A 117717-nucleotide genomic window follows, 5' to 3' on the forward strand; every position below is an offset into this window, starting at 1 on the left:
ATCCGGTACTTGATAAGCATTTTAGAGTTGGGTGCTCGGTGTGGACGCAGTTCTTCTCTCTGACTTCTCTCTGGCAGCAGCTCGGTCTTTCCCCTTGGAAGCTGTGTCCAGAACCTTAACGAATCCCTGGACAGGTGGCAAACTTCAGTGGTCAAATTTGGAGCCGCCCGAGGCGGGGAGGTCTAGGGATGTCAGGGACTGTTCTTGTTCCCATCAGAGCTGTGCTGCCCACCTCTGGCCCTGAGATACAGAGGAGCGCTGCACCATCCCACTGTGCCTGGGCGCTCCCCGGAGAGGCGTGCGGGCGGGAGGGGAGCGCCCAGGCGGTCCCTTCCGACCCCGAACGCAGTCTCCTCTCCTGCCTGGCTTGGCAGCCTGGTTTCTCCCCGCAGCCATCTTAAAGCTGCCACCTCTGTGCCTCTAGCCACCTGCCCTCAGGGTTCCGGCGACTGGGAGCTGCCATCTGCCCTGGACGAGGGGGGCATAGCTCACCCAACTCTCTTTTCCAGGATGGGGAAAAGTGGGAACTGCTTTAGGGCTAGACAAGGTGGGGGAGGGCGACGTGTGAAGAGCCAGGACAGGCATTGGCAGGGGCCTGGGACCCTTGATAGTATCTGAGAAGGGAGAAAGGTAAGAACATGGTTTCCCTAAACTCTTGAAACTCCTGGTCACCTGAACAGACAGGAGATTGGGACAATGGGGGGGGGTGGTATCCAATGTCACCCCTGCCTATCCTCTGCTCTTCCTACATCTGTGTGCCACTTTGCAGCCCTTAGGCAGCAGGCAGAGGGACCGTGAACTGGGAGACCCTCTGACCTTCTCTGGAGAGGACTGTTCTTTTCGGAGCATGCTCGCATTTATTCCCTTCTCCCTCCTCATCTCATCTGCTCACATCACAGGGGCAGTCAGGGTTTACATTTCTTCTAAGAGGTAGAGTTTTTGAAATAGCCCCTCCCATAGTCCACCTTCCATCTCCACTCCCACTCCCATCAGGAAACCCCTCCTCCCTTCTCAAGAAACTAGAATCAAGTAGGGAGGACCCCCCAGAGAGGGGATTTAGGAGGTTGCTGCCTCGTGCCTCCACATCTCTGAGCTGCATCTTAAGTCCTAGAACTCTTTCTTCTTTCCTCCACTCCTAGAGTCCCCTCCCTACTCTCATGATGGGGTGAGAAAGCCAGGGAAGCATTTTGGGGGCCCTGGGATGTGTGCAACAGGAGTAGGGTGGTCTTGATTTCTTCCTCAAAAGGCTTCCCAAGTCAGTAGGTGCCTGGACAGAGACAGAAGAGTAGGGAAGCAGGCATTTTCTGCCCAGAATTATCCAGCAGTGTCCTGTTTGCATGACAGCTAGAGGTGCTCTCTGCCTTGCCTCACCTCCCGGCTCCTTTTCTCCCCTTTCTTTACCCTAAGGTCAGGTTCCTAAGCCTTATTAGTGTCCCAAATAGGAAGGGAAGAGGACCAGGGGAGGTAGTTTCCTAAATGTGGGGTGAGGGAAACATTTTTGTCCTTCAAAGCCCGGGGCCATGGCTGTCCCAGTCTGTGGAGCATGCTTTTACTCTGGAGGCCCCAGACGCAGGCACCAGACTGCAATTACAGGGGATATGGTTTGTTTTGTTTTGTTTTTGTTTTAAAGCTGTTTTCGACTGAATTCTATTGCAGGTGGTAAAAAGCAGTTTTCTTTGCCTCAGTTCCTTGCCTAGGGTGCCACCATCCTAGTCTGGAGTGCTTTCCCTTCCCTTGTCTGTGGGCATCTACCCTGAGGGCTTCCTGCCGCCACCTAGGAAGGGGACATGGGACAAGTGGTCTCTTGTTGCTCTTGACGCTGGGGGCGCGTATGAAGACTAGGGAAGTCAGGGACCCTCATGTCCCTTGGGTTCCACAGGAGACACTGGAGAACTGAGGGTTCCTCAGGCTGTTCAACTGTGGGATCCAACCGGCCTGGGCTGTTCCCAGGAAGGGCACAGGGCACCCCTGACCCTGTTTTCTGGATCCATTTGAGGCAGTGTCCGTTTAGGGGCTTCTAGGTCTTTACAGGTGACCTCAAACAGATACTGGAAGGATAGACCACTTTCTACTCCCCTGATCATCCCTTTTTGCAGTTTCTGTTTACATGTTTGTCTGCCCCCCTAGGCTGATCACTGCCGGAAGAGAATCTAACTTACTCATCTTTGTATCTCATTTAGCAGTGCCTGCCACATAGCGGGCAGTCAGGGAATGCTCGATGAAGGAAAGAGCATATAAAGGGATTGTATTTTTCTATGTGCCTGGGTGCAGTTAAATTGATCCTATTGGGTCTTTATATTTTGAGTCTACCTGCGCCCCTCTAACTGTAGACCTGAGTTTTCCCGCATCTGTGCACTGCTTTCAAGTGTCTGAGTATGCCCTCATCCTTGAACAGCAAGGATATCAATACCGATGGGTGTGCAGTAGAGTAATCCCCACTCCATCCCTTTTCCCTGCACAGACAAGGCTACTTGCAGAAGCTACAGAATCAATCTTTATTTACGCACAGCTATAGCGCTTGCTAATTCCTATTAATAAAAATGCCAGTAGTGAACCGCACACTTACACATGCCCATCCCTGAGGCACGATTTCCAAATCGTGGCCATCGCGGGGCCAGAGGCGTGTGCCCGGCCCCAGACTCCTCCAAATTGTGAAATGCCAAACCTTCTTTTGGTCCCAGTCTGTGCGTGCCCTAAAGCACACGTAAGCCTCGAGACGCTTACCCTTTACTCCTCCTCCTTCCCAAATCAGCCACCACGGGTCACACTCTATTTCTAAGCAAATCTTGGACAAAGCTTGAGACATACTTTATACAAGAGGACACAGGCTGCTCGCAAGGTTGTCTCGTCTCGGGGCCAGCGGCGGTGCCGTGCCCTTGCGCGCTCCCGCGCTGCCCAACACACCCCCTCGGCTCACGCGCACGCGCACACGCGTCAGCCTTCCGGGCGCTTCCGCCTTCATCCTAGCAACGCCCGTAGTGACGCAAGCCCCGCCCCCTCCCGGGAGCCTCCCGGAAGTTGCCGGCCCGGAGCTGGGTGCACGGCTCCGGGCGTCCCTGGTTGTGCTGGGGCGCAGTCTCTGGGCGAGAGGACTCGGAAGGGGGAGAGCGACATTCAGTAGTGCGGCGCAGGGCGAGACCTGGTGACAATGGCGGGGCCGCAGCCTCTAGCGCTGCAGCTGGAACAGTTGTTGAACCCGCGACCGCGCGAGGCGGATCCTGAGGCCGACCCGGAGGAGGGTGAGGCCTGATGGGGGCAAGGCCACGTGCGGAGCCGTGGGCCGGGCCCAGTGCGGACCCGGGCGGCGTGTGAGGGGCCGGCAGCTGGGCCTCGCCGCCTAGCCTACTCTCCTTCCCCTGGCGCAGAGGAAAACTGCTTCCCGGGAGGGTGGCCCCCGGGGCTGGGGAGGAGGGCTTCGGGATCCTTCGGACGTGCGTTCTAGATTTGGTGCTCGGGTGGGCGGAGCGTCCGGACGACTCAGGCTTGGGTTAACTGTTGATCCAGTGCTGTTGCAGGCAACCAGAGTCTGGTAGCAGGTTGGAAGTTATCTTTCAGGATGCCCTTACTGGCATTGTGTTAGAAATGAGAAGAAAAAGTCTCATCCTTTTTAAAAAAAAAACTCTGCCTGTCCCTGAGAACCTACTTGGAGGATGAAGGAAGAAGTAGGCTACCATGGTGCCGTTTAAGCCTTTTCAGGCTTCAGCACACTTGCTTAGCGGCTGACGAATGATATTTCTGATCTGTAAGCTGATGTTCAAGGTCTAGTTGGGAGTAATCCTCCTTTAGGCTTGAGTCAGAGAAGTGTGAGGAAGGGAGAATACGGAGGGATAAATGTGAGTGCTGGACCGTTTCTTAGGAATAATTAGTTGAGGGAACTGGGGCTGTTTAGCCAGGATAAGCAAAAGAAAAAAAAAAAACTCCCTGAGGGATGGGCTGGAGTGGGATAGAACATGATGATGGCTGACTTAAAATATTTGAGCTGACTGTCACACATGGAAGAGGGATTAGACTAGTTTTCTATGATCCAAGGCCTGGAAATATATCCTTCTAGTAGATGCAGAGAGTCAGCTTTCTGTACAGGAACAGCAGCAAGGTAGCAAGTGGTCTGCCTTGGGAGGTGATGAGGTCCCTGTTCTTGGAAGTTGGTGGGGATTTTGTAGAGGACGTTCAAGCGTGAATTCAGAGGGCTGAACAGGGTTGCCATTAAAGTTTGTTCTAACCAGAAGATTCTCATTACTTTTCCCCCTCCCCCGACAGCCACTGCTGCCAGAGTGATTGACAGGTTTGATGAAGGGGAAGATGGGGAAGGTGATTTCCTGGCGGTGGGTAGCATTAGAAAGCTGGCATCAGCCTCCCTCTTGGACACAGACAAGAGGTATTCTGGCAAGACCACCTCTAGAAGAGCTTGGAAGGAAGACCATTGGGAGCAGACTCTGCCAGGTTCATCTGGTGAGTAGACGTATTTCCATGGTACTCTTTCTTTCCTGATTTTTTTGGGGTTAAATTTTTTTTTTTTTTTTTTTTTTTTTTGATGCTCTCTGCAGAACTAGTCCGGATGCCCCACTTACTGTCTTAGGAGAGACCACTGATTTGGCATTAGAAAGGGCCCTTTGAAGTACTGAATTTCACTTTGTAAGGAGTCTGAAGTCTGGAGCTATTAAGTTGCTATACTCCTAATGTTTGCACTAATGGCTCACCCTAAAATGGAGTGAGAGAAAAGGCCTTGCATATTTGGATTTCGGAGAGGGCTATGTGTTGAAAAAGCATTGTGTCTGGTGGGCATGCTGCTCATGGATTTTGGCCCTTTTCCTTTGGTTTGTCAAGTCTTGCATCGAGTCACTGGATAATATTAATTTGTGACACTCATTTTTGGCCACTGTAAAAATTTCATAATCCTTCCCTGTTCCCTGCAACAATTAGGAGGATGTGAGCTTATAGTTTTAAAGACTGTGAGTTTCACAGAGTGGAAGAAGGGGGCAGGATATGGTGATTATTGAGTGGATGCTGTTTGTTTTCCTTTAGAGAAGTCAGAGGGACCATGTTGAGAATCCACAGATCATATAAAAGAAACAATCACTCATGCTGTGATATCCATGATTTAGTCCCTGGTACAGTCCTTGGGGATCCCAGATGATAAGCTCATTTCGTATTCTTTGCTTAGAGAATGATAAACTGACCAGTCCTGGGACCAATATAATATTTATTGAGCTCTCACATGTGTCAGGCACTGTGGTAAGTCCTTTAAATTCTAAAAGCCTGGTACATAGTAAGTCCTCAGAAAATGTTACCACCGTATCATTACATGTATTATCTCATTTAATCCTCCCAACAGCCCTGTGAGGTTGGTACTGTTTATCCCCATTTTACAGATAAGGAAATTGAGGGGCACATTGGTTAAGTAACTTGCTCAAGGTCATATATCTAGTAAGTGCAGGCTGGAACTCAAATAAGGCAGTCTGACTCTAAGATCTATACTTTAAACTACTACTCTGTGAATATTTCTTATTTGAGAAATGGCATACATTTAAAGAACTTAAAGGATTATTTCTCTTTACTATTTGGCACTTAGTTTCTGTACATATATGTTTTTGACAGCCTTCTCTGTCTTGAGTTTATATATTGTTACTTAAAGAAGTACTTAAGACATCATGTTTTCATAAAAATCTTTATTTTATGAAGAAAGTTGTTGGTAACAGGTCCCTGTATGATTATGCTTCCTGTGTTCTACCATGGAAGAGATTGGATAATCATTAAAGACCTGTAAGTATCAGGATACCGCAAGCATAAGTAAAATCAGGAGCCATAACTAATATTCCATTTACTGAAGGATCAAGTTCAGACTCCTTCCCTTGGAAGACAAGACCCCTCCTGATTTGGTCCCTGAGCAACTCTCTGGGCTCATATCCCAGCATTCTGTACCCCAGTGCACTTTTGTGTGCTGGACCTTTGCATCTGCTGCTTTTCCTTTCCTTCCCTCTTCTCTGTCTGATGACCTGTTACTTATGCTTAATAAGTAAAACTATAATGTGTCCTTCACATGAAGCCATCTCTCACCCTTCTCTATACACTGTACTAATGATATTGTAATGTAGTTATTGGTTATGCATATCTACCACTCCTAGCAGACTGTGAATCCGTCCCCACAGATATTACATTCTGTTTGTCAGTCTCTAGTTTTATTCCATGGCTGGTTCATAATAGGTGCTTAATAAGTGTTTAATAAGCATCACTAGGGTGATAGAGATTGTGCATTTGGGACAGTTAGTGATAAACTCTATTTTTTCAGATGCAGGTTTGGGAAAACCAGTATTCCCTCACACCAGATGAAATCTGACCATTTTTCAAGGTCCAGATCAAAGGCTGCCTTTTCCTTATAACCTTGCTTAAATTCACTTGCTCCACAGTTAAAATCTCTTCCTCCTCTTGATTACCAAAACTTTGTCAAAGTGCTTTTAATTCTTCTCTGTATTATAGTTTTTATGGGTCTGTCTTTCCCACTAGAGCCTTTCAGTAGGATAGGACCCATGTTTTTTGTTTTTTTGTTTGTTTGTTTATTTTTTTTTGGCCGTGCCGTGTGGCATGCAGGATCTTAGTTCCCCAACCAGGGATCGAACCTGAGCCCCCTCCATTGGAAGCGTGGAGTCTTAACCACTGGACCGCCAGGGAAATCCCATAGGACCCATGTTTTATTCATTTTTGTTTCTCCCTTAACATTTTAGAGATAGTAGATGTGTAATAAATATTTGTTGAGTTGCATTGAATACAGTAATACTTTTTTTTTTGGATACGTGTCATGATCCTTTAGTTAAGATGAAAGATATGGCCTAGTATTTGTTTTAAGATAACTTTTTTTTTTTTTTCCTTCTTCCCTCCCTTGTTCAGATAAAGAAATATCTGATGAGGAAGGGTCTGGAGATGGAGATTCAGAGGGTCTGGGCCTGGAGGAATCGGGGGAGGGCGCCATGAGTGCTGAGGAGCAGGAGTGTGGTGATGGTGACAGTAGCCTGGCCTGGAAAAAGAGGAGCAGAGGCCACTCCAGGAAGGCGTCGGGCTTCAGTGTCCAGAGCATCAGTGACTTTGAAAAATTTACCGAGGGAATGGATGGCCTCGGTAGCAGTGAGGAGGAGGAGGAAGATGAAGAGCGGGAGAGTGGTATGGAAGAAGGGGATGGTGAGGAAGACTTCGAAGGTGAGAGTGAGGAAGACAAGGCTGAAGACAGGACCAGTGAGGACGACGGGGTGGTGATGACCTTCTCCGAGGTCAGAGTTTCCGAGGAAGTGGAGAAAGGCCAAGCTGTGAAGAACCAGATAGGTTTGTACACGGCTTGCTGTTTGCTTGTTTTGAGTGTCCACATTTGATCTCCTTTTTGTTTGTTTGTGGCTGTTTGCTCTCTCCTGTGTCCTTCCAGTTAGTTGGTGACGTGCCCCACTTACCTAGAGGCCCAAAGTGCCGTTCCCCTGCGCTTGGCCTGCTGTTGCTTCACTCAGCTGCTTTGCTGGTTCTGCTCTAGTACTTCTGGCAGCTGTGGAAGGTTGAAGAGAAGAGCGTCGTCTCCTCTCGTTGGGCCGTAGCATTCTCTCTCTCATGTAGCAAGTCAGTTTGCATCCAGACACTGGATTTCTTTCCTGTAATAAATAGTTTCCATGGCTTGAAGCTGATAAAGCCATGCTGCTTAGGGACTGCTTTGATTTCCATTCCCTCCCCCTCTCCCTGCCGCAGGAAGATTTTATTAACTGAAGAATGGAATTCTTTTTTCTTTCTCAGCACTGTGGGACCAGCTCTTGGAAGGAAGGATAAAGCTACAAAAAGCTCTGCTGACCACCAATCAGCTTCCTCAACCAGATGTTTTCCCTATTTTCAAGGACAAAGGTGGCCCAGAATTTGCCAGCGCCTTAAAAAACAGTAAGGATACTTATCCCGTATTGGGATGCTTAGAACCACTGGGGATCATTGGGATATACTGGGATTGTGTTCACAGCACCACGGAGTTGAAAAGACTTGGCTTTAGTCATAATATGGTATAAAATAGTGATTTTCAACTTAAAAAAAAAATAGCAGTATAATTCTCTTATCAAATGAAGGCAACTTTGATCAAAACAGGTTGGATGCTTGAGTCATGTCTTTTCCTCTTTTTTCCAGCCCTGCTCTCACTTTCCCCTTCCCCTCCTCTTGGCTTTCTGAGCTACTACTTTAGTGCTCAGGGAAAAACCACTGGCACAGAACGAAAGGGAGACAGTGAATGACTAACCTCAGTTCGTTTAACTTGTATATCACGTGCTTAAAGGATGCCTTTCTTTGTTGGGTGGTTTCTAGAACAACATGCTGAGATGACCTTACTCCTGTCTCCCTTTGGGTTACGGAGGGTGATGAAGGATGGTGACCGCAGAGGGAGGAAAAAGTTGTGAAAGAGAATTGCTGGGCTGTAAAGTCCAAGAATTTTAGAAGAGCAAAGGAATTTAGCAGTTATTTGGCTCCCAACCCCCTCATTTTACAGAGGAGAGAGCCAAAGCCCAAAGAGAATGAGTTGCCCAAAGTTGCAGAGCTCGATCATGCACGGCAGAGACAGCTGCCTCCAGCTTTTCTGCCTTACGATCTAGGGGCTGCCTTCTGCACCACGCTGCCTCCTGGGTGCCCAGTGGCACCAGAGGACTGGGGCCGAGGAGAGAGATGTGGGGTGAGCGCACAGAGGCTGGACTCTCCGTCCCTTACTTGCACGCCGAGACTTAGTGTTGTCATTTGCTCTTTCAAACTTGTTTTTTTAATTTATTTTATTTATTTATTTTTTGTCTGCGTTGGTTCTTCTTTGCTGCGCGCGGGCTTTCTCAGTTGTGGCGTGCAGGGGCTACTCTTGGTTACGGTGCACAGGCTTCTCATTGCGGTGGCTTCTCTCCTTGCGGAGCACGGGCTGCTCTCGGCGCGTGGGCTTCAGTAGTTGTGGCACGTGGGCTCAGTAGTTGTGGGTCACGGGCTCTAGAGTGCAGACTCAGTAGTTGTGGTGCACAGGCCTAGTCGCTCTGCGGCATGTGGGATCTTCCCGGACCAGGGCTCGAACCCATGTCCCCTGCATTGGCAGGCGGATTCTTAACCACTGTGCCACCAGGGAAGTCCCTCAAACTTGTTTTTATAATATCGTGGAGTTAGCCTGAGAAGGGGCCTGAGGAGGACATCAGTCTGATTTGGCGTCTGCCTCTTGGTAGAATCACCTTAAACCATTTAAGATAAATGGGTAGGATTTCTAGGGTAAGGAATTGCGTGAACCTTTCTTGGCGGGGACTGCTTGGTTTAATTAGGAATTACTTCCCAAGGGCCAGTCTTTTTTTTTTTTTTTTTTTTTAAAGATTGATTGATTGATTGATTGATTGCTATGCTGGGTCTTCGTTTCTGTGCTAGGGCTTTCTATAGTTGCGGCAAGCGGGGGCCGCTCACTATCGTGGCCTCTCTTGTTGTGGAGTACAGGCTCCAGACGCGCAGGCTCAGTAGTTGTGGCTCACGGGCCTAGTGGCTCCACGGCATGTGGGATCCTCCCAGACCAGGGCTCGAACCCGTGTCCCCTGCATTGGCAGGCGGATTCTCAACCACTGCGCCACCAGGGAAGCCCAGGGCCAGTCTTTAGATTGTGTGTCTTGACACACTTGAAGTCAGGAACCCTGCAGATACTGTGAGGGTGGGTCTTTTGTAACCCCTCCTCCAGCTCTTCCCCGCTGCCTCCCTCAAATAAATGATAGCTTGGTGGTTTTCAGCATTTTTGAGATTTTTGGAGCACTTCTCTGCTATTTTTAATGCCCTAGTGCCCTGATTTCCGGTATGCCTTTGGAATGAGACCTAGACTACTCTAGATTAAATGTCTTAAATGTTTCACAATAAGGCCTTTTCCATTTTGTTACTCATTACTCTTCTTGCTTGAGCCAACCCTGCCCCTGATTTTTTGGGGATTCATCTCAAAGTGTAGATATTTTAAGGGTTAGTCAGTGCTCTGTATAAGGGATGCATTCTTACTCTTGGATACAGTTCAGTTTTTTTAGCTGTTTTAATGTTATTTAACTTTTATTTTGCAACAGTTCCGATCTTTTTAAACACTTTAAAAAAAATTTTTATTTTATTTTATTTTTTTATTTTTTGACCGTGGCATGTAGGATCTTAGTTCCCCCACCAGGGATCGAACCCACGTCCCCTGCATTGGGAGCACTGTGCCTTAACCACTGGACCTCCAGGGAATTCCCCAATCTCTTTAATCTGTCTCTTTTTGTACTTAACCAATTGCTTCTTTGCCTCATTGATGAATTCCAGTTAATCTGACAGATGTCTCCTAATCCGACTAGATGGGTTGCAGCGGAAGAGGGAGAAGAAAGGAATGTTTATTTGGTATCACATATTCTAAGGTGGGAGGGTGGAGAGTTTTCTTTTTTTTGAAATTTTTATTGGAGTATAGTTCATTTACAATGTTGTGTTAGTTTCAGGTGTACAGCAAAGTGAATCAGTTATACATATATCCACTCTTTTTTAGATTCTTTTCCCACATAGGCCATTGTGGAATTGAGTATTGAGTAGAGTTCCCTGTGCTATACAGTAGGTCCTTATTAGTTATCTAGGAGCGTTTTCTGGTTACCAGAATTTCTATGCATCTGAAGGGTAGGTAATTCTTGTTTCTACCTTTATGACAATATGATATAATATGTTGTGTATTTCCCTATCTTGGTGAACAGAGTTTAAGAAAAACTTCTTGGTTACGTTACGGTGGATGAACAGTTTATACTATGTTATACAGCTGGTGTGGCACATAGGCTGAATTTGTACTGACCCCAAAACAAACACTGGAACTAACTTTCTTTAATTAAATCTCTTTTCAGTTTGGTTGGTCTTACAGTAAGGTCAGACTGCCTGGGTTTAGATTCCATCTCAGCAGTGGATTAGCTGAATGACCTGGAACAAGTTACTTAACTTCACAGTAAGGTGGGGATAATATGATTGTGAAGATTAAAGGACGTAATCGATATAAAGCATTAGCACAGTGTCTGGCACACTGCACACCACAAATGTTAAGTACATGCATTCTCTTCTTCTGCGGAAAGAGGCATTTGGCAGTGTTCAGCCCTGTGAATGACGGTCCTCACTGTAACTAACCATCGTCCCCACTGTCTCCAGTGTTTTTTGACTTTTTGTTAGTGTTCAAATTCCCTATATAATTTAAATTAACCATTTGTTTTGGAAAATGGGTAGTGTTATATTCTTTTATTATTATTATTATTATTTTTAAATAAATTTATTTGTTTACTTTTGGCTGCGTTGGGTCTTCATTGCTGTGCGCGGCTTCCTCTAGTTGTGTTGAGCAGGGGCTACTCTTCGTTGTGGTGCACAGGCTTCTCATTGCGGAGCACGGGCTCTAGGCATGTGGGCTTCAGTAGTTGTGGCATACAGGCTCAGTAGTTGTGACTCGTGGGCTTCAGTAGTTGTGCCATGTGGGCTTCAGTAGTTGTGGCACGTGGGCTCAGTAGTTGTGGCTCGCGGGCTCTAGAGCGCAGGCTCAGTAGTTGTGGCGCACGGGCTTAGTTGCTTCACGGCATGTGGGATCTTCCCGGACCAGGGCTCGCACCCGTGTCCCCTGCATTGGCAGGCGGATTCTCAACCACTGCACCACCAGGGAAGCCCAGTAGTGTTATATTCTACTGTAATACTTACGATTCAGCTTTGGCCTCTATGACTGTGAGAAGGTGATCAGAGGTTTCCTTATTGCCAGACGCAGCTGCTGCCTCCCTGAAGCTTTCAACCTCTCCTTGAAATTTTTCCCTTAGGTTTTGGCGCTACTGCATGTGATGTGTGGGTTCTCCTGCTTTTCTAACTCCTCTTTTATCCTCTCAGTGTCAGTTTCACTGCATTTAAGATCCTGTTCTCAGGCTGTGTTTTCTTGGCAGAATTTCTCTCCTTGTCTCTGTCATTTACTCTCATAGTCCTAACAGTAGCCTCTAGAACAGAGCAGACTTCCAGCTGTATTTCAGCCACAGTCAAGTCCTGAGCAGCATGCCTTTGTACCCTAAGCACCTTAAGCTCTACTTTTCAGAAACTAAACAAATATCTCCTTTCTTCCCCAACACACTTAGTCCCCAAATCACCCTGATATTACATGTTGGTGATTATACCTCTCGATGTGAAATAATTTCAGAGGCATTTTTTGATATTTTAGTAGTTGCATAAGTGGTAAGTCATGAAGTAACCTTAGCAAAATTAAGGGATTTTCCATGCACAAAACCATTCCTCTAAAGAGGTTAGCTTTTTCCTCTCTGATTTTCTTTTAAAAACTTCTGTAGCATTAGGAGGCGGTTCTTTTATGTTGGTAGCAGCAATGTATAAGGAAAAAGGCATGTTATTTAAGGAAACCTCAGCATGAGTTGTTTAAAACTTTTCATAATGGAATATATCAAACCTATATAAAAGTAGAGAGAATTGTATAGTGAACCCATATACCTTTACCAGCTAAACACTTATCAAGTCACGGCGTATCTTATTTCATCTACTTATACTAACTCACCCCCTACTTCTGCTTTATTTTGAAGCAAACACCAGACATCCTATCATTTTATCAGTAAATCAGCATGGATCTCTAAGAGAAAAGCATTTAAAAAAAAAAATCACAATATCATCCCACACAAAAACACTTAACAGTGATTTCTTAATAAGCGTAACTGGTTTGAATGGAGGGGGAATGGAGGGAGCATTCCTGTAACAGGCGCTCTCTATTGTCTTTTCAGAGTTTGCTCTATAACTTTAAATGAAATGATTAAAGGAAAGCCAAACTTCAGCCATAATAAGTTGACCTTTTAGTGAAATGCATGTTATTAATGTATTTAATGAGATGCAGTACAGATTTCAGTGAGCACCATGTTTCATTATAGGTCTAAAATGCAATATCATTAAAGACCTTTAATAGAAACAATGGTTGACATTTTGATATTTCCTATAAGCAAAAACTCCCCAAGAGCACAGTATAATGTAATATAAATATAGAGGAAGTGTTGAAATTTTTTACTTGCTTAAGAATATAAACACAAATTCCACTATTAAGAAGTTACGTTTTGCTTGCGCCCCACCCCCCCACCCCCATCTTCCCATTTCTAGTTCGAGTTCACCCTCTCATCCCTCTGTGGCCCTTCCCCCAGCCCCTCAACTATTTTGACTTGAATGGACTAAAAATTTTAATGCCAATTTGACCACAGCACTAATAGACAACTTAAAGAACAACTTTTAAAATTTTGAGTAAGTCATGGCAATCGGAATCTTGATAGATAATGTTTATGTTTTGTTTTTTAAATTTTATTTATTTTTAAGTAGGCAGTGTATTCACATGGCTCAAAATTCAAAAGATGCTAATGACTCTGTAGAGAAAATCCTCCTTCCCCCCCCCCCCCGTACCCCTGCCACCCAGTCCCCTATCCCATAGGCAACCAATATTGTCAGCGAAATTCCCCTTTGTTAATTACTTAGTTGCCTTAGGTGACAAATCCATGAACATCTATTTCAGTGTTCTCTCGATTAACGCTTTGTGGGTTCATGACAGAGTTCTCACAAATGATCTGTAGAACCCTGAAATATTCATAATTACTTGGGCTAGGTTTAAGTATTGCTTGGGACGAAGGCACTTGCAAGCTTCTCCAAGTGTAGCATTGTGTAGGATTAAGGACTCATTAGTGTAGACTTCATCTAGCCAAGATGGTGTGAGGAAGATTGATCTTTTTGTTTCAGCTGATGGCTATTATTTTTTAAAATAGCTTTACTGTTCTAATTATAAAATCATGTCATGCCTACTTCAGAAATTCAGAAAATACATAAGAGCATAAAGAAGAAAATAAGGATTACCTGTAGTCTTACTACCCAGAGGTAACCAACAGTTGTCATTTTGATGAATATCCTTTCAGACCTTTTTCTGTGTTTACACACACATACACACACACACTTTTTTAAACAAACATGGAATCTTACAAATATGTCCTATTTTGTAAGCTTATTTTTTTCTACTTAACGTATTTCATGTCAGTATATTTAGATGTACGTCAGCATTTTCAGTGGCTACAGAATATTCCATTTTATTGATTTACTGCAGTTTATTTAGCCAATCTGTATTGATGGATACTCAGGTTTATTTCAGCCTTTCACTTTTATAAAGCATGCTTTGATAAACACTCTTGTACATACATATTCGAGCATTTTGCCTAAAAGTAGCACTGTCCAATATAAATATAGCTCAAGTCACATACGAATTTTAAATTTCCTAGTAATCAAATTTTTAGAAAATTGTAAAAAGAAACAGGTAAAATTAATTTTTGTAACATATTTTACTTAATGCAGTATATAACAAATATAAGTTTAACATATAGTCAATATTTAAATACTAATGAGATGTCTTATGTATATTTTTTCATGTCAAGTCTTTGAAATCCAGAGTGTATTCTACATTTACAGTTCATCTTGATTTGGGCTAACCACATTTCGAGTCCTCAGTAGCCACATGTGACTAGTGGATACTGATTTGGATAGCACAGATCTACATTCCTGGAAATTCGATTGCTGGGACAAAGGGATTGTACTTTTGTTTCTTTTGTTTTTTTTTTTTTTTAAATGAAAGTGCTCTTTATTCCTTCCTAAAGATTTAGATGTCCATGTGTTATTTCCCTTCAGCCACGAGAAATTCTTTTAGCATTTTCTGTTTAGGTTTGTTGATGATGAATTCTTTTTTCTTTTTCCTTTATCTGAACATGTCTTTATTTCTCCTTCATTCTTACAGGATTATTTTTGCTAGATATAGGGATCTGGGTTGACAGTTTTATTCTCCTTTAAGCATTTTTTTAATACATTTATTTATTTTATTTATTTTTGGCTGTGTTGGGTCTTCTTTGCTTCACACAGGCTTTCTCTGGTTGCAGTGAGCGGGGGCTGCTCTTTGTTGTGGTGTGCGGACTTCTCATTGCAGTGGCTTCTCTTGTTGCAGAGCACGGGCTCTAGGCACGCAGGCTTCAGTAATTGTGGCCCACAGTCTCAGTAGTTGTGGCTTGCGGGCTCTAGAGCGCAGGCTCAGTAGTTGTGGCGCACGGGATTAGTTGCTCTGCAGCGTGTGGGATCTTCCCAGACCAGGGCTCAAACCTGTGTCCCCTGTGTTGGCAGGTGGATTCTTAACTACTGTGCCACCAGGGAAGCCCCTTTTCCTTTAAGCATTTTAAAGATTATTCATTTTGTTTCTTTTTTAAGGCTTTTGGAAGATACTGCCAAGTTGGCCCTTAGAAGAATTATAACCATTTAATTCTCATCTGTAACAGTTGTTTTCCTGGACTCGTGCCACCGCAGAGTATTACTGATCCTCTTATTTTTCCTAAACTGTAGGTGAGAAATGAAGGCAATCATTTCTTGATAACTTTCTGTTTGATATTTACATAATACCTCTTGACTTACCTTTGAAATCTATGCTATGTTTGGTCTGTTTCTTAGAGAATGAGTTCTATGTAGGAAGACTTTTGGTCCCTATTGAGCTACTACCTAATTTGTCCAACGTGGTTAATTAGGCATTTATACTATGTAGAAAGTAAAGTGGGGTCAACAGAGCAAGTGCTTTTCCAAAGCAACCGAGTGGGGGACCCAGGAGGAGAGTGTCAGATTCTTTCACCCACCCTGAAAAGATGAGCCCTAGATGGCTCACGGAGCTGTGGAAGCTTGAAAACTACTGCAGCCAATCTCATCAGAACATCTGTTTTATTCTTTTGGGTTTCTTGGGAATTAAGGTTGTCTTCAGGCCTGAAACACTCTTTAATTGTGATGAGTTAAATAAGGAAGCAACCCGGACTTGTAGTAGTACTAGTAGTAGGCAGTAGTAGTAGTAGGTAGTACTAGTAGTAAGTAGTAGTCGTCATCATGGTCGTCGTAGTAGTAGTAACATATGTAGTAGGATTGCCCTATCCGCTGGATTCACAGTGAAGTCATACACATCAGTGTATTTTGGAGTCTCTTTATATGGACATTTTATGAACTCACCTTTAACCATATATGCCTGGCCAAAAGAAAAAGAGGGAGAGAGAAACAGCTTAAGTAGTGCCAGTGATTCTGCCTGCCATCTTTCTCAGTGTGCTCGTGCCCTGGAGTAAGCATGGTGGCAGGTGGAGTCTGCGGCTGCCGTAGTTCCTCTTTGTTCCGGGCGCCTCTCCGGTGAGCACCGCGTCAGACAGACTGTGAATCTAGTGGTTACAGTCACAGCCTGCAGTCTTTGTCCAGCACGGTCCCCAAATGTAATCATCTTGTGTTTAATCGACGAAGCGGCTGTAGTGTTGGAGGGGAGAAACTGACCATGTTGAACCTGCACAGAGACTGTGGTGCTGTACTTTCTGGGCAATTTTTGGGATTTTTAAAGCAGTTTTGTGAGAACTTGATTTTTGCTTTATGCTCAGACTTTAGAACCTGACCACTGCAAAAAGATGCTACTCTATTATTGTTATTTGTGTCTTAACACTTATTCTTAAATCACTTTATTAAAATTATACATGAATATGATAAATAGTACAGAAGCATTCAGGAAGACAACAGTCCTTTGCCTTACTTTCAGTCTCATTTCGTTTTCCTTTTATAATTTGAAATAATTTGTTTAGATCTCTATTTCTTGATTTCTTTATCCTCTGGTATGAAAGATGAGAATGCTACTGACAGGTGAAGACGAAGACTGAGCAGTGACCATTTCATTTAGCAACATGGTGGCCATCCTCTACCTTGAAGAGCAGTTTTGGTGGGGTGGGAGGGATGCAGGCTTGACTGGGATGGGTTTGTGAGAGGACGGGAAAAAGGGATCTGAGATAGTGAGTATAGACAGCTCTTTGTAGGAATGTTACTTTAGAGGGGAGCAGAGAAATGGGAGGTTAGATGGAGAAGGATGTGGAGTCGAGAGAAGTGTTTTGTTTTTGAGATGGGAGCAATCACAGCATGTTTGTATGTTGATAAGAGTGATGCAGCAGAGGGGGAATTGATGATGATGTGGGGGGATATCTGTAGCAATGTCCTTGAGGAGGTATGTGAGATGGGACTAGGGCACGAGAACGGTGGCCTTTGATAGTGGGGACAGTTTAATCATAGTGACAGGTGGGAAGACAGTATACGAGTAGACACAGATAGGTAGGAGTCTCTGAAAGTTCTCTTTTGATTGTTCTATTTTCTTTGAACTAGAAACCAAGGTCATAAATTGCGAATGAGGAGTAAGGAAGGAAGGTGGTAGAAATCTGGAGGAAAAGATATGAGGTAGTCATTCCATTCTTCTTCCACTACATTTTTACATTCTGCCCTGCAACTGCAACCAAGATTCCCGTGCTCTATCCATATGTTGACTCTGGGAGTTGAAAACCAGTCAACTGCATTTACGGTGTGTTATTATCATGTAAATAAGGGTATAATACCAGGGCAGGGAGGGACTGGAAAATTACTTTTTCTTTCCTGTGTGTTCAGAGGCCTGTCTGTAGGAGTATGTTCCTAGTTCAGTACAAGTTCCTAGTTCCTAGTTCAAGTAGATTTTTTATAAACCTCCATCAGTTGCTTAAAATCATGCTGTATTTTAGTTTGCTTCACATTTGTTTTTTTTTTCTTTTTACTTTTTTGTGTTTCTTTTTTTCTTTTTCTTTTGTTGTTTTTGTTTTTTGATTCACATTTGGACTGTTTATCTATTATGTCATTTTTTTGCTAGGTCTCTATATTTTCTTCTTTTCCCCTGATGGCTCAGTTTTATCATCTCAATCCTTCTTCCCCCAAACTTTAAATCATGCGGTCTCTCCTCTTACATTCTCCCAGTTTGAGTGGATTGTTCTCTGGGTCTAGCGCACTGGGTCCTCCTGGGACTTCCTTTCCTTGCTCTTCTAGGGTGGAGCTGTGTTCTGGCTCTTCCTGTATCTCAGTTTGTCAATTTGGTGCCAAACATGGATGGGGAGTAAATGATCTGATTTTTTGCAGATTTAAAAATGCTCTGCCTCATTTGTCATTGATATCAATATATTCTTCATGGATTGGGTATAAATTTCTGGGTTGAAAATTACCTTCGCTCAGAACTTGAAGGTACTGCCCTGTATTAGTTTCCTATTGTTTTTTGTTTTTAATATTTAATTAATTATTTATTTATTTTGGCTGCACTGGGTCTTAGTTGCAGCATGCAGGATCTTTAGTTGCGGCATGCGAACTGTTAGTTGCGGCATGCATGCAGGATCTAGTTCCCCAACCAGGGATTGAACTCGGGTCCCCTGCATTGGGAGCTTTGGAGTCTTACCCACTGGACCTCCAGGGAAGTCCCAATTTCCTATTGTTACTACAACAAATTACCACAAACTTGGTGGCTTAAAACAGCAGAACTTTATTGTCTCACAGTTCTGGAGGCTAGAAAATCCTAAAACCCAGGTGTCAGCAGGGCTGTGCTCCTTCCAGAGACTCTGGGGGAGCATCTGTTTCCTTGCTTTTTCCAGCTTCTCGAGGCTGCCTGCATTCCTTGGCTCATGGCTCTTTTCCATCTTCAAAACCAGCAATCCCATCACACCAAGTGTTCCTTTTCTGACTCTGACCCTATCACCTCTCTCGTAAGGACTTCCTGTTTACATTGGGCCCACCTGGCTAACTCAGGATCCTCTCCCCATCGCAGATCCTTAACTTAATCACACCTGCGAAGTCCTTTTGCCTTGTAAAGTAATGTATTCACAGGTTCTGGGGATTAGAATGGCATGTGGACGTCTTTGGGGACCATTGTTCAGCCTTCCACGTGCGCTATTGTCTTCTGTCATCCAGATGTTGTCCAAGAGAAGGTGGTTGCTGGTTTGAGTCTCATTCCTTTGTAGGTGACTTGTTTTTGTTCTCTGGAAATGTTTGGAATCTTCTGTTTATTCTTGGTTTTCTGAAATTGCCCGAAGCTATGTCTAGGTATGGGTCCTTTATTATTAATTGTGTTGAGTACTTACTGGGCCCTTTTAATCTGAAGATTGTGTGGTCTTTCAGTTTTGGGAAAATCTCTTCTAATATTTCTCTGCTAATTTCCTTCCCTCCATCATCTCTGCTCTCTTTTAGGTATTAAACTGGATTAGTGTTGTTTTTTCTCTGACATGTTCCATCTTTCTGTGATTTTCTGTGTCTGTGTTCAGAAAAATTTTGAGTTTGATTTCCTAGTTCTTTTTTTTTTTTTGCAATCATATTTTTAATCTCTAAAAGATCTTTTGTTTTCTGAGTGTTCCTTTTCTATATAATTAATATACTTAGAGTATATTATGTACATTTAAAGTTCTTTTGCTTTTGTTTTATATTCACTTTAGTTCTTAGAAGTATCCCTATCTCCACCAGCTTTTCTGTTTACTCTGGACTTTTTTCCTCTCTTTTACATTTTTATCCAAGTTAAACATGTATACAATTTAAAGAGTCAAATAATTCTACAGAGCTTGTTATGAAAACTAGTGTCTGCTGACTGTACACTCCACTACCTTGCCATACATAACCCACTCTCCTAAAGCAACAATCATATTTTAAATTATTATTATTATTTTTTGAATTAATGAATTTATCTCCATATCTCTAATTGACATGTTTCATTTCTACTAGATTTTTCAGTTTTAGGCATTATTTATTGACTCCTCGTTATGAAAATGAGGATTTAGCCCTTGTTCCTACTACACTCATGCACACTTTCTGTCCCTTCCTGGTTATATTGTAATTTGGTTAGATCAGTAGTCAGTGTTTACATTATTATGTCTGTGTAAACACTGTTCACAGCTGAGCCGTGTAGTATATATGCCGTGATTACTTTTCCTTTCCCACACATCATTTTGTTTTCTAGAGTTAATAACTGTTACTTTTTTGTTTATTTTGTTTTCTATGCTGTAATTCAAGCCCGAACTTTTCTCTAGTTGTCTAAATCTCCCCTCAAGATAATCAGTTGCATCAGCTCTTCCGCCAGCTTACCTTCCTAAAGAAGTCTCTCCCAGAACCTTTTTTTTTAAAAATTGTATTTATTTATTTATGGCTGTGTTGGGTCTTCATTGCTGCACGTGGGCTTTCTCTAGTTGCGGCGAGCGGGGGCTACTCTTTGTTGCAGTGCATGGGCTTCTCATCGCGGTGGCTTCTCTTGTTGAGGAGCATGGGCTCTAGGCGCACGGGCTTCAGTAGTTGTGGCACACGGCCTCAGTAGTTGTGGCTCGTGGGCTCTAGAGCACAGGCTTCAGTAGTTGTGGCGCACGGGCTTAGTTGCTCCGCGGCATGTGGGATCTTCCTGGACCAGGGCTCGAACCTGTGTCTCCTGCATTGGCAGACGGATTCTTAACCACTGTGCCACCAGGGAAGCCCCGTCTCCCAGAACCTTTTGACCTGCTCTAATCTGGACTGTTACCCTTCTCCGGTGCCTGGCCGTCATGCTGGGATCTCCCTGCACCACCATCCTAGGGATTACCTTCACTTCCCACTTGTGTGAATCTCCTTGTCAGGATCTTTCTTGGCTTATTCCCTTATTTTGGTGAAGCACACCCTCTAATAGCTTGCTGAGGAAGGATGCACGAGAGGGAAACTTTTTTAGACCTTGATTGTCTGAAAGTACCTTTACTCTATCATCACAATTGATTGGTTCGCCGACTGTGTATAGTAGTCTATAGAATATTCCTTTGCCTTCCACCTTCCGAAGTTGCTGTTGGTGAGTCAGAAGCCATTCTGATCCCTGATCTTACTGTTTTTTCCTCCCTGTTTTGAATTCTTTGTCTGAAGAATTCTGGAATTTCATGATGCTGCACCGTGGTGTGGATGTGTTTCATCATTGTGCAGAGTGCCTGCAGGCCTTTTCAGGCTGGAGACTCGTATCTTTCAGTCCTCGGAAATTTTCTTGAAATTATTTTGTTAGTGATTTTTCTTCCCTCTGTTTTCTCTTCTTTTTCTGCAAGGCCTATCATTTGGTGTTAGACTTTTCCTCTGATTTTCTTCTTTTTTTTTTCTCTTCAGTTTTCCAGTTCTTTCTCTCTGTCTTTTTTTTCTTTTCTCTCCCCCCCGCACTTCCTAAGACATTTCCTCAGCTTTATTTTCTCATCTGTTGAGTATTTTTATTTCTTGTCATACATTTTATTTCTCTGGGGATATACCTGGTGTATATATGTATGTATAGTCTTAAGAGTTCTTCCTGAGTAGTCTGTTTACTCCAGGATGCTTTCTTTTCTTTTGTTTTAACCTGGGTATAATACGTTAGATGTTTTCTTCAAATATTTGGTGATCTTTTGTCCGCTGTTGACTTTCAAGAGTGGGTTGCTCAAAAGCTGATTAGTAGCTTTGTATGTTTGGATGAGGCTCTTTGTCTGTGGTTTCCATTGTAAAGTGATCTATCTGGGCCATGTGGAGAAACCCCCATGTCAGTATTTTTAGATCTTTGCTCTTTATGGGATCTTAGTTGCTAGAGAACTTCTAATCTCCTGCCTGGCTGCCAGCATTGTAGGAGGCGGGTAGGCTGGGGGGGTCTCAGCATTCAATCTGTGAACTTCTGCTTATTCCCCGTTTCGAGAACTATGCCCTTGCCTCAACTGTGTCTGGTGTCCCCCTGTCCAGAGATCCTATGTTTAACTCTCTTCAAGGGATAAACCTCTAAACGTCTGCCTGTGTGTTGACTGTTTGTAGCCCTACCTTCCTCTACTCTCCTAGAGGTGCCCGGCACTGCTAGTTCTTGAATCTTCTGGGGTTGTATTTGTGGACCGTGAGAGGATTGCTTCTTTTTCTTCACTGCCAGCACCAAGGTCAACTAGCTCAGGTTTGCTAAGTCAGTTATTTGTCCATCTGCTTAAAAAAAAAAAAAACTGGTTTACTGAGCTCTAATTGACATACAGTAAACTGCATATAGGTCCCATTCCTGTAACCCTAACCCTGTAAACAGCATGCCTGGAAAGAGTTGTCTGTACTCACTGTCTTGAATCCCTTTCTCTTGTTCTCTCATGAACACGTTCCAGTCAAGCCTGCATCCCTCTTGCTCCACCAAAACTGCTCCTCAGGGTCACAGATGGCCACCACGTTGCTGAGTTAAATGGTCAGTTCTCAGTCCTCGTCTTGCTTCACCTGTCAGCAGCCTCTGTACAATCTGACCTCTGTGTGCACCACGAAGCCATCACCACAGTCAAGACGATGAGCATATTCCTCATCCCCAGAAGTTCCTCAGCCTCTTTGTAACCTCTCTTTCTGTCCCTCCCCGTTCCTCGGCAACCACTAATCTACTCTCTGTCACTGTAGATTCGTTTGCATTTGCTAGAGTTTTGTATAAATGGAATCATGCAGGTTGTACTCTTTTTTGTCTGTCTTTCACTCAGTGTAATTATTTTGAGATTCAGCCCTGTTTTTGCCTATATTAGCAGTTCATTGCTGAGTAGTAGTCCATTATATGGATAGAGCACATTTGCTTTGTTTTGTTCCTGGTTTTTAGCTGTTATGGATGAAGCTGGCATGAACATTTGTATGCATGTTTTTGTGTGGACGTATACTTCCATGCCTCCTGGAGAACTAAGAACGGAATGGCTGGGTCATGTAGTAAATATGTTTAATTTTCATAGAAACTGCTAAGCTGTTTTCTAAAGTGGTTATACCATTTTACAGTCCTACCAGCAGTGTATAAAAGTTCCACTTGCTTCACATCCTTATTAACACTTGGCATGGTCAGTCTTTTTAATTTCAGACATTCTAATAACCGTGTAGTCATTGGCTTTTTAGCTTACAAAACTTAGTTGCTGTCATCTCTCTTATCCAGGTATACCTCGGAGATATTGCAGGTTCATTTCCAAACCACTGCAATAAAGCGAATATCTCAATAAAGTGAGTCACATGACTGTTTTGGTTTCCCAGTGCGTATAAAAGTTATGGCTACACTATACTATTAAGTGTATAATAGCAATAGCATTATGTCTAAAAAAAAATCTGCATACCTTAATTAAAAAATGCTTTAGTGCTACAAAATGCTGTCATCTGAGCCTTCAGTGAGTTGTAATCTTTTGGCCGGTGGAGGGTCGTGCCTTGATGTTGATGGCTGCTGACTGATTGCGGGGAGGTGGGGGGGGGGGGTGTTTGCTGAAGGCAGGGGGTGGGGCGTGGCAATTTCTTAAAATAAGACAACAATGAAGTTTGCCACAGTGATTGACTCTTCCTTTCACGAATGATTTGTCTGTCGCAGGTGATGTTGTTTGATAGCGTTTTACTCACAGTAGAACCTCTTTCAAAATTGGAGTCAGTCCTCTCAAACCCTCCCACTGCTTTATCAGCTAAGTTCATGTAATGTTCTAAATCCTTTGTTGTCATTTCAACAATCAGTTGAGTTCACCGTCTTATATGGGCATGGTTTGTGGCACCCTGAGACAGTCACAACTGTAACATCAAACATCACTGATCACAGATCACCGAAACAGATATGATAATAATGGAAACGCTTGAAATATCGTGAGACTAACCAAACTGTGACACAGAGACACGAAGTGAGCAAATGCGTTGGGAAATGGTGCCTATAGACTCGCTCAATAGAGGGTTGCCAGAAACCTTCAATTTGTAAAACACACAGTATCTGCGAAGTGCAGTGAAACAAGGTATGCTTGTACTTTGTCCTTCCTTTGTGGGTTTATTCCTTTTAAATTTATTTTAGCCAGTGGAATAAAATAGAGAGTTCAGAAATAGATTGTCACAAATATAGGCAATTGGCTTTTCACAAAGGTGCAGAGGTAGTGGAGAAAAGATAGTCTTTTCAACAAATGGTGCTAGTACAATAGTACATTCATTTGCAAAAAAAGTGAACTTCAACCTACAGCTCATACTTCATACAAAAGTTAACACAAAATAGTTCATCAACTTGAATGTTAAGCATAAAACTATAAAGTGTTTTGAAGAACACATGGGAGAAAAATCTTCATGACCTTTGGTTAGAGAGAGTTCTTAGATCATCAAAAGCATAATCCTTAAAAGAACAAACTGATGATTGGACTAAATCAGAAGTAAATCTTTTGCTCTGTGAAAGACGCATTAACAGAATGAAAAGAAAGCTACAGACTGAAAGAAAATATTTGCAAATCACTCATCTGAGAAAGGATTTGTGTCCAGGATATATGAAGAACTCTCAAAACCCAACAATAAAAAATACCCTTTAAAAAAAAAGGGCAAAATACTTGAACAGAAAATTTACCAAGGAAGATATATGATGACAAATAAGCACATGAAAAGGTGTTTATTTAACATAATCATTAGTGTTGATGGAAATGCAAATTAAAACCACAAGGAGATGCCCCTATATACCTATTAGAATGACTAAAAACAAACACCTGACAACATCAAGTGTCAGCAAGGGTGCAGAGCAACTGGAACTTCCATGAATTGCTGGTGGAAATGCAAAATGGTATAGCCACTTTGGAAGAAAGTTTAGCAGTTTTTTATAAAGTTAAACGTATATTTATGAGATGATCCAGCAGTCCTACTTTTAGATATTTTCCCTAGAGAAATGAAAACATACGTCCACACAAAGACTTGTATGTGTGTGTTTATAGCAGCATTAATCATAATCACCAAAAACTGGAAACAGCTCAAATGTCCTTCAGTAGACAAACGGATAAATTGTGGTACATTACTCAGCAATAAAAAGGAGCAAAATATTGATAAATGCAGAATCACTGATGAATCTCAAAGGTATTATGCTAGTGAAAGACGCCAGTCTCAAAATATTATACATATACTTTAACATTCCATTTATATGACATTTTGGGAAAAGTAAAACTAAAGGGACGGAGAATAGATCAGTGGCTGGCAGAGGTTAGGGGTGGGGGAAGGGTTTGACTACAAAGGGGCAGCCCTGCTTTCTTCTTTGTTTCCTGTAAGTTTCTATTTTCCTCTTCGGTAGCCTCATTTCCTTGGAGTGTTTCGGGCCTAAATTTTGTCCGCTGGCTTGCCGCTGAACCCTTCCGCTTGGCTTGATTGTGAACATTTTGCTTAGATTGAGGGAGGGGTGTAAATAGTTGTGTGGTTATTCCCACATAACTCTGGGAATATTTCTTATGGTAATGGGTACATGATACAGTACTTCTAGGGATGGAGGAATGGGCTACATCAACCTGTAGTGTCATTTTTGCTTGAAAAATATATCTCTGGTACTAAAACCTTACCCAGAAGAGAATAATAGATGATGCAGAGCTTCTAGATTTTGATGTGGGTTAGAACTGAAAAATGAGATGTCTTTAAACTCCTTTTCCTTCTCTCTTTGATAAGTGATATAATGTGGTTTGGACACTCAGAGATTCCTGAGATTCCAGGTTCTGGTTGATGATTTACTGCAAAATTGCTTATAAATTGAAGTAGAAAATGTTTTGCAGACCTGGCAGCTTTCTGGCTTCACACCCATTTGTCACCCAGCATTTCCCTTTGTGTATAGAACAAGAATTAATTAGACTGCACTGCAGGAAAAGTTTATGGCTATAATTTATATAGGATGAATTTCTTTTTAAAGAGACAGCATTGTTTTGTTATACCTATATACATATAAGTGTGTATATATATAAAGTGAGTTTTTTTCCTTAAAGCAGTGTCTGTGAGCTTCTGGAGTGAACAGTCATTTTTCTTCTTAATGCTAGATGTTGGTGGAATAGATGCTTTTATGGTGATTGCTTTCTGATTAAACCGTTGAGGTTTTTGTTTCTTGTTTCTAAATTCATTGTGTACTAGTGAGCAGGCCTCAGTTTTAGGTTTGCATTTTACACATTGGTCAGACTTGTCTGGTTTCCAGAGCTTTGTATTCTTTTGGTCTCTTCAAAGATTTAGGATTGTGTCTTTTTTTTAGGGTCTTGCTCATTCAATTAATGTTTTCATAATCAATGCAAGTCAGAACTTGCAATTTGTTCCTGATTTGCACATTAAAGAGCTCCATTAATTAAGAATCTTGGTGTTTGGCATGTTCCTGCAGGATCTGTGCCTTATTTACATGGTAAGAGTGCAAGATGCAAGTTTCTCAGTTGTAGTGGCAATTGCAGTTAATCCTGCTTTTTCTTTCTTCTTCTTTTTTTTGGCTTGTGAATGACAATTAATTCACAACTCATTGAAACTACTTAGGGATACATTGTACCAAAGTAGGAACAAGGGATCCAAATGTAGGGGGCCACAGGAAGAGCAGAAAGTAAATCCTTTGTTTAAAGGGAAAAAAACCTCTGAAACACATAGAGAATTTATGTGTTTGGTTTTTGCTGGTTGTTTCACTTGGCTAAATGTAGGAGGCATAATTCTGTTTACTCTGAATTTGCAGATTTTTTTTCCCTCTTGGTAATAATAGTTGTACTGATAAATGAGGTTGCCTTTCATAATCCGAATAACCCCAGACATTTAGAAGAACATACCCCTATGCTTATGTCAAGTATGCTGTTTCATAATATTCCTTTTTTGAGTTTCTTTCTCATGAAATCACTTTCCAAAGTGTTTGGGTTCTGTTACCATTTCTTTTGGATGCCTTGGTCAAAGCCGGAGGTGGTCTCCATCTTGATATGTTAGATGGTATAAAAGCAGTTGGAAATGTGAAATCAGATCACTGGTTTAGCAGGTTCCTGCTTTCCAGTTTCAACCATGGCTAATGCTTACCTACTCATAATGTATTTTCCCAACAGTAGCTAGTCCATCTTTAAAAATACCATGAGAAGCTGCAAAGCATTTTTCGAAAGAGTGGAGACGTTTTTTCCCCTGATATTTATGAAACTTGCTAGGGCTTTTATGGGACTTAATTTAATTTGTCCTTATACTCTTCCATTACAATATATATGTAAAATCTTTACATATATCTTTATATATAAAGGTATGTATAAAATCTTCACTGTAAAAAAAAATACATAAACAGTAGAGATGTATGTAAAAGAAAAAGTGAAAGTTCTTCCACTTTCCCAAATCCCCATACCTCCTTCTCAGAGAAAACAATGGAGGTATATTCTTCCAGATATTTTAATATATTTAATATATATTTTCTTCCACTATATATATTTTTCCATTAAGCTTTAATGGAAGTTTGACAAGGAGAGGAGATTGGGAGGTGTGGGGAAAAAAAGCAAAGGCTATTATTATGTTAGTTATAAATTATCTTAGGGAAAGTCAGTATGTCATGATACCTTTAAGACATAATTCTCTCTTGATTATTATAATTATTATATTTATTACCTGTCCCCAAATAAGTTTGCCCATATTACTTGCTTTGAAAGTTTGTTATGCTTGGACTACACTTGACTTCCGTTTGAGTTCTTTGGTCATTTTTCATTTGCTCTCATGTAATATTGATTGTTTCGCTTGGTGTTTGGTCTCAAATCTCCCAGATTCTATTTTTCTTGAGGCAGTTGAATAAATTTGCTTCTGGATAAGTCCAAAATGCTACTATTTTGAGAAGAGTTTTTACTAGCTATTCATACGGTTTCATGCAAGGAAAATTTTTATAGGTAGAGGGGCTGTTCAGATAATCTTAAAGATTCTTTCATCCTTAAGATGGCGCATAATCTATGCTACGTGAATGTCAGCAGTGGTGGGGCTTTGGAAGAGGACAGAGACAAACGTGCTAACTCGAGTGATTAGAAAGCATTTCCCGTGTCCTCAGTAAGGCTCATGCGGTAGAAGGACATGAGGGAAAAGAAATCAGAAGTGACCTTTTGAGAATCGGGATGGTTAATTTACTTCTATCTTGGTATTTTATTGAGCAAGTACAATGCAGGATGCCACTATCCTCTAAAAATAATAAAAATAGCTCCCATTTGTTAGTTGGCACAACTCCCCATGCACTGTATTAAGTTTCTACGAATGTCTCATTTAGTTCTCATGGCAGCCTGTGAAATAGGGGCTGGCTGATAACTATGTTGTCATAGAAGAGGACATCAAGTCTTAGGTTAAGTAACCTGGTTAAGGCCACACAGTTAGAGGCAAGGCCAGTATGACGTCTGCTTTGCTTCAGAACCACTGCTCTAGGCCATCACTATACACATAGTCTGAACTACTCTAATCTGTGTTTTTTTTTTTTTTTTTTTTTAAATCTTCTCTTTAAAGAAAGTATGAGGGAATAAAGAAATGGAATAAATGCCAAAGCTTAAAGGAATGAAGGCAGGAGAGATATGGAGATGAGTTTGTTGTAAAACAGAAGGCTTAGAGTGTGAGTCGTAAATGTATCCTTCAATTTTTCTAAAGATCATTCCTGCGTACTGCTTTTTCAGTAAGAGAGCTAGAAGGGCCCTTGGGGGATCAGATGATCTAGTCCCTCCCCTATAGGCAGGCAAGACTTTTTTTAAGTGATAAAGAAAAAGATAAAAATGTGTTTTTCTTATTATAAATGTGCTACATATTCATTATATAAAATTTAGAAAATGGCCAAGGGAAAGTAAGGAAATAATCTTCCTCAATCTCAGCAGCTGGAGTTATGTATTTTTAATATTTTGGTATATGGTATAAATATTTTCTGGTTTCCTCTCCCCCTGTGGGTGTGTAGTTAGAACAAAAATGGAACCATATTCTATATTCTGTTTTGCAGTCTGCTTTTTTCTACTTAACAGAGATCATGAATATTTTTCCATGTCATTAAATATTGTTCTACAGCATTATTTTTAATGGCAGCAGAGACTTTCCATCATATGGGTAGTTTAACTAGTTCTTTATTGTTGGACATTTGGATTGTTTCCAGTTTTTCATTTTTATAAATAATGCAATAAACATTATTGTTAGTAAATCTTTACTCACATCTGTGATTACTTTGTTTCATAAAATAAATTTCTAGATGTGGAATTAGTACGTGTTCTAAGGATATACACAATTTTAAGGCATTTGATCTGTATGGCCAATTCGCCCTCCAGAAAAGCTGGATCAGTTTACATTCTCATCTTCTTTATATGAATGTCAGTCTCCCTTATCCTTGTCAACCCTGGATATTATAATTTTGTTTCATCTTTGTCACTTTGGTAGGTGGAAAATGGTTTCTGCTTCTTTTAATTTGCATTTTTAAAAAATTTACATTTCCCAGTGTTTAACGAAGGTAAACATTTTTTTCCTTACATTTATTGGTCTTTAGTATTTCTTTTGTGAGTCATACAGGGAAAATTTTAAATTAGTTCTAGGGATGGGTGATCTCCTTTTCAATCAAATGTATGGCCACTTCTAATTTCTCCTGCTTTTATTTTAATCTGTCTTTTTGTTTGATTATTCTGTTGACAGGAAGAGTTATATCTACCTCAGAAGACCTCTCTGTATTCTTGAATATATTTATTTAATCTTAGTCAGCTTTTTAAAAAAATTATTAAAGTGAAGTTTGTAGTAAAAAAAAATTCTTTTTCAAACAGTACTAATTATCCCCTTCCCCCTGACCTAATCCTGAAATACGTAACATGGGTTGTGAAAGTCCTCTTTTTCCTTTCTATTAATAGTGCTCTTCAGAGGGAACTCTCTCTAGCAGTTTGGTGTATATTCTTCTAGGTATTTATGTCAATTGAACCTTTTTTTAAACCATAAATGCGATCATAAGGATACGTTGAACTAGAACCATCTTCCCATGTTAATAAATGTCTTAACTGTTCTTTCTTTAAAAAAATACTATGCTATCTTTGTTTTCATTTTCTTTTTCCTGAAGTATTTTAAAGCACTCATCATCATGTCATTTTGCCTCTAAATACTTCTATCAATAGCTCTAAAAAGTAAGACTGTTTCCTGTGTAACCCTGTCATCTCCCCTAACCAAATCACTACTTCCTAACAGTCCTAAGTAATATGTCCACTCCATACTCAGATTACTTCAGTTATCCCCCAAAGTATTTATGGTTTAGTGTATTCAAACCAAATTCTGTTTATTCTTACCCTTTTCAACAGCTGCCCAGAAAGTTATCTGGCTAAATACCCTATAAATGGGCACTTAAGATGTTTGCTGTTTTTACCTATTATAAATAATGCTAAAAAATAATGGTTTTGTACCCACCTCTTTGCTTTCTTATCTGATTATTTCTCTAGAATTAATTCTAGAAGTGGAATAGTAGGGTCAGGAGGTATGCGTGTGTAAAACTTTGATACATTTTGCCAGATTGCTTTCTGCATCCGTTGTGCTAATTAACTCTTATCAGTTGTGTATGGAGAGTGCCCCTTCACATTCTTGCCAGCATCAAGCACTATCAGAAAAGTATCACATTGTTTTAATTTTTTTTTTTAAGTAAAGCTAAGCATCTTTTTTTGGATGTATTTGGCCATTTGAATTTTGGAGACTATTAATCCATTTCTTAACATTTTCTTTTTCAGGTTAAGCAAATATTCTTTTGTCTTACCGGACCTGCCTTCCATCTGTATGATTTGGGCTTTCTTTAGTTTCTCCACTTTGTTTTTTCAAGTGTGAGGACCAAATTTAGATATAGCATTTTAACAGAAACTCACTACTGTTTTTTGTTTGTTTGTTTTTTTAATTTATTTATTTGGCTGCTCTGGGTCTTAGTTGCGGCATGCAGGATCTAGTTCCCTGACCAGGGATCGAACCCGGACCCCCTGCATTGGGAGCGTGGAGTCTTAACCACTGGACCACCAGGGAAGTCCCCTCACTAGTGTTTTTTTATTGTGTCGTGGTATTGAGAAGGGCAGTTTTGTCATTTTTTTGGAATTGAAAATTTCATTTAGTTTTCCAGGTAGTTTTGATACGCATCCCATAAGGGTACATTGATCTAGAAAATGAATAACATGCAGTTTTTTTTTTTAAAGCTTGTAGTAGTGTTTCATTTTCTTCATCTGTGTAATGGTGATATAATAATAGTATGTACCTGAAAGGATTGTTGTGAGGATTTGAATGAGTTAATACATGAAAAGTGCTCAGGCTAGTGTCTGGTACTTAGTAGGTCCTTGATAAGTGTTAGCTATTAATCTTAATAGTGGTAATAGTTTTTTTCTTAGGCTATAGCTCTGTGGCCACAGTATTTGTTTCCCTCTTCTTAAAAGGGTTATATAAATAAATACTGGTACTATACTTATAGTTAGTTCTTTGGAGATTTGAAATGCACACACAAAAAGCACATGCCAGGAAGAATATTAGGATGTCATTTTTATTCAGTTTTTCATTCAACAACGTGGAGTCTGCCGTTTGCCAACACCCAGTATACCAAGGTGAGCGGTTCAGTCCCTGCCTCAGGATGCTCACAGCAAGGTGTGGAGATAGGTAAACCACTTTTAAAGCATCATTTAAATGTTTTTACATGAAAGCAACGTCTCAACGTGTTTCATTTTTGGGTTGATGAATAAGCAGTGCTTACCTTCACTAATATTAAAAGGAACGCAAATAAAATAATCTTTTATTTTCTGAGCCTCAGTTTATCCAAGTGGCGATGATGACTGTTTTCATGAGAATGCACTGTAACATGCCTAACAAAAAATTGTTAATTATTTTCATGTTTGTAAGTTCTTAAATCTGATAACAGTGGTTTTGAGACTCTTAGGAGTAGCCTATACATCTTATAGTTGGCGTGTTCGAATAAGGAAAAAGTTAAGTTTGATTACCTTGCTTCCGTTAACAAAAGGTCAGTTTGTTGAGGATACACAGTTATGGAAGGTAGCAAATAGGGAGTCCACATTTTGTTTGCTTGTCAGCGTTTAGATTTGGAAATGATAGTGTAGTTAGATGTTCTGTCATGTGACTTGGGCATCAGTTCTCTGGAACTGAAATATTTGTAGAGTACTTTTTATGGCCCAAGTGATGTGTTGGCTGCTAGAGTGGCAGGACAAGGTCTGTGTCTCAAGCAGCTTACAACGTGCACAGTACAATATGTGTTGTAGCAGTGCTGTGAAGGATACTGAGAGAGGAAGGATTAACTGCATGGGAACCCCCATTTCTAGACCCATACTGTATAGAGAATTTGGGCCCTTGGCTCGAGACAGTTCACTACCTGTTTATTTAAAGGCTTTTTAATATGAAAGGATCAGACTATTTTATATGAAACAGAAGGTTACTTGGATTGTGGTTTTAATTTCATTTTTAACAAGTTCCCTTACTTCAGAGTTTAAACTTTAATAGTATTTTAAATTGTAAGAGTAATATGTGCTTATAAAATATTCAAACAGTTCAAAAGTGTATCAAATAAAAATGAAAGTATCCCCACTCTCCCAGGGTAACTCCTATATTAGACAGTTTAAGCAATTACTTGTAAATAAACTTGGATTTTAAGTACCTCGTGCTCTGAGCATTTACCCTTTCTGTTTAAAGGGGAAAAATAAATTTCCCTTTTCAGGTAAGTACTCTGGAACAATGGAGGTTGTCTAGGAACTGTGAAATGGAAGGTAGCTAGTGGATTTCGGGAAGTACATTGATCAGTTAGATTGCTGTGTCCTGTAGGGCTTTTTAAGGGTTTATTGACACACTTCATCAAGGTATTTGAGAGTATTCAGGGAAACCTAAGATATTCTGCACTTCTTTTCCCTTGCTTACACATTCATACCTGGTCAGAAATTACAGCTTGAGTGGGATGTCCCTCCACAGAACTCAAATGCACACTATCTATCATGTTACTTAGTGCGACAGTAATGTAAAATGGGAAGGATTTTTCCTTTTGGTTTCTTTCTGTGAGGGGGCTCACCCAACATATTTTATCCTATGTCTCTTCATCTCTCCCTTATTTCAACTTCCACTTACTCCCCAATTCCCTACATCATTCTCTTACGAGAAAAAATAAGTTTTGTCCACCGAGTCCTCTTTCTTACTTGATTTAATGTGTCTTGGGCTGAATGTTTCTCACAAAAATACTTTGCATTCAGAATTAGCCCATCAAATCGTTTCCTCCATAGCCCCCTGCACAGACTGCATGCCTTCCGCCATGGGGCTCCCTGAGGTCGCAAAACCCAAGTCTGCTTTTGGCTTAGTTGTCATGATTTTAGAATATAAGTCCCCACGCTCTGCTTTGGAAAAGTTATCCTGGTGGTGATTTTGTACCATTAAAAAAAAAATCCTACTTTTGGTTCACACAACCAACCAACACAGTGGGACAGAACTTCTTCTACTGTTCCAGTCAAAACGTGGTCCTCCTAAGAGCACATCCGTTTCTCTAAATCGGGGGATATATATGTGCCCACACCTGTGTATGTGTATACCTACATGGATATATAAAAATTCTAGTTGCACCCACCCTGGAAATGATAGCGACTCATCCACACAGTGGGTGTTAAGGAATTTGTAACCTGCAGTGCTCTTTCTTACTGGTAACGCCATTCTGCTTGGGGAATATAGAACAAGCCCAAACAGTAATACTGACAGAATTCGGAATTATGATACAGTGCAGCCTTCACGTAATTCTTTGTTGAAGAAGTTAGGGCCTAAATGTTAAGGCTTATTGTTATTCCGAGTTGATAATCTCTGCCTTGCTTTAATAATTTTTCCTCATGCCTGGGTAGCCCGCGAGTTGCACAATAATCACTCACACAGCTTTGTAATCAATGCCCAAAGTAATAGGATTCCTCTGGCCACCGGCAATTAATAAATTTGTGTCTTTTTTAAAACACTAGCAAGTCGGGCCTGAAATACGACTGACTGGCTCTCCTCATTTGCATATTTATTGCAGTGGAAAAATTCTTACCAGATGATTGATGCTGAGCCTGCCTCTTGAATTCCAAGCAGCACATTATTATGAAATGAAAAATGCCGGCCATACAGTTGATTAAAGTTGAAGACAGTGGAATCGGTGTTTTTTAAGATTGTGGGAGAATTAAAGGCATATTTTAATGGATGTTGACAAGAAGTGAACTAACAAAAGCAAAGCAAAGGATTTGCTTGAAAAGATTTAATCAAACGTCTTTCTTGGGGGATTAATTGCCGGGGATGACTACTGCAAGTGGCAGGCTTGTATGGATTTGAATGAAAAGTATTGTTCTCAGGCCAGTATATCGTGTGTCCTTTTGACCTATAGTTTAGCTGCAGTCCTAGAGTTACTTTGGAATGAGGAAAAAGAAAAAAGTGCTGTTGCGATCTGTATATTCTACCTCAATGTATATATCTGGGGTAATAGGAATGTGGGAGTTTATATTACTTGCACATAAATAATTGTATGTTTGCATATTTACTTTAAAAATAATTGTGTGGATATTTAAAAACTGATAAGGTGAGCTTTATTTTACTTTATACATTTGCTCTTCCCGTTGCCCTCCATCCCCTTGCCAGAAGTTTTACTTATTGGTTTATAATCTGATTAATGAACTGTGTGCCCATGTCCAAACTTATTCTCTGCCTACAGTTTTGTTTACGTCGAGCAGCCTAGATGAATCAGGGAAAAATATAAAGCTGTTAAGTGAAAATGGTTTTTAGATCGGTGACATTTTATATATAGAATGCTTGCATATGGGTAGCATGTAAATGAATACTTAATATAGGAATGTATGAATACTAGTTCAGTCCTAGTGCTGTAGAGCAGAACAAGCAGAGCTAGAGATTCTCACCATGTGAAAGACGCTGATTTTGTGATAGTAATATACTTTCTCTTTCTACAGCATTAAAAAATTTGCAGAATACCTTAATATATAAAAGCATTTGTTATTTTTCACCTTAATTCTGCAAGATAAGCAGGCAAAGGCTTATCTACATTTTATAGATGAGACCACTGGGACTTGAAGAGATTAAATTGGTCCACTCAGTGGAAAATGACTAGTGATAGTGTCAGTTAGGATACAGGGCTCCTGACCCTTAGTAAAGTACTCTTTCTTTTTATTCTCTACTTGGGAAATTATTCCTAAAGCCAGTGCCCAGATGCTTGGGTTGAATCTTGGTAATAAGGTGAGGCACATGTCCTTCTTAATCTCCTCTTAAGGGAAAAGCCTCTGGAAATGGACCATGTAAGACAAAATAAACATATATGTCCTTGACAGTCGCCATTTGTTTTGTGGCCAGGTGCCCTAACTTCTTCAACAAAGAATTACGTGAAGGCTCCACTGTATCATAATTCCGAATTCTGTCAGTATTACTGTTTGGACTTGTTCTTTTGAACAAGAAGAAAGTATCTGCAGCTTTTCTTAACTTTTAACTCTGACGCTAATTGGGAGAAAAACTAGAGGTGAACTAGAAACTGTTGATTCCATTCCCTTTCTCATTCATAGGGTTGAACAAGTAGAATTCAGCCCTATATGAATGCTAAAGAGAGTTGCTTGTTTTGGTTTGGTTTTTGGCTGGGAAGAATTCACTATTGGATTTGAGCCTCTAGGAGAGAGTCTTTCCTCACCCTCGTCAGCTGTGGCTTCCAGGAGGCCTACCGCGGCCAGCAGAGGATTGCTCATCGTCTCTTCAGGTTTTACATAAAATTTTACTAGAAGGAAATGTGGCCCTAATACCACAAAGAAACGAGAATTGGGCTCTGGCTTCTAAATCTCTTCGCAGGAGGTTGTCCATGTGTTGGCCACTGGTGACTTGACTTTGATAAACATTTTTTTTTTTTTTTTTTTAAGTGGTTAGAAGCACAGAATTGCAGATTTCATCTCTGGTAGGTCTCTTGACACTTTGATGCATGGTGGTGCTATCCCTGAATGGAGCTTAAATACTTTAGGGCTACTTTCTGACTGGGTGAAGGGGTGTATAAAATGAGAACATATGAGAGAGTATTAACAGAAAGGCACACTTTGATTTACTGATATTGGCTCTCTGCTTTCTTGTTGGATTGATATGCTGTCTAATATATCTGCGATGGATTTTTTAAAACTGACTTGAACAAAAAAAAAAGGACTTGTGTAGCTACTTGAAAGTGGCCCTTAAAAGTAGTAGTCTTTTTGTTGGATGTTTTCACAATTCTTGGTTATGTTACATGTGAGAGTCAAATTATGACTTGCTTGTTGGGGGCAAGCAGCTATAAACATGATGAACTGCTTTGCAGCTTCTTCCCTGCATGGTTCTTGATCTCATATTTTAGATCATGGACACATGGTACCTAGAGGAAGTAAAGGAGAGGCACTTGATTTTCCTGTTCTTATAATTTTTTATTGTGGTAAAAAGACACATAACATGAAATTTACCATCCTGTTTTAAGTGTACAGTTCAGTAGTACTAAATATATTCACATTGTTGTGCAGCCAGTCTCCAGAACTTTTTGATTTTGCAGAACTAAAACTCTATACCCATTAAACAACAACTCTCCATTTCCCTCTCCCCCCAGCCCCTGGCAAGCACCGTTTCTGTTTCTACGAATTGGACTACTCTAGGTACCTCATATAAGTGGGATGATACAGTATTTGTCCTTCTGTGACTGGCTTATTTCACTTAGCATAATGTCCTCAAGGTTCATCCATGTGGTAACATGTGTCAGAATTCCTCTCCTTTTTAAGGCTGAATAATATTCCATTGTTCTTTTGGACTAGGCTCCAGGTTGAAGGAAGGTAGACGATTTTTTTCTGTAGAGAGATAGACTGGGATGGTAGAATTATTACAACTTTGGTCTTAGGATTTTTTAAGGTGTTTTTAAAAAGTGTGGTAAAATAGATATGACATAAAATTTACCATTTTTAATCATTTTAAAGTGTACAGTTCAGTAGCAGGTACATTTGCATTGTTATGCAACCAACCATTACCACTGTCCATTTCAAAACCTTTTTCATCATCCCAAATTGAAACTCTGTGTCCATTAAACAATAAGTCCCCACTCCCACCTCTCCCCAGCCCTTGGTAACCACCCTTCTATTTTCTGTTTGACCATTTTTTTAGATACTTCATATAAGTGTAATCACACAATATCTGTCCTTTTGCAACTGACTTATTTCACATAGCCTAATATTTTCAAGGTTTAGTCTTGGGAATTTTGAAGACTACTTTGCAAATGCAAAATTGATTTGTAGTTTCACTTTGGAGAACATGGGCTCTCTTAAGATGTAGCTCTTTCTGGAAAAGGAGGTAAAAACAATGGTTCATATTTGCACAGAATTTGGATGAGAGGAGATTTCTGCATTTTCATGGGCTTCCTTCCAAGTATTAGTGTCTCTTCTATTTTCTTAAGGTTCTGGCTGTAACATAACTTTCAGAACCTTAGCTATATGGAATCTCTGTTTATAATTTTCAGCTCTTTTCATAGATGATCATTTGTGGTAACCTAATATTTATAGTTATTTGTATTCTCTGCTTTCCTCATTACTTTAATTTTGCATTATCCTAGTTACACACTTAGCACATTTAAAGTAATTCTTGTCTTTAAAATTATTATATCTTTATTCTTCTTGCCTACTTCTCATCTTGTTTGTACCTAATCCATTTCCCCAAAACTGTCCGAAGATTAATTCTGTGTTACTTTTTTCTTCTTCATGAGAGTAACTTTTTATTTTTATATTTGGTGGAAAGGTTTTTTTGTTTGTTTGTTTTGTTAAGATTCAGAGTAACAGGTTGAGAACCTGGGTTTAGAACACAAGGCATTTTGGATTTTTTTCAGGTAATATTTAGGTATTGCGGGTCCCCCCAAGTGGTGTGGATATGTACTGATTATAAAAGGATTAGAAAGTGGAATTCAGAAAAGGTGTGATCAAGGGTCTTCTGTTACATTAAACAAGCAAGTTGTATTTATATAGTCTTTTTTTTTGGATACAAGAACAATATTTTATTTTATTATTTTTATTAATTATTTTTTTTGGCTGCATCGGGTCTTTTTTTTTTTTTTTTTTTTGGCTCTGTTGGGTCTTCGTTGCTGCGTGCGGGCTTCTCATTGCGGTGGCTTCTCTTGTTGCGGAGCACGGGCTCTAGGTGCGTAGGCTTCAGTAGTTGTGGCATGCGGGCTCAGTAGTTGTGGCTTGCAGTCTCTAGAGTGCAGGCTCAGTAGTTATGGTGCATGGGCTTAGTTGCTCCACGGCATGTGGGATCTTCCCAGACCAGGGATTGAACCCGTGTCCCCTGCATTGGCAGGCAGATTCTTAACTGCTGCGCCACCAGGGAAGTCCCTGCGACGGGTCTTAGTTGTGGCATGCGGGATCTTGGTTGCGGCATGCAGGATCTTTCATTGTGGCTCACGGACTTCTCTAGTTACAGCGCTCAGGCTTCTCTCTAGTTGTGGCGCATGGGCTCCAGGGTGTGCGGGCTTGGTAGTTGCGGCGTGGAGGCTTACTTGCCCCGAGGCATGTGGGATCTTAGTTCCCTGACCAGGGATTGAACCCAAGTCCACTGCATTGGAAGGCGGATTCTTAATCACTGGACCACCAGGGAAGTCCCTATATAGTCTTATATGGAGATTATTGGAGGAATGCAAAGTAGCTGTTGGGTCATTGAGTTCCTTCTGACCAGTCTGAGGAGGCTTTCTCAGGTAAGCTCCTAGCCAAATGTTGAAATGGAATGCTGCAGCGTGATCTGTTTGGAGAACTTGTCTGAGTCATGTGTTGGTGTCCCATTGATGAAATAGGTTGAGATGTAAAATAGTGAGAAAGCTACTCATGCTGGGCAAGGTAGAAGCAGAAGAGATAGAATCAAATTCGTAAAAATCACTTAAACTGAAGTTCGTGTGGGCTGAAGTTAGTCTGGAATATAAAATAAAAATGAATGTAGGGATTGCTAAATGAGAGTGAGGATGCTTGTGAGAAGATTACAGTTACTAAAGGAAAGCGGGAAGGAGTGATCGAAGCATAGCCAGAGACAGATGGACAACTGTTAGTGACAGGAAGTATGGAAACCACAGGATTTAGCAACTGACTGAATATATCGAATAAGGGCACCAAAATGTCAGTGATCTCCTGTGAAAACACATTAAACAGAGGTGAGAGAATCAGACAAAGGAGAAGTATTAGGTTGGAAGAAGAAGTCTTGTTTCTGACGTGGTGTGTTTGAGGGAGTGATGGAGCATCCATGTGAAGATTTTCTTGGCAGTTGCTGGAAATGTGAAAGTTTGATTATAAAGAGAGATGTCTGAGTGCTGTCAAAACTTAACTAGTAGTTATCAATGTCTATTTAGCCCCTTTAGTAGGATTTTGCTGATAAAGAAGGTAAGAGTTTGGTTCTCAGAGGGCCATATTTTATTCTGAAAGTTCTTGGTCATAGACTTTAAACTTAATCCTGACCAGTTTTATTACACGTGCCTCCTTTTGGTTGTGAGGAGAATGAGGTGAGAACATATTCTTGGTGTGCAAATTTTTAATACACAGTTCAGTACAGTGGAACCTCCATATCCTTGGGTTCCGCATCCACAGATTCAACCAATTTTGGATCAAAAATACTTGGAAAGAAAAAATGTCAGAAGGTTCCAAAAAGCAAAACTTGAATTTGCAGCACTCTAGCAACTATTTACATAGTATTCACAATGATTTTTATAGCGTTTACATTGTACTAGTTGTAAGTAATCTAGAGATGATTTAAAGTATGTGGGAGGATGCGTGTAGGTTACATGCAAATACTAGGCCCTTTCATATAGGGAACTTGAGCATCCATGGGTTTCGTTATCCTGGGGGAGAGCTCCTAGAACCAATCCCCTGCGGATACCGAGGGATGACTGTACTGCAAACAGTAAGTCATTAACTTGGGTTTCTATTCGTGAACTGGAACCTTCCTTAAGGGTATGTGTTGGGAGATTGAATGAATGAGGTGGTAGCTCACACCAGAGGCAAAGGATATCTCCTGGGGGAGGGTGGTGGTGGTGTAGGGACCCCAGGACTAAGCTGTGCTCTTTAGAAGAGAAGGAATTGCTTAAGGAGTTGATCAGTAAAGGGATAATCCAAGAGGTCAATGGGTAACCTGTAGAAAAATATCTGAGAAAGAAGCACCAAAGGAAAAAAATGATTGGTTATGATGACAGGCAAGGAAGGAGTTTGTCAAACTTACTAAATTTAAGAGCTCACAGTTTACTGCAGACGCTCTTCTAAGTACCTTACACATTGTTACCTTGCTTGTTCCTCACAACGACCCTATGAGGTAGGTGCTGTTATTATTTCCTTTCAGGAATTCTGTATTTCAGAGAGTTCTCAGTCCCGGCGTACCCTGTGCCCACCCCCTCAGCCAGTACTGCTCAGGAGTCCAGTGTCATAAGCATCACCTACTTCGGAGAACTGTAGATAATTAACTGTTCCTTCTCTCTGCTTTATTTCCCAGGTCACAAGGCACTTAAAGCATTGTTGAGATCATTGGTAGATCTTCAGGAAGAGTTGCTTTTCCAGTATCCAGACACTAGATCTCTAGTAGATGGAACAAAGCCCAAAGCAGAAAGGTAAGGAGGGAATGGAACTATGGAATTGCTTATTTTCTTTTCATCTGAATGGTTTCCCATTATTTATGAAAAAGAAAGTCAGGTCCTTTCCAGGCAGATATTGGACTTAATGTTAGTAAAATAGAAGGAGCCTCTTACGTTTAATTGGTGGCCAGGATGACACGTAAATTGGGAATTAGGTTTTGGATTTTTATGCATAGTTGTGCCTAAGCTTCTTTGTAAGCTTCTGCAAAAATCTTGCCTTCTTTTTAGGTCTAGTGAGATTATAGGTGAAAGCACATTTTTAACATGAACGCTTAATTAATGTTTATGAAGCACTTTGTTGCCCATACATGAAATTGCCGGTCACAACTGTCGACTTTTCAGTGAAGGAAGAAGCAGTTATTGCGAAGGGTGGAAAAATTTCAGGAAATAGCAGAAAGAACCATTTTTTCCCTTCCTGAAATTATCACAGTTGATGAAGGTTCTCCTCCACCTCCCCCCTTTGAGCCTGCCGCATAGGGCACCTGCCTGCTGTTTTCCGTTGGGCTTCCCCTCTGCTCCATACCTTTCTACTGAATTAGTTGGAATGGCAAAGGAGAGGAGCTCGCATTCAGTAAGCACTTCCTGCGCGCTGGGGTCGGTGGTCCAGGCAGTGTAGCTGGCTCCGTAGCTGTAGGCTCTAGTGTTCCCTTGCACGGTTGAGGGTATTACAGTCTAGCTTGGATTCTGTGGCCTACCCCTTTGAGTTTTCTTCACATTCTGCTTCTCTTCATTTGGTTTGACCAATATTACTCAGCTTTCCTGAGCAGTTGGTTACAGGGAGACATATTTCCCTTATTGATTTGGGGATTGAGGTCATAAAAGTATGATTATATGTTTAATTTTTAAAGACCCTCCTGTAGCGGTATAGGCCTGGTTCATGTGCATTTCTAATAATGTTTTTAACAACCTCATTTATTTTTATAGTTGGCTTGCTTTTTAAAAAATATTTTGAAACCATCTATTTTTATATTTATTTGGAAAGTTACATGAGTTTTTGTTTGACCTCACGAACGTTTTCTTCCAGCAACTACAAAAAAGCTGTCCTCACATCTCCCGTGCTATTTAAGATGCAGACAGCATAGGGAAGGCACAAATACTCTTGACTGCATGTGGGCCTAGGTTTTGTTTTTTTTAATTAATTAATTAATTAATTTTACTTTTGGCTGCATTGGGCCTTCGTTGCGTGTGGGCTTTCTCTAGTTGCAGTTGCATGGGCTTCTCATTGCGGTGGCTTCTTCTTGTTGCAGAGCATGGGCTCTAGGTGTGCGGGTTTCAGTAGTTGTGACACAAGGGCTCAGTAGTTGTGGCTCGCGGGCTCCAGAGTGCAGGCTCAGTAGTTGTGGCACACTGGCTTAGTTGCTCTGTGGGATGTGGGATCTTCCCGGACCAGGGCTCGAACCCGTGTCCCCTGCATTGGCAGGCAGATTCTTAACCACTACGCCACCAGGGAAGTCCCACGCCGAAGTTTTTATTTAGGTAACGTTTATTTACATTGGACTCAGTGTTCTTACTGGTTTTCCAGTGAGGAGGAGATTTCCAGTGAAGATGAAGAGCTCGTAGCAGAGAAGAAGCAGCAGCAGCAGAGGAGGGCCCCAGCAAAGAGGAAGCTGGAGACTGAGGACTACCCCAGCTTCATAGCGAAGCGCTTCGCCGACTTCACCGTCTACAGGAACCGCACGCTCCAGAAGTGGCATGATAAGACCAAGCTGGCTTCTGGAAAACTGGGGAAGGCAAGTGTGTGCACTCGTGTGTGTAAGGCAGATCATGGCAACCTGAAGCAGCTGTGAGAGATTGGAAGTACAGCTCCCTTATGTGGATGATGCCTCAGTGTCATAGTAATCAGTCATTTCTGTAGAAAAATTTACTGAACCCTAACGCTAACCCTAACCCTAATCCATTGGGGTTTATGCCATTCAGGCATGGGATTTCAACTTTATTAGAAAAAGTATTTTATTCTAGAAGTTGTGGTCTTGTAAGTGTTGGAAATACAAAGTACTTTAAAGAAATGGACTTTAAAACAATTATTATTAAAGGAGCCGAAGTTAATCTCTGGGTATAGGAAACTAATATGACCTGCTTAGGGACTAATTTTTTTTTTTTTTTCTGAGAACAATTAGAGCCATTCAGAAACTCAGTCTTTAACAGAAAGTCCCTCCTGGAAGGAGGATTGTCTGTTTCTCTGCTGACACAGAAAGATAGGGAAACCAACGTAGCTGCCTTTAGCAGAGACTTTCCACGTTATCTGACACTGGTTAATGTTGTTGCAGGGTTTTGGTGCCTTTGAACGTTCAATCTTGACTCAGATTGATCATATTCTGATGGACAAAGAAAGATTACTTCGAAGGACACAGACCAAGCGCTCTATCTACCGAGTTCTTGGCAAACCTGAGCCGGCAGCCCAGCCTGTCCCAGAGAGTTTGCCAGGACAGCCGGTAAGAACTGCGATGCATGGTGATTATGGGAGCAGTTTCTAGGAGGCTAATTAACTGAAAAATCTTATCATCTCCTTGTAGGTATTCCTCTGGGTATAAGAAGTCAGTGAAAGAAAGGGAAAAAAACACTACTTTCCTAGATTGTTGAGAAACTGAGAATATGTGGGAGGGGAAAGTTTTTAAAAAATGAAGCTGTTATTGTGTGTAGCCTTCTCTTAATTTTGAGTTTGATCTGAGTCTGGTCATGGAAGCATTTGTAATCCAATTTATTTTTTTTTAATAAATTTATTTATTTTATTTGTTTATTTTTGGCTGCATTGGGTCTTTGTTGCTGTGCACAGGCTTTCTCTAGTTGCGACGATCGGGGGCTACTCTTCGTTGCAGTGCATGGGCTTCTCATTGCGGTGGCTTCTCTTGTTGCAGAGCACAGGCTCTAGGAATGTGGGCTTCAGTAGTTGTGGCTCATGGGCTCTAGAGTGCAGGCTCACTAGTTGTGGCTCACGGGCTTAGTTGCTCCGCGGCATGTGGGATCTTCCCAGACCAGGGCTCGAACTTGTGTCCCCTGCGTTGGCAGGCGGATTCTTAACCACTGTGCCACCAGGGGAGCCCAGTAATCCAATTTTTATTTATTTATTTATTTATTTATTTATTTTTAGCTGTGTTGGGTCTTCGTTTCTGTGCGAGGGCTTTCTCTAGTTGTGGCGAGCGGGGGCCACTCTTCATCGCGGTGCGCGGGCCTCTCACTGTCGCGGCCTCTCTTGTTGCGGAGCACAGGCTCCAGACGCGCAGGCTCAGTAATTGTGGCTCACGGGCCTAGTTGCTCCGCGGCATGTGGGATCTTCCCAGACCAGGGCTCGAACCCGTGTCCCCTGCATTGGCAGGCAGATTCTCAACCACTGCGCCACCAGGGAAGCCCCAATCCAATTTTTAAAATTCTGTTTTAAAGCTTTTTCTTTAGAAATGCCAGTATCGAAGCGAGCATGTACTTTAGGCTTTCCTTTGGATGTTTAGACGCTCCAGAAGAGGATCCAGGATTGGAATAGGCAGATTCTTCTGTCTAAAGGAAACTTTTATTTATAGTAGAAATATATACTTAATATATTTTTTAAGTTCAGAAGAATTTAAAATGAAAAGTAAAATTCCCCCTAGTCTAAAAAGTCCACTCCTCAGGTTTAACCAATGTTCATAGTTGTAACACACTTCCAGGTATTTTCTATTTATATATATAAATATGTATATATATATACACACACACACACACACGCATATAAGACGTACGCACTTACAAAAATATGGTTGTCTTTTTTAACTAAATGGGTTGGATATATATATGTGTGTGTGTATAAATATATAAAATGTTATAAACTATATGTAAAATCTTACAACTTTCTAAATTATTCTAGATACTTTTCCATGTCATTACATGTAGATCTACCTCATTTTTCCTAATGGCTAGAGTATTCCATTGTATGGATGTGTACTATAATTTATTTGAACAGTGGATATTTATGTTGTCTCTAGTTTTAGAAACAGTGCTATAGGAAACATTCCTGAGCATTTTTATTTTGGTATTTGTGTGAACAGATGGATAGACTTCTAGAAGTGGAAATGTTAAATCAAAGAGAATATACATTTTAAAACCTGATAGATGTTGTAAAATTGCCTCAAAAAGGCTGCATTAATTTCCAGTCCCACCAGCTGTGTTTTCCTACTGAAGATTGCCAGTTTTAGAGGTGAAAAATGATGTCTTCTCATTTTAATTTGCATGTATTTAATTAGAATTAGATTAAACATATTTTTGTATAACTATTGACTGCTTGTGTTTTTTTTCTGTCAAGTGCCTATTAATGTTTTGCCCATTTTTCAGTTGCATTGTTTTTGTTCTTCAATTTTTTTAAATTAATTTATTTTTGGTTGCATTGGGTCTTCGTTGCTGTGCGCGGGCTTCTCATTGCGGTGGCTTCTCTTGTTGCAGAGCACAGGCTCTAGGCACGTGGGCTTCAGTAGTTGTGACATGAGGGCTCAGTAGTTGTGGTTCGCAGGCTCTAGAGCGCAGGCTCAGTAGTTGTGGTTCGCGGGCTCTAGAGCGCAGGCTCAGTAGTTGTGGTGCACAGGCTTAGTTGCTCTGTGGCATGTGGGATCTTCCCAGACCAGGGCTTGAACCCATGTCCCCTGCATTGGCAGGTGGATTCTTAACCACTGCACCACTAGGGAAGTCCTTGTTCTTTAATTTGAAGAGCTCTTTATATCTTAAGGAAAATAGTGCTTTGACTGTTATACACATTATTTATAGTAGCTGCATTACTTTGGTAACCTCATTGGGATTCACTCTTTCCTTCTCATTGATATAGGAGATCCTTCCTCAAGCCCCTGCCAGTGCCCACCTGAAGGACCTGGATGAAGAAATCTTTGATGATGATGACTTTTATCACCAGGTATGATTTTTACACTCTTTTCTTTTGTTATAAATCAGGCTTTAGCATTTTAAAACAGCTGATAGAATTCTCTGACTAAAAGGTAGCTTACTTTGGAAGGATAGAGTCAGATAGGGAGTTAGAACTCTTGTGTTCAGAATCGACTTACTGTGTAGTTCTGGATTTATTGCTTTACTTTTATATTTTTCCTTTTGTAATGAAAATAGCTACAGCTACGTTGTTAGTTGTTGCAGAGTGTGAATTACTTGTAAAACAGTTTCAACTTCTTTGCATCAGGTGGTTTATTCTCTCTCAGCAGCTTTTGATGATGTTAATGGAGGATTTTTTTTGTTTGGTTTCTTGTCCTATTACTATTAGATAAGGATATGGAGCTGAAGGGCCGGGATCCCAGAATTCTTGAATTACACTTCTGGTTCTATTAACCTACTAAGTCTATTCTCTTAAAACTTTTGTGTATGTGTGCATGTTCACATCAGTTAAGTATTTATATTTATTGAGATTGTCTGCTACTGTTGATTATAATAAGTGTAGTGCTTTGAAGACAGAAGGAATTGCTAGAGGTTGAAATCTAGTCCTGTTCTCAATATCTCTTCACAAACATTTCCCCTGTTCTTTCCCTGACGCTGTGATCTGCTGTTGTGCTGCTCTTTTTTTTTTTTTTTTTTAATTTTATTTATTTATTTATTTATTTTTGGCTGTGTTGAGTCTTCGCTGCTGCGTGCTGGCTTTCTCTAGCTGCGGGGAGCGGGGGCTGCTCTTCGTTGCGGTGCGCGGGCTTCTCATTGCGGTGGCTTCTCTTGTTGCGGAGCACGGGCTCTAGGCACGCGGGCTTCAGTAGTTGTGGCATGTGGGCTCAGTCGCTGTGGCTCGTAGGCTCTAGAGCGCAGGCTCAGTAGTTGTGGTGCACGGGCTTAGTTGCTCCGTGGCATGTGGGATCTTCCTGGCCCAGGGCTCGAACCCGTGTCCCTTGCATTGGCAGGCAGATTCTCACCCACTGTGCCACCAGGGAAGCCCTGTGCCGCTCTTTTTGATGACAGTGGGACCGTTAAGGTAGACTAAACATCCAGGTTGTTCTAAAGAACTAAAATAATTTCCTGTAATCCTGGGTATCTTGATAAGTCATGCTTCTTAATGAAATGTGCTTTAGGATGCACCCTCTCTAGCTCTGGAGAGTTGAGGATGCTGTTCAGCAGTGATAAACCAGTTTTGATTGAGCCATTATTTTATCAAGATGAATTTTTATTTTCCTCTGCTGAATTTTTAGTGTTAACTTTTGCCGAAGAATTTGCAGATGCTTGTTGGAGGTTTAGCTATGACGACAGTACTATGTAGTATATGGAATATGAAAGAAGGAACTTAGGAAAATTACACTGTGAAGCAAGTAGGACAAGTGATTCTACATTGGGGATGCCTCTGATTTTGCCCTAAAAAAAAAAAAGAGAGACTTTTAATTAATCTTGCTGTTCACTCTGTGATGTTCAATAAAATTATTGCTGTAAGTCTCAAAAGTAATGATGAGAGGGTATAGGAAAGAGGATTGATGTGGCCCCAGGTGTTCCTAGTCAGAGGTCCTGATTCCTTTTTCCTTTTCTTCTCTTATTATATCCATTTGTCAGAAGAGTAGGGGATTCTGTTTTGTTCTAGAGTGTCCAAGGAAGTACCTGATATGGGATATTAATGCTGTATAATTGTGTGAGATCATGGGAGACAGTCAAAAATATTCCAGTCTTCATTAATTGAAGTGTACATTGTTCAATGGAAAGTGCATCATAAATTAAATAGGCTTAATAAAATAAACTGAAATTACTGGGGGAGACGTTGCTTCCACTGGCAATCCTTAGTCTGAAAGATATATATATTCATATATATATATATATATATAGATTTTTTTTTGGCCTGGAGGTCTGCTGAAAAAGAAATAGCATTACTTGATTGGCCCTTCATCCCAATTAATAATTTTAACTTTGATCAATTCTGATTTCAGTTATGACTAGTCACATCTTAGCTTTTCCCCTTGCTGGTTAATTGGGGTGCTGGGGTTAATCTAAATTAAAACTTAAACTAATAGAGGTCAGCAAGGCAGCTGAAACACCTGAGTGAAACAAATGGGGCTGCCAGGTGCAACTTTATCTTGGCTGTTTCCCAAGAGGGAAGTGGCAGCAAATTGGAGTTGTTTCAGCCTTCTGTAAAGGTGAATGATGGGTGACACTTGTTAATGTACAGCATCTCCGGAAGCATTCCAGATTGCTTTGCTGCCGTACCAACTGCTGCCATCCATGCACAATCAGTAGGAACTGGACCAGTTGCCAACATCTGGCAGCACAGCAAGGAATGGGTGCAAGTCTCGAAACCCTGCAGATTCTAAATATGGTGCTTAGAAGTGTGCAGGCTTTAATCACTTACCACTCTTTGGCAGCAGGCTATGACAGCTTATCCTAGCCTCGTACATCACATCCCGACATCTGCTGAGCCGCAAGGCAGCTGCACATTCATTTTCTTTTCTTGCCTTTTCTCTTTGCCTCCTGTTCCTCTTCTTCCCACTACCATCCCCCCTGCCCCCACCCTGCCTTCCTCCCTTCAGTTTTTCTCCCCCTCCCCAATATGCTTCTTGGGAGAGATGATCTGTAAAGATTACTGCTTCATTGTGTGCAAGTAATTGTGGTGATGCCGGGCCCTTGACAGACACAACGTAGCACCTGTTCTGCTGACCTGGTTAATTTCTTCTGTTGAGTGGGATTTGCCAGAGATTGGAGCTGAAGCCAGTTCAATGATAAGGCTAAAGAAAATGGCTGTATGTTTTCTGTCACCTACCAATTAAATTGGCTTCATAAAGTGCTTTCCTTTATTTGTCAGGGTAGTAAGCCTGAGCTAAGTGTTGCATTCAGAAGTGGTACAATGTATTACAATGGGCCTGTGAGTTTTCATTTGTGTTTTTTTATGTGGTCATAGGGAAGAGCTGGGTGGTGAATATAATACATCTGCCTTTTTTTAAAAAGATAAACCATACTTGAAGCCAGACTCTCTGGGTCCATGTTTTGTAAGGAAGAGATTATAGCCACATTGAATTTTAATGTTTCATTGTAAGGGTTTAAAGGCTTACTTGGTTAATTCAGGTGTCACAAGGCTTTGTAAATGCCCTCACCGTTGAGAATGGTGTTCAGGGTCAGAACACCCAACACATACACACTCTCTTTGTTTCACAATGGGCCTTAAGTTACTACAACTTACAAAATATGTCTGCATTATTTAATAAAGGTACATGTATATGTGTATGTGTGTATAAGCATATACATAGAGGGGGGGGGACCCTGAGGAGTATCAGATATTGTAAGTAATCATCCCGTTTTTGAGCTGAAAAGAACCACACAAGAACCTGAGTCCCTGAGACGTTAAGTAACTTCCTGCAAGTCATATAATAAATGGCAACACTAGTACTTGACCTCAAGACTGCTTAGGCCAAGTCCTGTTCTTCACATACCTTTATTTCTTAAATATTTCATTCGTGAGCCATAAAAAGACTTCACTATAGTATTACAGTTTTCAGTTCGTAAAAAACTAAGCTTCATTTTCTTAGAACCAGAAGAAATATTATGTGTGTTAGAAAGTAATTTTTTTCCTTTTGAAGGCAAATGATTTATTAAACTCCTGGTTTCTTAACAATTCTAATGAAAAAATTAGCCTTCTAGTTGTGTTACTGGTTTGTTTGGAAACTGGAGTTTCTGAAAGCCCGAAGTGTGCCCAGTGGTGACCGTTTCAGGAGGGAAACTGTTCACTGGCTGCAAACATTGCCGAATCTCACCCGCTGATGGAATCAGTTTGCATCTGGCTTAGCTCTTGTCAGAGCTCATCCCTGAAGATGATTTCACAAAAGATGAAGGTTGCAAATGACCATGAAGGATGAGCCATTCAGAAATGTGTTCAGTATCTATTTTTCATTTTCACGATCCCGTTTGCTACTTTTTTAACATTAAGTGCTTTTAAGATGTGTTGTCTGTATCTCCATTTAAAGTTTTTGTTTGTTTTGATTTGCTTTTTTTTAAACCATCCATTGATTTTTGACTTGATAGGCCTGAGTTCTTAAAGAATCGAGGAAGGACTAATGTTTACTGAACACTAGTTATGTGCCAGCTCCTGGACTGAGTAGACAGGTACTTGACTCACGTCTTTATTTAATCCTCCCAAGATCTCCATGTTGAGATATGACTGCACTTAGTAATATGCTGTGTAGTAAAGTGACTGGTTTTATTCTTTTCATAGCCAAGACCTCAAACTAGTTTCTTGTCACCTCGTGAGGTATTTTGTTCTGAAACGACTAATTGAGCTTAGATACTGACAGATTGATACCTGGATTTCTGAGGGTTCATTAGGATTTTGTATGTTGCTTCTAGCTCTCTTTAGTTTTGATCTGGTTTGTCCTGTCACTTTGAATTTAACCAGGAGCGTCTGGAGAAAGGCATAATAGGTTCTGTTCTTTAGATGACCACTTTGATGGGTTAAATCTCTCCTTTCATTTGCCATCAGGACATGTCTGTAACTGACCCTGCCACACGCTGGACTTTTGTGTCCAAGACATTTGATAATGCCATAAACAAGTAATTACTAATTCAGTGAACTATTAAAAGTCAATAATGTTAAGAAATAGAGAAGAGGCAAGCTTTCTGACAAGCTGGTTTACTTTAATTAAATTGGTGAGTGATTAATATGGACGGCTGATGTGGTGGCTTTAATTGTATGCATTTGGATCGTAGTGTGAATAAGGAATGTGTGAAGCCATTCCTACGGTTAAGGCAATACTGTGTTCTTGCTGGCATGTATCTTTCCAGCAGTTCAGTTGATGGCTAAGAGTATGCTTTAAGGTTTGATTTGAACCTCCTCCTTTTAATTTGTTGTGGAAAACAGATCCCTTCTGTTCAGAGCAGTATTTCATTTTTAGGTTGACTTTGAAATGTTGCTGTTATTTAAGATGTGGATGATGTTTCTTAAAATTTTGATAACATTTATTACGTATAGACCTTTATGGTGACTTTAGAGAGGACGTGTATGTGAAGTACACAAATTTGAAGGTTGAAATTACAGTTAAAATTATAGGAGAGAGGGACTTCCCTGGTGGCGCAGTGGTTAAGAATCCTCCTGCCAATGCAGGGGACACAGGTTTGATCCCTGGTCCAGGAAGATCCCACATGCCGCAGAGCAGCTAAGCCCGTGCGCCGCAACTACTGAGCCTGCACGCCTAGAGCCCACGAGCCACAACTACTGAAGCCCACACATCTAGAGCCTGTGCTCCGCAACAGGAGAAGCCACCGCAATGAGAAGCCCGCGCACCGCAACGAAGAGTAGCCCCCGCTCGCCACAGCTAGAAAAAGCCCGCGTGCAACAACAAAGACCCAACGCAGCCAAAAAAAAAAAAAGTTATAGGAGAGAGTTAATCAGTTAGATTTCTTTAAGACATAATAAAGGTGTTAAACAAACTCCAAACCAATATCAATGTCCAATTAAACCCCAGTTTTAATAATTACAAGATTATTTTTTGACCATGTGTAAGAATTTTATTTGAGATGCATTCTAGTTCCTGTGCTGCTGTTGTTGATCTGTCAGTGTTTAGACCCAATACGGTATCAGCATCGGCACTGGATGGCATTGGATTGCCAGCGTGGGCTCACTGTTGTGCAGGCTGCACAGAATAGGAGCCCAGAAGCCACATTTTAAATTTATTTATTTATTCATTTATTTATTTATGGCTGTGTTGGGTCTTCGTTTCTTTTTTTTTTTTTTTTTTTTTTTTTTATGGCTGTGTTGGGTCTTCGTTTCTGTGCGAGGGCTTTCTCTAGTTGCGGCAAGCAGGGGCCACTCTTCATCGCGGTGCGCGGGCCTCTCATTATCGCGCCTTCTCTTGTTGCGGAGCACAGGCTCCAGACGCGCAGGCTCAGTAGTTGTGGCTCACGGGCCCAGTTGCTCCGCGGCATGTGGGATCTTCCCAGACCAGGGCTCGAACCCGTGTCCCCTGCATTGGCAGGCAGATTCTCAACCACTGTGCCACCAGGGAAGCCCAGGGTCTTCGTTTCTGTGCGAGGGCTTTCTCTAGTTGCGGCGAGCGGGGGCCACTCTTCATCGCGGTGCGCGGGCCTCTCACTATCGCGGCCTCTCTTGTTGCGGAGCACAGGCTCCAGACGCGCAGGCTCAGCAGCTGTGGCACACGGGCCTAGTTGCTCCGCGGCATGTGGGATCCTCCCAGACCAGGGCTCGAACCCGTGTCCCCTGCATTGGCAGGCAGACTCTCAACCACTGCGCCACCAGGGAAGCCCCCAGAAGCCACATTTTAAACTCAAGGTCGAGAAATTTCATCACAGGGCAGCGTCAGGGTAAGGCACACACGACTGGCTCTGATTTCTTTCAGTTTCCTTGCTTTAAAAAACACCGGAGCCTGACTTCAGTACTACTGCTTCGTTTAGACAAAGGTAAAAAAAACCTCAGAACAAAGCCTAAAATAGTACATTTGATGGAGCCAGCTAGGAAACAGATAAGAATTGGCTTAGAACTATTGAAGAAACTTTTCGAACACAAGTGGTACCTTGGCAGTTTACTAGGCAAATATGTGGCCAAAATTGCGTTTTCTATACTACTAATAAGCCCAGTGTCAGCTGGCTGAGTGTAAATTAAACACAGGACTCCAGCAGTATTTTAGTAGACCCAAGTAAAGAATTTAGCACTTCAGAAACGGGAAACACTACCTGTTTACTAAAGTAGGCATGATGTCTCCTTGTGAAATTATATTCAATGTATAGCTCCTTTAAAGTAAATTATAGGGACCATGACTTAGCATAGAAAGGGGAGGTTAATAAGCATCTTAAAATATGTGTATTGTAGATCTAGAATAGAACCTAATTGCTGTAAAGTTAGATAGCGTCTTTGAAAATCATCAATGCCAAACGACTTTTTACAAACTAGGGCCTAGAGGAAGTAAGTGACTAGGATAGGATCACCTCATTTAGGACATTGAAACCCATGTGCTCTTGTTCCCAGTTTGATTTTCTTTCTAGCATATTCTGCCGCCTTTTGATCTGACACACTTAAAAATCCACTTGAGCGTTTCCTTTTCAGATTTATATCTGTTTAGGAAATTGGAGATCCAGTGTATCTGTTTGCATTCTGACAATTCACATGTTACCACTTTTGTGCAATTATGAACTTCATTCACTTAACAACTGCTGTACCAGATGCTAGGTTTACAAAGACTAATAAGAGAAAACCCCTGCCCAAGGAATTTGTGTCATCTGACGAGCAAGATTCTCCTCAATTTTGTATAGTCACACAGCTCCTCTTGAAAAGTATGACTTTGGTAAAATTTAAGTGGTGAAAATAAATGGTGCAAGAGAGCAATCAGGTCCTTGATATAAAAACGTACATGTAGTTGCCTAGTGTTGTCTTACCACAAATGTGCCTCAGACATTCGTTAGCACACAGGTTTTTCCCTCAACAGACACCTGATCTAATTCCTAAAGTCATGTCTCAATAACCTGTAAAAGACTCTAAGAGATGCTGTTAGATATAAACTCTGGATAATAGTATAAATTCACTATTTTCCAGGCATATAGTCATTGTTAGAAGCCAGTATTGAGATGCCGGTATCCACTGAAACCAATTTCAGATTAGAAGAGCATTCAGGGGACTCCCCTGGTGGTCCAGTGGGTAAGACTACATGCTCCCAATGCAGGGGGCCTGGGTTTGATCCCTGGTCGGCGAACTAGATCCTGCATGCCGCAACTAAGAGTCCGCAGGCCGCAACTAAGCAGTCCGCACGCCGCAACTGAGACCGGGCACAGCCAAAATAAATAAATAAATATTAAAAAAGAAGAAGAAGAAGAGGAAGAGCATTCAGGGAGACACTGCTTTGGGAAAGATCCCTGGTCTTCTCCTTACTTGCTGCAAGTAATAATAAATCCTTCCTTCTCCTCCACCAAAAAAAAAGGAAAAAAAGAAGAGCATATTCAGGTTGGTGATGGGTATTTGAGGGTTCGTTTTGCTGTAGCCAACTTTTGTGTATTTTTGAAGTTTTCTGTAATAAAAAGTTAAGGAGAAGAAAAGCCTTCAGATTTCTTTCCTCCATTAATTGATTCAGCAAATAGGTGAGTATCTACTGTATATTTATTGAGTAACTGTTGTTCTAGGCTGTGCTGCCTAATGCAGTAGCCGCTAGCCATGTGTAGCTATTTAAATTGTAGTTAATTAATTAAAATAAGGTTGAAAATTCAGTTTGTCAGTCATGCTAGCCCCATTTCAAGTGCTGCAGCCACATGTGCTAGTGGCTACTGTAGTGGACAGTGCAAACACTGAGCATTCCCAGCATCACAGAAAGGTCTCTCGGAGCTCTTTTAGGGGCTGGAACAAAGCCAGGTCCTGCCCTCATGAGCATTCATTCTAGCTTAGAGACAGGATGATAGTGTGAGCCTGCAGTGGAAAACCATTAAAGAAGGGGGGTCTAGGGTAGGGATGGGATGGTCCAGGGATAAGGTGGTATTTGAGCAGAGCAGGAAGGGCAGAGAGCAACAGAACCATGTAGGTATTGGGGGAAGAGCGTTGGGGACAAAGGGAATGGCAAGTGCCAAGTCTCTGAGACATTGCAGAGGCTAGCATGTTCCAGGAAAGTCGGGGAGGCCAGTGCCACTGGGGTGAGTAGGTAAGAAAGAGTGGGCTAGGAGAGGAAGTCAGAGAGGTAATGGGGGGCCAGGTCCTGAAGGACCTTGTGGGCCACTGTAAGGCTTTGGCTTTCACTGTGACTGAGATGGGAAGCCACTAGAGGGTTCTGAACAGAGGAGTGACAAGATTGGACTGATATTTTTAAAGAATCGCTCTGATGACTGTGTTGAGAATAAACTCTAAGGAGGCAGGGTGGCAAACAGGAAATAGGAGACTCTCATGATAGTCTGGGCAAGGGATGGTGGTAGCTGGAACTAGGATGCTTTGGAGGGACTGCTGAGAAGTGGTTGGACTCTGAATTTATGCTGAAAGTTGAACTGACAGGATTGGTTGATAGGTTGTGTGTGGAGTGTGGAAAAGAGGTGTCCAGGACTTTAAGGTTTTTGGTCTGAGCAATTGGATGGATGAAGTTTCTGTTTACTGAGATGGGGAAAAACAGTGAGAGAAGCTAGTTTGGAGGAGAAATCTGGAACTCAGCTTTGGTTATACTAGGTTTTTTTCCCCCCATGGACCTGTGTTGGCTTTAATTATTTTGATTCTAAATCAGTTACATTAAGTTTAAGATACCTCTGAAGCATTCATAGGGAGTTGTTGAAGAGGTAGTTATGCATATAATTTTGGAGTTCATGGAGAGGTCTGAACAGAAGGTGTGAGTCTTAGAGCCATCAGATTGTATTTAATACCGTGAGACTGGATAAGATCACCTAGGGATTGAAGGTAGAGAGAAAAAGGGAAGAGATTCAAAGCCTAAATCCTGGGGCATTCCAAAATTTAGAGGCTGGGGAGCGAGAGGACCCAGCAAAGGTGTTTGAGAAGGTGAGAGAGAATAAAGGAAGAGTGATTTCCCAGGTTCCATATCAAAGTGTTTCAAGAAGGAGGGAATCCAGTATCATCCTGATACCAAAACCAGGCAAAAACATCACAAAGAAAGAAGATTGCAGACCAATATCTCTAATGAATATAGATGTAAAAGTCAACAATCTACTAGCAAACTCAGTCCAGCAACACATAAAGAAGATTATATACTATGACTAAGTGGGATTTAGCCCAGGAACGCAAGATTGTTTTAGCATCAAAAATCAATGTGGGACTTCTCTGGTGGCGCAGCGGTTAAGAATCTGCCTGCCAGTGCAGGGGACATGGATTCGAGCCCGGGTCCAGGAAGATCCCACATGCCGCGGAGCAATTAAGCCCATGCACCACAACTACTGAGCCTGCGCTCTAGAGCCTGCGGGCCACAACTACTGAGCCCGTGCACCTAGAGCCCCTGCTCCGCAACAAGAGAAGCCACTGCAATGAGAAGCCCGTGTACCACAAGGAAGAGTAGCCCCTGCTCGCTGCAACTAGAGAAAGCCTGCGTGCAGCAATGAAGACCCAATGCAGCCAAAAATAAATAAATAAATAAATAAATGTAAATAATCAGTTTATGTATGTATACATATAGGTGATTCACTTTGTTGTGCAGCAGAAACTAACAACATTGTAAAGCAATTATACTCCAATAAAGATATTAAAAAATCAATTAATGTAATATACCGTATTGATAGATAAGGACCAAAACCACATGATCATCTCAATAGATGCAGAAAAATATTTGACATCCTTTCATGATTAAAAAAAAAACACTCAACAAACTAGGGATAGAAGAGAACTTCCTTACCTAGTAAAGAACATCTGTGAAAACCCATAGCTAACATCCTATTCAGTGGTAAGACAGAAAGCTTTCCCCTAAGATTAGGAATATGGCAAGGATGTCCACTCTTGCCGCTAATATTCAACATTGTAGTGGAGATTCTAGCCAGGGCAGTTAGACAAGATAAAGAAATAAAAGGCATCCAAATTGGAAAAGAAGTAAAACTATCTCTTATTTGCAGATGGCATGATCCTATATATATAGAATCCCAAAGAAGCCACCAGAAAGCTGCTAGCTCTAATAAACAAATCTAGCAGAGTTGCAGGATACAAGATGAACACACAAAAATCAGTTGTGTTTCTATACACCAGCAGTAAGCAATCTGAAAAGGAAACTAAGAAAGCTATTCCATTTACAGTAGCATCCAAAAGCGTAAAATACCTGAGAATAAATTTAACCAAGAAGGTAAAAGACTTGTATGCGGAAAGCTATAAACATTGCTGAAGGAAATTTTAAAAGACCTAAATAAATGGAAAGCCATCCCATGTTCTTGGATTAGAAGACTTCATGTTGTTAAGATGACAGTACTCCCCTAATTGATCTACAGATTCAACATAATCTCTATCAGAATCCCAGCTGCCCTTCTGCAGAAATTGTTGAGCTGATCCTAAAATTCATATGGAAATGCAAGGGACCCAGAATAGCCAAAACAATCTTGAAAAATATCAAAGTTGGAGGACTCATTAATTTCAAAACTTACTGCAAAGCTACAGTAATAAAGATGTTGTGGTACTGGTATAAGGTTAGGCATATAGATCAATAGAATACAATTGAGAATCCAGAAATAAACCTTTACGTTTATGGTCAGTTGATTTTTGACAGGGGTGCCAAGACAATTCGATGGGGAGAGAAGTCTTTTGAATAAACAATGCTAGGACAACTGGATATCCACGTGCAAAAGAATGAAGCTAGAGCCCTCCCTCATACCTACACAAAGATTAACTTGAAGTAGATCATATACGTAAATACAAGAGCTAGAACTATAAAACTTTTAGAAGAAAACACAGGAATAAATCTTCATGACCTTTGGTTAGGAAATAGTTTCTTAAATATGACAACAAAAGCACAAGTGACAAAATGAAAAACAGATACATTGGACTTCATTGAAATTGAAAACTTTTGAGCTGTGAAAGTTACCATCAGGAGTGTGAAAAGACCCACAGAATGGGAGAAAATATTTGCAAATCATATATTTGATAAAGGACTGGTATCTAGAATATATAAAGAACTCTTACACTCAATAATAAAAGCAAATAACCTACTGAAAAATGGCAAATTATCTGAATAAACATTTCTCCAAAGAAGATATTTAAGTGACCAGTAAGGAAGAGATGCTCACCGTCGTTAGTCTTTAGGGAAATGCAAACCAGAACAACAGTGAATACTACTTTTCACTACTAGGATAGCTATAATCAAAAAAGACAGATGAGGGAATTCCGTGATGGTCCAGCGGTTAGGGCTCCATGCTTCCACTGAAGGGGCATGGGTTCAATCCCTGGTCTGGGAACTAAGATCCCGAGTGCCACACAGTGCAGCCAGAAAGAAAAAAACAACAACAAAAAAACACCAAAACAGAAAAAAAGACAGATGATAAGCTTTGGGAGGGTATGGAGAATTTGGAACCCTCATAACATTGCTGGGGGGAATATAAATTGGTGCAGCCTCTATGGAATATAGTTTGGTAGTTGCTCAAATCATTAAATATAGAGTTACCATATGACCTAGCAATTCTACTCTTAGGTATATACCCAAAATAAATAAAATTATATGTCCACACAGAACTTGTACCTGAATATTTGCAGCATTATTCATAATAGCCACAAAGGAAACAACCCAAATGGCTGTCAACTGATAAATGGATAAACAAAATGTGGTATATCCATATAATAGAATATTATTCGGCCATAAATAGGATAAACATGGATACATGTTTATCCATGCTACAACATGGATAAACCTTGAAAGCATTGTGATAAGTTAAGTGAAGCAAGGGATTCACAAAAGACCACCATATATTATATGATTTATGAAATGCTCTGAATAGGCACATTTATAGAAACAGAAAGTGGATTAGTGGTTGTTTAGGGCTGGGAGTGTTGGGGTGAAATGGGGAGTAACAGCTAATGAGTAATGGGTTTCTTTTGGGAGTGATAAAAATATTCTAAAATTGATTGTGGCGATGGTTGCACAACTCGGTGAATATACAAAACCATTGAATCGTACAATTTAAATTGGTGAATTGTATGGTATGTGAATGGTATCTGAATAAAGTTTTTTTTTTTTAAAGAAGAGAGTGACATACTATGTTAAATGTTGCAGATAGATCAAGTAAGATAAGGAGTGAGAATTGACCATTCGTTTTATTTATTTTTTAAGATTTTTTTTGTTTTTGATGTGGACCATTTTTAAAGTCTTTATTGAATTTGTTACAATATTGCTTCTGTTTTATGTTTTTGGTTTTTTGGCTGAGGGGCATGTGGAATCTTAGCTCCCTGACCAGGGATTGAACCCGCATCCCCTGCGTTGGAAGGCAAAGTCTTAACCACTGGACCGTCAGGGAAGTCCTGACCATTTGTTTTAGCACCATGGAAGCCATTGGTGACCTTCACAAAAACTGTTTTGGTAGAGTGATGAAGTGGGTTCAAGAGAGAACGGAGGGAGAAAAGTTGGAGACAGTGAGTGTAGACAGTCTCGAGGCGGCTTGTGCTAAAGGGAACAAATGGGGTAGCAGAGGGTCAGGAGCGAGTTTTTTGTTTGGTTCTAAGGTAGATGTCCTTTGTATGCTGTTTGTTTCCTGATGGAAATGATCCAGTAGAGGACAGCATGCATGTTTCAGGAATGAGGTCAGAATTGCTGGTGAGTACACAGTAGAGAGGGGATGGTCTGATGGACAGTTCGTCCGTAGGTATTGGAGGGAAGGCAGGTGTGTAGCTGCCCTTGCAAATAGCTGTGGGGTGGGAGCATGTGGAGGTTCTTATCGGAGTGCAGGGACTGGAGGTTGAGAAAGGAGGAGGTGTGGCAGAGTCACCTAAGCGAGCGGGAGAGTGAGTAGATGGGGAAACGAGTGGAGTTATCCGGTAGTACTGAAGACCCACATAAGGCTGGTGGAAATGATTTTAAAGTGAGTGAGACCAGTTCACTCCTTCTTGTCTTTTTCTCCAGTCAGCTCAGCCACATGGATGCAGGTACTGAGATTTAACATGGTTTGGGGTTTTGCCAAGGAAGTACAGGTACATGATCCCTTATCTGCAATTCTCAAAATTCAAAGAGTTCTGAAAACTCATAGTATTTTGTTTTGTTTGTTTTGGTAAGTTTGGTAGAACATTGTGGTGGCAACATCTGATCTGAATGGTTCTGAAGCTATATAAACCTATAAGGCTTTTATTTGTTCCACTTAGTGGAAATGTTCATGTATTTTGCTGCAGAAATATATTAATGTGTTTGACTTCGGGTTGCTGCCCCAGGCTTTACTGGGACATTTATGGTATAGACACTGTATCACCTTCCCCCAAATCGAGAAAGTTCTGGATTCCAAGACACATCAATCCTCAAGGGATTGTGAATCTGTATGACAAAGGGACAGCGTGCGGGGGAGTCGAGGATGTTTACCAGGAGTGACTATCCTGATGGACTGTGGAATTACATGCACCTGAGTAAGGAGAGAAGGGAGCATGTGAGGAGAGGAGGAGGCATGCTGAAAAGGTGGCAGGATCAATGGGTTATCGATCCTGGTGGGGCTGAAGAATTATTGGAGTCTGAATCCTGGAAAGAGAGGTTGAGGTTTGTTTCAGCTGGGCTTTTAATCCTTAAAGGACATAATTACAGAATACAAGTTGGTACTGCCCTTTTGGTTTCTTACTTGTGAATCCTTTTTAGTAAGATCTTCTCTAGTTCTGAATGACTCCCTCTTTATTCTTTCGGTACAAACGATATATTGTATGGTGTCATTAAAAGAATCATTGCCAAAGAATGCCCAGAAATAGTCAGTGATTGAGCTGGTGTCCCAAAGGATATATAAGCCCTCTCCTCACCTCTTTTTTTTTTTTTTTTAATTTTTATTTATTTATTTATTTATTTTTGGCTGTGTTGGGTCTTCGTTTCTGTGCGAGGGCTTTATCTAGTTGCGGCGAGCGGGGGCCAGTCTTCATCGTGGTGCGCGGGCCTCTCACTATCGCAGCCTCTCTTGTTGCGGAGCACAGGCTCCAGACGCGCAGGCTCAGTAGCTGTGGCGCACGGGCCTAGTTGCTCCGTGGCATGTGGGATCTTCCCAGACCAGGGCTCGAACCCATGTCCCCTGCACTGGCAGGCAGATTCTCAACCACTGTGCCACCAGGGAAGCCCCTCACCTTTTTTATAGATAGAATAAATATACATATACACACACACCAGGACATCTGCCTGGTGACCAAGGGACAGAATACTGGAAATGGGGGCTGTTGGAAGTTCTAAACAATAGCACTCCTGGCACATTGTAACTTTTGGTATAGATTAGGAAGAGTGGGTTAATGCAGTCACTTAGTCCTTGTACAATTCTTTTTATGTGTAGGAAAAAGAAAGGAAAAGCAAATTGGCAAAAAGAAGTTCTTTAGCAGTCGAATTGCCTAATTCTCACTCTGTCTTCACACATCAGAACCTAATACTGATAGTGATTTACTTACACTTCTAGTTAATAAGTAGACATTGGGAGACACTATATATCACACCTAATGGAACATATGGGGTCTGATGAGAAAGTTTTCTGTTTTGACTAATAAATTTTAACCCAAATGGCCAAGCCAAGTGAAATATCATGGCCTTTGAAATATTTTAGAACTTGTGCTGAGAAAACAGTGTGACTTTATTCAGTGAATAGATTTATCATCCCTTCCAAATCACAGGCCTTTAGCTCCAGCTCTGGAGTGGAGGCACGAGGCAACACTGAATCAGAAAGTGGAAAAACTAATCAATCCTTAGAGACCAAGGGCAGTGAGGCAGAGTTAGCTGACTTTTTCAGTGGTAGCCTCTAGCTGTACATTTTCTGATTTTAGTAAGCAAAGGTGGGTTATCTGTAACTTCAGTAGTAAGATGCACTTGGGTTTTATTCCTACACCCTGATTTCCCTCCATTCTTCCCTGTGTTATTATTCTGGTAAATATTGTGCTTGCCACTGCAGAAGTTGGGTGCTTTTCATCTTTGATCACAATATCTAGAACTCAACTCTTTCCTTTTAGAAATATCATTGAATAGTCACTGTGTACGAGGCCGTGTGCGGAGTTCTGTGGGAGGAGAGAATTTGAGTGAGAGTGTACCCTGCCCTCAAGACGCTTACAGCCAAGCAAGGGAGACGACATGAACTTAGACAACCAGAGTGCTTGGCGAGGGGGTGATAAAGAATTCAGGAGAGGGAGAGATTAATAACAGTCTGGGAGAATTAGAGAAGGCTGCCGGGAGGAGATGGCATTTGATCCAGGCCCTTGCAAAAGGATAGAGAGGGTGATCTGGAGGGTGAGGTTGAGGGGCAGGCTGAGGAGGAGGGGACTGGGGGAGCAGGGGTGGTGGGGTGGTCACAGATCATGGAAAGGGAAGAGCAGTTAGTTGTCCTAATAGAATAAATGATAAGGGAGAGCATCGCTTTTGCCCCAATTTAGCATGGCCTAGTTTGGGAAAGCTCTGCAAGTAATAGCCTACTTGACAAGTATTGACTCACTATTTTTTGTGAATCTTCTGTGCTTTTTACATTTTCTTCCTTCCATTCTGCTTTTCCTTCATTTCATGTCTTGTTTGTTATCCACTGTTGACAACCAGTAGAAAGGAACATTGAATTACTGTACTTGTTCATTGCTGTTGTTAGCAGCTGTCGTGATTCAGCTCTGGAAGGTGTTGAATTTTCTTGTCCCAAATTGCATTTTGTGATTATCTGATGAGTATTGTTATCTGATGTTGACAGTGTTTCTCTTTATTGGAATACTTACATTTTGCTAAGTGCTTTACTTTTATCATCTTTTAAAATCACAAATCAACTTTATGAGGTACAGTTATTATGAGGAAACTGAGTCTCACTCAGAGAGGTCATATAACTTGTCCCAAACTACGCAGCTAGTAACGGGCATAGCTGGAATTCAGAACCCAGATATGTCAGACTCCAAAGCCCTGGCGTTTTACGGACTCATTGGCAAATGTTTACAGTTACATTGAACCATGGGGCGCACTCACTCACAGAATTGAAAGCTCATATCTGGAAACATGAGATCTCAGAAAATGGGAGATGGAAACCTGCAACTGAGATTTGACAAACCTATTTCATAGATAAAAGATATTTAAATAGAAAACGCTATACTGAAATTAATTCAGATCTTTATTATAAAGATGTCAAGACACCTTTCTTGTAGTAAAAAACCAACTTGAAGATACTACAGGAAGGGGTCAGGGTGTGGGGGGGTGGTTAGAGGAAGCACAAAAGATCTGTTTCCCCTCTTCTTTTCCCGAGAAGAACCAAGTTTTTTCTTTGGGAAATAAGACCCAAGAGGGAGGCTAGATCTGCATCATTTTAACAGTAAAATAATGAGAGGTGTTTAAGATCTTTCCATTCATTTGGATTAAATAGTTTTTTGTTTTTGTTTTTTTAAATTCAGGTACTCTTGGGATGGTTAAAAAAAAAGGGTAATTCCTACCCACTTAAACCACCCAGTTCTCTAGGCCCTGTGTGAGATGTGAGAGAAGGAGAATATTGTTTGGGGGAGGAAGTGCTGGTAATGGGTAGTGATAAAAACAAGGAGGTTCCTCGGTTGCTTGGGTAGCTAGTGGTGCTCTGGATTAGAGGCAGGGTATTACAAAGTACGATTCCTTTTGTTTAAAAACAGAAGGAGTATGTGTGTGTGTGTGTGTGGTAAAGTAAACAAAAATTTGGTATTTTCTGCCAGAAGCAATTTTTCCCCCTGTGTGTGTATGTATGTTTATTGAGCTCCTTCTATGGCCAGTGGACGGGATAGAGTGGTGAGCACAGTCAGATACATTCTCTGCTCTCTGTGAGGTAGACAGTCGGCCAGTGGAGGAAATAGACAATAGACATGTAATCCACTAATAAAATGTAAATTAAGTACAGCAAGAACATCACGTGAATGCGTATAGAGGGGTGCAGTTAAGAGAGGCTTTCCTGAGGAAAAGGTGGTTGAGCTGAGATTTAGCGAATGAGGAGAGAAGGTGGGATGTAAGCCGGTTAATGGCTAGGGAAGCATGTTCCAGGCAGTTGCAGGTGCAAAGAAGGGCTGCATGATGGGAGCGAGCCTGGGAGCATTTCAGGTACAAAAGGAGTGCTGGTGGGACTGGAGCACCGAGGTGGAAGTTTAGGCTGGAGACGTAGGTAAAGGGGCCTTTAGGCTGCAATAAGAATTTTATACTCTGGCATACTTGCATTTTGAAAATATTACTCTGACTATAAGGAGCAGAACAAAATGAAGGAGGGGCAAGTGTAAATGTCAGGAATCGTTACACTAACTCAGGTGAGACCACGTCTGTTTCGTTCTTCATTGTTTCCCCAGTGTACTAAATGTTTATGGAATGAAGATGATGATAGCCTATACTAGGGTACAGGCAACGGAGATAGAGAAAAATAGACAGGTTCATGAATTGGTGGATCACATATATAAGTCTCAGAGATAGATTAGATATTGAGTGTAAGGGAAAAGGAATTCCAGGGATAACTCTTAGGTCATTGAAGCCTTGAAAATAGAATGAAATTCTTGGGGGGGAGCATATGGAGTGAGAAGAAAAGAAAACTTGGGACTTCCCTGGTGGCGCAGTGGTTAGGAATCCACCTGCCAATGCAGGGGACACAGGTTCAAGCCCTGGTCCGGGAGGATCCCACACACTGCGGAGCAACTGAGCCTGTGAGCAACAACTACTGAGCATGCGTGTGACAACTACTGAAGCCCGTGCTCCACAACAAGAGAGGCCACCGCAATGAGAAGCCTGCGCACCACAACAAAGAGTAGGCCCTGCTCACCGCAACTAGAGAAAGCCTGCGCACAGCAACGAAGACCCAGCACAGCCAAAAATAAATAAATAAATAAATTAATTAATTAATTAATTAATTTAAAAAATAAAGAAAGCTTGGAACTGAGTCTTGAGGGATGTTAGCATTTAATGTTTGGGTAGAGGAGCTGGCTGAATATGGCGTAAAACGAAGGAGGTGCCTCAAAGATGCCAAGAAAAGGGTGTTTCAGGAAGGTGAGATGTCCAGCGTCACTTGCTGCTTCAAGAAGTCTAGAAGGATGAGTTGTGACAGATGTCCATTAGACCCGGGCATCTTGAGACCTGGGCCTGAGGTGTTTCAGTAGAATAATGGAGCCAGAACTGTTGGGTGGTGCAGAGTTGGTTGAGGAGTGAGTGGGCAATGTGCAAAGGGGACAGAGAAAAAATAGTTACCTACGGACAGTGGGTCATCTTATGGCGATTTTATACTATAGGTGTGGACAATATAGTATATGTGAATTTATCTTTTGTATGCTTCAAATATAGTATGAAAATTGCAGATGACTCCTTTTGGGTATAATTTGAAAGACTGGAGATCTGAGAACTTAAAAAAAAAGGGTAGTAAAACAGGAGTTAGAGCAGAAATAGATATTTCTTCAGTAAGAATTCCTGTGGGAGCTAGAGAGGAAGCTGAAGGAAGAGTAAACCCAAGCCTTAGGAATCCGCTTTTTATATCTATCAGTAAGGGAGGGGCTGAAACACATGTAAGAGGGGTTGACTGCACTTCTTTCATGTGCTATGTATTGGGGAGGGAGTTTGAAAAATCCTGACTCGGCGAGGCTAAGTAAGTTACATACAGGGTTGCCCCAACCTTTTTTCCATCTCAAGCGTCTGTGGCTATGAACCATGGAAACCTGAGAGGTAGGAGTCAGTAACTGTGGGTTACAAATTCAGAAAGCCAGGGAATATGAGGCTATAAAACCAAATGCTTTAAAAATTACTTGGATTTTTGATAAGGGTGCCAAAACAATTCAATGGGGAAAAGTATAGTCTTTGAAGGGACTTCCCTGGTGGTGCAGTGGTTAAGAATCCACCTGCCAATGCAAGGGACATGGATTCCATCCCTGATCTGGGCAGATCCCACATGCTGCAGAGCAGCTAAGCCCGTGTACCACAGCTCCTGAGCCTGCGCTCTAGAGCCCGTGCTCCACAACAAGAGAAGCCACCACAATGAGAAGCCCACGCACCAGAACAAAGAGTAGCCCCTGCTCGCCGCAACTAGAGAAAGCCCGCGCACAGCAACGAAGACCCAACGCAGCCAAAAAAAAAAAAGCACAAAAAACAATGTATTCAAATAAAAGTAAATCTATAAAAAAAAGAATAGTCTTTGAACAAATGGTGCATTTGGATATCCACATGCAATAGAATGAAGTCGGACCCCTACCTCATACCACACATAAAAGTTAACTCAGACTGTATCCTAGATCTAAATATAAGAACTAAAATTATAAAGCTCTTAGAAGAAAACGTGGGAGTAAATCTTCATGACCTTGGGTTAGGCAGTGGCTTCTTAGATACAATACCAAATACACCAATGATAAAAGAAAAAATTGGACCACATCAAAGTTAAAAACTTCGATGACAATCCACAGAATGGGTGTTAATAAGGGACTGGTATCCAGAGTATATAAAGAACTCATAAAACTCAATCATAAAAAGACAACCTAATTAAAGAACAGGCAAAGCATCTGCATAGACATTTCTCCAAAGAAGATATGCAAATGGCCAGTAAGCACAGAATGATGATTAACTTCATTTGCCATCAGGGAAATGCAAATCAAAACCACAATGAGATAATACTTTACACCCACTAGGGTGGCTATAATGAAAAAGTCAGGTAATAGCAAGTGCTGGCAAGGATGTGGAGAAGTTGAACCCCTCATATGCTGGTAGTGGGAAGGTAAAGTGATGCAGCATTTTTGAAAGACAGTCTGGCAGTTCCTCAAAATGTTAAACGTAGAGTTAACTGCATGACCTAGCAATTCTCCTCTTAGGTATAAACCCAAGAGAGATGGAAGCATATGTCCACACAAAGACTAGTACATGAATGTTCATAGCAGCATTATTCATAATAGCCATAAAGTGGAAGTAACCCAAATGTCCCTCAATGGTGAATGGCTAAACAAAATGTGGCATATACATACAAAGGAATATTTTTTTTATGCACATCATACAAAAATACTCTGTATGATCAATTTTATTACAAACATGAAATTTTAAAGAATTTTTATTGGAGTATAGTTGATTTACAATGTTGTATTAGTTTCAGGTGTACAGCAAAGTGATTCAGTTATACATATACACCTATCCACTCTTTTTTTAGATTCTTTTCCCATATAGGCCATTACCGAGTATTGAGTAGCGTTACCTGTGCTATACAGTTGGTCCTTATTAGTTATCTGCTTTATATATAGTAGTGCGTATGTGTCATTCCCAGTCTCCCAGTTTATCCCCCACTCCCCGCTTATCATGACCGTAAGCTTGTTTTCTGCATCTGTGGCTCCACGCAGCAGTGGACGATGCCACGGCATCTGCGAAGGAATGTTACTCAGCCATAAAAAGGAAGTACCAACATATGCTGCAATGTGAATAAAGCTGGAAAACCTGTTAAGTGAAATAAGCCAGTCATATATTATATGATCCTCTTTATATGAGATGTCCAGAATGGGCATCTCTATAAAGACAGAAGGGTTAGTGGTTGCTTAGGGCAACTGGGGGTATGTGGCTGGTGGATGCTAGGGATGACAGCTAGTATGGGGTTTCTTTTAGGTGGGATGAAAATGTTCTGAAATTAAATATGATTGCACAGTTCTGAATTTACTAGAAAGTGCTGAATTATATACACTCTGAATGGGTGAATTGTATGGTAAGTGAATTATAGCTCAATAAAGTTGTAAACAGTTATTTGGCATTATCTGCAGCAAATCAAAATAAATGTTATTGGTATTATTTCTAGTATGTTTTCATGTTTTATTTTAGGGAACAGAAAAATATTCATAAGAGCTTTAATCAGTATATCCTTGATCCTCTTGTCCTGTAGGAATTGTAAAATTTCTCAGTGTGAATTTGCAGACTGGAAGGATTTTCCAGAAACATCTATACTCTTTCCTCTGGACATTGCTAAATAAATACCGGCAGACTCTTCTTGGGTTCTCCATTACCTAAGAAATGTTAAAATACTGTTGTGCTGAGAAGTCCTGGAGGGTAAAACCTTCTGATACTTTAAGGTTTTTTTTTTTTTTCTTTATATAGTTACTTGCATGTTTTTATTTTTTTAGAAGAGGGAACACTTTTATTTGTTTATTTATTTATTTTTGGCTGCATTGGGTCTTGGTTGCTGTGCGCGGGCTTTCTCTAGTTGAGGCAAGCGGGCTTCTCATTGTGGTGGCTTCTCTTGTTGCGGAGCACGGGCTCTAGGCAAGCGGGCTTCAGTAGTTGTGGCACGCAGGCTCAGTAGTTGTGGCGCATGGGCTTAGTTGCTCTGTGGCATGTGGGATCTTCCCGGACTAAGGCTCGAACCCGTGTCCCCTGCATTGGCAGGCGGACTCTTAACCACTGCACCACCAGGGAAGTCCTACTTACATGGTTTTAAATGACTTGTTTATATGACTGTTGATTTATTGATGTCTGTCATTTTTCAAATCCTCTCTTGATTTCCCATTGTGGTAGTGAGGCCCTGCTCCCTCCTCACTCCCGATACTTCAGTTCTCCATTCTCCTGTTGTACTTATTGTTGCAGTTTGTGAAAACAATTGTTTCCAATATTATGATTAAATAAATGTTCACAAATGATGTACTATGATTACATTTCCTTACAAATTTGTTTTTTCCTAGAGCGAATAATACCCGCTTTTAAAAGATGTACTTAACCTATCATTTTCCCCCTTTCTCCTGGAGCTCCCTGGACTCTTCCTTTCTGGGACAGGCTCTCTGGGGCTGTGCCATCTGTAGTCCTGGGACTTGCCTCACTTCTTTCCTGAGGTAGACCTGCTTTCTAACATCTCCTGTCTTCGTCCTTCTTGCCGTATGCTCTCATTTTACTGAGGCACAGCTTCCTGTGAAAGAGTGTGTGGAAAGTAAATTGTTGAGTTCTTGCCTATGTGAAATGCTTTATGTAACTCTCATACTTGGTTAGTCTTTTGGCTGTGTATGGAACTTGAGGTTGACAGTCATTTTCCTCAGAATTTTGAAGGCCTTGCTCTGCTGTCCTCTGGCATCCGTTATTGCTACTGAGATGTCTAATCCCATTTAGATTTACAGTCCTTAATATTTAGGGTGACTGTATAACTCATTGTCAGAACTAGGACCCTTGAGGTGCTAGCCTGAAAGAATAGCAGAACAGCAGGCATTAACCAGGACTCTGGGGTAGCTGGGGCCATGTGGACACCCTCTTTACATGTGACCTATTTTTCCTCTAACCATTTAGGATCTTCTCTTTGCTTCTGGAGTTCCACATTTCATGATGATGTGTCTTACAAAAGGTCTTTTTTCCTTCATTGCACTAGGTTGCACTAGGTTGTGGTGGGTTCATTCTCGTCCTTCGATTTGGGGAAGTTTTAAAAATTATTTCATTAATAATTTTCTCCTAGCCTTTGTTAGGCAGGTGTTTGACATTCTGGATTATCCTCTAAGTTTTTTTCTTCTCTCATAAATAATCAAGGGAATATCATCTTTTTACCTTCTTGTTTTATATCTAAGAGATTTTTGTACATTTATCTTCCAGTTATTCTATTGAAATTTTTAAATATTTCTGTTTTGCGTTTAATTTCTTGTTTTATTCTTTTCTCATAGCATCCCGTTCTTGTGGAAATGTGTCTTCTCTCACTTCTCTGAGGTCATCCATCGTTCTTTTCTCTTTCTTTTCTTTTTCTTTCTTTTTTTTTGTGTGCGTTTGTTCTCTGCATTGCTTTCTTGAGTCCCTTTTTTTTCTGTTTGTTCTGGTCTGTGTCTGAAGCTTTCCTCAGATGCTGGTGATCCTTAACTGTCCCTTCGTGTTTCAGAGTAAGGCACTCCAAAGTGTCTCTGAAACCTGGGCAGAGCTTTTTGGCTCCTTTATATATAATTTTGCTGTGAACGAACGTCTTGGTTGTCAGAACTTGGATATCTTATTTTCTGGGGAGGTGGGGGATGACCATGCAGTTTCTCCAGAAAAGGCCCCTCTGCTCTCCTGCCTAGGAAATTTTACACATGGTGCTAGCGTGCTGTGTAGAGGATGGGGGAAGGAGACAGAAGGTCCTAGAGATGAGCGTCGAGCCTTTCCCTTATGCCCCATCTCAGCCTTCCGTGCCTCGTATCTCTCAGTATGGAGCTTTTGTGGCTCAGTTTTTCCAGAGAATAAAGCTTCTTTTCTCGCTGTGGGGTAGTCACTTGGCTGTGTGGGGTAATGGAGAAAGCCCTGTGGTTCTGCCCCCACCCCCTTCTCCACCTGTCAGGGTAACTGCCCTCCAAGAGCTCATCTCACAGGGATTCTGTGGGCCTCATTAGCTCTACCCTCACCTTTATTCCCTCTGGACATTTGGGTGATAACTTCCTTTTACTCCTTCATCTCCTGACTGTCTTTGAAAATTTTGTGAAAAGCTACTCTCATTAGCTCTCCCTTTTCTCTTCTTTCCTTTTTTATTTTTTAATTAATTAATTAATTTATTTATTTATTTTTGGCTTGTTCAGTCTTTGTTTCTGTGCAAGGGCTTTCTCTAGTTGCGGCGAGCAGGGGTCACTCTTCATCGTGGTGTGCGGGCCTCTCACTGTCGCGGCCTATCGTTGCGGAGCACAAGCTCCAGACGCGCGGGCTCAGTAGTTGTGGCGCACGGGCTTAGTTGCTCCGCGGCATGTGGGATCTTCCCGGACCAGGGCTCGAACCCGTGTCCCCTGCATTGGCAGGCAGATTCTCAACCACTGCGCCACCAGGGAAGCCCTTTCTCTTCTTTCTTGCAGATTAATACATTTATTTTTTTCCCTCTGCTGTCTTTCAGAGGAGTTGAGAAGGGAGAAGAGATAGACTAATGTGTTCAAAGTGCCATTTTTAACTGATTCTGGCATGCATTTTTCCAGACAAAGTATTATAAATGTTGATTAGATTCTGAATAGTACTATCGGTGCCATTCCTCACATATGTTGTTATGGGTTAAATAGGTTTTTGTGGGCTGACGTGGAAACCCAGCTACATCTATGATTTTCCCCTAGAACTAGAGAAACAATCAAGCCTTTCTGAATTGACTCTCTGGAGGAATTATAACAGACTGGAACAAAAATATTTCATATATCTCTCCATTTTCCAAATCACATAGAAAATTAGGACTATTGTATCATTATTGTTGAAATAAAAAGCTCCAGTAACTAACAGAAGCCGGAATTTTAATGGAAAAGTTTGGTCATAAAGTTAAGCTATGAAAATTGAACTGAGAAGCAAAGCTAAGTTCTTCAGCAGTATCCCTAAAACTTCATTTTTCGGCAACTTTTTTGAAAGCATTTTTCCTAATTAAATTTAAGCCCAGTGATAGTCAGAGCTGTGGGAAATAGCAATAGCCACGAGAAGCATTTGTTTACTTATTTTCTTGCTGCTTTCTTATTCCTGCCTTGCACACAAAGGGTCTTCTGAAACATTGGACTGAATAAACTAGACTCAGCCAGATAGACCAATAAAACTCTCTTCCTAACCATGAATGACTAAGAATAGCTGTGAGACACTTGGGTAGTGAAAATGCAACCCAGAATATGTAAAGTACACAGGGTGCTTGAGAGTAAATGCTGCACCAGCTTGGTGTTGGAACTGCAGAGACCACTGCGAGTGTAACAGACCCACTGCGGTCATGCGGCTCCCGTTTCCAGCCTCCCACGTTGTGCTGGGGCAGCCTTCCCTGAGCGCTCCTTCCCAGTAGCCGTGATGGCCCCAGTCTCAAGGGATCAGAGACTATTAGGAAAACCAGGAATTGTGGCTGTTATCTCTTATGTGGCTGGAACGAGGTAAGGGCAATGAGATGTAGTGATTCCATTATTTTCCTTCTTTTTTATTTTGTTTTCTCTTCTCCTTTTTTATTAAAAGAAAAAAAGATTCTTTTTTTAACCTCTCCCCACCCCCCTTCCCCTAACCTTGCTTTTGACAGGATGTTGACTAGGAACCAGAGCCCATTTTGGCTTAGCCTTAAGGGCAGCTGTTTACAGAGTAACGGTGTTACATAGGGTTCCTGTGTCGTATGTCTGTGTAACACTGGATTTGGATCTTGTATTTAGCTGCCAGAAGTGACTGTGATGAAGTAGCGGAGATAAACTGATAGATTGGCTGCCAGAAAGATGTTGGGAGTCAATCAGATAAACAGGGTAGAGAAATAGCTTGCTGTTTTCTAGTGATAATAAACCAGAGGCCTCTGCTCCCACATTTTTAAACGTAATTGCCATCGTAGTAATAATGTCTAAAATAAGCAAATGAGAAAACATCACAGGAGGTTTTTTATTTGCGATTGAGATGTCCTTTTCCCTTTTGCAATAAAGTTTCGTCCTATATGGAAATGAATATTTTTACAAATTTGTTTTACTTCTTCCAGTGCCTACTTACATAAACAAATGACAATTAGAGAGTGAACTACTTTCGTAGGAATTTATCCCTCCGTCCTTATCCTCCCACAGGCTTTGGCTGTTTAACTTGATGAACTATCTATATTGCTCCCATGCCTCACCTACAAAATAATTACTTATTTTTGTGAAGAAACAAGTTTTAAAGTCAAACCTGTGTTATTGACAGGTGATAAGCAGGAAGGAGTTTATTTTAGTGTCTTCCCTTGGATTTCTCTCAGAAGATTTTTGGAATTTTAATCTCTGTTGCTGTTTCCCTGCACTTGTGTAGGAGAGATGATATCTAGTTTTATTATTGTAATTTAAAATTCTCCTTCTTTAGTGTTTAACTTTTAAATCCATTGCTTCTTCTCACTTGGGACTTTGAGATCCAATGCAAATTCTTCAGTCTGTGTGAAAGATACAGATTTAGGCTTTGATTGCATGCGGTGGAATACCCAGTACTAAGAGGAGAGTAGGAGAGTGATTTAGAGTTCCCATGGAGTTAATTGTGGGGATGAGAGACCGGCTGTCTGTGTTGTGTTTCCAGTACGCACATACGACTTTCTTTAGGTTCCTTCTCAAAGTTGTGGCGGCTGTGAATGTGTTGGTGTCATATACGGTTAAATTATTTATTAGTAAGCATGCTAGGGTACCAGCTGTGGAAAGCAAGAGAGTGAAGTCCACACTTTTAGTTATATCTAATAAAGGCTTTTTGCCTAAGGAAGACCTTCCTGACTGCTGGAGGTTGTAGGTCAGAAGTTAACCATGTACCATTATCCTATTGGTGAGAAGCTGATGTGTTTTCCTCTTTGCCACCCAGCCCTTCCCACCTGACCTTTTATAGATTCTCCACTGGTATCGATGAGGTGGACAAAACTAATCATAAAAACAATGAAGGGAATGTTGCATACTCATTGATCCATTTGAAATGAACTGCAGTACAATAAGTCTTTCAAATGGACTTTGTTCTCAGCTATTGCTTATAGCTCTTTTTAAAGATATATAAATATGAAAGGGTTAATGGGAATTCAGTCATGCTCTTGCCACTGAGTTGTCCCTTATTGATTGTAGTTTAGAGCTGTCACTATGCCATTCAGAATCCCTCCTGTGCCCTTTTAAAGTCAGTTGGTTCTGGGAGATGATAAATAAATCACTTGCTTTCCTTTTTCCCCTAGCTCCTTCGAGAACTCATAGAACGGAAGACCAGCTCCTTGGATCCCAATGATCAGGTGGCCATGGGAAGGTAATTTAGATATGGCTTTCTATTCATACAAGTAACCTGTATAATAGTTTCTCCCTCTGAGTCTCCTTAATTCAGCCTCCAACGCAATGATTGGCCCTATAGTTATAAAAGTTGAGAGTTCCCTGGTGGCCTAGTGGTTAGGATTCCGGACTTTCACTGCCGTGGCCCGGGTTCAATCCCTAGTCAGGGAACTGAGATCCCACAAGTCCTGCGGCACAGCCAAAAAGAAAAAGGTAAGCTAGATAACAAGAGCTAGACAGACAAAGTGATGGAAATTGTTTACCCTACATTGCCTTAAGTGCAGTTTGACTAAGAGATTATAAAATGCCTGTAGGTGTTTATTTTAGGGTTTGTTTCACAAAGTCCTTCTTAATCTCTTTGCTCTCTGATTTGGGCTGTGATTATATCTGTATCAATCTCTGACCAGTGGGTAAAAAGCATCCACCCAAATGCGTGGTCTCAGCTGTCAGGACGTGGCACTGTGCACAACAGGTTCCTTGCTCTGGGAGAGTCTGCCCTAATTTAGACCTCCGCCCCTTCAGTGAAAGCTGCTGCACAATTAGAAATGGAACGTGGCGGCATTACCCAGATGTCAGGGTAGAATGGAAAGTAGTGAAGGAAGGCCCTTGTGTGTATGCTTCATTCTGTGGTTGGAAAATAAAAAGGACATTTAGAGTGCTACCTAATGAATAGTGTACATTTAAATAGCCATGAGCCATAATTTGCAAAAGCATGAAAGGAAACAAAAGCTGCAAGTATCAGAATGGGATTCTGGGGCAGAGCAGCATTTTGAGATCACAATGAAAAATTTGTGTTGATGAAATAATTTTATGTGAGTAAAACATATGAATTTTAGGGTAGGATGTTGATATTTTGTATATCTCTGGAATGCTATAGAGAGCTGTTCACCATAAATTTAATGTGATAGAGCAAATTGCATTTAAGTGGTGATTATATTGTACATTTATCTGACTTTACAATAAAATAGATTATGGTAATTAAGATTATATTAAGATTACAGTAATTGGATTTCCCTGGATTTTTTTTTTTTTGATGTTAAATTTTCATTGTGTAAATCAGGTAAGGTGACTAGCTGCTGCTGTTTTTCCTTTTTTTCCCCCACATTTGTTCATATGAGCAATATATGAAGATTTTCTTAGCCCAGTATCTTTTATTTGAAAAATTAATTTCTTTTAATCTAAGACGACTGCAGACTACCAAATGTAAAATAGATAGCTAGTGGGAAGCAGCTGCATCGCACAGGGAGATCAGCTTGGTGCTTTGTGACCACCTAGAGGGGTGGGATAGGGAGGGTGGGAGGGAGACGCAAGAGGGAGGGGATATGGGGATATATGTATACGTATAGCTGATTCACTTTGTTGTACAGCAGAAACTAACACACCATTGTAAAGCAATTATACTCCAATAAAGATGTTAAAAAAATAAAAATAAAATAAAATGACTGCAGAATATGTGAATCTTGTTTGGATCCTGATTCAAACAAACAAACTGTAAAATTGAGACTACCTGGGAAATTTAGAGAGTGAATATTTGATAGTAAAGAATTATTGTCAACTTTTTTTAGGTGTGACAGTGGTATTGAGATTATATTGGGGCTCTTGGTATTGAGATTGTATTGCGGGAAAAAAAGCCCTTACCTTTGAACAACACATTCTGAAATATTATAGCTGAAATGAAAATTAAATAAATAAAATGACTGTAAAACTAGTATCAATAGTGGATAATTCTTAACACTTAGCAAAAAGTGGGAAGCACAAGAAAAAGCACTTGGGTATTAACAATGGGAAAATTAGATTTAAAGAATTCATTGCTCAAACCAAACAGCAGCTGCAGTATTAGTCATAGAACAGGCCTCGCAGCTAAAACATTAAAAGCAAACCCAAGCAACTATACTCAATTTGATGGGTTTTCCTGAAGACTGGTAGATTTAGTGCTTGTCACAGTAACTCCAAATACTAAGGAGCATTGTTAACCAAATTTGCTGTAGAATTTCCCAGCTGCCATTTGTTTTTGTTTTTGTTTTTGTTTCTTTAAGCCATTGCACAAATCCTCTTCTGTTGATTAGTCCCCCGGACTATCTTGAGGAAGTTGATGTAGGTTGATGATTTCTTTCTGCAGTGTTGTTAGTGAGAAAAATTCCCATTTGTCGATACATGTAACTATTTCCATTAGTGATGATGCATAACATCGCTTGTGAATTTCCTAGGCAATGGCTTGCAATCCAGAAGTTACGAAGCAAAATCCACAAGAAAGTAGATAGGAAAGCCAGCAAAGGAAGGAAACTTCGGTGAGTTACTTTTTAGAAAAAATGTTAATCTTGTGTGTTGTTACCTCTTCTCTTGCATGTTGGCTGTTACATCATTTTTCTATTTCTTTTGATGATTCTGTTTTTAAGGAACAGAAAAATAACTAAAGCAATGTTTGAAGCTTTTTTGAGACTCCGTTTTTTTTACCCTGTAACGGAAAGATAGTTTCAGTTACTTCTTGTTCTTCTGTTGTGAATGGATGGGTTAAATGATATTTGCATTTCCCTGAAAGAGAAATAATAAGGAAATAAGACAAGATCGTTGAAATTGCCTTAGTTTTAAAAAATGATTTCTTTAGAACAATATAAAAATTGTATTTTGGAGTCTTATTTAGACATAGAATTATATTGCTTCATTTTCATGATGCCATACATGTACGCAATACGCTAAAAATGAAGGATTCCAGAGAATGTTAACACTGTGCTTAAATGAGATGAGGAATATAATTTGTATGAGAACAGAGAGATATTTCTGAGTGTAGGAAAGCCCTCAACCCTGTGAGCCCTTGAAGGAGTCTTAAAAGTATGGAGACAAAAGATAGGGCAAGAGTAGAAGTGACATTGCTATGCTTTCAGACTTAGATTCCTTGTAACTATTTTTATATATTACATAATATCACTCTCACAGGGCCTCAGTGTCAAAGAAACTACTTGTAATTCAGGTGCACATTGAAAAAAAAATGTTAAACTCATTGTGTTAGGACAGTTTTAGGCAGATAGCTAATCCCACATCCTTATTAGAGCCTGCCTGTCATTAAATTCCCTTTAGACAAATGTGGATCTGTCTCATTTTTAAATATCTTCAGAGAAGCAGATTTCACTACTTCAATTAACCTGTTTTAGTATTTAACAAAACTCATCAGGAAATGCTTATTTTTCTTTAACTTCGCAGAAGTGCAAAGTAGCTTTTCATTATCTTTTGATTGAAAGTCACTTTTCCTAAATCTCAGGTTAAATTGTTATAATTTGTTTATGTTTTTTCATATGTTGAAGTTTCCAAGTCTTCATACTTCTCCAAGTTTGTTTTCAGTGTACTGGTTAAGAGCATGGTCTCAAGAGCCTGACTGCCTGAGTTTGAATCCCAGCTTTGACAGTCTGGGATATGACACTCTAGTAGTTACTCCGAGCAAGACCCTTAAACTCTCTGTGCTAGTTTCTTCATCTGTAGAATGGGGGTGATAATAGTACGAGACTTGTAAGGTTGCTGTGAGGTTTAAATGAGTAAGTATACATACAGCTTTTAGAACAGTGCCAGGGACACAGCAAGCACTATATACCTGTCTGTTGCCATCATTCCTATCATTATTATTGCTGTTATTATTCCAAGACTGGATCAGTCTCCTCCTGGAATGTTCATTACTTACTCACTCACATACATGCCTCTTTTGTACCTGTCTCTTCTGCACCCTCCCCCCGCCCCGGAAGGATTTAAAGGAGAATGCTATTACTAGTACTTTGTAATTGACCAGGCTGATTAAGTACCTATTCTTTAAGTTTGAGATTAGACTTCTCTCCAATACTGTGCTTTTAAAATTATAGCTTTGAGAAAGACAAATACTCTATGTTATCACTTGTATGTGGAATCTAAAAAATGAAACAAACGAATGTACATAACAAAACAGAAAGAGGCTCACAGATACAGAGAACAAACCAGTGCTTACCAGTGGGGAGAGGGAAGGAGGGAGGGGCGAGATAGGGGTATGGGATTAAGAGACACAAACTACTGTGTATAAAATAAATAAGCAGCAAGCATATATTGTACAGCACAGGGAATATAGCCATTATTTTATAATAACTTTAGATGGAGTATAATCTGTAAAAATATTGAATCACTGTGTTGTACACCTGAAACTAATAATATTGTAGATCAACTGTACTTGTGATTAATTAATTTAATAGCTTTGTGAGGCTTTAAATGTCGTCTAGAGGGAGGAGCCTGGGATTTCAAATCAGGGGACTGGCTCTGTCTGGCTCCATGATTTTGGTTGGTCTTTATTCTCTGAGCCTCACTTTTCTCATTTAATAAGTGGAGATACTCATCCCTACTTTATAGATTTGGTTTGAGGATCAAAACAAGGTGAATATGTCTGGTACATAGGAAGCATTCGAAAACATTAGTTTCTTTGGTTTCTCGTGTTTATCTGTTGATGTTGCTGTTGCAAATATACACTCTTGAGAAGAACAGAGTGGGAAAAAATGCCTTTTCTACATTGTCATATTTTTATGAGTTTTAAAACTATTAGGGCAAGTAGCTATAATTGTGTGTCCCTTGAGGGCAAGCATTGTACTGGTTTTTCAAGACAGTTCCAGCCTTAGCCGTCTACCGTAGTGCCTCGTAGACATGTTTTTGGATGATTATAACAGTAAAATTAACACGCTTGTCAGGTAAGACTCTCTGTAAGGTGCAGCATCCACACTTCTCAGTGTGAAGTGAGCAGACTAGGAAGAGTTAGCCTAGGGACAGGCCACAAAGAATAATGTTTGCCAAAACACGGACTTGAGAGTGTACACGTCCATTTTGGGAACTGCAGTTCATTTGTTTTGGCAGAGACTTAAAGTGAGTATGGGGGAATGGCAGGAGATGAGGCTGTATGAATAAGTGAGTGCTAGATTGTGGTCACGCTCAGAATTCGGACTTTATTTTATAGACTGTAGCGAGTCATTGAAAAATAAGGAAGCCTAAGCACCTGTCACAGATTGGAGGAGACTTAAGGAGACACCGCAATTAGGTGCAATGTGGGGTCCTAGGTTGGATCCTGGAAAAGAAAAAGGACACCAGGGTAAAAATGGTTGAAGTTTGAATAAGGTCTATGGTTTAGTTAATAGTATTGTACCAATGTTAACTGTTTCCTAATAGTATTGTAGGAAATGTTTCCTAATAGTATTGTAGGAAACAATTAACAACATTAATTGTTTCCTAATAGTATTGTACCAATGTTGTTTCCTAATTTTGATAATTACACTATATTTGTGTAAGCTGTTAACATTAGAGGAAGCTAGGTGAGGATATACATGAGTTCTCTGCACTATTTTTGCAACTTTTCTATAAGCCTAAAATTACTGCCAAATAAGTAAAAAGAAAAGTAATAAATAAGGTCATGTGCTTTGAATTGTTTTGCAGTTTTATCATCCGTATTCACCTGGCTCTCTTTGTGAACATGAATGTGTGGGATGTGGTCAGAATCAGAGTGATCTTGTTAGCAATAGCGACAACTAACATTTATAAAACTCTGTTGGGCACTGCAAAGCAATTTACATGCCGAGGTAGAAAAGGCATAGGCTGTGATGCTAAACTGTCCGGGTTTGAAATCTGACACTTCCACTTACTGGCCTTTAGACCTTGGGCAAGATACTTTACATCTTTGTGCTTCAGTTTCCTCATCTGTCAACCTAGCATGATGATAAAAGGCACATCTCATAGGATTGTTATGCAGATTGAATTAGCTAATTTATGTAAAGTAGTTCGGAAGGTAAGTAACTCACCCAGCGTTACAGAACTAACAAGCACAAACTTGGATTTGAGCTAGTTGGTCTGATTCCAGAGCCCATGCTTCTAACCTGTGGCTATTGAGTTGTTTCTCTGGCCAGGACCTTTGCAGACACCAAAATGATACCTTGGCTCCATTAGAATTCTGCCATGACGGATTTAACAAGGGGCCCAGGCTAGATGAGAATATCATAAATAACTTCCTTAAATTAGACCCCTGGAAGAGCTGGTGGGACGTGCCAGCTGTCATCACTGGTACTAGATTCCACCAGTGAGCAAGCTTTGCTCTGTGTGATAGGGTTGGAGAGAGAAGAAATGTCCTAGCAAAGATGAACACCACCTTGTGGAAACCTTAGTTTAAATGGTAGCAGGTCAGTGGCATCATCCTGGTCAGACTGGGTGTGGCAATTTGCTAGTTGGATGCTAGAAAATAACTTATAAAAAAAATATTTTGGTTTTGGGAAGTAATTATAATTATTGATTATCAGTCTTTTACTCAGCATTATCTGTAAGTGGATTTGATCATGACTTAAGCAGAATTCATAATGTAAGTGAATTAAACTCTCGGGCCTTTAATAATGAAGTGTCATACTGTGTTTTGTGTTTGTCTATTCTTCTGCAACAAAATTATATTTATCTCTTCTTAGTATGGTTGGTAAAAGGTATTTTAATACTAAAACATGCATCCATCCTCAGTAGCACTGAGATTAGGTAAAATGCATTGTATTAAGTACACATTACTAAATCTGATTACTTCTTAAAGCCTGTCTTTCATCATGCAGCTAATAATTATTGAATATATTTTATTAAAGTGTAAAGGTATTCCACGGAGCACTGCCATCCAATAAAAATATCTTTACATGTGTAATTTTAAATGTTCTAGTAGCCACAATTAAAAAGGGGAAAAAATGAAACAAGTGAACTTAATAATATATTTCACGTAACCCAATATATAAAAAATATTATTTCAACAATTTATTGTTTTAAAAATTATTAGTGATATATTTTACATTTTTTTCATCTCAAGTTTTCAAAATCTGGAGCACATCTCAGTTTGGCACATTTCAGGTGCTCAGTAGCCACGTGTGGCCAGTGACTCCGGATTGGACAACACAACTATAAGGTATAGTTCATAGTCTTTGTCTAGACAGTAAATTAAACCTGTATTTGGACACAGCCAAGAATAGTTTTCATTTTTTCAGATGAACAGTGAAGTTTGGCGAAGTCTAAAGATATTAAAATATATTTATTAATTGTACTTACGCTTTATACTTAAATAAAAAGGTTATGTAAATAATTATATTCTTGTACGTTAACGTAACCTTTGGGAGGGCATTTACCTTACTTTTTCAATTTTAAATATGCATACTTTTCGATTCACCAGCAAAGCAATTACACATCTCAAAATTTATCCCATGAAATGTGTGAACAAACGTACAATAATTTATATGTAAGAATCTTCACGTTAGCTAAGTCAGAAAGAGAAAGACAAATACCATGTGATATCTCTTATATGTGGGATGTAAAATATGACACAAATGAACTTATCTACAAAACAGAAACAGACGTACAGACATAGAGAACAGACTTGTGGTTGCCAAGTGGGGGGCAGTGGGGGAGGGATGGACTGGGAGTTTGGGATTAGCAGATGCAAACTAGTACATATAGGATGGATACACCACAAGGTCCTACTGTATAGCACACGGAACTATATGCAATATCCTGCGATAAACCATAATGGAAAAGAATATGAAAAGGAATTTGTGTGTGTGTGTGTAACTGAATCACTTTGCTATGCAGCAGAAATTAACACAATTTTGTAAATCAACTATGTGTCAATAAAATAAATTTCTAAAAAAGTTTAAAAAAGTCTTCACTTTTGCACTGTTTAATATGGTTTTTAAAGGGGATAGACTGTATAATGCCTATCAATAGGAGGTTTAATAAATTATAATATATTGACACGACAGAATATCCTGTAACTATGAAAAAGAATAGAATATGACAAAGTGGAAAAAAGCATAATGCAGAATATTAAGTATATTACAGTCTCATTTTTATGTGAAAATATATAAAGTTTATATTTGTCTTATATATGGAGAATGCCACAGACAAACTTAGCAATGATTAACAGTGATTATTTCTGGGGGATAGGACTACAGGGAACTTGTCAGCTCTCTATACATTTCCGAATTTGGAATTATATATTATTTTTTATAATTAGGAGATAGCGGACATTAAAAAAAGTATAGTGAACAGATATTTTGTTGTTGCATCTTATAAAAAGTGAAGAATTGGAAGCAATATGAATGTTCAAATATATGAAAATATATTTATGGTACTTCTATTCCTGGAATTTTGTATATAGCTTTGAGATACAATGCTAAGTGAAAAAACAGATATGAAATTATGTGTGTATATGGATTACTATATAAAATGAACATAATAACCAAAATATTAACAAAATAATAATATTAATAAATATTAATAACAGTTCTTCTCTAGGTGGAAGAACTATGTATATATTTTTGTGTGTGCTCAGTTGGTTTGTTTTCCAAATTTTCTGTAATGAATTATGCTTTTTGTATTACTCTTGGTAATGGGAAAAATCTCATCACTATTATTCTTTTAAATTCAATTGTTAAAAAAATGAATGAAATTTGGGAGGCTTGGCTATTGGTGGTGTAGTAGAGAATCAAATTCTTTGATGTGTGTAAAAATGTTTTAAAAACTGTAAAACATTACACATGTGAAAATATTTATATCATATTTTTTTGTGGATAGTGTTTTGCCCAAGAACAGTTTTTCTGGTTAGAATTTTATTGGGCTGGGCTAAAAGTTCATTTGGGTTTTCCGTAACATGGAAAAACCCAAATGAACTTTTTGGCCAACCAATATACTATGCATCTTGTCCTTCAGCTTCTTTTATAATGAACAGAAAGGGATACCTTCTTTGAATTCTCTTTGGTGTAATTTCTTCTGTATAAGGTCAAATATTTGTTCAGCCCCCCTTCACCAGAGGATCTCAAAGCACTTTGTACAAAAATACCCCTTTTTTCTATTGGTGGGAGATGGAGGTGACATAACTTAAATTTCTGTAATACTTTGACTGAAGATCTAGGGATCAGACTTGTTATGTACTCAGTTGCACGCATCATTTAAAGATGGGCGAGGGGTTTCCCTGGTGGCGCAGTGGTTAGGAATCCGCCTGCCAATGCAGGGAACACGTGTTCGAGCCCTGCTCTGGGAAGATCCCACATGCCGCGGAGCAACTAAGCCCATGTGCCACGACTACTGAGCCTGCTCTCTAGAGCCCGTGAGCCACAACTACTGAGCCCGTGTGCCACATCTACTGAAGCCCGCGCACCTAGAGCCTGTGCTCCGCAACGAGAGAAGCCACCTCAATGAGAAGCCTGCGCACCGCAGTGAAGAGAAGCCCCCGCTCGCCACAGCTAGAGAAAGCCTGCGCACAACAACGAAGACCCAATGCAGCCCCCCCCCAAAAAAAACGGCGAAATGAAAGACCCGGTGGCGCTAGTGAGTGAAGGTGATTCTAGAAGCCTTTTCTGACTCAGGGAGCTAGTGAGTGATGGTGGTGGTGAGGTGTTCCATTTGAATGTTATGCCACTACCTGTGCTACTGCCAGTAGGTAGCTTTAATGACACTGAAAAATGATTAAGATGTATGTAGAGGAGGGGAAGATGAGGTAGTCAACTCCTCATTGTCTTTTGTCTGGAGTGATGTTTAAGGGGTAGTATATTGCTCAGGGGCACAGGTGTATCTACTCTTTTTTTGGGCTTTGGAGCTCTGTTGAACTACTGTCATTCACAATGTGCTTTTATCACACGTTTCTCCTGTAGTTTTAAGGAAAAAGTGTCTTTATGGTCGTGAGTGGTTCGTGTCTATGAATTGTTCCCTGTTGCACTCTGGAGCCAGATATACCTGTGATCAGTTCTGGAGTTTGTTACCTGGTAGGGTGTATTTCCTTTTCTAGGTTAATAGTTACTAATGTTGCTGCCTGTTTGCTTCCTACTTTATTAGATTTCACGTCCTTAGCAAGCTTCTGAGCTTCATGGCACCTATTGACCATACCACAATGAATGATGATGCCAGGTGAGTAATAGATTAATTATATGTCTCAAATGGCTTCATGACAGCCCAATATTGACCTGTTCTACAGCCTGTCACCCTCCCCATTTCTTCTTATCAGTGAACCATTTGTCATTGGCATCATAGCAAGGGTCCTCGTCACATCTCTTCACTCCCATCATTACTGTAAGACCAAAACAAAATTTCCGTAAATCTCAGTGCTGCCTCTGGTGGGTTTTTTGTTTTTGCTGTTTTGTTTTGTTTTTAACTTTAGCCACCTGCCTAGGACATCTGAACTCTTCTCTAGACGGATGGGTTAGGACAGCACACACACTTGCTTCATGTGTTTGGGGGTTTTATGCATATGTTCTCCTTTTAAAAATGGGTCTAGAGATTGCTCTAGAGATGTGCATTATGTTGTGTTTGTTCAGGCTGCTGTTGAGGTTTTTTTTTTTTTTTGAGTATTTTTACAAAAGAAGTACGTGCTCATTTTACAAAGCTGAAACAAGATAGAAATGTGTACAGAAGAAAATGTATACGTGTATTCAATTCGGAGATAACCACTTTTTAAAGAATCATTCCTTCTGTATTTATTAGTTGGCATTCTACTACATCATAATATTTTTATAATATTATTTATCCACATTCCTTCTCCTTGATTTATTTAGCATTTATTTATTCATTTATATCAGTATGGATTCATGCTCTCCAATTTTATTCAATTAATTATGATCTGTTACTGTCATTATTTATTTTGATTTAAAATTGTCTCAGATTAATAGAAGCCCCTTCAAGCTGGCTTGCATCTTTTTGAGATGTCCCCAATTACTCCTTGAGTGCTTCCTTACTTTCCACCACAGCAAGGTGTTCTAGGCTCATCTTCTATTTTCTCTGTTCCAGCCCTGGAATCAGTCTTTCTCCAAGGAGTCCTCACTCTTTTTAGTGAACTGTGGTTTTGAGAACCTAAGGTCTGGGTGCTGGGGTGCTCATCGTTCTGGGTGTCATTGTGCATAGGCGCTCTCAGCGTATAGAGGTAGGAAATGCGTGTATATACACATACCCGTACATAGGAGACAACCACTTTTAGGATCTCCGAATATTTCCTTTCAGTCTTTGAGTTCCCTTTTAGTATGTTCTTGTTTTTCTTTTTATATAATTAAAATTATATTCAACAATATAGAATTATATTCTGTATTGTGATTTTTTTTTTAAATATTTTGTATACTGTGACCATTTCATGTCATTAAAATTATTCAAAAATTTAAATGACTGTGTAATATTTTTATAATATTACCTATTTAGCCATTCACTAATTGTTGGAAATTTAAACTGTTTTTAATTATCATTGTTGTAATGCTGTGGTAGACATTTTAAAACATAAGTCTTCACCAAGTGAAATTATTGGTCATAATGTAGGCATATGTGGGTTTTGCCAGCTTTACCCCTCAAGCCACATTCAACCTTTTTATTTGAAAGTATTTTGTTTGCTAATAAACCCCATCAGATATCCCCCCTTGCTTGAAAAGTAGTAGATGTGCAAGTTTAGTTGAACACAATGATTATCAATTTTTTGTTTGCATTTGTTCAGTGCTTTGAGTACAAAATAGCTTACGGGTGGCGCTGAGTCCATTTATACGCACATCTTTGTGACTTCCTATGCTCTCCTGTGCTTTGCAAATGAATGCCTTTGTCTGGCTGGGTTTTGTTTGTTTGTTTTTCCATTTATTTCTGGGTCTAATCTGTTTTTAAAAATAATAGAGTGAGGGACTTCCCTGGTGGTGCAGTGGTTAAGAATCCGCCTGCCAATACAGGGGACACAGGTTCGAGCCCTGGTCCAGGAAGATCATACATGCCACAGAGCAACTAAGCCCGTGCACCCCAGCTACTAAGCCTGTACTCTAGAGCCCAAGAGCCACAACTGCTGAGCCCCTGCTCCACAACTACTGAAGCCTGTGAGTCCTAGAGCCCATGCGCTGCAACTACTGAGCCCACGCGCCGCAACTGCTGAGCCCACGCACCACAACTACTGAAGCCCATGCCCTCTGGGGCCCACGTGCCGCAACTACTGAGCCCGCGTACTGCAACTACTGAGGCCTGTGTGCCTAGAGCCCATGCTCTGCAACAAGAGAAGCCACCGAGAAGCCACCACGATGAGAAGCCCATGCACTGCAACGAAGAGTAGCCCCCGCTTGCCGCAACTAGAGAAAGCCCACGTGCAGCAACGAAGACCCAGCGCAGCCAATAAATAAGTAAATAAATAAGTAAATAAATAAATAAAAGCAAGAGAAAAAACAAATTAAAAAAATAATAGAGTAAAATGAATGCTGCTTAGGTTCTCTGTCAGGATGACATGAAAAAATTACTTCAACAGAAAAGGAAAACTAGGCACTTAAAAACTAAAATCCATTAAGGTAACATTATTATCCCAGGCATAAAGTGAAATCTCGTTTAAGTGTTGGTGGCATCTTTTGAATATAGTACGACTAGATCATTTAGAAATCGATTGTCATTCCTAGCTGGGATTTTTCTTGAATCACCTGATACCCCCGGACACTTAGTTTTCCAGAATCTTGTTTATTCACTCATAGTTTTTGTTTTTGTTTTTGTTTTTTCACTCATAGTTTTTAAGGGTCTACTATATGCTAGACATAAAGTTTATTTGAAAACAACTTTATTATTTAGGATTATGTTGGGCTTGGTCTGCAAGAAACATAAAATATGACTACAGAGGTATAAGCAAATGGGAGTCTATTTTTCTGACAGAATAATCCTAGGGGTGGCAGGTAATTACTGGCAGTGGTTTTTCCCTTTTCAGTAGTATTAAGGCCAGCATACCTTGGTCTTACCCCTGTGGTTGCAAGGTGGTTGCTTCAGCTTTAGCCATCAAGTATGCATTCCAGGCAGGAAGAAGAGGAAAGGAGTGGTGTCAGCCATACTGATTTTCTTTTATCAGAATGCCCTCCAAAAACAACTTCTCATATCTCATTGGCCATAACTCTGTTATGTTGCCACTTCAGGTAGAGCAGGCAAGGGAGGAGGAGGGGTTGGGAATGTGTTTGCTGGGTAACAGTGTGGCATTTGGTGTTTGGGGGGCGGGGAAGCTATCCCTTGTGGATGTTGCTAATTATCAGCATTGTTCTCCAGCTGGTTTAGCCACTTTGTAACAAGGAATTTAATAAAAGTGTTACAGCTGGAGAACTGAGCATTTGTTTTTACCAAGTACACTCCCTTTGCATTGTGTTTCTTGAGGACACAGAGGCAGACATCCATGTTACTGCTGGTGCTCCAATACTCTGAATAGGCCAGACTAACTATAGGCAGAGTAAGTGAGTATTAGCTCTTTCTGCTTCTGGTATCAAATATTCCAGGGCCCGTAGGTAGTGTTAGGTAGTATCTTTTTTTTTAAAACTATATGTATCTTAAGAAGGAGGCCGTCATAGCTTGGCCTATTTTGTTTTTTGTTTAGGTAATTCCATAACTGGAAATAATCTAGCACTGTTCTATTTGGTTTCTCACTTTGTATGCCACAAAATATTGAGGAATGGGAAACTTTCATTTCAGCATCAGTGCATACTATTGATACTTTTCTCCAAGTGAATAGTTCTGGTTTTGATAAGTTACAGATATGTCATTCTTTTTTTTTTTTTTTTTTAACAATGGTATAGATTTATTGAAGGTAAAGTTCTGGGGAAAATTCAACCCATTTTTATAGTTGTATCTATGGTAGAGTAGAACAAAGTTACAGATATGTTATTCTTGGTGTGCATGTATGAATAGAGAATTTTTTATGATTTTGAAGTAGAGAAAGGCTTTGTAAGCACAACACGAAGGCCAGAAGCCACGGGGAAAGTACTAGTAGCTATGACTACATAAGAGTCACAGTGAAAAAGATATCAAAAACAAAGTTATAAGTAAATGACAAACTGGGAAGAAAAAGTTCAGTGTAACATTACTGTGTAAGAATGCTATGGAAAGAGTTTTTACAGATCTCTAAGAATATCCTAATAAAAGTAATGGGTAAAGCATGTCAACAAGCAAACTTAGAAATCATAAAAGAAAAACCGCAAATGGCCAAAAAATATAAAGACTGTCAATCTCATTAATCAAATAAATGGATATTAAAATAATGAGATTTCATTTTTTTCTTATTATATTGGAAAACATTAAAAGAGTGATAATCACTAACGTCGATGGTGTGAGGAAACAGACGCTTTCATTTACTGTTGTTAGGAATGTAAATGGCAAAATCATTTTGGAGGGCTATTTGGCAATGTTTTTCAAAATTTTAAATGTAAATGTATCTGTTGACCCAGAGAAATCCACTTCTAGGAATTGACCTAAGGACACCTAAGGAAATAGCAAGTTCGCAAATATTTTTATATCAAGGATCTTTATTGCAACATTGTTTATAATGGGGAAAAATAAGAAACAATCCAAATGACCATCAACAGGGAACTAGTTAAAATAAATCACAGAAAATCATTCAATGAAGTTATAAGCAACTGTTAAAGGAGGAAGTGGAGCTGTACATATTAACATAATGTTTAATGTAATAAGTAGGCTACAGAATACTATATCATAATCCTACTTTTGAGAAAATAAACATGTATGATTGAAAAAAAAAAGTGGCGCCTTACAAAAAATATATATATATTATACTGTCATGGAAAGATCTCCAGGTTATTTTGTTAACTAGAAGAAGAAACATCTATTTATGTAATATCCATTTATGTTTTTAAAATAAATATTAAACAGCTGTATATGTATACATATGTATGGATATGTTATAGAGCTTAGGAAAATGCCCGGAAAGTCCATACATAAATAATATTTAAAATGTTTACCTACAGGGAAGGGACTGGGAGGAGGAAGGGGCAAAGGGAGGTTTTCAACTTTTTTTTTTTTTTCACACTTCTATTTTGCTCTAATTTCCTGCCATGAGGATGCATTCATATTAACTGTCACTAAAAAAAATAAGAAGCTCTGAAACAGTGTACACCAAACTCTTCACATGTTTATTGCTGGGCAGGGTGCAGTTGAAGACACATTTTACTTTCTAGTCTATTATTTCTGTAGTATTTGATTTTTTTTTTTTTGCAATAAACTTGTATTGCTTTTTATCAACAGAATAGGACATGTTCATTTTGAAAATCATATCTATAATATAAAGAGGAGGTGGGAAGGTCCTGATTTTTTCTATTGAAGTATTACATAAATGAAAGAGCTTCTTTCCCTTAAGGCTTCTGCCCTGTGAGCCATTTGGATAAAACTGGCTTTTGAATACCCGAGTAGCTTCTTTCCCAGCCCACCCCTCCCCTTTTTTAATCATGGTGAAAAATTACATAATAAAATTTCCAGCCCTTTTGATTTCTTATTCTCAGAGGCCACTCTACCTGGGGTTCCTACCATACCCAGGTCTGGAGAGAGAAGCCCTTCTCTTTAGTTGTGTCTTGGGTCCAATTTGTTGTTCCACACGTGTGCCTAAGTTGGATTAATACCCAGTATTAATAAAGAGAGGAGAAGGGGGAATCCCAGTATGGTTACTCATCCTTGAATCCCCCATGTCCATTGTCCAGTTTGAGCTCAAATTTGGACTTGGTCAAATTGAATTGAGACTAGAACATAGCTTTCATTAAGGGAGAGAGAGCAGAGATCTTTAACACAGGGTATTAAAATACCCTTAGTGGAGGAAGAAGTACTATCTGTAAAAGGATCTTTAGAAAGGTAGTGGCGTCTTCATATTTCTGCTGATACATATTCTTTTCTCATGCTAGGAAATTTTCTCTTCAAGCAATCTATATTTTAAAAAGTCTTTTTAAATGCAGAGTAGCCCAGTTTGCTCCTGTATTACCAGATTTCCCTTTGGGGTGTCTCTAGGTAAGCTTTGCATACTGATTGAAATGCCTTTACAGTGCCTCAGGTTTCCTTTGCTAGTGAAAGTCTCATGTAACCCCTGACACTTCTGCTGGTCCGGTATTAGGAGGTAGGCAGGTGGTTTCTATTGCAGGCCTGATGAACGCTCCCAGTTCTGGGAGGAGAGGCGGTGGTGGTATGGTGGTTAGCATAGCTGCCTTTCAGTACTGGGAGGGAAAAAAAGAAATTCAACTTTGCCCCTGTATCATGTGTTGCGTGCGAGAGAGGGGTTACCATGTGTCTAAAAAGGATCGCTGGCTTTGCTGGACCCTCAGGTACTCTTGGCACAGGGCAGCACATCTCCCAGAGCAGCTCCTGTTTGCCCTTCAGAGTCATCTTTGCGAAGAGGGCAGAAGTATCACGTGATGCTGTAGAGGCAGAGTTATCAGTGGGCTGAGGAGGACAAAGGGCTTGATGTCTCATTGGCAGAGAATCTCTCTAAGCATATTGTCACCACTGAGAACAGGTCAGTGTGTTACTTGCATGATTTACAGGATTGCTGTTCACTTCTCTGACTACTGAAGTTATTCTAAGCTTATCAAGGACATTTTAGAAGCAGAGCTCACTTTACATGGTGTGAAAGCCCTGGAGTGCTGTTAAGACCAGAGGGAGGGTGAAGTGAAAATTCAGGTGATCTTTTATTATCGTTCTAACAAAATGAAGAATTTGTCGGTTGTGGAAATAATCATCTGGGGTTTTGCCTGTGTTTTTGAAAGACCCTCTGAGGCAGACTTTTAAAGAAGTTTGTTCTTTTTCGTTTGCTGGGTAGATGTAGGTCAGATAGTAAAATGCTAGCGTGACAAGTAGGAGAAGTAAATTCTGAGTAAGACTCTGAGACAGGTCGAGATGTGTTCCTCAGAACTGGCCACCGCCCCAGATTTGGGACGGGGAATGCATGGGAACTGCTTACTCTGTCAGCGTGGGTTTTGTTGTCAGCACAGAACAGGTCTAAGCGGCAGCAGTCAGCCTGGTGCCTAAGAAAATTGGTGTTTGCCTTGCATTTACTGCTGCTTCAGAGAGCATTTATTAGATAAACCCAGTTCTGGTACTGTTCATTGAAAGGGTAGGTTATTGTATTTTCCTAAGAAGCTTTTTTTCTCATTACAAAAATGATAGCAATATCAACATTTTGTAGGTACTCCATTCCTTTGCAAAGAACTTAAATTCTCAGTAGGAACAGCAAGAATTTTCATTTTAACCCCCCACTCTCTGCCCCCAGATAAAAAACCACTTTCCCCTCTCTTTTTATAAAGCTACTGGCTTTAGAAAGAACAAGGAGAGAATCCTTTAATGATAACTGCTAAGCACCAAATACATTATTGTTTTACATCTGGAGTTTTAGAAATGTACAAATGTAATCCAGCCTTGTAAAGTGCTTTGTCAACATCACTGCCACGTTGTTCTTGAAGTGCCTCGGTATAATAGAATTTGTACAGGCAGTTTATCTTCCGCGTGCCATTTTTGTGTGTGGGTCTGTACCCTAAGTATGGGCACATTCTACCACTCTCCTGATGGTGTTCTTTTCTCCCTGATTGGTAATCCAGAGGTTACTTAGACCATTTTTGATTCCCCGTTACCTGCTTTACCCCCCCCCCCCCATTTTTATTAGCCATAATGCACCGAATCGTGGTGAAATATTCTGATGAAGTTTGCTTAGCATTTGAGAGCACATCAGCTAATAACCCCAGAAATACCCTCCATAGAGCATTTTTCGTTGGTTAAAAACTTGAGAGCAAGAATGGTTAAGATATAGATGTTTTCTCTGAGGCTTCTTATCTCCTAAAAAGACACAGGTTGTTCTGACAGGTGAAACAAGCCCGAGCAAATATGCAACATTGATCTAATCAGCAGGAATGAGCTCGAAACTTGCACTGGTGCTGTCTTTCCCCAGCGTCATTAAAGGCTCCCATTACTCTTTTATTAGAGGTTCCCTCTTTTCCTTATCAGATTACAGAATGAACATAACTCATGGCAGTGATTTGATCTCTTGTTAAAGAGGATTACAGCTTTGCATTAACTCGGATTGACACAGTTTATAATTTGCTTGTTGATGCTCAGGCGGGCGGCATCACACGTTTGACCCCCCAGCAGTGCTGAAGGGAAAGGACCCCCATATATCATCATTAAAGATGGCGTCCAGCACAGAGCGAGGGGGCCTGGGGCCTTCCTCCTCCAGAAACGTCAGAAAGGACAAAGAGAACATTCTCAAGTTCAAACCTGACACTTGGGCCAGAGTTTTAAAACTGGATTGCAAAGAAAGCACTGCTCTTGTTTCTTCCATATTTCCTGGTTCGCTGGTTTGCAGTCCTCACACAGTTCTAAAGAATTTGCATTCTCAAATTCAAGCCTTGGTTCCAAGCAGGTTGTAGAGAGAGAAAAGCACATTTTCTAGAAGAGATTGTAGATGCTGAACAGATAAATCTTTCCCCAGAATAGGGTTTCTTAACTATAGTTCTCATTTCTGCAGTCAAATTCCCATCATTTCTTCAAAAGATTGTGAATCTTATTCTTCTCCCAAAGGGATATTTCACATTCATTAAAGTGAGTGTAAATGTTTCTCTTAAGGAATTATTATTTTTAAGTTTTTGTATTCTATTATTATTGTCTTTTAAAATGTAATATCTTACAGATACTGTATTAGTCACAATGAAGTAACTTGCAAGGAGGTAGGCCACAGCTAATGTTTTTCACCTGAATTTAGATTAGTCATCCATTCATATTATGAATACATTTCCCACAGTGATCACTGAGCCACCTGAGCAGCTTGGGTTGCTAAGATGTGCAGATCACCTCAGTTTTTGTGTTCATCCTTTGCTCTGATTTATCCACCCTAAGTCTGCCACCCTATTTCTGATTGGCAGTGAAATGGCATGGAATGATAACTTCATATTCCACTTATTATTATTTTTTTGGATCTCAGTTCCTTGACCAGGGATTGAACTCAGGCCACAGCAGTGAAAGCCCGAAATCCTAACCACTAGGCCACCAGGGAACTCCCTCAGATTCCACTTACTGAACATTTACTATATGTCAGACACTGTTCTAAACTCTTCATGTGTATTTTCATTCGGTCCTTATAAGAAACCACTGAAGTGGTTGACATTATCTGTGTTCTATGCTAAGAATACTGAGGCACAGAGCAATTGAGTAATTTGCCCAATACAAACAGCAAGTTTGTAGGGGAGCTGGTTTATGCATCTGGGAGTGTGGCTCCTGACCCCTGCCCCTGTTTTCAGGAAATCAGCAAGCTTATTTATTTTATTTATTTATTTTTGGCTGTGTTGAGTCTTCGTTGCTGCGCCTGGGCTTTCTCTAGTTGTGCTGAGCGGGAGCTACTCTTCGTTGCGGTGCGTGGGCTTCTCATTGTGGTGGCTTCTCTTGTTGCGGAGCACGGGCTCTAGGCGTGCGGGCTTCAGTAGTTGTGGCTCGCGGGCCCTAGAGCGCAGGCTTAGCAGTTGTGGTGCACGGGCTTAGTTGCTCCATGGCATGTGGGATCTCCGCGGACACGGGCTCAAACCCGCGTCACCTGCATTAGCAGGCAGATTCTTAACCACTGCGCCACCAGGGAAGCCCAAGAAGTCAGCAAGCTTTTATGAGACTGACGCGCTGCCTGCTTTGCTAAGAGGGCAGACAGCAAGCTTTTAGAAATACATGGGAATCCTGTGCCAAAGGGAAGCTGCCTCCCCACCCCCGGCACACATACACAGAGCCTTTCTCTCCATTAAAAACTTGTTTGGATTAAAATGATTGTTTCTTTCTGTTATAATAAAGATGCTTTCTATATAAGAAGGTTTTACCTGTTAAGCCATTCACAGTTTAGTGTGAATCACTGAATTTCCAGGCCTGCTCTTATGGTTACACCATTCTTTGATTCCAAAGACCCTAAACCTCATAATTAGCTTTGAAACCTGGTCCAGTGTATTCAGTCCATTTGCTCTTGACAGTTCTCTTTCTCCCGGATTCAGGTGCCTGTCACCTTCTTTCCTTAGAGACTACATTTTTCCCCTATAATAAAAACAAAAGGGACTTCCCTGGCAGTCCAGGGGTTAAGACTTTGCCTTCCAGTGCAGGGGATGCGGGTTCGATCCTTGGTCGGGGAGCTAAGATCCCACATTACCTCACGGCCAAAAAACCAAAACATAAATCAGAAGCAATATTGTAACAAATTCAATAAAGACTTTAAAATGGTCCACATCAAAAAGAATCTTGGGCTTCCCTGGTGGCGCAGTGGTTAAGAATCCGCCTGCCAATGCAGGGAACACGGGTTCGAGCCCTGGTCCGGGAAGATCCCACATGCAGCGGAGCAGCTAAGCCCGTGTGCCACAGCTACTGAGCCAGCACTCTAGACCCCTCAAGCCACAACTACTGAAGCCCGCGCACCTAGAGCCTGTGCTCAGCAACAAGAGAAGCCACCGCAATGAGAAGCCCACGCATCGCAACGAAGAGTAGCTCCCGCTCACCGCAACTAGAGAAAGCCCGCGCGCAGCAACAAAGACCCAGTGCAGCCAAAAATAAATAAATAAATCAATTTATTTTTTAAAAAAATCTTAAAAACAAAAACAGAACCTTCTTATGGAAGAAAATTTGGAAAATACAGAAAGGACAAAGGAAATTCATGTTACCTGCTACTAGGAATTGAATATTATTACTACTGCTAATATATATTTTCTTGCAGAACTTTTTGTGTGTATATTTTATAAAGATATATTCATATATGTTTGAATCCCTTTTTCCAGTTAACTTTATATTATAAGCATTTTAATACCATTAAATAGACGTCTTAATGACTTTATAATATTCAATTATGGAATATTTATTCTTAGGCGTTTAGGTTATTTCTGATTGTTTTCATTTCTCTTTAAGGAATGCTGCAGTGAACATATTTGTATAGAAATCCATGTTCTAGGTTTTGCTTGTATCTTTAGGTTCTAAGGAGTAGAAGGGTAATTACTGGGTCAAAGGCAAAAACTTAAAAAAAAATTTTTTTTTATTGCAGTATAGTTGTTTTACAATGTCGTGTTAGTTTCTGGTGTATAGCAAAGTGATTCAGTTATATATGTACTTTCAGGGGTTCGTGATGGGTTGTACTGATTTACATCCCCCCTCCCCCCACCTGAGGCTCATGTCATTTACCTTTGCTGATGTGGAGAGTTCAACAACAGTGACACTTTACTGAGGCCCTGCGGTGTGCTAGGCACTGGGCTAAGTATCTAATGTTTATTTTCTCATTTAATCATAGCCTTGAAGAGTCTGTATGTTTATTAATCATTTGTATTTCTGTTTTTATCCTTTGTCCAGTTTTTTCCTTTGGGTTTAATTTTTCTTTGCAGTTTGTGTGAATTCTACATATTATGATTATATACCATATTTCCTATTTTTTGTAGCTCTCCCTGTTTGCTCACCTGTTGGTATTAACGATCTTTATTGGTCATATGTAAGTTTTACTTTTTATGTGATCTAATAGATAACACCTTTTTCTTAGGAGTGTTTTTCATTGCGTTTATGCTTAGGCATTCCCTCCCGGATCCCAGGGTGAGCTGTTCGCTGATATTTTCTCTTGCTTTTTTCTGATTTCTTACGTTTGGTCTGCTTGGAACTTTATTTTCGTATATCATTCAGTGGTCTCTACTCTCCAGTCCTACGGCTTTGTGAGCCCAGATTTTTTTTCTTCCCACATAGACTGTTAACACCAACAGCCTCTTGACCCCCCGTCTGATTTAATTAGTTCTGTGCATCGTTGCCAGATTGCACCTTCCTAAAATACCACTTAGAAAACGCTATTCCTTGTCGCCTACAGCGTAAAAGCCACACTCGAACCTGCCACTCAAGGCCTGCAGTGATTTGTCACCCTGCTACCTTTCTCTCCTCACCACCTGGTTTGGTGTGCACGTTCTTTGTGCTGTTCTGCCGGCCCCCGAGGTCCCAGGACACACTCCCTCCTCCTCCCGCTTGTGTCTCTTAATTCTGCTCACCCCTGCCCTGCCTGCATCCTTTCCTGCTGCAGGGTCCGTAGTCCTTGGTACACACCAGCCTTTCCAGAGAGTCTTTAATGGTTCCCCACCCCCGACTGAGGTGTGGCTCTTTTGTCCTTGAACCCCTGTTTTATTTGTTCCTCTCTAACTGTACTTATTACAGTTCACAAAAACACTTATTCGGGTTTTTTTCTTGCTAAGAATGCTTCATTTATAAGTCAAAGTACAATAGTATGCGTATGTTTACTATAATCCTGTGTTTGGTATTATCGAGTTAGATGACTTGGAGAGATTTTAGTAAAAATGTATGGTATTATACTCATACATTTGCAATAATATATTTTGATTCCAATTGAATCCTGCCTTACTTACTATATAGCATTTTTGTAGCAGAAGTTTTATTTGCAAAACAATTTAAGTCTTTTCCCAGTTGATGTCAGCCTTCTCTGGGCTAGAGAACCGACTCGGGATCCTTGAGCACCTGTTCTGCCCCAGCTCACAGACAGTGTGACCTTGAAGAAATCTTCTCTCTGGGCCTTAGTTTCCTTCTTTATAAAGTGAAAATAGTCCTCCTTGCTTATTAGATTCTTGAGAATGAAATGTTCTTTATAATTTTTTTGTTTCTGAGAAGGACTGTTTTAATGATATCTGTACAAATAGGTAAATAAACAAAATTTACATTTTCCCATGTGTACATATTATGTCATTGTTCCTTTGCCTGCAACGCAGACATACCCATTTCTGTGCAAACCTGAGAAGAGTTGGCTGTAGGTCTCCTGTCTGAAATGCCTTTAAAGGCCTTCAGCTTATGAGTCTGTTGCTTGTAAGCAATTTGCTGGTAAGATTATTTTTGCAAACAATCCCTATAAGATGAATGAACAAAGGCTTCTTGCCTCTTTTACTAAAATCTCTCCACGTCATCTAACTCTAATATACAGATCTTCTTCGACTTACAGTGGGGTTACATCTCGATAAACCTATTGCAGTTTAAAAATAACATAAGTCGAAAATGCATTTAATACACCTGAGCTACTGACATCACTGCCTGAACCTCGCCCACCTTAACCGTGCTCAGAACACTCACATTAGCCTGCAGTTGGGCAGAATCGTCCAACACAAAGCCTATTTCATAATAAAGTGTTGAGTGTCTCATGTCATTGATCGAATACTGTACTGAGAGTGAACAACGGGAGGGCTGTCTGGGCACAGAGTGGTTGTCAGTGTGTCGGTTGTCCAGCCCCGTGATCGTGTGGCTGACCGGGGGCTGCGCTGCCCAGCATCGCAAGAGGGGATCTGCCGCACATCCCCGGCCCGGGAGGAGAGAGGTCACAGCTCAAAACTGGAAGTACACTTCCTACCAAGTGCGCATTGCTTTCGCACCGTCGTAAAGTGGAAACATCCTGAGTCGAGCCGTTGTAAGTCGGGGGCCGTCCGCACTTTGCCCTGTTCCCACGGCACTCTGTACACGGCAGTTCACCGGCCGTGCGGACCCTAATCCCCTCCGCGCGAGGATGTCGCGCCGCCTGAGAGCCGGCTCCGTAGTTTGTTCTTCGCTCCTGGCCACATTGGAAAAGCCCTAGAAATAAGGAGAGTCCAGCTCTGGGACTTGTCATGCCCAGTCCTTTACTTAGAGAGTTTTGGAGGTCTTTTAACTTAGGATGAACCCTGGGAAAAGATCTTTCAAGAACACTCTTGTATTTCAATTGCTCCCAAGAGTGTACACCACAAACTTGTTCATACTGTTGGTTTTCTCCTGCCCATCTTGGCTGTGATAACCATACCGGGTTTGGTTTCTGGTGGCCCTTCTACAAATTATTAGTTACTGTGGAAACATGGGAGTGTTCAGACAGGGCTCAGTGATGATGACCAGTTCTCACTGTAGGTCAGCTTTTTTGGAATGCTCTCAGGATATGTTTGGTTTAAGAAAAAGACAGTTCTGGAATGGCTCCTGTACGTGCATTAACAAGGCATAATAGTCCTTGGTTCCCTTTTGTTATTTTTAGTGTTGGTATTAAGTGTCACAGCAAAAAAGGATATTTAGATAAAGGGCATTGCCTGAGTTCCAGGTGCTGGGAAGCAGGGCATTTGTAATGGGAAGCTGTTACTAACTACCCTGGAAACAAGGTCTTGAATGAGCCAACCACACCTTGTGTTTTATCCATTGTCTTCCTCTGGGGAGCAGAACACTTTATAAACATTAACTCTTTTACCCTCTGGGCACATCCACTTAAAAGGTAAATAAGACTGAAGGCTCTTTCTTCTCCAATATAGATGAGGAAACGTCAGCCCAGAGAGGGAAATTACTGGATCCGAAGAAGGGGAGGCGTTCGTGGCCTGGGGTGCTTGGAGTCCGCACCTTGGACCTGGCAGCCTGGTGGCCACAGGAGCTGCCCCTTTCTGCTTCCCGGAGGCGGGCGAGGGCTGGGCCTTCTGTCGCGTGGGATGTGAGAGGCTGCAGGGAGGAGCAGCTGTCCTTCAGCGCTCCGTGCTCCTCTACAAGAAGGGAGAGATCAGTACACATTTTCTCCTGCGGCGCCGGCGGCGCTCGGCCTCCTCGTCCTCGCCCGCCTCTCCATCCTGCAGGGGAGGCGCAGCCGGGCCGCAGAACGGTCCCCAGCTTCCAGGGGCAGAAACGCAGACCTCTCATTTTGCACGGAGCAGCCAGGCTTTTAAAAACCAGTCCCATAACTGGCCGAGGTCATCAGATTGCTGACTTCAGTGACTAGCTGGTGAACCGAGGCGCGTGGGTGGGGAGGTGGCCAGTTGCAGACACCCGGAAGCTGATGGCTCCTGGGCACTCCTCGTGGGGTTAGTTGCCCCGGCAGGTGTCTGGGAGAAACCTTTTTTCCAAATTTCTCTCTGATTTACGGAGGAGAGGAGGAAGTTCTTTGAAGGAAACCATTAAAAACCAAGAAAGAGTGACAGAGGGAGGGCATCAGTTTGCATTCTGTCAATTAATGTAAGTGAACTGTCCAAACAAGATCCGTATCTCAGGGAGGATTTTATTTTTTAATCAGAAAATGTGGTGTTGGTACCTATAACTTTGTAGCTTCCTGCCATTAAACAGTTAAGTGTTGGACATGAATAACAGAATCTGCTGCCATGATTAACAAAGGTAGTTGAGGTGGCAGAATCGCCCTTCAGGGCCTGGTGCCGTCAGTGGCCAGTTTATTGGAGTTGGACGCAGTGCCAAGGTGGGACGTGGGCCCTCTGGCTGTAGGTGGCTTTTGCACCCAGGAGATCGGCAGGGCTGAGAGTGTGGATGAGTTGGCCAGGGGAGGGGTCGAGAGAGAAGGGAGGAGGGCCTAGAACAGAACCCAGGAGAAGGGCTATGGGAGGAAGATAAAAAAGACCAAGAGGGCAGAGCAGAAACAGAACACAGGCGGTCGCACCCTGGGGGGAGCGTGTGGATGGTGGCCTTTGTGTCCTGCAGGCTGGTGTTTGTGTGCTCAGTAGTTGCCGCTTGTATGTTTGGATTAGGACTGAGTATTTTTTGGTAAAGTAAGTAATGGAATGCCTTGCTGAAACTCTGGGGGTTGACGACAGATACCCTTGTTAATTTCTGTGTGTTTTGATCCCCTCAGAGTAGCCTTAAACTGGAGCTGAGAGAAGCATCATACGCCCGCCCGCCCCTGCCCGGCCCTGGGTCGTTGGGCAGCGGTCCTGATAGGGATACAAATGTAACTCAGTGTCAGCCTCCCCTTCCGTGGGGTTGAAGGAAGTGATTCACGTCTAAGCAGTGAAGCATCCCCTGGCTTTTAACAGGAGCTGTTAGAGGGGCTGCTGTTTGGACAAGGAGCTTCATCTTCCTGAAGCCAGCAGTCACAAAGCCGTAAACACAACACCGGCCAACTCTATTGCCAGCATTGCGGGGGCTTGTGGCGTTAATATTAAACATCGCCAGCAAGGCAGAGAGCTCCGCAGCCCAGCCACAGAATAAAAATAAATAAAAGTAAAGAGAAGACCCCGCTAAAAGCGGTGAGATGATTTGTCGTCTTTCCTTTGTGAGGCCATTTGTCTTCTCTGGCGTCAAATCTGTTATAAAACAGTCAAACTGTGAAAGTGGAAATCATCCCAGGAATATGGAATATTAATGCACAGGAGAGGAGGCGACATCCCTTTTGTCAACAGTCCCTCCCACCCACCTCCACTTTTTTGCAAGTCCCACCAAGGTAAATTATTTTTCTTTAAAAGAATTTGAAAGGCTTGAAACTAGTGGTAGGGATGATGGAAGTTTCAAGTGTTTTTCTTCCTTGTGTAAGTGGAGTGAATTTGTAACTGGCTTGGGAGCAAGGAGGGAGCGCAAGTGGGAAGAAAACCTTTACAGATTCACCCCTCGCTCCCTCTCACCTCTCCTTCCTCCTCCCAGCCGTTCAGTTCCTTTGTTTGGGGCCTGAACCTGCATCTTTGAACATTTATAAATCTTGAGTCTGTCTGATCTTTAGGAGACGGGCCAGAGGCCGTGTCATCATCTGTAATTTAAAGCTGTAGGGCTAAAAGCATTTGCAGAGGTTTGAAGGACCTGGTTCTGACCTGACCAAAGGAGCGAAATGGAACAGACCTTCCCAAGTCTCCTTCAGGCACTGGGGAGGATGGCGAGGAGAGCGGACACTCTAGGTAATTTATGGCCAGTTTGCTGGGAGCCTTGGTAGTTAGTTGCCTGGTCCACTGAGAAATGCATCGTGTGCTGCCACCTTGTGGCAGATTTGGGCAGCTGCGGCGGGCTGCCTTGGAGCTTGTGAAGAGTTGAGCCTGGTTCTGATGGGAGATTTGCTTTGGGTCCAGATTTAGGTAATTAGTGATAGGTGAGGGCATTCTCTGAGTCACTATTACTTTGCTAGCTTGATCCTGTTAAGAAATAAGACCTCAGTAAGAGAAGGTCGCTTTCTTCTCTTTTCACGTTTCTTGGTTGTGTGTGTGTGTGTGTGTGTGTGTTATTTTTTGGTATGCAGTTGTGCCAGTGTTTCGGGAGAGAAGCCAGAGACCCACTTTTTGTTAAGTGCTGGCCTTTCGGCTGCATTCAAAAATTCTGAGTCTTCTACTCGTAGTTTTTTTTTACGTCATCCTACGTGATGCTCCCTCCCTTACAGGACGTACTTCTGTCCCTTCGCCTGCATTGTCCTCCTCACAACGCAGGCTCCCTGAGAGATGAAGGCCCGGAGTGTGGGCCCTGCCTCTGATCCCGCTGCTGTGATGTGCACGTGGGCCCCAGGAGCGCAGGGCAGCCTCCTGCCATCTGGACCAATATAGTTCCCCTCTTAGGTCATAGAAACAGTTCTCAGGCGTCTTTCTCTCGCCTGTAAAGTCTCTGATACAGAGTAGAGTGGATTGGGGTCAGAGGAGGCAGAAGGAATGAAAGGTTAAGGGAGGTGCCGTCGCGTCTCTAGTATTTGGGGAGCAGACCTCAAAGCAGCCAGAAGGTTAGGTTGGGAGGACCCCTTGGTTTGGTGCCAAGTGATGACTGGCAAGATATCTTTTTCAGCTGGCACTTGGGATGCCCTGGGCACGCTGGCAGGCAGAACAGAGAGACTGGAAGCTCTGTGAGGGCAGGAAAGGACAGGCTGAGAACAGAGGAGGCGGTAGAGCTCGCCCCGCGCACCTGGGCCGCCTGGACTGTCCAGACACGTGGGTGTGGGCTCGGAGAGCGAGGGCCTGCCCGCCAGCTCTTCGGCAACCTGGAGGGCTCCGAGGGGTTCCGCCAGGCCAGCAGGAGGACTCCAGCTCTGTCATGGCGGGAACGGAGTGAACTGTTTCTTTTCACCCAGAAGAGACCAGATTTAGTCAGGGGAAGGCAGCAGTGGTTGAAATGCTGCCACGGGGAGGAGCAAGGAGCTGTCCCTCCTGGCTCCGGAGGACTGGACTGTGGGAGGGTCCCACAGCAGCAGAGGGGCGCCCGGCGAGAGGGAGAACATTGCCACCTCTCCGAGTGGAGTGGGCTGTCCAGACAGAGTTACCTGATACGTTCACCTTCCCCACGCAGGTTCCGCCGCGTTGTTCTTGTCTCTGTAATCCTACGAAAACCTAGCAGAGCAAATAGGCGTTCCTGTGTGTTTTATGAACTTATTATACCTTTGTGTTATACTTTGAGGGCAGGGACCATCCTCACCTAATACACATTTATAAGCTTCTACAGCGCTAATAAGTAAAATGTTTTCCAAACACAAACGTGAAAAACATGCATCAGTAACATTGCCAGTGATTTTTAAAAGTACATCTGCAGTCAGCAACCACAGTGGTCAGTGTGAGTTTCTGTTCTTGCTGTGTCTGTACTGACTCGCAGGGATTCGGGTTTCGTCGAGGTTCTGCTGGAATTGGAGCCCTTAGTCTCACTTTCCCTTTGTGCGTTTCGTCACCCTTGGATTCTCAAATGTATGTCTAAGACATCAAGTTCCGCAGAAGCACGCGGCACAGGGCCCTCGGGTGTGCAGGGAAGGGGAGGGGATTATGGGGGAGGGAGGGCCCCCCCGCACACTCTGGGATGCGTCTTGTATATTTAGGGAGGACAACCCCCCCGTCCCCCCCAGTGAAGCAACTAATGAACAATCTCAAATTAATCAAGGACAAATTCTGTGTATAGTTTTAATCAGGAAAGCAGCGATATTGTTTCTAGGGGCACACGCTGAAATCCCTGCGTATTGTACTTGCTCGGAGAATGGGATGTACTTTTGGAGGCTGTGCAGGTTTCTTTGGGGAGCGGTGGCCTGGCTGCTTTCTCCCTGCTGTCTGCTCGCCTTTGGCCCCAGGGCCAGGAGGGTGCAGCTTGGGGGTGTCCGGGCCGGAGGAGGAGGAGGAGGAGCGGGGTGTCTGGGGCGAGGCCTGGACGGCTCCTTCAGTCCCAGGTGCCGCAAGCTCCTGACCAAGCCAGCTGCCCCCGCGCACAGATCCTCTGCAGGGTTCAGGTGCTCCTTTGTACTGTTTGCCCCGATGATGGCGTGGAAGCCCCTGGTCTGTGTCGCGGTCAGTGAGGAGTGCGCGTGGCTGGATGGCACCATGACGCACGTCCACCCGCGTCTCATTTAGGGCTGCTTCAAACCTCGCCCGCCACTCAAGTGATGGCATCTCACAGCCAGCTCGACCGGGCGCGCTTAAGTCTCTTCACAAGAGTCACATAATAAATAAGCCGAATCCCAGTACACACACACACACACACACACACACACACACACACACACACTCTCTGTCTTTATGGAAGATGGCTACTAATCCATGATCATTTTTTTCCAGAAACAGGTTTTATGATAATATAGTAAAAATATTAAATTAGAAAATGCCTCACTAAGGGTTATAAAACCTTACTACATTAGAGATAGGTAATTATCCCCTCTAGAGCCTAAATGACAGTTTAAAAGAAATAAAAATGTTAGTGCTCATTACTTGCTTTTGTAGTTGCAATAAAGGGTAAGTTAAATTTTAATTCAAGGAAGAGCCCCTGCTATCGACCTTCTACCTTAGGTCCAAGTCCTGTTAATTACTCTGCAGGTTATTCTCCTGCATGATACCCACATTAATACATTTTCTACAGTGGACATTCCCACTGGCCATTGAGGCCAGGAGTGTGGGGGGAGGGTGACAGAGGGGGGAAGGCATTTCAGCTCAGTGATTCAAATCTTGATTCTTAATGTGATAGGGAGCAGGAATTATATATTTTTAAAAAACCAACTTCATTATGCATGGCCTTAAGGGGACCTCAAGTATTAAACTATACACTTACCCTGGAGAATCGGATGGAGATGAGGTTAACCTGAAGGACTGATAGCTTCTCTGGGCGGCTCAGTCCCGCTTAGGAAGGATGCTGCAGGGAAAGGTGCTTTGTGCAGCAGAAGGCAGCCCGACCCTCTGTCCCATGGCGGCTTTTCATTCCCTAGTTCTGTTTTTAGTTTTGTGTTCCCGCCTTGGGATGGGATAGGGATATGGACGCAGCCTGTTTCTTTCCAGGTGCCTTCCCCTGCCCTGAGCACTGGCCCCAGGTCTAGCACCTGCCTGGGTCTGGGGCAACGCTCAGGACGCCCTCCGCCTCAGTCTTCCTCCTGGGCCGTGCAGAGATCTTCCCACCGGAAAGGAGACACAGAGAGGTGGCAGGAATCAGATTTCCAGCTCTTTCCTGAGAGGCTCTCAGCAGCCCTGCCTGAGAGCCTGCCCGAGCCAGAGCTGCCAGTTCTCCTTCTCCCTCGCCTTTCGCGGTTGTCCTCTCCAGACACGAAGCCCCTCCTTACCCTGACATGGGACGTTACTCTGGAGTGGGGAACCTCACAAAAGGACCGGTCAAAATACGGTGTAGGGATTGCGACCGGCCGTGACCCAGGACTGGGTAACAGAGCCCTGCCGGTCAGGTGGCTTCCAGGTCTTTATTCTCAGCAAAATTGCAGGAGAACCTAATTGAGTTGTCAGCTGGTAGATCATTAAAACTAAGTTTTGGTGGTAGATCACTCTGTGATTGGGGGGTGGTTAATTCAGAAGGAATTAAAAGAATTGAGTATCATTGCTATAACAAAACTCTCCCATTCCCACATCTACTTGTTTGTGTGGCAAGGTTTCTCATCACTTCTGTCTACAAAAACTAAAAAATTGGAATAGAATTGGTGCTGAACCCTCTTTCATTCTAGCAATAAATTATATTCATCCATGGAATGGGAATGGAGGGAAAGCCTCGTCCATATTATTGAGAGATAATTTCCAGTAACATTTTACATATTTATGTATATTAAAATTTTACCAAAATTATACTACATTTTATTATATTGTTATGGTATATATCAGTTGTATACTAATAATAATTGTAATGATAACACAATCCAGAAGTAATTTTTAAAAATTACTTAGAGCCTTATGGTCCCAAGGAATTAAAATATTTCAACTTTTCAAATTTCAAAAAGTGTTTCAATTTGCATACTTATTTTTGTGGCCAAGAAGTATGATAGTGTGATCAATACAAGACTTTCAAGCATAAAACAATTATATTAGGACAAAAATCTGTAGGGAAAAATCAAATGGAAATACAAGTTTAAAAAGACAAAGATGCTGTAAAATTTCCAAATTAAAGAGTTTGTTTATGTGTTGTTTAAGTGAGTGATGATGGGTATCAGATCAGTATGGCATATAGATTCCATTGGGCGTATTACAAAAGGGATGTAAGAGTTATTTTAAAAGTTGGTATTCACAGATTTGTGGTAATTATATCCTTTGTGACTATTAACTTCATCAAGAAAAATTTTATATGTCAACTTAAAAATGTGTGCAGGGGCTGCGGGATTTTGTAGAGTTCTGTTAGGGGGTACGCAGAGAGGCTCGAGGACCAGCCCCTGGACCCCACCCTTCGTGGCCGTGGTTTTCCCAGCTCTGTCCCCGGCGGGTCCTCCGCAGGGAAAAAGAAGGGCTGGGGCCAAGCTGAGCAGCCGGAGTCTGGGGGTCTTCATCCTGGTGATACTCCTGGACCCCAGGAAGGTCTGCTTTGTCCATCTCTAGAGTCCTTAGAGTTGGGGCTGAGGGGGATGGAGGCGGGGGAAGAGGAGACGGGAACAGAAGAGTCGTTTAGGAGGCTGTCACCGCATTCTGGGTAAGAGATGGTAAGATCTGAAATAACGGAGCCTGGAGGAGCAGGGAAGTTTGAGATACTTTGAAGGTAAAAACGGTCACTGATTGGTGGTCATGGGTGAGGAAGACTTAAAGTTGAAATTGCTTGGGGATTCTTAGATTGGAATAATCCCTTACTCATATTTTCTCTCTTTTCTGTAAAAATATTTTAAGAGCCCAGACCACTCAGCTTTCCAAGTTGCTTTGCCATGAACAGCTGCATGTTTGTCAGCTTTGCCCACCTGAGTGTGAAATGATGTTCTATCAAAACGTGGGTTTCAGCATTTCCCTCTCTGCTCCTGACACGTGAACCCTGCTGCGGGCAGTAACTGCCGCGTTAGCCCAGGCGGTTTGCCGATGTCACCGCGCGGAGAGGAAGCATTTGCTCGGTGGTAATGATGGGGTCTGGTGCAGGCGAGCACGGCGAGCCTGGGAAGGGATGACTGTGAAGGGCTAAATGGCATGGTGCCTCTGCAGCTCCCTCTCATCAGATGTCGCAGCCTTAAAGCCACACTGTCCTCTTCGTCATGGCGACTCTCCCCTTAACACCATTTAATTTCTTTGTGGAACTGGCTAGAGAGACTTGTAGTTATTGGCAAGTAGGCAGGCCATCGCGTGATAAAGTGACGCCTGGGCAGGGCATCGCTGTCCTTTGTGTGATGGAGCTGGTGATTTGGCAGCCACTGCCTCTGGAAGGGAGGCTGCCTGCCTCTCATTTGCATGTGGTCTGAAGCTGCCTTCCGCCTTTGTACGCGCGTGTCCGGGCCCGGCCAAGGCCGAGCCAGGCAGATGTGTACAGCTCAGGAACAAAAGAGACCCTGGAGCTCCGGGTGAACCTGCATCCTTTGTTTATAGGTCCAGGGGCACCATGGTCGGCTGAGGGCACCAGCAAATTCTTGCAATAAAATTCCTATAATAATACAGGAGACCCACTGTTTTCTGGCTGCACTTTCCCTGCCTGCCACGTGGTCCTCAGCATGATAAGGTTTGTTTATATCCGTGGCTTCTGCGGTTCCTTCTTTAAGACTTTCCTGTTTCAAAAAGTTTTAATATGCTGTTCCTATTGCTGGGTTTTCTAATTATTATGTCTCTTTTGGTACACACCACTATAGTAAGGTGACTTCAAAAACAGACTTGTAAGTTTTTGTGTTGAAGTCTAGCAGGACCAAAAATAGCTGTTTGAAGGGTGGGGTTTTTTTGTCTTCTGTTTTGTTTTGAAAATCAGATTTGCTGCTGATGACTCTCAGATGATGAGAGCAGTTCTGTCAGGAAAAGCCTGTTTTCCTAACAAGGAGGGCAGGCTGTAGATCTTGAAAACACAAGCAGAGCAGGCACAGCTTTCTCCGAGGTCGTTTACTCGCTGGTCCATGGCCTTCGCCCAGGTGCCTTCCCTCCTTCCCGGAGGGCACGGGCGTGGTCCCCGCCTCCCCGTGTGTTTGACCTGCTTGGACCCTCCTGGCTCCTGGCATCTCCGCAGGGAGACTCTGCCCTCCATCCAGGGAAGTGTTCTGGAGCTGCGGGCTCGGTGCCGGTGCTGGGAGGGCCTCGCCCACCCCCGACAGGTGCCTTTGGCCAGGTGGTGGTGGAAACAGAGGTGGCAAGTGGTCATTTACTTCATTTTCAGGGACGCAAGACCCTGGCATGTTAGGATTTTTTTTTTAACGTCAGACCCAGCTTTAGAAATAAATTAGCCAATCGAATTATTTATTAGATGGAGAATAGCGGAAGGGCCGGGGCGTGGGGAAGAGCCTTGGTGCCCGAGCAGCTGCACGTGTGCTGGTAATTGGAATCTTGTTGCTGGGTCATTTTCATTGTTTTTCAAGTACTGCCAAGTCCAAGAAAATGTATGAAAACTGAATTATATCCCCTACATCCCATGTCTGATTGAATCCTCCTCCTCGTGCGGCAGTCTCGTACATCCTATTAAAATACTCGATCTTGTTTTCTTACTTGAAGAGCCTGTGTGTAAAGGGCAAACTTACAGACACCTCGTTCCCTGGAGACAGGGCGTCCGCCACGCTGGACTATGTACATACTCTGCTGTTTGGCCGCTTCTAGGTTCCTTCCCTCCTTCGTATTTGTGGGATGCATTTTTAATTATGTGGCTGTGTTTCCAATGGAAGAATCAGACTGGGGTATTTCCCAGCTTCTTGGTTCTTTTTTAACCTTGAAAAGTTAACCAACGCGTTAACCAGTTTGTTTCGTTTGTCTTCCAGGACAGAGCTGTATCGATCTCTTTTTGGCCAACTCAGCCCCCCTGACGAAGGCCACAGGGACTGACGGCGCCCATCTCCCTCTGGCCCGAGGCCTGAGGCGGGACCTCCGCACACCCAGCCCCAAATAGAGGAACTCAGGAAATCCCGGGAACGTGTGCTGTTCAGAACACGGGCCTGACGAGTGCCCGGAAACCTGGAATCCAGCATCTGTGTCACCAGTGCGTCCGTGTGCAAAGGGCTTGCCCCCCACGGCCTTGAACCACCACAAATAAAGAGTGTTTTTACTGTTGCCGCCGCTGCCACACTCGATTCCTTAAGCAGCACAGAGTGAGCGATGTGGCGTTCCCGCAGGGTGACAGGTTCTTTGGGAGGGTTTTCATTGTTTTCCTAGCCAAATGGCCTTCTTTCACAATATAAAATACTTCATGGAAGGAATAATCCTAGGGTAGATGCCGCTTTCGGGGTGAGTCACCTTTAGCGATTGATCGTGGCCGTGAGGAACAGGGAGTCCCCCAAAACCTGTCAGCTCTGCCCCGGAGGCATTGTAGCTTGGAGGTATCTGCCTATTTGTTGCTAAATACAAATCTCTGACTTCTTTTTTGTTTCCTCTTTTCACCCATAAAGATTCTTCCAGAGTCCTTTTCCATTCTCACCATTCCTAAATCACTTTATTGAGATTAGCTCTGGTGTAAATCTAGCAGGGGGAAATGATTCACTTGTTTTTCATCCAAAGGTCAAAAGCTGGAAATTAAATCCTCATAAGGGGGATTTATTGGCCTGCTGTGGTCAGTATGCAATGAGACGATCTTGCATAAGTAATGTGTGCATGCCCGCACTCAAGGCTGACCATCTCCCGGGTCCTTTGCCCAAATCTGTATTTTGAGCTATGGAATTAAAGGAATGTTGCGTACAGGCAGCTGAGGGCAGTCGTAGTTAATAACTAGTCATTGTTTTTAGAGTCAGGTTTTGGTATTGTTTTAAAATGTCAAAACCAAGTGACAGATTTTTGTGCCCAGGAATCCCACGTGTCACTGACGTGGTGTCTGGGGACTGCGACACAGCGCCTAGAGGCTGGGCTCCAAAGGAAGTGAGTCTGGGATGTAATCTGCATCACAGTTTAGTATTAACATCTGAGTGTGTCTGCTGGGCTCGGACGGGGCAAATGGGGGGAGGAGGATTTCTCCATCTCACATTAATTGGACCTTGGTACATCCTGATCTGTTTTTCTTGTCTTGGTAAGTTACCTCTTGGGCTTGATTGTCAAGGAAACGTTTAATTTTCAGTGTGTCTCCAGTTACCTAAAAGATCACTCAACAGAAATAGAAGATTTCCCCCACAGTCACTCCCTTCACCCTGATCACTTTTTAAAATATAGACCATCCAACCCCATGCAGCCTGAGGATCCCGGATAAACCCACGTTAGAACAGCAAGTAAGTAACCTCTTAACCCGGCACTTCCCGTGAGCATGATGCAGACCCACGATTCCTAAAGAGATGGAACCTTTGTCACAGTCACTCTCTGCCTGATGAAGAAAAAAATTTAAGGCAGGTACTTCAAAATATTTGGAGTCCATCATGTTTAATTAAAATGAATTAAAATCAGGAGAGATGAGAAAGAATGGATAGAATTTTCAGTAAAGGGAGGCTTGCATTTTAAAATTCATAGGACCACCCTCCTTCCAGCCAAGAATAAATTGGAAACTATTTTAATTGACACGGATACTGCAATTCAACTGTTACTAGAAAGACAGATTAGTTGATTGATTTGCATTTTAATAAAACGAATACTTTACATTTTGGTGGCTAATGCTGATTTTGAAATGAGTTGAGAACTGTTATCAAAGAGTTTCAATCCAGGGCCCTTTTTCAGTGTTGACTGAAGCATTCCTCCCTTTTGTGCGGAGTTGGCTTATTTTCTTTTTGTCCAGTTGACTCCTTCACGCATGACCCTCCTAAACCACAGCCCCTGAAGACACCATCAGAGCAGTGAGGAAACCGCAGGGCCCACCCAGCCCAGGTTTGCACCCGGGGCCAGAAGCAGGCCATGGGCTTTGCCCTTCAGGATAGAGAAGCTAAGGCTGGTTTCTCGTCTTAGTTTATTTTACATCAAACATTAATTACAGAAAAGTGGAAGGAACAAATGGAAATAAGACTTGGCTGTAAACCCACCACTCAGAAAGATCCCCTTCTCGTAGCTAACCTGTATTCCTTCATAGCCCTCTTCAGTATAGATGCTGTGATACCCAGTAGACTCATCTCTGGGGGGAGGGCCCAGGGAGCAGTGCAGGTGGAAGACTTTCGTTTTTCCTTCTGGACCGTTAGAAATGTTACCCTTTTAAAAACAGTAAAAACAAAGTGCCCGTGCAGCATGTCCCCCTCCGCATAACACACGTATACCACCCGTTGAGAACCAGTGGTACGTTGTATTCTGCATTTTAATATTAATAGTAGAGGGGAAGGTTGTTTCCACGTTTTTGCAGATCTCATTGAAGTATTTTAACTGCTAACTAATAATTCCATTGGGGGCATGTCTCTTCAGTACTGAACCAGATCCCCTCTTGTTGAACACTTAAATTGTTATAATTATTTGCTATTATGAATAATGTTAAAGGAAAATATTTGTGCATAAAGCTTGTTTGTTTTCTTTTAAAATTATTGGGTTTTTTGGCATAGATTTTTGGGAGTAAAGTGAACCAAGTGAAAGAGTCCAAATATTTCAAAGGCTCTTGGTCCCTATGACGGAGGCTTGTTTTAGGGCCCGTGCTCTTCTCACCTGCCCTAGGATGGACCATCTGCAACAAAGGGTGTTGAAAGGCAGAGAGGAGGTTGGCCCTGGAGTCTGATCCTGTGGTTTATTTCTTGCTGCCCAGGGAACCCTTCAAATCAGCATCCTCCTCTGGGAGGATTAAAGAGCTGCTGCCTGTAATGTGCTTTGAGATGCTCCAATGAAAGATGGTGGACAAATAGGAAGTGACACCATCTTCTCCCTCCCCGACCCTCCTATCTGTTTTCTGGCTGCTAGATCGCATATAATTTGCTCTCCACCCTCCCCACTGGTTTTCATGCTCTTGCTACTTTCAATGCCTTCATCCTGGGGATCTCTCCTGTGGGTTTTCCTTGCCTTGTATGGATTTATGTTCCTCCCCATACTGTCTTTGGTGCGTAGCCATTCTTTCCAGGTCACCGACCAAGAACGCTTGTTGAGCATCACTTGGAAACCCTGAGAGCCAACAGAACACCAGAGAAAGCCAGCTCCGACCAGTTCAGCAACAGACACTGCATCTCCAGTTCAGAAAAGTAGTTTCCTTTTAGTGGTTGAGTTTCCTGGTCTCCACATATGACTTCTACGAGATTATTGCCTCTTTATCTCTTACCATTTCATCCAAAGGGAGCTGAGTTTGAGGCTCAATGGATCCAAATGGGACATTCGTCAACCTTCACCACCACGGAGGGGTCACTGTGTATGTGGGACACCAAGATCTGTGTCTCCCTGGGCCAGGCTCACAGGTGAGGCAGCTGCATCTCAGCAAAACTATAGAGAGTAGAGGTAAAGGGTGTCATGGAGAAGCCTGAGGCTGCGGCTGCAGAAATGTGGGTGTTTTATGCCAGGGCAGCTGGCACCCGTCTGCTGACACCCTGATAGGCTACCCTGTGCACGTGGCGTTTAAGAAAGGCAAATACAAGCAGTGAGCCTTGTCTAAAGTGAATGAACCTTGTTTTCTGCATCTGAGTTTGTGTTTTTGCTTTTTGATTTATGTGTGTGTTTGTGTACCGGGGGGCGGCAGTTGTGCTAGGCATTAAGTTGAGTTTGCCTTGGTCATTCTCTTTTTTTGTTTGTTTAAATCTTATCTACCTCATTTCCTTTCTTTTTTTTTTTTTTTTTGCTTTGTCTTTCTTCATAACATTTCAAAAATAATTGCCAGTAATTTGGTAAGTTCATTAACTAATTCTTAAGTCCAGGGGATCCATATCGCCCTACTGATTTGTGTATGTTCAGTTTGTCCAACAGCCGTATTGATGAAGCGCTCGTTACCTGCTCCTTGTCTGGAGAGGAGGGGAATGGTGCAAATGCAGAGTGAGTATGCCTTATCTAACTTCGTTTTTCTTGCATATCTGTAGATTTCCTTTACCGGGTCATCGCCTCAGCGGCATTTATATTCCTGAGAAGTTTGCTTGGTTTATTTCCCTGGTTCAGGGTTCTCAGTTCATTTGTTGAAGTCAAGGACACTGAATTCTCAGAAAAGAGAATTTAAAAGAATGTAGAGAAAAAAAAAAAAACAAAACCAATCCCACATTACCGATAGGGTAGAAAAAGAATATAAGGTCCCCAATAGGCACGGTGACAGTAACACATAAAGATTCCTGCCCACCCTCCTCCATCCCTGTCTTTCTCTTTATGGCTGGGTCGGAAATGAGCTCAGGCTGCCCTCGGCCGGCAGGCTCCCCGCCACGTGGTGCTGGCTGCTTCTGCCGCCCTCATCTACCCTCCCCGAGGTGTTTAGGGGTGTGTTATCGGCTCTCACAGAGACTTGGGGGCACAGAATTCATCCTTGAAGGGGCTGATGTGACATTCTGAGTCAAGGACAGATTTGAACAGAAGGTGGCGTAATGGCAAGAACCTTGGATCAGAAATCAGACATGCCAGGTGTGACCTTGAGGAAGTCTTTTGACCTCTGGGCCTCAGGGGTCCTCCTCAGTACTGGGAGGGTCAGCCACGCTGGTTCCTGAGGACCTCCTCGTCCTAAAGCAGCGGTTTCTATGGAAAGGCAGCTTGGGTCTAGCACCGATGCAGGAATGTTTTTCCCATCCATTCATTCAGGTATGTGTTGACCTCCTGCTGTGTGCCAGGCGCTGGGGGAGGTTTACAGAGCACAGGGTTGTTTGGGCAGGTGACCTGGTCTCTAGTGGGGCTCTGTTCCCCTCTTCAGTCGAGTGAGTCCTGAATCCTCTAACTTCGGTCTGATGAGACCCATTACCTGCGCTGGAGTTGCCTCTGTTAATCCTGGCGGGACTCCTGGCAGCCCAGGCTCTGGCCGTTTTCCAGGCTCAGCATCACTCTCCCAGGGCTCCTGTTCTACAGGGCGAGAGCTCGGCCGGGCAGGAGGGCAGCAGCCCTGGTGCTCGTGGGCTTCCAAGAGCCACACCCCGGGATGGCCCGGGGCGTTAGTACGCAGGTGGGGCTGACGCTGAGCGCCCCGCACCTAGGCCGCTGCTCCGTGGCTCCCGCTCTTCCACAGCGAGGGCGACTCCGGGCTCTAGGGCTTCTTGCGCCCTCGTGGCCCGCTGCCTTCCCCTCTTACCCTCCTGGGGAGCCTCTTCTAACCCCAGGCGCGTCCAGAGGGCCTAGACCACAGCTGTCCAGTAGCACTTCCGGGGGTGATGGGAGCCCAGGCAGTCAGTAGTCACCAGCCACGTGTGGCTTTTGCGCCCTTGCAGCGTGGCTGGTGGCCACCGGATTGGCTAGATGAGGTCGACGCGGGTACTTCCCAGCCTTTCACAAGTCCCAGCAAACGCCAGAGCTGGAGCCGGGTAAGTGCTAACAGGTGAGGCGGCGAGAGCTGCCGCTGTCCCGAGGCCGAGGGGCCCAGCCGGGTCGGGGGCCCTGCTTCAGGCTCGGGCGGCGGCCAAGGGTGTGACCTGGGGCTCACGATGGGGCAGGAAGCGAGGGGTTTCCCGCCTCGGTGCCCAGCGTGGCCGAGGGGAGCCTGGGAGCGAACACGGCCCCGCTCTCCTCCTGAGGGTTGAGGCCGGGAACGGACTCCCTGAGGCCATAAAATTATTTTCCAGTTTGACTCTTGTGTCCTTTAAAGTTGTAGCGCACTGCACTTGGTTTCAAGAGCTAAACGTAAGGCTAATGCGGAACACTTTCCATGTGATAACTCCGAGTTCATATTGCTGGGGGAGATAAGCCGTAGGAGCAGGTGCTTTTGAATTCACTCATTGGCGTTCGCGCAGCCTCCGCGCCGCCTCGCCCCCCACCTGGGCGCTGTGATGTTCCGGGAGGGTCTCGGCAGCGGAGGCTTTTCATCTGCTGACCTCGCTGCTAAGGTCAGGCCTTTGTTCGCGGCGGGAGCGCGGGCCCAGGTGTGCGTCGGCCGGAGGCGAGGGGAGGCGAGGGGAGGCGAGGGGAGGCGAGGGGAGGCGAGGGGAGGCGAGCGCAGCCCTGCGGAGAGTCTGCGTGTTAAGCTCACATCCTGGTCTTCGTGGAGGAGGGTAAGGGGACGAATGCAAGGCCTAGTTCTCAGTTATGTAATTAAACCGAGATGTGCCTTTCTGAAGGAGCAAAAAGAGGCCAAGGACAGCTTAATTGAAACCTTAAGATTGCTTCTCCAGGAGTGGCCCGAGCAAGTGGGCCGAGGCAGACTGTCACCGTCTGGCTGGCGGGCCACGTGGCCCCGCAGGTGCCGTCCACGGGGGTGGGTGGGGGTGTTCGCTTGGCACGGGAGCCTCCCCTTCGCTTCCTGGGAGGATGAGCCTTTGGTTCCTCGGGTCCCAACGGGGAGGTCCACACGGGAACTGGCCGCGCTGATGCCGCCTGGGCTCGGCACTGACCCTCCTGTCGCCCTGTGGGTCCCTAAATAGCAGTGCCTCGCAGCTCCCCCCCTTCCCGTCTCGAGGGCCTTTAAAAGGCACGCCTCTCTCAGCGAGGCCGTCGGCCAGGCCGGCTGTTACGAAGTCGTTCATTACCAGATAAGTGACGGCGAAACACTTTATTAACTGCAGACAGGGCTGCTCCTGAGAACCCAGGCGTGCGCTCTTGATACCTGTGTATCTACTTGCTCCGGACTGGAGGGACTCTCCTCCTCTCTCCTTCCCTCTACCCCCCCCACCCCCAGAAGAGAATTTCAACTTTAAGACAAACAACTTCATTTACAAGTGTGTCTCTAATTAGCTGCAGAATTAGGAAAGCTGAGTTTTCCCCCATAGATCGGCTAAACCCTCGAGGGAGACTGGTGGGATAGAGAGAATCGCATTTCCAATTATTTTGTTGAATTGCTAATTTAGTTATTGTGTAATTGTGATGGGTATTGGGTGTGCAATTCAATTTGTTTTAAATATTTGTGGGAAGGCTGATCAGTAATGGAGCTGACCTATTTTGTGGCCCAAATTGAGAAAAGAAAGCCTAAAACACAACAGCCACAAAGATATAGTTTGTTTCCATTTTTATTCTGATGTCTCTCATCCTCTTAAGACCATTGATGCAACAAAAGGATTAAATTAAAAGATGACAGCACTTTGATCTTCTCCCTTTGAAAGCTTAACTGTCCTTGGTCGTTTAACATGCAGATATTTTAGGGTGGAGTTTCAGACGCAAGGCTGGAGTTGAGAGGTTTCTGCCTCCCATAATTGCACTTTTGTGTGTGCCTAGACGTGGTTTGGGTGGTTGACTTTTGTATGCGTGTGTATCAGGCGGTGGAGGTAGTGTCTGCAGCACCCAGGGCCAAATCAGTCCAGCTCCTGGGGCTGGGAGACCCTGTGGGAAGGCAGGCACCTTCCCTCCAGGCAGCGCCGCTCGCAGGGGTCGGAGACCCGGGCAGTGTTTGCATCTGCTCTGCCCCGGGTAGGCCCTGCTGGTGGTTAGTTGAGCCTGTGCGCTTGTGACCAGGGTTAGGTGTGAAGTCCCCTCACTGCTGGCTGTGACGCCAGGCAGAGCTCCCTGACGGCCGGCCGAGCTCGAATTTCCCTCTTCAGGGTCTCCCCACCACTCAGCCAGCGTCTGGACCAGCAGGAGTACCTGTGATGTAATATTGTTTACATGCCTGTCGGGTGCTGAGTAAATCAATCCAGCCTGGGCCTGGAGCAGGGCTGTGGCTTGGGAAGAGCATCAGCTAGGGCTCTGCTGGGACTTGAGGTCACAGAAAGTGCAAGACTCTGCCTGGTTATTGTGAAACATGCGTGTGAGTACCAAATTTTGTGACGGCCAAGGTTGCTTGCAGGTGACTGGAGCCCTCACCCCCGGTGTCATCCTGCTGGGCCCCTGCCGGGTCCCAGCAAGACCTTCTCAGACACAGGCAGGGCTTGGTTGGGTGAGATCAGAGGGTGGTAGACCAGAATAGATTTGGAGGAAAAGTAGTAATAAAATGGGTCATAGAAGCAAAATGATCCTAAAAAGATCATTTTGTAACTTGATTAACTTAGAAAGGTACCAGAGTCAGTCTCTGTGTTTAGCTGCTGAATAGAAGTTTAAACTTTATTCCTACATGAGAGATCACCAGGGGTCCTGCTTTTCTCTCAACAAGACTTTCTCAAGGAACTGGGAGGGAAGAGCTAGTGGACACAGCTCTGGATCTGGAGGAGGATCTGAGTCCTGTGGGAGGGTAGACAGGAAGACAGTCATTGCACAGGCGATGCTGTGAGCTGAATATAAACCACTCCCTGGGGAGTCTGCGAGGGTCTCTGCACAGAGAACCGTGGGTGTCGGAGGAGGGGTTTGCTCTGTGGAGCAGAGGCAGGAGGGCAGACTGTTGGGTGTTGGTGGTAAGGTTAGTGCACTCCTACTCCTTGCTGGTTACAGTTTTTTGCAGCTTTGATATTGAGGGGTAATTTACTTAGCATAAAATTCACTCATTGTAAATGTACAATTACAGGATTTTTAGTAAGTTTGTAGAGCTGTGCTACCATCAGCACACTCCATTTTTAGAACATTTCATCACCCCAGCAAATAACTGTGCTGGTTTGCAGTCACTCCTCAATCCCATCCCCGCCCCAGGGCAATGACTGATCTGCTTTCTGTAGCTATAGATTTGTCTTTCCTGGATGTTTCACTTAAATAGAATCATATTGTACAATATGTAGTCTTTGTGTGCGGCTTCTTTCACTGAGCTTAAGGTTCAGCCAGCAGAGCATATGTGGGTAATTTGTTTCTTTTTGTTGCTGACTGGCACCCAGTGTATGGATACACCATATTTTATCTATCTCTTTGCCTACTGATGACCATTTGGGTTGTTTCCAGATTTTGGCCATTGTGTATAAAGCTGATATAAACAATCACAAGTCTTTGTGGAACATGTTTTCATTTCTCTTGGCTGGATACCTAGGTGTGGAATTTTTTTTTTTTCATTGGGGTATAGTTGCTTTACAATGTTGTGTTAGTTTCTGAATTGCTGGGTCATATGGTAAGTTTATGTTTAAGCTTTTGAGAAACGGCCAAAATGTTTTCCACAGTGGCTGCACCACTTTACACTCCCACCAGCAATGTGGGAGTTCCAGTTGCTCCACAGCCTCACTTCTTATTGTCTATATTGTGATTATAGCCATTCTAGTGAGCAGTGGGCTCTCATTGTGGCTTTAATTTCTATTTCCTTAATGACTAGTGATGTGGAACAGCTTTTCATGTGTTTATTAGCCATTCATGTATCTGCCTTCTTTGGTGAAACGTCTTTTCAGATCTTTGGCTCATTTTTTTTTTTTTAATTAATTTATTTTTTATGGCTGTGTTGGGTCTTCGTTTTCCGTGCAAGGGCTTTCTCTAGTTGCGGCGAGCGGGGGCCACTCTTCATCGCGGTGCGCGGGCCTCTCACTGTCGTGGCCTCTCTTGTTGCGGAGCACAGGCTCCAGACGCGCAGCCTCAGTAATTGTGGCTCACGGGCCTAGTTGCTCCGCAGCATGTGGGATCTTCCCAGACCAGGGCTCGAACCCGTGTCCCCTGCATTGGCAGGCAGATTCTCAACCGCTGCGCCACCAGGGAAGCCCCTTTGGCTCATTTTTAATTGAGTTGCTTGTCTTATTACATCATAAGGATTCTTTATATATTCTAAATACAGGTTCCTTATCAGAAAATGATTTGCAGATATTTTCTCCCAGTCTATAGTGAGCCTTTTCATTTTCTTAATGTTGTCTTTTGAATCACAAACATTTAAAATTTTGATGTTCTAATTTATCAGTTTTTTTTTTCATGGATTGTTTTTGGTGTCAGATCTAAAAAATCTTCACGTGACCCAAGGTCATAAAGATTTTTCTCCTGTTTTCCTCCGAAGTTTTATAGTTTTAACTCTTACATTTAGGTTTATAATCCATTTTGAGTTAATTTTTGCATATGATGTGAGGGTCTAAAAATATAATTTTGCATGTGCATATCCAATTGTCCCAGTATCATTTGTCGGAAAGACTATTTTCCCCCTTGTTGAACTGCCTTAACTCCTTTGTAGAAAATCAACTGACCATAAATGTGAGGATTTATTTCCAGCCTCTTAATTTTGTTCCATTCTATTTGCCTGTTTTTACACCAGTGAAAGTTTTGTAATTGGATAGTTTAAGTCCTCCAAATTTTTATCAAAATCATTTTGGCTATTCTGGGTCCATTGTATTTCCATGTACATTTTGGGATAAATTTGTTAATTTCTATAACAATGCCTGCTGGGATTTTGATAGGGATTACATTGAATCTATAGATCAATTTAAGGAGAATTGCCATCTTAACAATGTTGTCTTCCAATCCATGAACATGGAATATCTCATTTATTTATATTCAGTTTCTCTCAGCAGTGTTTTATAATTTTCAGTGTACAAATCTTGCAGTTCTTTTGTCAAATTTATTCCTGAGTATTTTATTGTTTTTGATGATATTGTCAATTAAATGTTTTTCCTTAATTTCATTTTTGGATTGTTCCTTGCTAGTATATAGAAATGCAGTTGATTTTTTTGGTGGTTCTAGTTTTAAAAAATGGATTCCTCCCACAGGATCATTTCATCTGTGAATAAAGACAGTTTTAATCCTTTCTTTCCAATATATAAGCCTTTAATTTTTATTTATTTAGCCTATTGCACTGGCTAGAACCTCTGATACAATGCTGAGTAGAAGTGGCAAGGGTTAATATTCTTGCCTTATTCCTGATCTTAAGAGGAAAAACATTCAGTCTTTCACCGTTAAGTATCACATTAGTTGAGGTTTTTCATATAAGCCCTTTGTCAGGTTGAGGAAATTCCTTTCTCTTCATAGTTTGTAGAAAATTTTTATCTGGAATGGCTGTTGGATTTCACGAAATGCTTTTTCTGCATCTATTGAGATGATCATGTGGTTTTTGTCCTTTATTCTATTAATACGGTGTATTACATTAGTTCATTTGGATGTTAAATGCACTTTGCAGTCCTGGGACAAATCTCACCTGGCTATGGTGTATAATTTTTTTAAAATATACTGGCAAATATGTTCAATTCGCTAGTATTTGCTAAGGATTTTTCTGTCTATCTTAATGAGAGATATTGGTCTATAGTTTTCCTTTCTTTTGATGTCTTTGTTGGCTTTGGTATCAGGATAATACTGGCCTCTAGAATGAATTGGAAAATGTTCTCTTCTGTTCTCTGAAAAAGTTTGTGAAAGATTGGTATTTCTTCTTTAAATATTTGATAGCAAATTCAACAGTGAAATCTTCCAGGACTGGGCTTTTGTGAGAAGATTTTTAATTACTAATTTATTTTTTTTTTAATGTGTTAAAGGTCTATTCAGATTTTCTGTTTCCTCTCAAGTCAGTTTTGGTAAATTTGTGTCTTTCTAGGACTTTTTATTTAAGTTGTCTAATTTGTTGACATAGAGTGGCTTATAAAATTCCTTTATAATCCTTTTAATTTCAGTACAAGGTCACTAGTAGGGTCTCCTCTTTCATTTCTGATTTTGGAAATTTTGTCTTCTCTCTTTTCATCTTGTTTGTCAATTTAAAAAGATCTTTTCAAAGCACTGACTTTTGGTTTTATTAATTTTTCTCTATTTTTTGTTTTCTATCTCATCAGTTACCACTCTAGTCTTTATTTTTTCATTCATTCTGCTCGCTTTGGGTTCAGTTTGTTCTTTTTTCCCCCCCAGTTTCTTAGGATGGAAGTTATTGATCCAAGGGCCTGTTACTGTTGAATTGTCTATTTATTCTTTTTTTTTTCTGGCTGCATTGGGTCTTTGTTGCTGCGCGCGGGCTTTCTCTAGTTGTGGCAAGCAGGGGCTACTCTTTGTTGCAGTGC

At 41.9% G+C, this 117717-nt stretch overlaps 1 protein-coding gene across 2 annotated transcripts; it reads left to right on the plus strand.

Annotated features, from left to right (window-relative positions):
• The first annotated feature begins 3008 nt into the window (after positions 1–3008).
• On the plus strand, positions 3009–106057 carry AATF (apoptosis antagonizing transcription factor). 2 transcript variants are annotated; one of them, XM_059907014.1, is made up of 12 exons: positions 3009–3239; positions 4258–4449; positions 6883–7311; positions 7765–7902; positions 40000–40114; positions 41661–41868; positions 42406–42570; positions 44922–45005; positions 72128–72195; positions 74423–74503; positions 82050–82121; positions 105769–106057. In XM_059907014.1, exons 1-12 carry the CDS (start codon positions 3149–3151, stop codon positions 105830–105832), a joined length of 1707 nt encoding a protein of 568 aa, XP_059762997.1. In that variant the 5' UTR covers positions 3009–3148; the 3' UTR covers positions 105833–106057. The 2 variants fall into 2 exon arrangements, with proteins under 2 accessions (XP_059762997.1, XP_059762998.1); XM_059907015.1 differs by lacking the exon at positions 82050–82121.
• The last annotated feature ends 11660 nt before the right edge of the window (positions 106058–117717 follow it).

The sequence above is a fragment of the Balaenoptera ricei genome, chromosome 20 (genome assembly GCF_028023285.1).
Source record: "Balaenoptera ricei isolate mBalRic1 chromosome 20, mBalRic1.hap2, whole genome shotgun sequence".
Classification (NCBI taxonomy): domain Eukaryota; kingdom Metazoa; phylum Chordata; class Mammalia; order Artiodactyla; family Balaenopteridae; genus Balaenoptera; species Balaenoptera ricei.

What these genes read in the sequence shown, in the direction of transcription:
- AATF (XM_059907014.1), top strand. Translation starts at nt 3,149, where the DNA reads ATGGCGGGGCCGCAGCCTCTAGCGCTGCAGCTGGAACAGTTGTTGAAC. An exon ending in CTTCTGGAAAACTGGGGAAG is followed by an intron (nt 41,869 to 42,405) that starts GCAAGTGTGTGC and finishes ATGTTGTTGCAG; the next exon opens with GGTTTTGGTGCCTTTGAACG. An exon ending in GATCAGGTGGCCATGGGAAG is followed by an intron (nt 72,196 to 74,422) that starts GTAATTTAGATA and finishes TGAATTTCCTAG; the next exon opens with GCAATGGCTTGCAATCCAGA.